Genomic DNA, 144,179 nt, shown 5'->3' on the forward strand with positions numbered 1-144,179 from the left:
AGTCTGAAACACACGGCTCAGCCTTACAAATTAACCAAGAAGTTAATCTTGACATCTAGCCACTTAGCTAGCAAGTTAGCAAACCAAATGCCTAGCTAGAGCCCTGAGCTGGAGATCATTTCATTGACACATCTTAGATAGTTAACGTATATAGTTAACGTTTTGGGCACCCCCATTTTTTGTTGTTGATGGTATTGAAAAACCTGCCATCTGTATTTCAAAATACCCCGGTATACGGTGCAGTATATACGGTATACCGCCCCAAGCCTAGCTTGGGACACACAGATTGTCAAAACCATTGTAAACTGTATCTTCCATGTCCAATTGCCTACTCTGTTTGACTTGGGGAAAACAAAAAATGTGAGCAGTATATATACATCATCATTTGTATATTAACTGTAAAACTTAAAAAATAATCGTTTTTTTTTCACTGACATAAAATATTAAGTTATGTCAACTCAGGGAATCAAGTTGCGTTTGACAGAACTAGGTAACAACATATGTGTTACATTGTAATGTGCATGTTCGTACAACTGAAACAGATCTAATTTTTTCAGCAAAATAATGTTGCTGTATAGTCAGCCAAAGACTACTAGACTATTATCTCTGCCTTCATGGGCATTTTATCTACAGGGTTAATGATTCATGTTTAACGACAGTCCCTGTCCGTGATACATTATTTGCATAGTCAAATTCAAACACCAAAATGCAAATGGCCACGGCTGCTCTCATGACTCACCTCAGTACCTGACAGATAAGAGAGGCCAACATATTCTTCCTTGATATTTACAAACCCCACTATTCCTCTCCTATGTAGCTCAGTAGACGAGCATGGTGCTTCTCAAGTCAGGATCGTGGGTTCAAATCCAGCTGGGGGCTACCCATACAAAAATGTATGCACGCACCACTTTGGATGTGTCTGCTAAATGGCATATTATTACAAACAAAATCTGTACAGGTCAGGATATTCTCATGTAACCCGATCAATGTACAATATAACCAATAAGCAAGTCAACTGCATCACACGTACAATCATCAATGGTGGTTTTGTCCAGGGGTTCCGCTTTTTGGCAGAGCAGAGTTGTCCAATGATAAAATACTACAAAAGTCATGTACAATGTAGGGTACAGGGTGCCATTTGACTTACTAATGACATTGATACACATATTCAGTATATTTGACCCATGAAACCCACAACCCTGGTGTTACCCTTCTCCAACACCATGTTCTAACTACCATCTGCCTACTCCAATGAGATGTCCAGGCATCAAGCCCCAACCCAGCTGGTGGATAGACTCTGCCAAGCAGGCAGGCAAGCTAAGGGCACGAAGAATTAAGATCTCCTTGGCCTCGGTGCACTAAAGCTGGGGTTGTCTGAGTGTAATCGTCTCCTGATAAAGCCACTTAAACCAAAGCTAGTTGCTTGGTGCTAATGCCCAGTACTCACCACCACCACCACCACCAGTCACTATCACCACAACCACCACCACTCATTATTACCACCACCAGTCACTATCACCACTCTCTATCAACACCACCACCACTCATTATTACCACCACCAGTCACTATCACCACTCTCTATCAACACCACCACCACTCATTATTACCACCACCAGTTACTATCACCACTCACTATCACCACCACCACCAGTCACTATCACCACCACAACCAGTCATTGTCACCACCACCACCACTCACTATCACCACCACTCACTATCACCCTCACCACTCACTATCACCACCACCACTCTGTCAGCCCAACAGATCCAGCCAATAGAGCCTAGAATATGCAGTGTGTGTGTGAGGTGTGTGCGAGGAAATACAGAAACATACATGCACTTACTGACAAACACACACGCACACATCTGTCAGAGCTCAGGATCGGAGAGCCTGTGAAAGTATGGAAAGGAGATTTTTGCTGAGGGTTTGCACATTTTGACTCAGAGAGTGTGTTCCTTAGTCACACGTACACCTACACACACGTAGCACCCGGCTCACTGTGCATGTGATTGAGAGCAATGATGAATCAAATCAACTAGCCTTTTATCATTTGATTTGCACATGCATCAAACTGTCATTTAAAAGGCCCTGCGCAATGACTGACATTGCAGTTGTCTGCACTTGGGGCTAATAGATCCACACTACTGTTCCCAGTTCAGTATTAACTGTAATGCAGCACCGATAACAGATTGATTTGTCAGCCAGGGTGGGACTGAGCTCTCAAATTATTACATTATTACTTGCAGTACAGTACAGAGGGGATATCCCAGTACTGTAGAGCTACACTGCTGATCCCAGTTCAGTATTGATGTAATCTTATTACATTACATTACATTACAGCGCAGTGCAGAGGGGATAGCCTAGTGGAGCCACGCTGTTGATCCCAGTTCAGTTGATGTTCTGTCAGCCCCCGGGGCTTTAGAGTGAGAAGAGACCTGACTCAGCACCCGGGCAGAGATGGACTGTCCATAGGGAAATTCTGGCAAATGCCAGATGGGCTGGTCCATATATAGCCCAGTAGGTCTGTCTAAGTTTGTGTTTTCACGCAGAAATAACATTATTCGGCTAGTAATGGAGTCTAATAATAAGGGGAAAAGAAATGGGCAAGAGTGGGGCCCTTGGGGACAAATGTTGGGCCAGTGTGTTAGAAATGCCAGGGCCTATTTCTGGTCCCAGTCTGTCCCTGTCTACAAGCCAATAATGAGAAACACACACCATCAGCCATTGTTCAAAAGCACTTACGCCACTGACTTCATTGATTATAGCAGCGCCTGCTGGCTACTGTATATGCAGTAGGAGCTCTTTGATTAGAGTTGATAGCGGATTGGAAGGAAATGATAATGAAGATTCAATACTTTGACCTAAAATGTAAGATGTATATGATGTAATATTGACGTATTTTATACTTTTTTTAAATCCAATTAGTCACAACTACACAGTATAAGAAATGGATTAACATAATTTTAGATTTTTGAATATTTAAAGTCACTATTTAGCATAAAAAGTTGCAATATTTGTATATGGCTATAATCCATTTTCCAGCATGTAACGCCCTTTTTAAGTCCTTGTCACTATGACTAATGGCTATGTCATGCAGTTTGGTTCTGGTCACGACCATGTGTTTGGATGATTCCAAAAGGGCCGCATACTTCCTATATAGTGCACTAATTTTGAACAGGGCCCATAGTGCACTGCTTTTTGACCTGGTCTAAGGTAATGCATTACATAGAGACTAGGGTGTCATTTGGGACGCAAGGGGTGTCCTTGACTTTCTGATCCAGTACTACCCAGACGGTGTCCCAAATGGCACCCTATTCCCTACATAGTGCACTACTTTTGGCCAGGGCTCGTATGTAGGGAGTAGGGTGCAATGGGGGACGCAATCAGAGTGTGTTCTGGATCCCACCGCTGCCACCTGCCTGTGTCTGACCTCTAAACATCATCTGTCAGCAAATGAGGAGGAGGAGATGTACTGCAGTGATTTTCCTTTTTTCCTTTTACAAAGAGAGATAATATAGTACTGCTGCCTTCTCCCTCTCCTTATCCCACTCCCTCTTTCTCTCACTCGGCCTCTGTTCCCATTTGTCTCTATATCTTTCTCTATTTTAGCCCTCGCTCTTTTCCTCTCCTCTCCTGGGTCACCTTTCCCTCGCTCCTTCTTCTCTCCCCTCTGTCTCTCCCACTCTCTCTTTCTCTCTCTGTCTTTAAACCTTCCACACCACTCTGTCTCCATCTTCCGCTCTCTATTTCTCACACTACTACCCTCTCTCTTTCCTCTCATCTCCTGCTCGCTCTCTCTCTCCTCCCTCTTCTTTTACCCTCTCTACCCTCCTCCTCGACCCACACTTTTTGCATTCCTTCTCTCTTTCCTCTGCAGCTTCTCCTCTGTTATCCCACCTCCCCTTTTCTCTCATCTCCTCCTTTCTCTCCCCCTCTCCTCCTCCCTCTCTCTCTCTCTCTCCCTGTCTCCTGTGAGCGGTCACAGAGTTCATTGCTCCAATAACCAATGGTCCAGGGTCAGATTGTTTGGTATCCTCCTTATGGTTAACCCTGATTTGGGATTGGGAAATCTGTTGAAGGCTCTATCCTAGATCTGTTGAAGGATCTAATAACCTCAGCTGTTCTGCCCATTAGGAGCCCTTGTTGCAACTCTCAGTTCAATTACCATGTTTATGTAGAAATTATACTGTATGCTAACATAATGTGACTTCCCATAAGAAGATAAGAGCACATATGTCTTTTTGATTGCTATTTAACTACATTTGCTCATCCGATGTAATGTTCCTAATCCAATTGCAAAGATTTTTTTCAGACACAGATGTAGGATCATTAATTTGAGCCAGTTTTCTACGACAGGAAAATAATCCTGCAGCAAACAGGAAATGTGAATCATTATGTGGATTATTATTCAGGGACATTTTTGTCAAGTCTGAAATCAATGTGGTAATTACAAACTTCAGAAGCCTTTTTAAACCTCAAATACACCAAAAGTTTAAAACTTACCGTCATTTGGATGGGGCCACAGTGTCTCCTGACCCCTCCTGTCTCAGCCTCCAGTATTTATGCTGCAGTAGTTTATGTGTCAGGGGGCTAGGGTCAGTTTGTTATAAATGGAGTACTTCTCCTGTCCTATTCGGTGTCCTGTGTGAATTTGAGTGTGCTCTCTCTCATTCTCTCTTTCTCTCTTTCTCTCTCTCGGAGGACCTGAGCCCTAGGACCATGCCTCACGACTACCTGACATGATGACTCCTTGCTGTCCCCAGTCCACCTGGCCGTGCTGCTGCTCCAGTTTCAACTGTTCTGCCTTATTATTATTCGACCATGCTGGTCATTTATGAACATTTGAACATCTTGGCCATGTTCTGTTATAATCTCCACCCGGCACAGCCAGAAGAGGACTGGCCACCCCACATAGCCTGGTTCCTCTCTAGGTTTCTTCCTAGGTTTTGGCCTTTCTAGGGAGTTTTTCCTAGCCACCGTGCTTCTACACCTACATTGCTTGCTGTTTGGGTTTTAGGCTGGGTTTCTGTACAGCACTTTGAGATATCAGCTGATGTACGAAGGGCTATATAAATACATTTGATTTGATTTGATTTGATTTGCGTGGTATCCCAGCACCTGAGAGATGCAGTCGCCAACTGACAGAGTGGGGATTTGTACTAGGTTGAGGAGGTCAGGAGCGTGACACACACGCACGCACACACACGTGCGCGTGTGCACACACAAATGCTCAATGGTGGATCCACCATTCCCCTCAGCTAACCCTTCTGCATGAGTGCACTCAAACACACACACACACACACACACACACACACACACACACACACACACACACACACACACCTGCACGCACAAACGCAAACACCCACACACATGCACACACACTAACCTCTGTCACAGTATCCAGAATATATTATGCCTGTCAGAAAGTAGTACGATTGGGCTTACTCCTTTTCCCTCAAGTCCCTGCTCACTGGCTCCAGTGCAAGTCGTCTCACTCCTGTAGGCATTTCAGATCCGCATTGGAATCCTGTCAGTTTCCCCTCTCTCTCTGTCTTCCTCTCTACTCTTTTTTTCTCTCACTGTCAGTGTCTCTCTATGTGCCTCTGTTTTCTTTTCTGCTTCCCTCATCTCTCTCCTACTCCCTGTCCATCTTTTTAGGCATCTTCCTCCCTCTCTCCTCTTTGTCCCCCTTTCAGTGTCTTTCGCTCTCTCTCGCGCTCTGTCTCCCTATCCACCTCTAAATCCCCACTCTCCTTTCTTCCCATCTCTCTATCCCCGCAACTATCTTGCACAGTTATAGAAACCTGTCTCAGGATTGCTAGTATTACAACAACCAGTTCTCTAAAGCTGAGCCTCACTACTGCACCATGGCTGCAAGGTACTGTCCTGTATCCACAGGGTATGAGACGCCATGGTTACAAGGCACTGTCCTGTATCCACAGGATATGAGACGCCATGGCTGCAAGGTACTGTCCTGTATCCACAGGGTATGAGACACCATGGCTACAAGGCACTGTCCTGTATCCACAGGGTATGAGACACCATGGCTGCAAGGTACTGTCCTGTATCCACAGGGTATGAGACGCCATGGACCCTGGTCAAAAGTAGTGCACTATAAAGGGAACAGCGTATCATTTGGCATGCAGCCATAGAGCGGCTCAATAGACGGGCAATCCATCTTATTGCGGCAGTGGAGGCTGCTGAGGGGAGGACGGCTCATAATAGTGGCTGGAATGGAGTATTGGGACTGGAATGGCGTGAATAGAATGGAGTCCAACACATAAAAAACAGGTGTTTGATACCATTCCATTTGCCCCGTTCCAGCCATTGCTATGAGCCGTTCTCCCCTCAGCAACCTCCACTGTATTGCGGGTAATGCTGATAGTGTAAGTGAGAGTGTTTGATGAGACATGCATTCGAGTGTGTAATTACACATTTTGAATTACATGAATTTGTCCAACACTTGTTGCTGTAATAACATTTGATTTACTTTACACATCAGGGAGACAAATGTTAATGATACCGGAATCCTAGAAGGGGTAACCATGGTTCTTATTAACCTGGAACCAATCAAATAAAGTATTTAACCCAAGACCTGAAAATGTTCAGTATGTGAAACACCTGCATTGACCTATGGTCCGATTGTGGTCCGCTTTTCAGGCAGGGTTAATTCCATTTCAACTCAGCCACGGCAAGACGTACTGCAACAAGAATTTAAATGAAATGAAATTATTCTACGGGAATGAGAATTCACTTCCTGAATGAACTGAATTGAAATGGGATTGAGCCAAACACTGGTGGACTACACACCAGTACAGGCTAACACTTCAAGACCTCTAAGATATGTCCATTAGGTTGGATACAACTGCTTCAAATCACACAAAACAAATCCCTAAATGAACCAATAGTGTGATTGTGTTGACGCTTTCTTGGTAGCCTGTACACCAACACAGTTAGATAGTGTGATTATATTTATGCTTCTCCTTCACAGTAAGATGACTCAAAGGTTCCTGAAAGAGAGAGAGAGAGTGTGTGTTTTGACAAAAGGTCACGGTAGGGTCACAGCTCTGAGTGAAAGGTCTCATGGGAGAGATAGAGTGAAAGAGGAATGAAAGGGGGGCTCATAAAGAGAGAGGGAACAAAAGCAGGCTCAGCTCTCCTGAGACAGATGGGGGCAGATTATGTTATCTGCTTAATAATGTAGCAGGTATACAAGTGTTGCTGTACACATTAATAAGTGAGGGAACTCAGAGGCTGTTTCGGAAGGCACTTGAAGGGAGGTATTCCTCTCATAGACATTTCTAAAGGAATTATTCATACAATAAATTATATAGAAATGTTTTTAATCTCAATAGCATTTCTCAAACTCAAATGAAATAAAATAGTGATTATAATATTATACTATTGTTGGTTGTGCATGTATGGTATGTAGTGCAATGCATTTCAATATAAAACCTTTTAAAATGAAGAACAAAACTTCAACTAAATGACTTGTTTATGTTCAATAAGTAAGGCAGTAGTAGTGTTACAGTAGTGTAATTACAGTAGCATACTAATAAGTAAGGTGGATTACAGTAGTGTTACAGCAGTGTAATTACAGTAGCATACTAATAAGTAAGGCGGATTACAGTAGTGTTACAGTAGTGTAATTACAGTAGCATACTAATAAGTAAGGTGGATTACAGTAGTGTTACAGTAGTGTAATTACAGTAGCATACTAATAAGTAAGGCAGATAACACTAGTGTTACAGCAGTGTAATTACAGTAGCATACTAATAAGTAAGGTGGATTACAGTAGTGTCACAGTAGTGTAATTACAGTAGCATACTAATAAGTAAGGCAGATAACACTAGTGTTACAGTAGTGTAATTACAGTAGCATACTAATAAGTAAGGTGGATAACACTAGTGTTACAGTAGTGTAATTACAGTAGCATACTAACAAGTAAGGCGTATTACAGTAGTGTTACAGTAGTGTAATTACAGTAGCATACTAATAAGTAAGGTTGATTACAGTAGTGTTACAGTCGTGTAATTACAGTAGCATACTAATAAGTAAGGTTGATTACAGTAGTGTTACAGTAGTGTAATTACAGTAGCATACTAATAAGTAAGGTGGATAACACTAGTGTTCTTGGTTTCACAGCATGCACACTAGTAACAGACATACTGGAGGAGAAAGTTGAGCTATACACAACTAATAAGTCGAGCAAGCACTGACGTTGAATTAACAGGGATTTATGAATCCCACTGCAACACCGTTAAACTTCATAAAACGTTCACAAACAAGCTACTACTCGGCTCCGCCATATCTTTTGAATTGGTACCTTGCCAGGATCTAATAACCACATTGCGATCAATAAATAAATCCCGAAAGTCCGATCAAGTGCAATCCCGGGACTTGTTGCGAATTTGACTTTTGCTTACAACAGCACTAACTTCATCCGCCGATCCAATATGCTTTGAAATTACAACCCTCAGGTCTAGATGATAATAACAAAGGTTATTTTTTGTGTTAAGATTAGTATTGACAGAGAATGACTATGTGGTTTTCGTAATTTACAGATGATGCAATCTCTATTGCACTCCACACTGCCCTTTCCCACCTGGTAGTCGAGCAGGTTGAGAGCTTCAAGTTCCTTGGTGTCCACATCACCAACGAACTATGTGAGAATGCTATTCATTGACTACAGCCCAACGTTCATCACCATAGTGCCCTCAAAGCTCATCACTAAGCTAAGGATCCTGGGACTAAATACCTCTCTTTGCAACTGGATCCTGCACTTACTGGCAGGCCGCCCCCAGGTGTTAAGGGTAGGTAGCAACACATCTGTCATGCTGATCCTCGACACTAGAGCCCCTCAAGGGGTGCGTGCTCAGTTCCCTACTGTACTCCCTGTTCACCCACTACTGGATGGCCAGGCACGACTCCAACACCATCATTAAGTTTGCAGATGACACAACAGTGGTAGGCCTGATCACCGACAATGACGAGACAGCCTATAGGGAGGAGGTCAGATACAGTGCCTTGCGAAAGTATTCAGCCCCCTTGAACTTTGCGACCTTTTGCCACATTTCAGGCTTCAAACATAAAGATATAAAACTGTATTTTTTTGTGAAGAATCAACAACAAGTGGGACACAATCATGAAGTGGAACGACATTTATTGGATGTTTCAAACTTTTTTAACAAATCAAAAACTGAAAAATTGGGCGTGCAAAATTATTCAGCCCCTTTACTTTCAGTGCAGCAAACTCTCTCCAGAAGTTCAGTGAGGATCTCTGAATGATCCAATGTTGACCTAAATGACTAATGATGATAAATAGAATCCACCTGTGTGTAATCAAGTCTCCGTATAAATGCACCTGCACTGTGATAGTCTCAGAGGTCCGTCAAAAGTGCAGAGAGCATCATGAAGAACAAGGAACACACCAGGCAGGTCGAGATACTGTTGTGAAGAAGTTTAAAGCCGGATTTGGATACAAAAAGATTTCTCAAGCTTTAAACATCCCAAGGAGCACTGTGCAAGCGATAATATTGAAATGGAAGGAGTATCAGACCACTGCAAATCTACCAAGACCTGGCCGTCCCTCTAAACTTTCAGCTCATACAAGGAGAAGACTGATCAGAGATGCAGCCAAGAGGCCCATGATCACTCTGGATGAACTGCAGAGATCTACAGCTGAGGTGGGAGACTCTGTCCATAGGACAACAATCAGTCGTATATTGCACAAATATGGCCTTTATGGAAGAGTGGCAAGAAGAAAGCCATTTCTTAAAGATATCCATAAAAAGTGTTGTTTAAAGTTTGCCACAACCCACCTGGGAGACACACCAAACATGTGGAAGAAGGTGCTCTGGTCAGATGAAACCAAAATTGAACTTTTTGGCAACAATGCAAAACGTTATGTTTGGCGTAAAAGCAACACAGCTGAACACACCATCCCCACTGTCAAACATGGTGGTGGCAGCATCATGGTTTGGGCCTGCTTTTCTTCAGCAGGGACAGGGAAGATGGTTAAAATTGATGGGAAGATGGATGGAGCCAAATACAGGACCATTCTGGAAGAAAACCTGATGGAGTCTGCAAAAGACCTGAGACTGGGACAGAGATTTGTCTTCCAACAAGACAATGATCCAAAACATGAAGCAAAATCTACAATGGAATGGTTCAAAAATAAACATATCCAGGTGTTAGAATGGCCAAGTCAAAGTCCAGACCTGAATCCAATCGAGAATCTGTGGAAAGAACTGAAAACTGCTGTTCACAAATGCTCTCCATCCAACCTCACTGAGCTCGAGCTGTTTTGCAAGGAGGAATGGGAAAAAAATTCAGTCTCTCGATGTGCAAAACTGATAGACATACCCCAAGCGACTTACAGCTGTAATCGCAGCAAAAGGTGGCGCTACAAAGTATTAACTTAAGGGGGCTGAATAATTTTGCACGCCCAATTTTTCAGTTTTTGATTTGTTAAAAAAGTTTTAAATATCCAATAAATGTCGTTCCACTTCATGATTGTGTCCCACTTGTTGTTGATTCTTCACAAAAAAATACAGTTTTATATCTTTATGTTTGAAGCCTGAAATGTGGCAAAAGGTCGCAAAGTTCAAGGGGGCCGAATACTTTCGCAAGGCACTGTACCTGGCCGGGTGGTGCCAGAATAACAACCTATCCCTCAATGTAATCAAGACAAAGGAGTTGATTGTGGACTACAAGAAAAGGAGGACCGAGCACGCCCCCATTCTCATCGACGGGGCTGTAGTGGAGCAGGTTGAGAGCTTCAAGTTCCTTGGTGTCCACATCACCAACGAACTAGAATGGTCCAAACACACTAAGACAGTTGTGAAGAGGGCACAACAAAACATATTCCCCCTCAGGGGACTGAAAAGATTTAGCATGGGTTCTCAGATGGGTCCTTAAATTGTTAATTGCTACCTTTACACAACTTGGGATACGTCTCCCTTACAATCTAGGATGCTTTTAATCTCAATGGCATCAGTCATCCTCTTATATCAATGAGGACTATGTTGCTGAAATAAAACACTAATAGCAGTTCACAGTGTGTCCAAAGCTGTGGGCTAGTCACATAAATGTTATGTGTCTCCACACCGGAGACCGGGGTTCAATCCCCACGCCTACCCTTCTGACTTTATCTTCCTTCCTACACTTCTAACCTGTCTCAATACAGTATAAAAATATCATAGGAAAGTGGAATTCCTGTCTTACACGCACTATAGTGCCTGGCTAGCATATTGAACATCCTGTCACTCTGTATTACAGTAATGCTTTAGACTGGTGAGCTTTATATGGCCGAGGGATTGATCCGTGATTTGCCCTGCGACCGCAAGGCACTGAAGAGCTGGAGTGGAAAGACTGCAGACTGACAGCACAGTTGGTGCCGCCCCCCCTTGTCATGTACTCCCTGCAGCCACTGAGATCAATAGAGAGAGAGACAGAGAGAGATACAGATGGTTGGGGATGAGAGAGGGGCAGACAGAGGGGGAGGAGAGAGGTGTGTGTGTGTGTGTGTACCCAGACTGTATCACAACCAGCCGTGATTTGGGAGTCCCATAGGGCAGCGCACAATTTGCCCGGGTTTGGCCGGTGTAGGCAGTCATTGTAAATAAGAATTAGTTCTTAACTGACTTGCCTAGTTAAATAAAGTTTACATGTGTGTGTGAGTATGTGGAGAGAGAGAGAGAGAGAGAGAGAGAGAGAGAGAGAGAGAGAGAGAGAGAGAGAGAGAAATAAGGCCATTACATGTAAGACTTTCTGAGGAAATGATACTCATAGATACAATCAGAGCATGTAAACTGATACCTTCACCTTCCCCATCATTCCCACTGGACGTGATCAACTCATTCTTCAATTACCAAAGACAAGATTCAAAGTGAGTTGTAATGAACTTCATCCTCATCATTACAGACTTCCTATTCCCGAATATCAATAAATGAAAGTGATAACAAGTTCGAGTTTGAGCAAATAGAGCCCCACAGCTTCCTCATCCTCTGATGTATTCTCCGGAACTGTAAAGCGCGCTCTGTCAATTAGCTATCTTCGCACAGGTCCTGTCAGCGCAGCCCTTTGCCTGCTGTTGTTGCCAGGTAACGACACTACGGCGAATCATAGGGCTGTAATTTCACACGGGAAGCTCCTAGACAGCTCTGCAATTAACATGCGTCAAAGTAATTTAGTGCCAGACTGGAACTGTTCCGATATGCACACTTAAAGGGGAAATCTGCATTTCATACAATAACAAAGTGTCAACACTGAGGGATGAGCGGGAGAAATGTAAGTACTCTCATACACAAAGCTTTGGACAGAAGGACTGATCATCCAATTATACTTTGAACCATGTTTTGAAGCTTTAAAGTTGTATTGTTCACAAACAGGTCAGTTAAACAGGCTCACATTTTGGGTTCTAATGCGGTACAGCAGTTTAACTAAGACCATGAGACAAGTTATATTCCTCAAGGATCAACGGGTATATATCCAAAAGTTGATGTATCAATCACAGATACAAGTTATCATATCGTATGCACAGTACTTTGGAACACAAGGGTTTCCTTTCCTTATTTGGCTTGTTTCTGAAGCAACGATGCGATGAGTAAATAACTGAATCAATACAGTCTAGAATCTATAGGTCTACATCTCTTATGGCCTCTGTGGCAATGGTTGTCAACAGGATGTACACATTTTTGTTCCAGACTAGCCGATTTAGACATGTTTGTTTAAAAGACAGAACATACAGAGCTCCATGTATGTGTGTGTAAATATATGAAATATGTATGTGATTGAAAATTAGGTACGTACCTTTCTGATTTATATTTACCTGATTGAGATATATTCCTTTGGTATTAGTGTAACAACGTTTTTGACTCCCATTCTTGCTCATTCATTGTACCGTGGTAAGTGTGTTCATGACAAGTTAAAGGCAGGAAGTTGGGCTTTCGGGAGCGGAGGGAGTCCTAGCTAAAACGCGGGAGCGGAGGGAGTCCTAGCTAGACGCGGGAGCGGAGGCCTAGCTAGACGCGGGAGCGGAGGGAGTCCTAGCTAGACGTGGGAGCGGAGGGAGTCCTAGCTAAAATGTGGGTGCGGAGGGAGTCCTAGCTAGACGCGGGAGCGGAGGGAGTCCTAGCTAGACATGGGAGAGGAGGGAGTCCTAGTTAGACGCGGGAGCGGAGGGAGTCCTAGCTAGACGTGGGAGCGGAGGGAGTCCTAGCTAGACGTGGGAGCGGAGGCCTAGCTAGACGCGGGAGCGGAGGGAGTCCTAGCTAGACATGGGAGAGGAGGGAGTCCTGGCTAGACGTGGGAGCGGAGGCCTAGCTAGACACGGGAGCGGAGGGAGTCCTAGCTAGACGTGGGAGCGGAGGGAGTCCTAGCTAGACGCGGGAGCGGAGGGAGTCCTAGCTAGACGCGGGAGCGGAGGGAGTCCTAGCTAGACATGGGAGAGGAGGGAGTCCTAGTTAGACGCGGGAGCGGAGGGAGTCCTAGCTAGACGTGGAAGCGGAGGGAGTCCTAGCTAGACGTGGGAGCGGAGGGAGTCCTAGTTAGATGCGGGAGCGGAGGGAGTCCTAGTTAGACGCGGGAGCGGAGGGAGTCCTAGCTAGACGCGGGAGCGGAGGGAGTCCTAGCTAGACGTGGGAGCGGAGGGAGTCCTAGCTAGACGTGGGAGCGGAGGGCTAGCTAGACGCGGGAGCGGAGGGAGTCCTAGCTAGACGCGGGAGCGGAGGGAGTCCTAGCTAGACGCGGGAGCGGTACAGTCTTTTGACCATCCATCCATCCATCCATCCATACATACATACATACATACATACATACATACATACAAACATCCATCCATCCATCCATGCATACATACATACATACAAACATCCATCCATCCATCCATCCATACATACATACATACATACATACATACATACAAACATCCATCCATCCATCCATACATACATACATACAAACATCCATCCATCCATCCATACATACATACATACATACAAACATCCATCCATCCATCCATCCATCCATACATACATACATGCATACATACAAATAAACCATATTATTTTTCATTTCAAGTAATCTATGCTTTAAGTTGATTGGATATTTTTTTATTTTTTTTTGCACCGTATCCCTGGATCTCATTTGATGTTTTTGCCGTTTGGCTTTTGGGAACTTCGAATGTGGACTGTATGTGTCCGAAACTGCCCCGCTTCAGGCTTGGTCAGTGGCTTTGGTCAATTGGCAAGGGAGCCACTACATGTACTAACCCTTCTAATATACCTGATTCAAAAAGTCACGGGCTTGATGGTTAGTTGAATCACGTGTGTTTGTGCTGGACTATAACAAAATGTCCCTAATTGAATGTCAATGTTCCAGAATGGATGGGGCTGAAAACCATTTGCCTATAGAACCTTGGTGATTACAGCTCTAAGACAGGGCAAAGCGAAGGTGTGCTCCCTTCGTCAATTGAGTAAGAGAAGTGGATACCGTAGTTGACTTTCCTATAAATCACTAGATTTGACTCCATCCTGTGGGATTTCCTAGAGACGGGGGAATGGATTAGCTCGAGGAGTGAGATTGTATTGCTTCTTGTCGACTCAATGCCTCTGATTCAGATGGCAATAAAAAACATTGGGTTCTGTAAATTCACTGTGGTCCACTTTCACTTCCTGGTCAGCAATATAGAAAGAAATCCAGAACGGTTGGTAGCCAAACGAACCCCTCAAATGTCATGATTTAGTGTATATTCAACTGAAATAACATTATTCATATTAGTCAGTGTGAAGGGGTATGTGAAAGTGCCACAGAAAAGTTCAGTTTTTTTAAATAAATGTCAAACCATGACAAACCACAAAGCAGAAATGAGTTTGTGTGTGTGTGTGCCAAACTATTTTTTAATACTTAGATTCAGATCAATTCATAGACATGCTGATTTTGGAATAAATTGTGGAATTTTGTCTTACTCTCACTTCAAAGGGATACACTGCTATTTTAGGGACTAAGGGTGGAATCCCGATACAAAAAGAATGAACCAACATTCAAATAGACATAAGGAAATGGTAGACTGTTGTAATGGAACAGTTTCTCTTGTTTACACAATTCATTAGAGGTTCTGTAATTAAGTCGTTTTCTTTTGGTATGTGTACTTGACTATTTATAATTTTGACAACTTTTACTTCACTACATTCTTAAATAACATACTTTTTACTCCACACATTTTCCCTTACACCAAAAAGTACATTTTGAATGCTTAGCAGGACAGGAATATCCCTGGTTCTCCCTACTGCTCTGATCTGGGGGACTCACTAAACACAGATGCTTTGTTTGCAAATGATGTCTGAGTGTTGGAGTCTGCCTCCTGTAAATTCATATAACAAGAAAAGCGTGGCGTATTGTTTGCTTTATATACGGAATTTGATTATTTTTTTTTAAATACGTAAATATATTTACAACCAAATACGTTCAGACTTTTACTCATAGTATTTTACTGGGTGACTTTGACTTTTGCTTGAGTCCTTTTCTATTACGCAACCTACTTATTTTATTCATTTATTTACACATTTTCCAATGGGGAACTTATTGGTTGATCACTGTCGCCATCTCCTGGACAAAAGCCAGTATGTTTAGAAATGGTCTGTTTAGTGAGCTTTGCAGTTATCACAAGCCTGAACAAGTCCTTGACATTAAGTTCAGAGAAATATTAAAACTGCAGTCTGCAATTGGTTGCCATTTTTGGACTTAGATTTAATAAATGCCATTATATTTTGGGTTCAGTTGAACTAAGGTCACTAAGGTCATTTACATATTCTTCAAGAAGGAATATATCTTGGACCTCCTTTTTTGATATTTTCAGTGGTATTTATTGTTAACAAACACTCCCCCGTAAAGAAAATGAGAATTTAAACAATTTTGGCTGGCTCTCAGTCAGGCAAATGAGAAATAAGTGCACTCAGGCTATCCGGAAGGCCAAAGTTAGTTACTTTAAGGAGCTGTTCTCTCTCTCTATGGGTCTAACCCCAAGAAGTTCTGGAAAAAAGTTAAAGACCTGGAGAATAAACGCTCCTCCTCACAGCTGCCCATGTCCCCTAATGTTGATGATGTGGTTGTTACTGACAAGAAGCACATGGCTGAGCTCTTTAATCACCACTTCATTAGGTCAGGATTCCTATTTGACTCAGCCATGCCTCCTTCCCCGTCTAACATTTCCTTATCTACCACCCCTTCTAATGCGATTATCCCTGATGCTTTTCCCTCTTCTTCCCCGGCCCCGCTACAAAGTTTCTCCCTGCATGCAGTCACTGAGTCCGAGGTACTAAAGGAGCTTCTTAAACTTGACCCCCAAAAAACATCTGGGTCAGATGGTTTAGACCCTTTAAGGTTGCTGCCCCTATCATCGCTAAGACTGTCTCCAATCTTTTTAACCTGTCTCTCCTTTCTGGGGAGGTTCCCATTGCTTGGAAGGCAGCCACAGTTTGTCCTTTATTTAAAGGGGAAGATCAAGCTGTTCCTAACTATTTCAGGCCTATTTCTATTTTGCCCTGTTTATCAAACGTGTTGGGGAAAACTTGTCAATAATCAACTGACTGGCTTTCTTGATGTCTATAGTATTCTCTCTGGTATGCAGTCTCGCTTCCACTCAGGTTATGGATGTGTCACTGCAACCTTAAATGTCCTCAATGATGTCACCATTGCCCTTAACTCTAAGTGCTGCTATTTTTATTGACTTGGCCAAAGCTTTTGATACGATAGACATTCCATTCTTGTGGGCTGGCTAAGGAGTATTTGCGTCTCTGAGGGGTCTTTGGCCTGGTTTGCATACTACCTCTCTCAGAGAGCAGTGTATAAAGTCAGAACATCTGCCTGTCACCAAAGGAGTACCCCAAGTCTCGATCCTAGGCCCCACGCTCTTCTCAATTTACATCAACAACATAGCTCAGGCAATAGGAAGCTCTCTCATCCATTTATATGCAGATGATACTGTCTTATACTCGGCTGGCCCCTCTCCGGATTTTGTGTTAAATGCTCCACAGCAAAGCTTCCTTAGTGTCCAACAAGCTTTCTCTATCCTTAACCTTGTTCTGAACATCTCCAAAACAAAGATCATGTGGTTTGGTAAGAAGAATGCCCCTCCCCACAGGTGTGATTACTACCTCTGAGGGTTTAGAGCTTGAGGTAGTCACCTCATACAAGTACTTAGGAGTATGGCTAGACGGTACACTGTCCTTCTCTCAGCACATATCAAAGCTGCAGGCCAAAGTTAAATCTAGACTTGGTTTCCTCTATTGTAATCGCTCCTATTTCATCCCAAATGCCAAACGAACCCTGATTCAGATGACCATCCTAACCATGCTAGATTATGAAGACATAATTTATAGATCGGCAGGTTAAGGTGCTCTCGAGCGGCTAGATGTTCTTTACAATTCGGCCATTAGATTTGCCACCAATGCTCCTTATAAGACACCTCACTGCACTCTATATTCCTCTGTAAACTGGTCATCTCTGTATACCTGTCGCAAGGTTGATGTTTATTTATAAAATCCTCTGAGGCCCCCCCCCCCCCAGTTGCTGTAGCCAGCGACTGGAACGAGCTGCAACAAACATTCAAACTGGACAGTTTTATCTCCATCTCTTCATTCAAAGACTCAATCATGGACACTCTTACTGACAGTTGTGGCTGCTTTGCGTGATGTGTTGTTGTCTCTACCTTCTTGCCCTTTGTGCTGTTGTCTGTGCCCAATAATATACCATGTGTTGTGTTGCCACCATGTTGTTGTAATGTTGTGTTGCTACCATGCTGTGTTGTCATGTGTTGCTGCCTTGCTATGTTGTCTTAGGTCTCTGTTTATGCAGTGTTCTCTATCTTGTCACGATGTGTGTTTTGTCATATATCTGATAGAGGCTATTTGGTAGGCTGTCATTATAAATAAGAATTTGGTCTTAACATACTTGTCTAGTTAATAATGAATATAATTAATTTGAAAGTAAACAAATGCACCAATCACAGACTAGCTTTAATTTGTGTATTGATGTTTTTTTAATCAAAAGGCAAAAAGCTGAGCTTAGTGGGGGAAGTCTGTGAAAGTGTCACCTAGACAGTTTTTCAATTTCACCAACTCTTGTGGAATGGATGGGCATAGAAAGGGGTGCACATGTTTCACTAGGCTAGTGTTTCACTATAGGCTTACTTCAAGAGTCCTCACAGTGAGCAAAGAAAATACACATTTATGGAAAACTACCTTCTAAACACAATTCATATTTTCTATGACTGATAATTGCATTATTGTCTATTACAATACATCAGTATAGCTTCTGTCTCCAGGCCATCAGACTGTTAAATAGTCACCACTAGCCGGCCTCCGTCCAATACCCCGCCCGGAACTTAGTCACTGTTACTAGTCACTGTTACGGTACTCTACCCTGCACCTTAGAGACCGCTTCCCTATGTATAGTCATAGTCATTGAACACTGGTCACTTTAATAATGTTTACATACCATTTTTACCCACTTCATATGTACAGTATATACTGCATTCTAGTCAAGTCAAGGCTCATTCAATACAACTACTGCTGTACACACCTTTTATATTCATATACTGTCGATACACACACACACCATCAAATACATACAGTATATATTCATTTTCCGGACTCTGACATTTCTTAATTTCTTTCTTTACATTTTGGGGATTTGTTTGTATTGTTAGGTATTACTGCACTGTTGGAGCTAGAAACATAAGCAATTCGCTGCACCTGTGATAACATCTGTAAAATATGAGTACGTGACCAATACATTTGATTTGACTTAAGTAACATTTTCAGTACACCTCTGAGCATAATGGCATGGAGAAAGTTACTACACTCGGTTGGTGGTGCCCAGGGTGATGTGGAGCCTCTGGTGGAAGGCGGGCACCCTCTCCCTCTACAGGGGCCAGTTGAGGAGGCAATGTGGGCGCAGCATTACCCCTGCGCAGGAGCAGACAGCGGGACAGTCCTGCACGTCCTGCAGGAAGACCAGCACCACCGCTGTCCTCAATCCCATGGTGCAGGGTGTGGTGGGCCATGAACCTGGGGGGAAACAGGGAGGAGAATGGTGGGAGGTGAGGGGAGGGAAAGGAAATGGGAGGAAGGGGTTTTAAGGGAGAGGAGGGGAAAGGGGAGAAATGTGGAAAGACAGAAGAGGGCCTTTGTCAGAGTGCAAGTAGAAGAGGCTCTAAGTACAGAAGCAGAACAGGAATTACATTTCAGATCTCAAATCATATACATGTAATTGACACTTTTATCCAGAGAGATGTGCAATCAAATCAGCCAAAAGGGTGAAACGCGATCAGTGATAGAATAAAATAATACAATAAAAGTTTTTTTTTTTTTAACTTTATGGAGTTCAGAATTATTGCATTTTACAATTATGTCATTTTGCAGACACTTTTGAATTATTATTAACCTTTTTTTTAATGCATAAATTGTTGTCCAGACGCTAAGAGAATTTTAAGTAGGTCATTTCAATTGTTTTGTACACTTACTTGAAAGTTAGAATTTTGTTTAATAGAATATGGTTCAACAAAAATCTATCTTTGCATTTGTCTCATGACATCTAGTGTTGATTTGAAGGCATTCTTGTTTTTTGGAGCGTCTGTTTTTCCCCCATCTGTATGCTATTCAGAATGTTTTCAGTAAAGTTGGGTTCTGACATTAGTCTTTACTTCAAAACTTTGTGAAAAAAGAATCAAACTTAAATCCTAAATCATGTGCCCTCAAGTGGGTCACGAAAAGCTAGGTTTTAAACGTGACATTCTCCCATTTTTTTTTTAGGGAGACTTAAGGGAAACTTAAAAAACAAAAAAGACTGACAAAAACCAGCCACATCCTTAAAACTGACTTCTAACTAAATGGCACAGGAACTATGGGACCCTGAAAGTAAGCCGTTGGCATTTGGGGCACTTAAAACGTTCCTTAACTTGAATAAAAAAAGGGACAGGAATAACTAAACTTTGCTCAATTAAAGAAAGAGGAAGGAGGCTTACTTCAAGGGTTTGTGGATTAAGAAAGGGAAGAAAAAGGGATAAACTCTGTCCTTTCTCACTCGTGTTGGATTTATATAAGCTACAACCTCATCCACAGGCTAATTTCTACCGAGATACAGCTGCTAGATTAACCTTCTCCCCTGGTTCAATTGATAATGAACACTCCCACTGGGCACAAACGTCATTTTCAAATCGAGTTTTGATTTACAATTGTTTGAGTAAAACGTAACGTAAAATCAACAAAAACAATTCACCATGTCATTGGTTTTAGGTTCAAAGATAGGTGGAAAAAAAATAAAATCCTAATAGTTTTCTGTGTTGGTTTGGGTGGCAGGTAGCCTAGTGGTTAGAGTGTTGGATTAATAACCAAAAGGTTGCAAGATCAAATCCCCAAGCTGACAAGGTAAAAATCTGTCTTTCTGCCCCTGAACAAGGCAGTTAACCCACTGTTCCTAGGCCATCATTAAAAATAGTCATTTGTTCCCAATTGACTTGCCTAGTTAAATAAAGATAAAATTCATTCAATGTCGTCACAGATTGTTGGTGTTGAAAGGATGTGGAAACAACATTGATTTAACCAGTTTTTGACCAGTGGGCTTTTAGTTACACGATCATGTTTTCAATTCATAAGCAGTCAGTAATTCATCAGTTCTGTATTATACTCTAAATGATTGTGTTACATGATACTACCCCATTTATATATGCTTATGGACACACCTGGGATTTGGGGGGTAGGGGATTTTTTTACAATGTTTATTTATTAGGATCTCTTTAAGCCCACCAAGGGCTAGTCTTACAAGAGTTCTTTACACATGTCAGAAATGTTTGGAAATAGTATAGAGCAGGGGTATTCAACTCTTACCTCCCGAGATCCGGAGCCCGATGGTTTTCTGCTTTACCTGATAATTAATTGTGCACACCTGGTGTCCCAGGTCTAAATCAGTCCCTGATATAGAAGGGTACAATGAGTTGTCTGAGGGGTATAGAGTACCACCTAAGAATGAAATGTTCCCTTGTGTGACATCATAAAGTACTTCTAAGAGGTCTGGACCTTAAAACCTTAGCGGCACAAATGATGCTTACGCAGCCGAGTTGTTAGTTCAGGCCCAGATCCAAGGCCTTCATTGGAAGCACACCCTATTGGTTTTGGGGATTGCCCCTTTTCCTGATATACTTTTTCAAGCTTCAATCATAGCTCTTCCCCCTTCATTTGCTACAAAAGTAACACCCCTTTTTTAACGGCATCTCACTGTGAATTGGCAAGGGGGCCCGCATCCTAAAAAAGTTGACGACTGTATTAGTAGCCTGCTATTGTGGCTCACTTCAGGGGTGCTCGTAGGGGTAGCCTACCCGATTCTCCCTGAGGAGCATTACATGGTCAGTGGTTGGACATCGTTCCATAATTGCACAGAACCTTTTGTTGTCTGCTATTGCTAAAGAATGAGACCCCGAAGCAAATGTACATTTATGAGTCAATATTGGACCACCGCCTAACTAACCAAGATGAATATCGGTGAATTGCTGAGTGGGTCGATTGTTTTGGTCTTACTCCTGACCATATTGGCCGGCGTCTTTACCTGGCAGTTCCTCAGCAGCTCTCTGCACAGATGGACCCAGATTAAGCCATTACCAGGGATAAATCCAAGCTACCCATTACTGGGCAATGCTCTGTCATTTGAAGCTAATACGAGAGGTAAGGTGTATGTATATATATATATATATATATATATATATATATATATATATATTCTTTTTTTGTATATTGTGGAGGGTGTGCTTTTATCAATTTAGCGTTGGGGAACTTCTAACCATGAAGACTTACATTATGCCATCCGTAATATCTTTAGGAAATACTTTGTAGCAGTAAAGAAAGACAAGAAATCAATTTATTCAAAAGATACGTGAATACAATATCCAATTTGAACGGTGAATCACGTTAATCTGTTTGTCCCAAATGTCCTAGAAATGAGGCTGTTCTCCTTAACACAATATATTGTCTGCATTGTTGCTGCATGGAGACTCGCAGCGCGGCAACTTCTTCAGACCTTGTGTGACTGTTCAATATTTTGGACGGCCCGCGCTTTAAAGAGGCAATCTGCAGACCATACGACAACAAAGTGGTCAAGCTGCCACTGTTTTGGTAAAAAGCTGATGGGGCTGGAAAATGTACCCACTCAACTTTATAGACATAGCTATGGATACAAGGACTGACCATCCATGATATCAAAATAATAGTTTTAACCATGTTTTGGTTTATAACTGTCTGTGAATAAAACATTGCTGTCTTATGACAGGCAGTTATCATCTGAGTGTGTGCACATGTGTGTTTATACCTGTCTGTGTCTGTCTGCGTGTTTTACATTTTTATTTTACAATTTAGTCCTTTAGCAGACGCTCTTATCCAGGGCGACCGTCACGCCCTGACCTTAAAGATCCTTTTTATTCTCTATTTTGGTTAGGTCGGGGTGTGACTAGGGCGGGTAATCTAGGTTGTTTTACTTCTATGCTGGCCTGGTATGGTTCCCGATCAGAGGCAGCTGTTTATCGTTGTCTCTGATTGGGGATCATATTTAGGCAGCCATTTCCCCACTATGTTTTGTGGGGTCTTGTTTATGTGTAGTTGCCTGTGAGCACGCCATAGCTTCACGTGTCGGTGGCTCTTTATTTGTATTTTTTTGTGCGGTTCACTTCTAATAAAATGTCGAACCAATTTCACTCTGCACTTTGGTCCGAATGTTATTACGACGACCGTGACGGCGACTTACAATAGTGAGTGCATACTTTTTCATCCTGTGTACTACATGTGCTTGCATGACAGTACAAAATACTATCCCTTGATGAACATCCATGTTTACCTCTTTCGGCCGGAAAAACAGAGAAAAGTGGGGAACAGGTAAGGATTTAAGTCCACCTGATATGAGGTGAAGCCAGCAGGTCTCAGACATTCATTCGGAGGTTGTTTAGGCCACGTACTACCCAGAGATGGTATAGTTTTGGGGGCTTACACTTTGGGGCTGCTGGGGGTGAGTCTCTTTGTTTCAATGCTAACCTACACCAGCTACTCAGCAGTTATCTGTATAAATGGAGGGAGATGAAGCCCATACCAGAGATTAAAACAACCCTGCTCATATGGACAAGTCCTATGCTTACAAGTTCCTGCACCCTTGGCTCGGCACTGGTCTACTAACCAGGTGTGTGTTTCAAAACCGATCACATTCGATAAAGATCAAACGCATATGCATTTGAGACAACATAAAATATGTATTTTTAACGCAGGATAAGAACATGGGATTCTTAGATAAGCCTTCGATAATTATTAGGAAAACACGTCCTTTTTTTACGACGAAGAACAATACATTCTGAGAAACGTCAATGCTTTCCAGTCAACACATTCCCTCCATATTTTCGGAACTTTTGTCAATCTCTCTCTGTATCACTTGTTCTGCATCTCCCTCTCTCGGATTCCCTTCCCTGTCTTTGTTTGTCTGTCTCACTCTCTTTCTTTGCCACCCTCCATCTCTCTCTTTGTCCCCCTCACCCCTCTGTTTCTTTTTTCCTCTATTTCTCCCCCCTCCCCTCGCTCCTCACCTCCCTCTCCCCAGCACGGGGGGACAAGTGGGGTCGGACGTTGCTCACCCCCCACCTTCCACTTCTCCATCCTGACGGAGTTCCTGGAGGTGATGAACGAGCAGGCCGAGGTGCTGGTGGAGAAGCTGGACAAGGAGGCAGGCAGGGGACCCTTCATCTGTTTCAACTACTCTGTGCCCTCGACATCATCTGTGGTGGGTCTGGGTCTGGATGTGGGGTGGTTCTAGCGGGTCCAAAGGCTCAGTGGGTTAAAAAGATTTCCTATTCTTGTGTCCATTTCAAGTCAACTAAAAAGATGTATAAAAATTGCAACCAAACGTACAATAAATATCTCTGTATATGATTTTCCTTTCAGAGACTGCAATGGGGAGGAAAATCTACGCTCAGAGTAACTATGACTCAGAGTATGTCCGATGTGTGTACAAACGAGTACTTCGTCCTGAATGCAACAGACAGACGTTGTCATGCCCAGTGTTGTTTTGATGAAGAGGGTATCGACGGCCGACCATTTGTCACTGTCCCTGCATCTCTCTCTCTCTCTCTCTCTCTCGCTCTGTGTCCTTCTGTCTGCACTGTTGATAGTTGGTTGTAAGTAGTAGCCAACTTGTACCACCCATTCTGTTATACTCTGTAAATGCTACTAATAAACAGACGTTTGGAGACAATATTCATTGCAGCAAATGTAATAGAGCAGAATAAAATGGAATCAAATTAATATAAATTTCTCTCCCTCACATCCCTTCTACTGTCCCCAGGATGAGTGACATCATCACACGGCGACAGAGGATGCCGTGGTTCTGGCCTGACTTTTTTTACAACTACTTTGGTGAGGGCTGGGAGCACAACAGGAGCCTCAAGGTCCTCCACTCCTTCACCTCCAATGTGAGTCATCAGTCAATCAAAAAGGGGCTTTTGACTATTTAGCTGCACCCAGGGAAATAAGCAGTCATCCATCCAGCCAAGGGCTTGTTCAGAAGGAAGACCATTACATAAGGTTCAGATAGAAATGTATTGTGTAGAACATAAACGATTGTCTGTACGATAGAATAAGAAATAATGTCAGCTCGATTCATTCTATTTCTATCTGCAATGTTTAGAACACCTCCTGTCAAATGTTTTCACTGAAAACACCGGCAGGTGATCTACGAGAGGGCGGAATGCATTACCTTACGTCGAGTCGGACAGCGAATCGGACCAGGGCATGAGGAAGAGGCGGGCCTTCCTGGACATGCTGCTGAAGACCACGGACGAGGAGGGCAACAAGCTCACCTACCGGGACATCCAGGAGGAAGTGGACACCTTCCTGTTTCAGGGTCAGAGGTCAAAACCACTATCACACACTCCATGTAGAATGTATTACAGATTCATCATTGGTGTTTTTTTATTGCCCCCCGTCTTGCAGGGTTATGATACTATAGCCATGAATTGGGCCATTCACCTGCTGGGCTCCTATCCAGAGGTGCAGAGGAAGGTTCAACAAGAGCTTCAGGGGGTGTTCGGTAATCCCCCCCCCCCCCCTATTTTTTTTAACTGCATGGGGCTCACTTTCCTGGACACAAATGCCATGTGAATTGCTCTCAGAATTTCCACTTCAATTCAAAATGGAAACTCAATCTCATGTTAGTTAAGAGGTGATATTCGACATTAAATCAAATTTCCCTAGACTTTGGCCTGGGAAAATTGATCAAATGCATTTGCAACATTGTGCGACAGTGGAACTGCAATTCAAGTGAGAGGGGCAAGGCAAAAGACAGTGAAATCATAATTTTCTGTGTTTTGTCATATTGACATGACTAATAGGATTTCTATTTATTTTTGTAAATGTATTTATTAATTTATTTTATTTAACTAGGCAAGTCAGTTAAGAACAAATTCTTATTTACAGTGACGCCCTAGGAACAGTGGGTTAACTGCCTTGTTCAGGGGCAGAACAAAGATACAATATATTTGTTATATATGCGTGGATAAAACAATTCTGTTTAATATTTTTAACATTTAATTATGTTTGGAGGAAAAATGGGGAGCCGAAGAACACCATCCCAACCGTGTAGCACGGGGGTGGCAGCATCGTGTAGCACGGAGGTGCTTTGCTGCAGGAGGGACTGGTGCACTTCACAAAATAGATGGCTTCATGAGGATGGAAAATTATGTGGATATATTGAAGCAACATCTCAAGACATCAGTCAGGAAGTTAAAGCTTGGTCGCAAATGGGTCTTCCAAATGGACATTGACCCCAAGCATACTTCCAAAGTTGTGGCAAAATTGCTTAAGAACAACAAAGTCAAGGTATTGGAGTGGCCATCACAAAGCCCTGACCTCAATCCTATAGAACATTTCTGGGCAGAACTGAAAAAGCGTGTGTGAGCAAGGAGGCCTACAAACCTGACTCAGTTACACCAGCTCTGTCAGGAGGAATGGGCCAAAATTCACCTAACTTATTGTGGGAAGCAGGTGGAAGGCTCCCGAAACGTTTGACCCAAGTTAAACAATTTAAAGGCAATGCTTTCAATACTAATTTAGTGTATGTAAACTTCTGACTCACTGGGAATGTGATGAAAGAAATAAAGCTGAAAGAAATAATTCTCTCTACTATTATTCTGACATTTGACATTCTCAAAATAAAGTGGTGATCCTAACTGACCTAAAGACAGGGACTTTTTTTTACCAGGATTAAATGTCAGGAATTGTGAAAAACTGAGTTTAAATGTATTTGGCTAAGGTGTATGTAAACTTCCGACTTCAACTGTATATGTAGAGAGAGAGATATTTTACATGTGTTCATTTGGGGCCATTTTACATTAGAAAAACAAATTCATTTTTTTTCATGTTTCTATTATAATGCATGCAGTAGAGGGTTAAAAGTGTTTTTTTTCCTAGTTGATTTAGACAGTGATGAAAGCAGAGATAGGTAATTGGGAGAGACAGTCAGAAACGGTGGTTGCTGGGATTGAACACTGGTCTCCGGTGTGGGAAGTCTAATTAGAGGAGCTGGACGCGTTACTGCTAGACAACGGGCCTCTGCAGGAGGTAATTATAACCCTCTAGTTTACCGTCGCTATTCCTGCTTCTATCTTGTTTTCTCTGCCTGGGGCCTTTTGGTTCTCTTCAATACTGACTCTCGTTCAAATCCTTCTCTCACGGGTTAGAGAGAGTTCAACCACAGTCACCCCAAAGTGGTTCTGTGGCATATCAAAATGGTTTGCTGTATATACAGCAGTAGTTCCCAGTAGTTCCCAATCCCCCCCCCCTTATAGGGTCGGTAAGGGAATTGTGAGGGTCCCAATTTCTGTCCCCCCATTCACCACAGAACTTTCATAATGGGGTGTAACATGCATTCTTGTACCCCAGTGCTCAGATGAGTCCAACCGGACAATAAACACAGAGGATATGAAGAAGCTGCGCCACCTGGAGTGTGTCATCAAAGAGTCCCTGCTCCTGTTCCCCTCCGTCACCTTCTTCGCCCGCAGCATCTGACATGAATGACACATTCTTAACCATTCAAGTTTATTTCAGTCTGTCCTTCATTTTCAAACTGATTTAAATGTACAGGATTAGGTATACACTGTCTTTAATTTATACTAATTCTTGTACATGTTCACATTGAGTGGCCTCCCAACAAACATTCCCACAATTTGAAAGAATGTTCCTTTACGTAACATTTTCATAGGATTGTCACAGTGAGGACGGTTTCCAAGATACCATTCCATTAATGACAGCTGTAATATTGCATTGGCTTCTTTTTTTGGTATTTTACCCACTTTTTCTCCCCAATTTCGATCTTGTCACATCGCTGAAACTCCCCAACAGGCTCTGGAGGCAAAGGTCAAGTCACGCATCCTCGGAAACATGACCCGCCAAACCACGTTTTCTAACACCTGCCCACTTAACCCAGAATCACCAATGTATTAGAGGAAACACTGTTCACCTGACGACCGAGGTCAGCCTGCAAGCGCCCAGCCCGTCACAAGGAGTCACTAGAGCGCGATGAGCCAAGTAAAGCCCCCCGGCCAAACCCTCCCCTAACCCGGATGATGCTGGACCAATTGTGCACCGCCCTATGGGACTCCCGATCACGGCTGGTTGTGATAAAGCCCGAGATCGAATCTGGGTCTGTAGTGATGTCTCTAGCCCTGCAATGCAGTGCCTTAGACCGTTGCGCCACTTGGGAGGCCTCAGATTGTGGCTTCTATCAATGTAATTGTCTGCATCATTTCCAAATTGCTATTTTTAAAACAAGCCATAGAAAGTGGGTTGCCATTTCAGTTTAATTAGCCAGAAAAGACAGAACAAACATTACAACATATATTATGATTAAACTCAAATATACTATTTGATTAGAAAAAATGGAAAAACTTTAATCATTGTAAATTATATCATAAATAGTAATCGTGGAGTTGTCACACATGCAGCTCACAAAAATATATGGAAATGTCTGCTCTATCCAAAATTACAAACAACTAATTGCAGCATTACCACAAAAAAAAAATGGAAGAGGCAAGTGGAAGGGGGAGAAAGTAATGAACTTGTCTGCCAGCCCTGAATTAAAGACCAACATTATTTAAAGAAAATTGTGATACATAAAAAGGTATGCCAGTTTAATTTAAGGACCAAAAAATTGACAGTTGTGCCATATAGATTGCAAAATAGTTTGGAAGAGATTCTTGATGTACCGATTCCATGGCACATGGTTTATGAACTGATACACAAAATGATGCCAGAATCAAAACTTAGCGTTTAAACAAAATTCTTGCAAGCCGAAAATTCCCAGCTCTGCATATTTTGCTGCGAAGCGACAGAATCATCCGATAGTTTGTTTTGGTACTGTCCACATGAAGCTTGTTTTTGGTCACAGGTTAAGAAATGGCTGAAGAACTGCAACATTTACCTGGAGCTACCTCTGCAAATAGCACTGCTGGGTGATCGGAAAAGTCATAGTCAATCGATTAATAATATTGTAATACTCGTAGCAAAAATGTTTATCTTTAATTTACATTCGGTAGAAACTATGAGAATAGAAAGGTTGAACTTTTTTGACACATCACAGCACAGTTGAACAAAACTGGATGGTCTTCAGAGATAGATGGTAGGGGTTGAGTGGAGCTGAAGGATGGGACTAAAAACAAACCAAATATAACTAATGTAAAGTATACTGTGTCCATAAAATGGATATAGTATGTAGAAGCCTAAGTGTTGTTGTCCATTAGTTTACTCCAATTAGGGGAGGGGTGGTAGGGCTAGGGGGAAATAGTGAAGGAAAAACAAAGGAAAAATATAATGTCAAAATATAACTTTACACAGAACGTGGTTACCATGTTCTCAGAATATTCAATATTAACGTTCATATTCTATATTCTGAGAACATGGTAACCACGTTCTGGGTATGTTTGGTGTGATGCTGATAAAATATTCTCAAAACAATCAGGAAACTGGACACATGAATGTTCTTGAAATGTGTCTAGAACATGAATATCTTATATTCTGAGAACGTGGTAACCATGTTTGGTGTGACGTTGATAGAATATTCTCCTAACTATCAGAAAACTGAACACATTAATGTTCTTGCAACAATCCCACGAAACACGTCTAGAACATTAATACCTTATATTCTGAGAACATGGCAACCATGTTCTGTGTATGTTTGGTGTGATGTTGATGGAATATTCTCTTAACCCTCAGGAAACTGGACTGGAATATTAATATTGTAGGCTATATTCTGAGAACATGGTAACCACATTCTGGGTAAATCCTGCTTGACGACAAAATAATTTCCTCCTACCTCTAAGGCAAAAACATTCTAAATAGGTTAGAGTTCAAGTTGTTCTTCGTGGTTCGGCAATAAAAAAGGAAAGGAAGGGTGCTCAACAACAACGAAAAAAACCACGAGAATGGCTTACCAAGAAAATTACAAAAGGACTAATTTGAGCTAATAAGGAGTTGGAACACTCACCAAAAAAAGGCAGAGTGATTCATTTTTGCTCACTATAATCCATTGTACATGTGACTGATGTTTAGGCATCAAGCTAACGTCTTCCTCAAATTGGTCCTTTTGAAAGTCTTTCTTGGTAAGCCATCCACATACTAAATAGGTTCTCTGGAGGTTTTTGCCAACACCCAAAGAATGTTCCTGTAGCTAACGGCAAAATGGACACTCAAACATCAGGGGAAAATAACAGGTAACACTACAAAAAAAATGTTTTATCTCCCCAGAATTGTTAGCTGGTCAAATCAAATCAAATGTTATTTGTCACATACACATGGTTAGCAGATGTTAATGCGAGTGTAGCGAAATGCTTGTGCTTCTAGTTCCGACAATGCAGTAATAACCATCAAGTAATCTAACTAACAATTCCAAAAACTACTGTCTTATACACAGTGTAAGGGGATAAAGAATATATACATAAGGATATATGAATGAGTGATGGTACAGGGCAGCATAGGCAAGATACAGTAGATGGTATCGAGTACAGTATATACATATGAGATGAGTATGTAAACAAAGTGGCATAGTTAAAGTGGCTAGTGATACATGTATTACATAAGGATGCAGTCGATGATATAGAGTACAGTATATACGTACAGTATATACATATGCATATGAGATTAATAATGTAGGGTAAGTAACATTATATAAAGTTTAAAGTGGCTAGTGATATATTTACATCATTTCCCATCAATTCCCATTATTAAAGTGGCTGGAGTTGAGTCAGTGTCAGTGTGTTGGCAGCAGCCACTCAATGTTAGTGGTGGCTGTTTAACAGTCTGATGGCCTTGAGATAGAAGCTGTTTTTCAGTCTCTCGGTCCCAGCTTTGATGCACCTGTACTGACCTCGCCTTCTGGATGACAGCGGGGTGAACAGGCAGTGGCTCGGGTGGTTGATGTCCTTGATGATCTTTATGGCCTTCCTGTAACATCGGGTGGTGTAGGTGTCCTGGAGGGCAGGTAGTTTGCCCCCGGTGATGCGTTGTGCAGACCTCACTACCCTCTGGAGAGCCTTACGGTTGAGGGCGGAGCAGTTGCCGTACCAGGCGGTGATACAGCCTGCCAGAATGCTCTCGATTGTGCATCTGTAGAAGTTTGTGAGTGCTTTTGGTGACAAGCCAAATTTCTTCAGCCTCCTGAGGTTGAAGAGGCGCTGCTGCGCCTTCTTCACGATGCTGTCTGTGTGAGTGGACCAATTCAGTTTGTCTGTGATGTGTATGCCGAGGAACTTAAAACTTGCTACCCTCTCCACTACTGTTCCATCGATGTGGATAGGAGGGTGTTCCCTCTGCTGTTTCCTGAAGTCCATGGTCTGTGCCATATTGAAGATGAACCTACGGTGTATCCAGCGCCCTCTCCATTTCAGTCATCTCGTTTTGCTATTCTTTGTTTGTTATTTGTGTTCATTAGTTCATTTATCCACCTATACATTTTGTGGACCTAATAGCCTAGCTTGTGTTTCACTGTTGTACCTGTAGACAGACGGGTTCAAGGTTCCCAAAGGTGCCAACGCCATCATCATGCCCTACTCCCTCCTACATCATCATGCCCTACTCCCTCCTACATCATCATGCCCTACTCCCTCCTACATCATCATGCCCTACTCCCTCCTACATCATCATGCCCTACTCCCTCCTACATCATCATGCCCTACTCCCTCCACCGTGACCTGCGCCACTTCCCCCAGCCAGAGGTTTTCCCCTCCGGAGCGCTTCCTGCCGGAAAACTGCGTCGGGAGACGACCTTACGCCTTCGTTCCCTTCCCCGCTGGACTCCGCGATCGCATTGGTCAGAATAGGAGACATTTTATATATTCAATTAAAGTAGCACTTAAAGTAGTACAACATTTTAGAAAATTGGTAAATCAACATCATTCCATTTGAGATTAATGACACAAGATTGGTCACCTTTGGCGGCAATTTTCAACTTGAAGCCAAAATAAAAGATTTTTAAAAATAAAACAAGGATTGGGTTGTACAATGTCACAGGTATTTATCAATGTTTTATCAGCTTGATAGTGGACTGTCCACTACAGTGGGCCTGTCCAACGAAGATGCTTACAAGCTATCACTACCTTAATGATAGTGACAAACTAAAGTTTAACTTCAGACAACAACAAAAAACAAGACATAATTAAAACAAAATGGAGGATTAAAAGTGTGTATCCTCACATGCTCTTGTTACACCCGTGCCCCCAGGTCAGCGCTTTGCCGTGATGGAGGAGAAGGTGATCCTGGCATCCATCTTGCGCTACTTCAACGTGGAGGTTGTGTCAGAAGCGGGAAGACCTCCGTCCACTAAGGGAGCTCATCCTTCGCCCCCGAGAATGGCATCTGGATCAAACTGGAGTAGAGGAATCAGCATCAGCACTCACAGGCTGCGTCCCAATGATCTCATTTCCCCTGAAGGGCACTTCACTACTTCCTACGAATCTAAAAGCATTGGATTAATGGAAACGTGGGCTAGAGGGGAGTTTCTACCATGTTTTTTTTTTTTTACACAAGTCATTTCCTTTTCAATCAGTGAAGGAAAGTGAACAAGTGCACACTTTGAGAGGAAGGAGAGATAATTGGGACATAGCCATAGAGATGTACTAGAGAGCTCATATCTTTGCATATCTACCTCGATGTGAAAGTAATACATTTCTTCTTCTTTGACTTTAACAAGTGTATTGGCAACAAATGTTCAGCCAAAGTTCCCAAATAATATAGACAGAACTTCAGCCTCTTCCAGGCTAATCAGTCTTTTATGGGGGCTCTAGATCTTTCTTTGATGACAAATTGGTTATTAGTGACTAATTGGGTTACCGTAAAGCAAGGTGGTGAGCCAATCAGAAAATTGCATGTTGCCGCCTGATCTCTGGTCAGTTTTGCATTGCCCCCCACCTACATCCTAGATCTAGAAAAACCCTTGAAATGAAGACCTCTCACAGTGACAGGGTTATAAATGTTTACGCGATGAAGATTGCGATGAAATAAAAATGAAAACATCCTGACATATTCGTGTCCGACAACACAAGTGTCCTTGTTAGGACTCTCAGTTATTGGAAGCTATTATCGTTTCTCGAGAAGACGGTACGTTCAGTATGTTATTATCTGAGGACATATTAAAATAGTACTGATAATAGGCTGTGGTTGTCAGGTTCATTGTTGCATGTGATGTGGTGAAAAGGGACCTACTGTTTATTCTCCACAAGGGGGTGATAGTGGTCCTCTTTTCCCTCCTGTTATTGACAGGGAGTGTGTATGTGTGCCCACGCATGTCAGTGACAGTCTCACGATGTGTGTTAGTGTGCATGTCAGTGGTTGTTTGTGTACGAGTGTGTGTGCGTGTGAGTGTGTCCACATCAGTGGCTGTGTGGTGCGTGTATTGTCTGTATGCTACATTTGTTGGGGGCATGTTCACTCGATGAATGGGTGAGCACTCAAGGACAAGACACTGCCACCGCCTGCCCTGCAATCTGCACGACCACAACGAACCACATCGTCAGAACAACAGAAGAAGAAAATAAAAACACGCCACAGGGCTGCCAAATCTGAATGAGAGAACTCTGATGTGGCAACCCTCCCATATTTTTTTCAGACTCCTCCTTTGCCTCTTACCTCTCTCTCCATCTCCCTCTTAGCTCCCTCTCCCCTCCAGCTCCAGTCATCTCCCTTTTAAAGAGAATCTCAGATGCCGTATTCACAAACTGTCTCAGAAGTGGTGATCTAGGATCCTGTTTAGTCTTTTGCTCATTATGAATACGTTTAGCTGATCCTAGAACGAACCGGATTCTAGATCAGCACTCCTACTCTGAGACACCCAGAGCTCCGATCAATGCAATCGACCTTGTGTGGCGCTCCCCTAAACAATAGCTTTCAAAGACAGGGAGCGAGCGGAAAGAGAGAAAGCCTAACCACTATCTGCAAAGGCTGTTGTTAAATGCCCCAAAGAGGATGTGTCCAAAATACAAATAAGAAATATTGCTGGATAACAGGGAGGGCAGAGAAGGAAAGAGAGGAAAGTATTGATCGTTTATTTCTGAAGAGTGATAATGTTGAGGTGGGGGCAGGGGTTGTTTAGGGATGACGGGCATTCTCTTGTCCTTTCTTGTGGTTCCACATCTGTGGGAAGCTGGTGGGAGGAGCTATAGGAGGACAGGCTCATTGTAATGGCTGTAATGGAATAGATGGACTGGTATCAAACAGATTAAACATATGGCCACCACGCAACCGTCCTCCTATAGCACTTCCAACCAGCCTCCACCGTTCCACATACTCCATGGGGTGTTGTGTGTGTGTGTGGTGTGCATGTGTGTGTACGAGGATATGCATATGTTTACAAGCATACTGTATATATGAGTTCCTAAAAAATTTTTTTTTTAAAACAGCAAAGCAAGGGAATTCTGTCGTATCACCTCTCGGACTTCGAATCAAACAATCTCATTGGTTCGTGCCGAGACATACCTCTCAAAATACACAGGGACGGACTTATAAATAACCCTCGCTCTCAGCCACATTCTCTCACACACACACACACACGCACATACCACCAGTGATCATCCCTGTCTCACAGAATACACCTCTCTCTCGCTCTGGCCCCGCCGGGCTCTCCAGTCCCTGTGGTAACCTACGAAAACAAGACAGTGGCAAGTCAACTACAAAAACACCAGGGAAATAGTAAAGCTCGCCTCTGGACCTCTGCACCATGCTTCAGAGCACAGTGATGCAAGAGAGAGAGAATAGGGAAATAAAGAGCAGGAGGGAGAGAGTAAGTGAGAAGAATGAGAGAGGTTGAGAAATTCATCACTCCCTTCATCACCTCTCCATTACTCCCTTCATCACCTCTCCATTACCCTCTTCATTACTCTCTTCATCACCTCTCCATCACCCTCTTCATTACTCCCTTCATCACCTCTCCATCACATCTCCATTACCCTCTTCATCACCTCTCCATTACCCTCTGTTACGAATCCCTTTTGGCCCGACAGTCTAGGGGGGATGGTAATGAGACCCGTAACATAACTCATGCAATTTATAATAGTGACAAAGTAAAAGTGAGAACGAAAGAACCACGACTACTGAAATATACCGTCAAACTCAGGGTTTATTGGAAAACACACGGTAATGGGGGGAGCAGGAAAAGGGGCTGAGCTGGACCCAAGGAAAGAAATAATAAGTATTCAAAAACACCCCTAAGCTAGACTAGCCTATTTCAACAACAGCTAACTAACCAACCAAAAAATACAGTGGGTGGTCCGCCCAGTTCTAACTAGGGTATTTAACAAAGTTTACCTACGGGTAGTGTATGCCCATGGGCGACTTGTCTTGGTTCCCCCTTTTCCCACCAGCAAACATACACCATAACCAAAAACAATACTCACAGGTGATGACAAAGTGCTATGGAGGTGCTCAAACAAAAGATAGCTCAATACATAAAGAGAGCGTGAAACAGAGAGGCCTGCAGACATGGCATTTACAGAGAGATTCAGCTCTAGAGCAAACAACTGATGGGGTTTTTAAACCAAGGGAAAGGAACTGTGATTGGGTAGGAAACAGGAGGAGGTGTGTCTTCTGATTGATAATTGGTGACTGATTGGGAAGTGATGATTTTCACCTGTGAGGGGAGAAGGAGAGAAAAGAAACACACACACACAGGATACTTGTATCCGTAACATCCTCTTCATTACTCCCTTCATCATCCATTACCCTCTTCATCACTCCCTTCATTACTCCCTTCATCACCTCTCCATTACCCTCTTCATTACTCCCTTCATCACCTCTCCATTACCCTCTTCATCACTCCCTTCATCACCTCTCCATTACTCCCTTCATCACCCCTTCATTACTCCCTTCCTCACCCCTCCATTACCCTCTTCATTACCCCTCTATCACTCCCTTCATCACCCCTCCATCACCCCCTTCATCACTCCTCCATCACTCCCTTCATCACTTCTCCATTACTCCCTTCATCACCCCTTCATTACTCCCTTCCTCACCCCTCCATTACCCTTTTCATTACTCCCTTCATCACCCCTCTATCACTCCCTTCATCACCTCTCCATCACTCCCTTCATCACCTCTCCAGAACTCCCTTCAACACCCCTTCATCACCCCCTTCATCACTCCATCCATCACCCCCTCCATCACCCCTCCATCACCCCCTCCATCACCCCTCCATCACCCCCATTTCATCACCCCTCCATTACCCTCTTCCTTACTCCCTTCATCACCTCTCCATTACCCTCTTCATTACTCCCTTCATCACCCCTTCATTACTCCCTTCATCACCTCTCCATTACCCTCTTCCTTACTACCTTCATTACCTCTCCATTACCCTCTTCCTTACTACACTACCTTCCTCACCTCTCCATTACCCTCTTCCTTACTACCTTCATCACCTCTCCATTACCCTCTTCCTTACTACCTCCATCACCCCTCCATCACCCCCTCCATCACCCCTCCATCACCCCCATTTCATCACCCCTCCATTACCCTCTTCCTTACTCCCTTCATCACCTCTCCATTACCCTCTTCATTACTCCCTTCATCACCCCTTCATTACTCCCTTCATCACCTCTCCATTACCCTCTTCCTTACTACCTTCATTACCTCTCCATTACCCTCTTCCTTACTACACTACCTTCATCACCTCTCCATTACCCTCTTCCTTACTACCTTCATCACCTCTCCATTACCCTCCACATCACTCCCTTCATCACCCCTTCATTACTCCCTTCATCACCTCTCCATCACCCTCTTCCTTACTACCTTCATCACTTCTCTTCATCACTCCCTTCATTACCCCCTTCATCACCCCTTCATTACTCCCTTCCTCACCCCTCCATTACCCCTCTATCACTCCCTTCATCACCCCTCCATCACCCCCTTCATCACTCCTCCATCACTCCCTTCATCACTCCTCCATCACTCCCTTCATCACCCCTTCATTACTCCCTTCCTCACCCCTCCATTACCCTCTTCATTACTCCCTTCATCACCCCTCTATCACTCCCTTCATCACCCCTCCATCACCCCCTTCATCACTCCTCCATCACTCCCTTCATCATCCCTTCATCATCGCTCCATCACCCCCTTCATCACCCCTCCATCACTCCCTTCATCACCCCTCTATCAATCCCTTCATCACCCCTCCATCACTCCCTTCATCACCCCTCCAGCACTCCCTTCAACACCCCTCCATCACCCCCTCATCACTCCCTCCATCACCCCCTCCATCACCCCTCCATCACCCCCATTTCATCACCCCTCCATTACCCTCTTCCTTACTACCTTCATCACCTCTCCATTACCCTCTTCCTTACTACCTTCATCACCTCTCCATTACCCTCTTCCTTACTACCTTCATCACCTCTCCATTACCCTCTTCATCACTCCCTTCATCACCCCTTCATTACTCCCTTCATCACCTCTCCATTACCCTCTTCCTTACTACCTTCATCACCCCTCTTCATCACTCCCTTCATTACCCCCTTCATCACCCCTTCATTACTCCCTTCCTCACCCCTCCATTACCCCTCTATCACTCCCTTCATCACCCCTTCATTACTCCCTTCCTCACCCCTCCATTACCCTCTTCATTACTCCCTTCAACACCCCTCCATCACCCCCTTCATCACTCCTCCATCACTCCCTTCATCACCCCTTCATCACCCCCTTCATCACCCCTCCATCACTCCCTTCATCACCCCTCTATCACTCCCTTCATCACCCCTTCATCACCCCCTTCATCACCCCTCCATCACTCCCTTCATCACCCCTCCAGCACTCCCTTCAACACCCCTCCATCACCCCCTTCATCACTCCCTCCATCACCCCCTCCATCACCCCTCCATCACCCCTCCATGACCCCCATTTCATCACCCCTCCATTACCCTCTTGCCTTACTCCCTTCATCACCTCTCCATTACCCTCTTCATTACTCCCTTCATCACCCCTTCATTACTACCTTCATCACCTCTCCATTACCCTCTTCCTTACTACCTTCATCACCTCTCCATTACCCTCTTCCTTACTACCTTCATCACCTCTCCATTACCCTCTTCCTTACTACTTTCATCACCTCTCCATTACCCTCTTCCTTACTACCTTCATCACCCCTCTTCATCACTCCCTTCATTACCCCCTTCATCACCCCTTCATTACTCCCTTCCTCACCCCTCCATTACCCCTCTATCACTCCCTTCATCACCCCTTCATTACTCCCTTCCTCACCCCTCCATTACCCTCTTCATTACTCCCTTCAACACCCCTCCATCACCCCCTTCATCACTCCTCCATCACTCCCTTCATCACCCCTTCATCACCCCCTTCATCACCCCTCCATCACTCCCTTCATCACCCCTCTATCACTCCCTTCATCACCCCTTCATCACCCCCTTCATCACCCCTCCATCACTCCCTTCATCACCCCTCCAGCACTCCCTTCAACACCCCTCCATCACCCCCTTCATCACTCCCTCCATCACCCCCTCCATCACCCCTCCATCACCCCTCCATGACCCCCATTTCATCACCCCTCCATTACCCTCTTGCCTTACTCCCTTCATCACCTCTCCATTACCCTCTTCATTACTCCCTTCATCACCCCTTCATTACTACCTTCATCACCTCTCCATTACCCTCTTCCTTACTACCTTCATCACCTCTCCATTACCCTCTTCCTTACTACTTTCATCACCTCTCCATTACCCTCTTCCTTACAACCTTCATCACCTCTCCATTACCCTCTTCCTTACTACCTTCATCACCTCTCCATTACCCTCTTCATCACTCCCTTCATCACCCCTTCATTACTCCCTTCATCACCTCTCCATTACCCCCTTCCTTACTACCTTCATCACATCTCCATTACCCTCTTCCTTACTACCTTCCTCACCTCTCCATTACCCTCTTCCTTACTACCTTCATCACCTCTCCATTACCCTCTTCATCACTCCCTTTATCAGCCCTCCACCACCCCCTTCATCACCCCTCCATCACCCCTTCATTACTCCCTTCCTCACCCCTCCATTACCCTCTTCATCACTCCCTTCATCACCCCTTCATCATTCCCTTCATCACCCCTTCATTACTCCATTACCCTCTTCATCACCCCCTTCAACACCTCTTCATTACTCCCTTCATCACATCTCCATTACCCTCTTCATCACTCCCTTCATTACTCCCTTCATCACACCTCAATTTCCCTCTTCATCACCCCTCTATCACTCCGTTCCTCACCCCTCCATTACCCTCTTCATCACCCCCTTCATCACCCCCATCACCCCCTCCATCACCCCTCCATTACCCTCATCACCCCCTCCATTACGTTCTTCATCATTCCCTCCATCACACCCTCCATCACCCCCTCCATGACACCATTTTATATTGCTCCTACGGACCAAGGACACATCTTCTCAAATTAACAGTTATACACATTGCATTCAGAAAGTATTCAGACTCCTTATTCTAAAATTGATTAAATTGTCCCCCCTCATACATTTTTTAAATATGAAATATGACATATACATAAGTATTCAGACCCTTTACTCAGTACTTTGTTGAAGCACCTTTGGCAGTGATTACACCTTAAAAGTGTTCTTGGGTATGACGCGACAAGCCTGGCACATCTGCATTGGGAAAAGTTTATCCCATTCTTCTCTACAGATCCTCTCAAGTTCTGTCAGGTTGGATGGCGAGCGGTTCAACACAGCTATTTTCAAGGCTCTCCAGAGATGTTAGATCGGGTTCAAGTCCGGGCTTTGACTGGGCCTCTCAAGGGCATTCAGAAACATGTCCTGAAGCCCACTCCTGCGTTGTCTTGCCTATGGGCTTAGGGTCGTTGTCCTGTTGGAAGGGGAACCTTCGCCCCAGTCTGAGGTCCCGAGCGCTCTGAAGCAGGTTTTCATCAAGGATCTCTCTGTACTTTGCTCTGTTCATGTTTGCCTCGATTCTGACTAGTCTCCGAGTCCCTGCTGCTGAAAAACGCCCCCACGTCATGATGCTGCCACCACCATGCTTCACCGCGGGGATGGTGCCAGGTTTCCTCCAGACGTCCACAGAGGAACTCTAGAGCTCTGTCAGAGTGACCATCGGGTTCTTAGTCACTTTCCTGACCGATGCCTAGCTCCCCTGATTACTCAGTTTGGCTGGGCGGCCAGCTCTAGGAAGAGTCTTGGTGGTTCCAAACTTTTTCCATTTAGGAATGATGCTGCATACGTTTTTTGGGACCCTTCCCCAGATCTGTGCCTCGACACAATCCTGTCTCAGAGCTCTACAGACAATTCCTTTGACCTCATGACTTGTTTTTTTGCTCTGACATGCACTGTCAACTGTGGGACCTTATATAGACAGGTGTGTGCCTTTCCAAATCATGTCCAATCAATTTGAATTTACCACATGTGGACTCCAATCAAGTTGTAGAAACATCTCAAGGATGATCAATGAAAACAGGATGCACCTGAGCTCAATTTCGAGTCTCATAGCAAAGTGTCTGAATACTTATGTAAATAAGGTACTTCAGTTTTTGTTTTTTTAATACATTTGCAAAAAAATCTAAAAAACGATTTTCACTTTGTCATTATGGGGTATTGTGTGTAGATTGCTGAGAATTAGTATTTATTTAATCAATTTTAGAATAAGGCTGAAACGTAACAAAATGTGGAAAAAGTCAATGGGTGCGAACATTTCCCGAAGGCACTGTACAGAGTTATCACTGAATGGAACTCTTTACCAACTCATATTTCCCAAGCAAAAAGTACATTTACATTCAAGAAAATATTTTTAAAAATCTTTGAAACCAGATGGACCATGTGACTGGACAGATACTGAATCTGCTTATTGAATGTTACATTTTATTTTATATAAGATGATAAATATTTGTTAAAGTTGGTAAATGTAAATGCATGTCTTTTTTGTTAGTCTTTTTGGAGCCCGACACCTATCTGCCCCCTCCGACACCTAACCCCAGAGCTATGACTCTCTTGTGCCTGTCTAGCTTCCATATCCTTCCTGTCCAGGGAGTTTCTCTCTCTCCAGTCTATCCCTCTCTCTCTCTCAATCTCTCTCTCTCTCGACCTCTTTCACCCTCCCCTCTCTCTCTGCCTCCCTATTTGCACGTCTCTCTCTTTCATGTCTCCCTTCATCTCTCTCTCTCTCCCTCCATCCCACAATCCCATCTCCTCTCTTTCACGTGAGGGTTGCCCCCCCATTGAAATCCCAGTAATCCCAGTCTATGGAAGTATTGCAGCAACAACTGTTAGGTAATTCAATCTTATGAAGCTCCATCAAATATCACCCACCCAGGTTGTACTGTACTGAGTGTCCCAGAGTAAGAGTAGGATCAGTTTTACCTTTTGGAAGATAATGAGATTAGATGGACAGGAGGGACCTGATCTTAGATCAGCAGTCACTTCCTTTTAGAGGCCCTGGAAATAAAAGAGGGCCCAGAGGCAGTGGCGTCATGCCTGTATCTGTTCTCTGTTCTAGGAACTCAGTGAAGTCATACAGTAATCTGAGTAGACCCGACGAAATAGGCAGCCTCTCCCTTCTCTCTCTCTCTCTCTCTCTCCCTCTCTCTCTCCTCTCTCTCTCTCTCGCTCCCTTCTCTCTCCCTTCTCTCTCTCTCCCCTATCTCTCTCTCTCTCTCCCTTCTCTCTCTCTCCCCTATCTCTCTCTCTCTCTCCCTTCTCTCTCTCTCTCTCTCTCTCCCTCTCTCTCTCTCTCTCCCTTCTCTCTCCCTTCTCTCTCTCTCCCCTATCTCTCTCTCTCTCTCCCTTCTCTCTCTCTCTCTCTCTCTCTCTCTCTCTCTCTCCCTTCTCTCTCCCTTCTCACTCTCTCCCCTATCTCTCTCTCTCTCTCCCTTTTCTCTCTCTCTCTCTCTCTCTCTCTCTCTCTCTCTCTCTCAATTCAATTCAATTCAGTTAAATTTAAGGGCTTTGTTGGCATGTTAACATTGCCAAAGCAAGTGAAATATATCACAAACAAAAGTGAAAAATACTATATGAAATTAACAGTGAAAATTACACTCACATAAGATTTAAAATGTCAAATTATGTCTATATGCAGTGTTTGTAATGATGTGCAAATAGTTCAAGTACAAAAGGGAAAATAAACATAAATATAGGTTACATTTACAATGTTGTTTGTTCTTCATTGGTTGCCCTTTTCTTGTGGCAACAGATCACACATCTTGCTGCTGTGACGGCACACTGTGATATTTCACCCAGTAGATATGAAAGTTTATCAAAATTGGATTTGTTTTTTGAATTCTTTGTGGGTCTGTGTAATCTGAGGGAAATATGTGTCTTTAACATGGTCATACATTTGGCAGGAGGTTAGGAAGTGCAGCTCAATTTCCACCTTAATGTGTGGGCATTGTGCACATAACCTGTCTTATCTTGAGAGCCAGGTCTGCCTTCTGTACATATTCAAATATTACCCTAAGTTTGGGTCAGTCTCAGTGGTCAGGTATTCTGTCACCGTGTACTCCCTGTTTAGGGCCAAATAGGATTCTAGTTCTCTGGTTTTTTAATAAATTCTTTCCAATGTGTCAAGTAATTATATTTTTGTTTTCTCATGATTTGCTTGGGTCTAAATGTGTCTTTGTTCTGTGTCACACACACACAGTCTGTCTCGCCCCCCCCCCCCCCCCTCTCTCTTGCTCTCATTCATTCAGAGGTGTGTGTAGTGTGTTTCCCTTATGTCCCTGCTCACTTCAGTGCCTTTGTATTTTATTCAAACCATAGATTTATTAGTGATCGGTAACGCAGCAGAACCATGTGTGTAACGATCCTCTTCGGGAGAAAGAGAGGAGGACCAAAATGCAGCGTGATGATTATCTATTTTTAATGGGATACTTCAACAACGAACAAAAACAATGAACAGACAAAAAAGTCCCGTAACGTGAATACCAACACTGGAACACTGGAAACAGGAACAATCACCCACACAATACAAAACAGGCTACCTAAATATGGTTCCCAATCAGAGACAACGACTAACACCTGTCTCTGATTGAGAACCAGATCAGGCCAAACACATAGAAACAGACAAACTAGACATACAACATAGAATGCCCACTCATATCACACCCTGACCAAACAAAACATAGAAACAAACAACGCAAACCATGGTCAGAGTGTGACAATGTGTATGATTCTGTTTTTGTTGGGGGGGTTGCTTTGTGAGATTCACTTCCACTGTGACTATGATTCTTGTTTGGACTAAAAAGTTTGGATGCATTGGTTTCCCCACTCATTCTCTATTGTCTGAAATAGTTTGGGGGGGGTGTTTGGGTTTGGTTGTCCAGTATCAGACCCAAAGAGGATGATAGAAAACTCAACAGATCACAACACTGTCAAAGGGTCTCAAAACTCAGAATCTCTCGCTCTCTCTCTTGCACTCTCTCTCTCCCTCCTTCTAGCTCTCCTCCCTCTCTGCCTCCCTCTCTCAATTCAATTCAATTCAATTCAAGGGCCTTTATTGGAATGGGAGATATATGTTTACATTGCCAAAGCAAGTGAAATGGATGAACAAAAGTGAAATAAACAAACAGTAAATATCTCTTCCGCTCCCCCCCCCTCTCTCTCCCTCTCTTCTTCTCTCTGTCTGTAGTGTATCATGAGATTAAGCAGTAAAACATAGGGGTAGGGTTGTTAGAGAATCGAAGTTACCATGAATGTAATAAGAAACCTTGGGTGCTGGCTTAAGGCCGGTAGCAACCACTACAGAATGTCCAATCAAAACAAAGATGAGGTGGATGTCGAACGGAAGAAGATGTCCACATTCACACACACACACATCACACACACATCTGACCTCTCATGGTTCAGATAACTGAGGATCATGTCCAATGAGAACTGACATGAACTATGTGGTGGTTTGGATGCACGCACAATTAAACATCAGACAAACAGGGACTCAGTCCACAGAAGGATAAGTTCAGCAGGAGGGAAAACTGTGGAAGTGCTCATTAGGATGGGGAAAACACGTTTCTGACCACACAGCGTTCTGGGGTCATTTATTATTTGTAATGTAACCTTTATTTAACTAGGCAGGTCAGTTAAGGACAAATTTTTACCCTGGCCAAACCCTGACGACGCTGGGACAACTGTGTCTGGACGTGTGCGTGTGCGAGCGTGAACCCGTGCCTGACTATGTGTGTGTGTGTGTGTATCATGCAGGGGCCATGTTTTTTTTGAGTGACCTTTGCCCTCTCTTCAACTTAACTCAAGTCTATTCCTGGTTCACTAACAATTTAGTCTGGATAATATTTTTTACTACCACACATGGACACATTACAACCTCATGACAGGTGGTAATGGGTCTAACTTCATATTGGCTTTCAGGGCAATATGTTAAATTTTTTGACAAGCTAAAAAAGCATGGTGGACATACAAAGTAGCCTCATATAGTAGTAGTGTTTGCATCGCAAACAGCGCCCTGTTCCCTTTTGTGCACTTCAGGGCTCTGGTCAAAAGTAGTGCACTATATCGGGTATAGGGTGCCATTTGGGACAAAGCCCTGTCCCGTCCAAACTGAATTACTTGAGTAGTGCTCAATCAATCAAATTGTTTCTATATAGCCCTATGAACAAGATGTCAAAATGAAGCTGCTGCTATCGTGAACAAGTGATTTGGCTAAATAGATTTGATCTTAATGAGACTAGCCTGTAACCTCCTACAACCACCCAGAAGTCTTACGGGTTTACATTCTGTTTTGCAACACGGATTACATCTGACTATGGGTGGAAGATGTGAGCTTGGTGCGCTCACCGTTTTGTCGGACCAATCAGCGTCCTTTGATGAACTATGGGGGTGGTTTAGTTGATGGCGAACGTAAAGCGCCACTGTTGACAGGCACCATTGGGCTTTAGTTCAGTTGGCATTTCTTGGCTGAAGCCAAGGTAGTAAGTAGATAGCTATGTTAGCTAAAATGCTTTTGCAGCCAGGTCATCAGGATGCAAGTCAGTATTCAACGTCCATCCATGTCCAAGGACGTCGGGAGATGATATGGAAACCGGCCACTAGGGGCAACCGTGAGCGCAGTTAACTTAAATGAGGTTTTGGTTTTGCTAGGGCGTTTTGCTAAGCATCTGCCTCTGATTCCAAAGGTTGCAAGTTCGAATCCAGCGATAGAAAGTTGTTTTTTGTGATTTTTTTTCAAGCCTATCCCAAACCTCAACCCTTACCTTAACCATGCTGAGTTAATGCCTAACTTTAAGATTTTGGGGATAACGCCTCAACTTAAACCCTAACCTTAAAAACTCTAAGCTAATGCCTAAACTTAACCTTAAACACTACAATAATATACTTCGAAAGTTGATGTTTGAGAAAGTTGGACGAACGTCTAATTCTGACGTGAGACTGTGAGACCTAGTTGGTTTATGTCTTGGTACTCGATGTGCCTTTCTCTGCAAAGACGACAAGTGCTGGTTTTACTTCTGCAAAATGTGGCGCTGTGGCATCTGTTTTCTGACTGGTTGAATATGATCCAATTACTTTTAAAATGGGTTTTTCTGCAACACCACTCGGGCAAAACGGCTACAATGGTATCTCTTCCAGAATGATAGTGCAGCGGTAATCAGTCTGATAATTAGGATCCTAATTTACTTGTATTAAAGGATAAATATGCTGACAATAACCAAGCCTAGAGCCTAGGGTTTGGAATTAGCCCAACGTTAATCCAACACACAAACTGCTGATGTTCTGGGTTGATTATAAAGGTAATTTGAACAGATGGACCTACCTTCTACTGTGAGACAGACTATTTTGAGTCGGTGGTCTGGCTCACGGCATCTGGACTCTGTCACTGAGACACACACACACACACACACAAACACACACACACACACACACACACACACACACACACACACACACACACACACACACACACACACACACACACACAGAAGGATAATGGGGAGAGGGAGAGCTGGAGGGAAAGAGAGTGAATGAAAGACAGAAGGGGAGAGAGAATTAGAGAGAGAGAGAGAGAGAGAGAGAACATAGCCCACACAACCTTTTTAATGAACTGCCATACTCACAGCAGACATATTAGTGGGATGTCTCCACATTAAAGTTGCGTTCGCATGGCAGAGGAGGTTTGGGTGACAACCCCTCAACAGCGTGTGTGCGTGTATAAGGGGAGGTGGAAGTGTAAAGTGCCTGCCATGTGCTGACATTTGTGTGTGTCTGTGTGTGTGTGTGTGTGTGTGCTTGTACGTGCGTGTGTGTGGGCATTTGTGCAGAATAAAGCGATCATAAATGTACTTATAGGTCGCAGGGACGCAGTTTCCTTTGGTAAAATAAACATAACCGTAACCGTAGCCGTTTCGAGTCAGTTCCACTATATTCCCCCAGCTCAGCTACAAGCAGTCTCCTCAACCTGTCTCTATAAGTCTGCACATTACTATATAGTGCACTACCTTTGATCAGATCCCAATGAGCCTTGAGCAGAACTAGTGCATGGGGTGCCATTTGAGATGCAATTCATGTTTCTATGTCAGAGTTTGTAGTTTATCTTGATATTCTGTGGTACTAATCATGTGGATTCTGCTTTGCAACACACACACACACAGAGAGAAAGAGAGAGAGAGAGAGAGAGAGAGAGAGAGAGATGCATGCACATGACATTATATTCTCTCATCCTGACCTATATATTGTGATCTAACATGTCATCTGGATTTACATCCGTACATCTGTCTAAATCTTTCTGTCTCTCCATAACAATTGTAAATATGTTATTTGAATAAATAATACTTTCTCTATCATAGTAATTGGAATCAATTCCAATAATTGATATTAAGCATAATCATTAGGATCATTTTAATAATGCCATAGGCTAGTCAACATCCTTATATCGACATGTTATAAAAGGTGCATGCTATCTGCTTCTTTAAGTGTGAATACATCGATGTGGGAATGGATAAAATATGAACTATTCCTCAGAAATAATGATCAACGAACGCATGAATAAATGAACGAGTCGCTGGAAGCAAAGCAAAGCAATAATTGCGAGGAGAGCTCGCAGCCAGGCTTCAAAACACACCCGGGAAAAAAAAGGAGTGCCGCCGCGTGCCGTCCACTGTTTTTCCCTCTTTCGGGCGCTGAGAGGCAGCATTAGGCTACCACTTACCCGTCACCACCCACGACAGGCTCACTGTAATAACACAATGTTAACATGGGAAGGTTTGGAGTTGCCTCTGAATGTCACATACCAACAATGTGATGCGTACACATATAGCCATGTACGTCTAGACTCTGACACGCGAGCATTGTGACTAGAAGGATAAACAGAAGGTTGTCTACGGGAGCTATAAACGGGCAATATGGAGAGGAGGAAAGCCACGGGAGAATGCCACGGCATCCCTGTATCCAAAATGTAGACTACATTTTATGGGACGGGCGGCACGTTTACTTCGCTAATTGGAAAAGTTACAAAATATACAATGATTATCAATGGGTCTTATCTGAACAGGTCGTCGCTGGACCCGTACGAGGAAGTGCTGAATCGCCCTCCGTGGGTTACTACAACTTTGGGGTGCTTCCTCATATTCACTATAGTGGTTGATATTTTGGGCAACCTTTTGGTGATATTCTCTGTCTACCGGAATAAGAAGCTAAGGAATGCAGGTGAGTAATATTGTGCATGAGGTCGGAGGAGCCAAAGTATTGTATTGTGTTTATAAACAAGTTTCAAAGTGTTGTAATTGACACAACATTGTTGTTTTGATACATTTGAGTCCAAAATATGACAACAATAGACCTGCGTTTGGGTAAATCTGTGTACACTTCGCGCGCAATTGTCGAAATGAACAAGGAAAGTAGGCTTATTTCGGATTCAGAAATTGTGATAGGCGTACTACATACACCGATGAAAATCAATAAAGCGCATTGGTCTATCCCAATTAATTTAGCTTGGGTTTAAAGCTACGGTGAAAGTAATGTCCCATTGCCATTTGGAGGTAGCTACCCGAGCGTTATAGAGGATTCCGTGTCAATGTTGGTAGCCTGATTTGATACCTTATGATGTTATACCCCAAACAATGTATGTTATATACCGGTAGGTTTTTATATAGGCTAGTCAAGGATGCCTAAATCGGCATGTCATGAAAGTTAGATTATCGCCCTCGTATTATAACCGTGTATGGACGCGCAAGCTGCTCTGACCAGACCGAATAACCATGTCTAACTAAACACTTCTCTGTTTAAACTCCGAGCGAGCAAAGAAAACACTTATCTGTTTAAACTCCGAGCGAGCAAAGACGAAATAATAACTAGAGAGTGTCAACGAATGAGGCTCTTCCAATAATGAAAAATAGACTCGCGGGGATTGATTGACACGCGCCGCCCGAAGCCACTCAAGAGAAACTACAGAATGGACAGCAGTGTATTTTAGGAAACATTTGCGCCACAGCCTCGGCATGCTTAGCTGGGGATTGCGTTTCACATCCTATCAATAGCATGTAACTAAACTTGGAAGTTGAATGAGAACGTCTTGTACTATCCGTTTTATTTTTCAATGGAACATTTGGATTTAGGTGACGGGACATGCGTCACGTGCGCACTTCGGTTTTATGAATTGGGATCGGAGTGGGGCTGCTGTGTCTCGACCAGCCCACACCAGATATTATATAATGTAGCATAGTGATGTTTATGGGATAATGTTGTATGTTGTGTAGTGTGGATATCTTAAATTCGTTATAGTATTGTACTGTGGCGTGATAATTTAACGTATTGTTTGGATGATTATATTCCAGTGATTATATTCCGAAGTACTGTACTGCTGTAACCCTGTGATAAGAACCTATGGCATTATTGTGTGAGAAAACGCAATAATATACACATCATAAAAACGAAGTACATCGTGATTTGATAAGCTACAGATAAAATGTGCGCCAGATAGAAGTTAGACTGTTGAGAAAATATACATTTTGTCCTACATTATTACAGACTGGTGTGTTCTCCAAATACCAAATGGACATGCTTTGCGCTCCGGTGCCGCTCTGGCCATTCAATGACAGATTGGATTTCTAGACGAGCCCACATTGTAGATAGATTTGAGTGCTTTATCGTTTACTGGAATGTGTATCTAGCTAAATCACTATTTTTTTTACCCCCCAAATTAGTTTTATTTTCTTTGATGTTTCATGTTATTAGTTGCGTTTGTTTGTCACAGCCTAGAAATAATGTCAAACGCAGAGGATTTGTTTTGTGAATTAAGCCAAATGGATTTGTGCCAGTCAAATTAAGGCCCTCCCCCTAATGTGATGAATATGGTTATTATAAAGACTTCCTGTAATTCCTCGTCCCACCCCCCTCTTTATCTTTATTTATCCTTGTAATCACTTCCATTTGAAAAAACATACACCAAATTGCACAATCGCTGTGTCCTGGATATGAGCTTTTAATAGTTTATACAGTAAATAGAATCGAAGATACCGTCAGGTGCAGAGAAAATAGATATATATATTTTTTTAAATGTGATGATGACATTTTATGCTGCCCAGTCTGTGACAAACACAGATACTTATTTAGGGAGCACATCTTTGATCTTTGAGGAGGGGAGGTCCGATTCATTTAAATGTAAGTGCACAGAGTTCAATTGATTTATCAAGTGCAGTCTCTCTGTTCATCTCAACAGTCTGACGCGGTTCCTTCTCCTTCTTCTGAATCAATAATGGCTGCATCTCAACAGTCTAAAGTGACGCCAACTCCTTGTCTCATGTCCTTCATTTGCACTGGTTTGAAAGTCCTAATTGTAGTCCCAAATTATTAAACTGCTTCACCTGTCCAGTCCAGCCCTGCCCATTCACATCAGTGCAGATGAAGGAAAGGAGACAAGTCGAGGAAGCAACTTTAGACTATTGATATGAAGCCGTTTTTTTTTTCCAGTTCAGAGTAGCTGAAGTAGCACTGCTTAAAACTAACAATATGTTAAGTATCTAAGATGTGCCAAATCAATTATCTCCAGTTTAGGTCACCAGCTAGGCATTTGGTTTGCTAACTTGCTGGCTAAGTGGCTAACTTGCTAGATCAAGCGTCTTGGTTACAGCCGAGACAATTAATCCCGCCCTCGATTAAGATCCCCGCTGCCTTGCTTTTATATTCATTTAATTACATTTTTATGCTTGGAAAGAAATAGCGCCCCCTGTCTGGACTGCTGGCAGTACCGTATACCCCGGTATGGTCCAGGAACGGTATGAAGGTATGAAATACCGCCCAACCCTAGTTAGAATATTTTCTTTCTATGAAACCATTTACAGTACATTGACATTAATATCCATTCAGTCTTTTGTCAGCTTTCTACACAACAATAATTGGCTTTGTATGATGTCATCAATAATGGACGTATGTCACAGGCTTTTTTCACGTGAGTCACGTGAAAAAAAATGATTTCTCTCTCTTAACACTGTTTCCACAACAGCATTTGGCGAGTACTAACATCCCTTTAAGCAGGCCAGCCACCCGGTTTCCCTGTATCCTTAGGTTCATGCCTTTCAGGAGCGTTTGCAATTTCTCAGCCCAGTTCCCAAAGATAGTGCCTGTCCTTCTTGCATTGGCAAATCGTATACCTCATGGCGGCCATATTGATTGACACAGAAACTTTTCTTTTGTACTTTCTAGGTCTATCTGCCCATGTGGCCTGCCCCTCTGCCAGCGAACAGAATGGCTGTGCCGCAGGAGAGTGTGTGTGTGTGTGTGACTGCACATTGAACTCTGATCTGAAGCACTCTCTCTCAACCCAGCGATGTTGCATTGTTTTCCATCCTTTCAGAAGCAGAATGTTGTTTGTGTGCCAAAGTTTTGTATAGACGCTACATGCACGCACACGCTTGTGTGTGTGTTTGTAGTACACCAGGCACAACAACAGTGTTTACTTCTCATGTTGTGTATGATTGAGGGCAAGTCATTCAATTCAATTCATCATTCAGGTTGTAACAGACAGTACATATTGGCAACAGAGAACTTGAAGACATGACATACATGTAAAGTGCATTCGGGAATATTTTCAGATCCCTTGACTTTTTCAACATTTTGTTACATTACAGCCTAATTCTAACATGGATGAAAACAAACATGTCCTCATTAATCTACACACAATTACCCATAATGACAAAGTGAAAATAGTTTTTTATAATTTTTTGCAATTGTTTGAATAAATAAAAAACAGAAATACCTTATTTAGATAAGTATTCAGATTCTTTACTATTAAACTCGGAATTGAGCTAAGGTAGGTACATCCTGTTGCGGTTGATCTTCCTTAAGATGTGTTTACAACTTGATTGGAGTACACCTGTGGTAAATTAAATTGATTGGACATGGTTTGGAAAGGCACACACCTGTCTATATAAAGGCCACATTTGACCTTGCATGTCAGAGCAAAATCCAAGCCATGAGTTTGAAGGAATTGTCCGTAGAGCTCCGAGACAGGATTGTGTTGAGGCACAATATCTGGGGAAGGGTACCAAAACATTTTTGCAGGTCCCCATTCTTAAATGGAAGGTTTGGAACCACCAAGACTCTTCCTAGAGCTTGCCGCCCGGCCAAACTGAGCAATCGGGGGAGAAGGTTCTTGGTCAGGTAGGTGACCAAGAACCCGATGGTTACTCTGACAGAGCTCCAGACTTTCTCTGTGGAGATGGGGGAACCTTCCAGAAGGATAACCATCTCTGCAGCACTCCACCAAACAGGCCTTTATGGTAGAGTGGCCAGACGGAAGCCAGTCCTCATTAAAAGGCACATGACAGCCAGCTTGGAGTTTGCCAAAAGGCCCTTAAAGAGACTCAGACCACGAGAAACAAGATTCTCTGGTCTGATGAAACCAAGATTGAACTCCTTGGCCTGAATGCCAAGTGTCACGTCTGGAGGAAACTTGGCACCATCCCTATGGTGAAGCATGGTAGTGGCAGCATCATGCTTTGGGGATGTTTTTCCGTGGCAGGGACTGGGAAACTAGTCAGGATCAAGGGAAAGATGAACGGAGCAAAGTACAGAGAGATCCTTGATGGAAAACCTGCTCCAGAGCGCTCAGGACCTCAGACTGGGGTGAATGTTCACCTTCCAACAGGACAACAACACTAAGCACACAGCCAAGACAACGCAGGAGTGGCTTCGGGACAAGTCTCTGAAAATCCATGAGTGGCCCAGCCAGAGCTCATACTTGAACCCAATACAACATCTCTGGAGAGACCTGAAAATAGATGTAAAGCGCCGCTCCACATTTTTACAAATTTAAAGTAAAGATATCTTAATAGAAAATGACTCAAGTAAAAGTGAAAGTCGCCCAATAAAATGCTACTTGAGTAAAAGTATTTGGTTTTAATTATACTTAAGTATCAAAAGTCAAATTCACTTCAAATTCCTTATATTATGCAAATCAGATGGCACCATTTTCTTGTTTTTGAAAAAAATTTACAATAAGCAAGGGGCACACTCCAACACTCAGATGTAATTTACAAAGAAAGCTTTTGTGTTTAGTGAGACCGCCAGATTAGAGGCAGTAGAGATGACCAGGGATGTTCTCTTGATAATGTGTGAATTGGACCCTTTTCCTGCTAAGCATTCAAAATGTAACGAGTACTTTTGGGTGTCAGGGAAAATGTATGGAGTAAAGAGTACATTATTTTCTTTAGAAATGTAGTGAAGTAAAAGTTGTCAAAAATATAAATAGTAAAGTACAGATACCCCCCAAAATGACTTAAGTAGTACTTTAAAGTCTTTTAACTTAAGTACTTTACACCACTGGTATTTTTACCTGTTTTTCAAAATCTGATTCTACTGCTTGTATCTGATGTGGAATAGAGTTCAATGTAGTCATGTCTCTATGTAGTACTGTGCACCTGTTCTGGACTTGGGGATTGTGAAGAGACCTCTGGTGGCATGTCTTGTGGGTTATGCATCATGGCTTTCCTGGCTGTAAATACATTAGACCTCACTCCCAGATCCCTTGGTTACCTCACAAGGGCAACAATCATAACTACATAACTTCATATAAAGTTACTTTGAAATGATTTGTGCATGCAAAAAAATAGTATAATATCCTCAGATTGTGTTTTTCTGTCTCTGATGTGGAATGGAAAGTATTCTGTGTTTACCCTCATGAGAACACTTCCTTCACTATGGCCTGACAGAGCTTGAGAGGATCTGCAGAGAAGAATGAGAGAAACTCCCCAAATACAGGTGTGCCAAACTTGTAGCGTCATACCCAAGAAGACTCAAGGCTGAAATCTCAGCCAAAGGTGCTTCAACAAAGTACTGAGTAAACGGTCTGATTACTTATGTAAATGTGATATTTCCATTTTGTTTCAAGAAATTTGGTAATATTTCTAAAAACCTGTTTTGCTTTGTCATGATGGGATATTACAGTACCAGTCAAAAGTTTGGGCATACCTACTCATTCCAAATTTGTTATTTATTTTTACTATTTTCTACATTGTAGAATAATAGTGAAGACATCAAAACTATGAAATAACACATATGGAATCATGTAATAACCCAAAAAGTGTTAAACAAATCAAGGCCACCCTTTGCCTTTAATGACAGCTTTGCACACTTTTTTAAACCCCTTTTTCCTCCCCAATTCGTAGTAGTTACAGTCTTGTCTCATCGCTGCAACTCCCGCACGGACTCGGGAGAGGTGTAGGTCGAGAGCCATGCGTCCTCCGAAACACAACCTAGCCGCACTGCTTCTTGACACAATGCACATCCAACCCGGAAGCCAGCCACACCAATGTGTTGAAGGAAACACTGTACACCTGGTGACCTGGTCAGCGTGCACTGCGCCCGGCCCGACACACGAGTCGCTAGTTTACGATGAGACAAGGATATCCTTCCCAGCCAAACCCTCCCTAACCCGTACGGTGCTGGGCCAATTGTGCGCCGCCCCATGGGCCTCTCGGTCGCGGCCGGCTGCGACAGAGCCTGGGCCCGAACCCAGAATCTCTGGTGGCACAGCTAGCACTGCGATGTAGTGCCTTAGACCACTCCGCCACCCGGGAGGCCAGCTTTGCACACTCTTGGTATTCTTTCAACCGGGTAGCCATTTACAGGCAACATTCACACTGAGCTAAAGGGTAGACCTGCCGCTTTCAAGGTGTGGGACTCTAACCCGGAAGCTCCGGGCGTCTGTTGACCAACTGGCAGGTATCTTCACTGACATTTTCAACATGTCCCTGATTGAGTCTGTAATACCAACATGTTTCAAGCAGACCACCATAGTCGCTGTGCCCAAGAACACGAAGGCAACCTGCCTAAATGACTACAGACCCATAGCACTCAAGTCCGTAGCCATGAAGTGCTTTGAAAGGCTGGTGATGGCTCACATCAACACCATTGTCCCAGAAACCCTAGACCCACTCCAATTTGCATACCGCCCAAACAGATCCACAGATGATGCAATCTCTATTGCACGCCACACTGCCCTTTCCCACCTGGACAAAAAGAACACCTACCTGAGAATGCTATTCATTGACTACAGCTCAGCGTTCAACACCATAGTACCCTCAAAGCTTATAATTAAGCTAAGGATCCTGGGACTAAACACCTCCCTCTACAACTGGATCCTGGACTTCCTGACGGGCCCCCCCCCAGGTGGTGAGGGTAGGTAGCAACACATCTGCCACGCTGATCCTTAACACGGGGGCCCCTCAGGGGTGCGAGCTCAGTCCCCTCCTGTACTCCCTGTTCACCCACGACTGCATGGCCAGGCGCGACTCCAACACAATCATTAAGTTTGCTGACGACACAACAGTGGTAGGCCTGATCACCTACAACAACAAGACAGCCTATCGGGAGGAGGTCAGAGACCTGGCTGGGTGGTGCCAGAATAACAACCTATCCCTCAACGTAGCCAAGACTAAGGAGATGATAGTGGAGTACAGGAAAAGGAGGACCGAGCACACCCCCATTCTCATCGACTGGGCTGTAGTGGAGCAGGTTGAGAGCTTTAAGTTCGTTCGTGTCCACATCACCAACGAACTAGAATGGTCCAAACACACCAAGACAGTCGTGAAGAGGGAACGACAATGCCTATTCCCCCTCAGGAAAATTATTTGGCATGGGTCCTCAGGTCCTCAAAAGGTTCTACAGCTGCAACATCGAGAGCATCCTGACTGGTTGCATCACTGCCTGGTATGGCAATTGCTCGGCCTCCGACCGCAAGGCACTACAAAGGGTAGTGCATACGGCCCAGTACATCACTGGGGCTAAGCTGCCTGCCATTCAGGACCTCTACACCAGGCAGTGTCAGAGGATTACCCTAAAAATTGTCAAAGACCCCAGCCACCCCAGTCATAGACTGTTCTCTCTACTACCACATGGCAAGCGGTACTGGAGTGCCAAGTCTAGGACAAAAAGGCTTCTCAACAGTGTTTAACTCCAAGCCATAAGACTCCTGAACAGGTAGTCAAATGGCTACCTGGACTATGTCTGGCTACCCAGTTGAAATGGCTACCCCCCAACCCTTCTTTTACACTGCTGCTACTCTCTGTTTATCACATATGCATAGTCACTTTAACTATACATTCATGTACATAGTACCTCAATTGGCCCGACCAACCAGTGCCCCCCGCACATTGGCTAAACGGGCTCTCTGCATTGTGTTCCGCCACCCACCACCTGCCAACCCCTTTTTTACGCTAACCATACCTACATGTAGCTACTACCTCAATCAGCCCGACTATGTAGCCTCGCTACTGTTATAGCCTCGTTACTGTATATAGCCTCTCTACTGTTATTTTTCACTGTCTTTTTTACTGTTGTTTTTATTTCTTTACTTACCTATTGTTCACCTAATACCTTTTTTGCACTGTTGGTTAGAGCCTGTAAGTAAGCTGTTGTATTCGGCGCACATGACCAATAAACTTTGATTTGATTTGTCCAAACTTTTGACTGGTACTGTATGTGTAGATTGACGAGGAAGAAAAAACAATTTCCTCCATTTTAGAATACGGCTGCAACGTAACCAAATGTGGAAAAAGTCAAAGGGTCTGAATACTTTCCAAATGTACTGTATGCTATATCAGGTCTACAAGCCATTTGTGTACTATCAAATTCATGTCTTTTCATGTATGCACATTACAAGTTTCAATGGTGTTACGGTAAACTTCAGATCCAATCTTCAAGTCCCAATGAAGTTCTTTAGCTCAAAGCATGATTAGATTTGCTACCGGATGTCCCCAAAGTTTGTTTTCATTTCATTAATGTTATTTTGGATCATCATAGAATCCAAACCCCACTGCCCCTCCAGAGTCTGTTGCTGTAGCTCCAAGCGTAATACATGATTTCTAAGCATATAATACGGCATTAAGTGCTTTGCGTATGTCTCCATTTACGACAAGCGTTTATGGCCCCTAAATATCCCACTGGCTTTGTTGTTAAACCTCTTTAAGGTAAAATTGGCACACAGCGCAGTGGCGTCAAATTAGAGAGCTCAGTGAAAAACAAAAGACAAATCCTCATTTTGGAGGGAAATTGATATATTTTAATTGCAGTGATTCCCCCCAGCGTCCTGTTTGATTTTCATCTAGAGGGAAACCATTTTATATCCCAATTAAACTCTGGATCAAACAAGATTGAGGTTTGTACTTTTGGGACTATTCCATTGTACTAGTCACACCTAACCAACAGCAACTCTAAAGTATAAGAAAGTATTACAATATTTCGATTAGCAAGATTGAGGTTTGTACTTTTGGTACTATTCCATTGTGCCAGACACACCTAACCAACAGCAACTCTAAAGTATAAGAAAGTATTCAAATATTTGGATTAGTTTAGATAGTATTTTATTTTGTGTTTTCACAGAAGTGTCTATTATATACAGAAATTGCACTGCGTTCAAAGAGACTCCACAACAAAAAGAGAAACCTAATATAGTCACAACACCAGACATACAAATTCATTCATTTATTCCTATTTGACACAGGTCTGGTATTTCCTAATCATCTGGATGGTCAATGGACAGCCTAGCATGTTTGAGTGACAGGAAAATACATGGGTGTTGTGAACAAAGCTTTTGTCCACCTCTCTGACAATCTGCTGCTCAATATCTGTCATTGGAGTGTACCAGACAGAAGGAGAGTCCCATTTTGAACCTGTCTTGTGAAGTGCAATGTTAATTTTGCTGTTCATGTTCATTTGCAAAGTATTACCAGAATGTAGTGTGTTGTATTTACTTCACAAGGTTTGGAATGAGTACATTTTGGCACCCGGTCGATTTGTTAAATCCAGTTGCAGTAGTCAACTTCTATTGCGTAGTCGAAACAAAATCAAAGTGAGCTGTCATGCTGTTCCATAAAGACACCACCTGTTTTCGAGAGACACGCTCAATAGGCTTGGGCACTATACCGTATATACCCTATACCGCGGTATTTTGAAATACCAAAGGTATGATTTTCAACAGCGTAAAAAAAAAGGGATAAATAAATTATCTCCAGCTCAGGGCTTCAGCTATGCATTTGGTTGCTAGATAAGTGGCTAGCTTGCAAGATCACGTTTCTTGGTTACAGCAGAGACAATCAATCTCCTCCTGGATCAACATCCCTGCTGCCTAAATTAGCTTTGTGCGCCCCCCCCCCCCCCCCCAAAAGAAAAGGATTAACCCGGTATGGTACAGGAACGGTATGAGTTATGAAAATCTGGATACTGCCCGACCATAGCACTCAATACCCATTAAAAGCCCTTGCTGTGTAGACTGCTGCTTGGACAATAAATTGTGTAAAAAAAAAAAAAACTGCTTTTACATTGCACAACCTTCAATGTTATGTCATAATTATGTACAATTCTGGCAAATTAATTACGGTCTTTGTTAGGAATAAATGGTCTTCACACAGTTCGCAACGAGCCAGGTGGCCCAAACTGCTGCACATACCCTGACATACCCTTAGTTAATATTGCCTGTTACCATGAATTTCTTTTAACTGAATATGTAGGTTTAAAAAAATATACTTGTGTATTGATTTTAAGAAAGGCATAGATGTTTATGGTTAGGTACATTGTTGCAACGACAGTGCTTTTTTTTTGTGAATGCGCTTGTTAAATCAGCACCCGTTTGGCGAAGTAGGCTGTGATTCGATGATAAATCACTGCATTGATTATTTGCAACGCAGGACAAGCTAGTTAAACTAGTAATATCATTAACCATGTGTAGTTAACAAGTGATTATGTTAAGATTGATTGTTTTTTATAAGATAAGTTTAATGCTAGCTAGCAACTTACCTTGGCTCCTTGCTGCACTCGCGTAACAGGTGGTCAGCCTGCCACGCTGTAATGCTCGTCTGAAGAAGTGGACCAAGATGCAGCGTGGGGTAGGTTAATCATATTCTTTAATGATAACCCAAAAAACAAGAAAGAGAGAATACAGCCTTGTAGGGCTCAACAGCAACAATACAAGGACAAGATCCCACAACATAGGTGGGAAAAAAGGCTACCTAAGTATGATTCCCAATCAGAGACAACGATTTGGACCCCATTTTGACTTCGCTTTTTCTGTTGGCTTTTTCTGTTGGATCAGTGCAGCTATAGGTGATTTGAATGTGGGGTGGAGTGTCACGCGCCAGGTGTCCACTGCTACTCTATGTGAAATTGAACCATGGTTGGCTGATATGTTTGAAATGCCCCACCACTGTGAACGCTGCTACATCTGACATATTGTTACTCAAACACTGTGCTTGCACGCTTTCGCCTCTAAGCTGCAGGGGAGAAGCTATCATTAACTATGTCCTTGAAACCCCTGTTCACATTTCTACAGAGACATCGTAGACACGTTGGTCATATAGACTGTATTGTATACATGAGACATCACTCAATCTTGCAAGGTGAATACCAGTAATCTGCTTCCGCAATCTCTCTGTAGACACAGTTCCTGTCTCCTTTAGTTGCATAACTGTCTCAGTTGGATATGTCTAGCCTTGGTTGATATGCTCAAACTTTTCATCATGTCTGTCAGAGTTTCTACAAAACCATCAGCCGAGAACCAGTCTTTTACCAAAGAGTTTGCCTCGCTACACTACACAAAGCACAACTTTCCTATCAAGGGAATTGGTACCATTCTTTCAGTATAAGAACATGCTTAAAACAACACCTCAAGGCATCAAAACGATATCCAGGAAGTCACATTGCGATCAACATCTTTGTCAACTCTTACATGTGAACACTGGCCAAAAAAGCTGCATGCTCCTGTTGACGTCATGCTCCTGCTGACTACACTAGGAGTCAAGCAGTGGCGGAGGGATAGGGCACGTTATCAGGACCGCTATCAGGATGGTGGGTAAACTCGGGTGACTCAGGTGAGAGTGGCTGCGGGGTTGCATGACCTTGGGGTGCCTTCGCTGTGTGTATGTGTGTTGGTGGCTTCCCTGAGTGTATGTGTGTGTGTGTGTGTGTGTGTGTGTGTGTATGTGTGTGTGTGTGTGTGTGTGTGTGTGTGTGTGTGTGTTGGTGGCATCGCTGTGTGTGTGTGTGTGTGTGTGTGTGTGTTGGTGGCCTCGCTGTGTGTGTGTGTGTGTGTGTGTGTTAGTGGCTTCGCTGTGTGTGTGTGTGTGTGTGTGTGTGTGTGTGTGTGTGTCCAAGCTGCATAATTGAATAATGTGTTGGGAAGAAGTGGATTAGATAGCAAGGCCTGGCTAAGCAACGTTCTCCTTAGTTCTCATTATAACCCACTTAACATCGGCTGTAAAATCAGTCTTAACATCACCACCAGTCAACTAGGGCAATAACAAAAAAAGTGGAAGTCGTCAATACCTCTTCAAGTAGGCTTGCGTGTGTGTGTGTGTATTTTGTATTTTATTAGGATCCCCATTAGCTGTCACGAAAGCAGCAGCTACACTTCCTGGGGTCCAACCAAAACATGAAACATGACATAATACAGAACATTAATAGACAAGAACAGCTGTGTGTGTTTGTACCTTTCATGAGTTATGCCAACAGTACTATTCTCTGTGACACTGTGGTCTTTTCTGGTGATCTGTAAATTGGCCAATGTGAATTCTATTGAAATGCCGTCAGGTGCATGTGTCTGTCAAGCCACCCTGGAGCAGTGAGATAACCTAATGAAAGGTTTGGATTGTGTGGTTTGGTTATAAGTCTGCTGTTATCCTCTATTGTGCTAACTCCCATGGGGATGGACCGAGTGGGGGGAAAGAGAGGTAGAGAGACTAATAGAGAGGGAGGGATACAGAGACATTTCATCTGTTGAATTTGTTCATTGAAGATGAACATATAGCAATTTTCTGGGTCCCTCTTTTTTTGCCTATTCCATTCCCACGGCACAGATGTCAATTCAACGTCTATTTCTTGTTTGTTCAGCATATTTGAACTGAAATGGCGTGGAAACAATGTTGATTCAAGCAGTGTGTGCCCAATGGGTTGCTATGTCTCTCTTTCTCTCTCTCTTCAATACTTTCACAAGTACCTTAAAAGCCCCTGTGCCCATGCCCCACATCTTCCTTCCTCATCTTTATCCCCCACCTCTTCCTTCCTCATCTTAATCCCCACCACTTCCTTCCTTCCCCTTCTTTATCCCCCACCTCTTCCTTCCTTATCTTTATCCCCCACCTCTTCCTTCCTCATCTTAATCCCCACCTCTTCCTTCCTTTCCCTTCTTTATCCCCCACCTCTTCCTTCCTTATCTTTATCCCCCACCTCTTCCTTCCTCATCTTTATCCCCCACCTCTTCCTTCCTCATCTTAATCCCCACCTCTTCCTTCCTTTCCCTTCTTTATCCCCCACCTCTTCCTTCCTTATCTTTATCCCCCACCTCTTCCTTCCTTCCTTCCTCTTCTTTATCCCCTTCCTTCCTTCCCTTCTTTATCCCCCACCTCTTCCTTCCTTATCTTTTTCCCCCACCTCTTCCTTCCTTCCTCTTCTTTATCCCCTTCCTTCCTTCCTCTTCTTTATCCCCCACCTCTTCCTTCCTTCCTCTTCTTTATCCCCCCTCTTCCTTCCTCTTTTTTTTATCCCCCACCTCTTCCTTCCTCTTTTTATCCCCTTCCTTCCTTCCTTCCTTCCTTCCTTCCTTCCTTCCTTCCTTCCTTCCTTCATTATTTCATTCCTTCCTCTTCTTTATCCCCACCTCTTCCTTCCTTCCTTCCTTCCTTCCTTCCTTCCTTCCTTCCTTCCTTCCTTCATTATTTCATTATTTCATTCCTTCCTCTTCTTTATCCCCACCTCTTCCTTCCTTCCTTCCTTCCTTCCTTCCTTCCTTCCTTCCTTCCTTCCTTCCTTCCTTCCTCTTCTTTTTCCCCCACCTCTTCCTTCCTTCCTTCCTTCCTTCCTTCCTTCCTTCCTTCCTTCCTTCCTTCCTTCCTCTTCTTTTCCCCCCACCTCTTCCTTCCTCTTCTTTATCCCCACCTCTTCCTTCCTTCCATCTTTCTTTCCTTCCTTCCTTCCTTCCTTCCTTCCTTCCTTCCTTCCTCTTCTTTTTCCCCCACCTCTTCCTTCCTCTTCTTTATCCCCACCTCTTCCTTCCTCTTCTTTATCCCCCACCTCTTCCTTCCTCTTCTTTATCCCCCACCTCTTCCTTCCTTATCTTTATCCCCCACCTCTTCCTTCCTCATCTTTATCCCCCACCTCTTCCTTCCTCATCTTAATCCCCACCTCTTCCTTCCTTTCCCTTCTTTATCCCCCACCTCTTCCTTCCTTATCTTTATCCCCCACCTCTTCCTTCCTTCCTTCCTCTTCTTTATCCCCTTCCTTCCTTCCCTTCTTTATCCCCCACCTCTTCCTTCCTTATCTTTATCCCCCACCTCTTCCTTCCTTCCTCTTCTTTATCCCCTTCCTTCCTTCCTCTTCTTTATCCCCCACCTCTTCCTTCCTTCCTCTTCTTTATCCCCCCTCTTCCTTCCTCTTTTTTTTATCCCCCACCACTTCCTTCCTCTTTTTATCCCCTTCCTTCCTTCCTTCCTTCCTTCATTCCTTCCTTCCTTCCTTCCTTCCTTCCTTCATTATTTCATTCCTTCCTCTTCTTTATCCCCACCTCTTCCTTCCTTCCTTCCTTCCTTCCTTATTTCATTATTTAATTCCTTCCTCTTCTTTATCCCCACCTCTTCCTTCCTCTTCTTTATCCCCACCTCTTCCTTCCTTCCTTCCTTCCTTCCTTCCTTCCTTCCTCTTCTTTTTCCCCCACCTCTTCCTTCCTCTTCTTTATCCCCACCCCTTCCTTCCTTCCTTCCTTCCTTCCTTCCTTCCTTCCTTCCTTCCTTCCTTCCTTCCTTCCTTCCTCTTCTTTTTACCCCACCTCTTCCTTCCTCTTCTTTTCCCCCCAACTCTTCCTTCCTCTTCTTTATCCCCACCTCTTCCTTCCTTCCTTCCTTCCTTCCTTCCTCTTCTTTTCCCCCCACCTCTTCCTTCCTCTTCTTTATCCCCACCTCTTCCTTCCATCCTTCCTTCCTTCCTTCCTTCCTTCCTTCCTTCCTTCCTTCCTTCCTTCCTTCCTTCCTCTTCTTTATCCCCACCTCTTCCTTCCTCTTCTTTATCCCCCACCTCTTCCTTCCTCTTCTTTATCCCCCACCTCTTCCTTCCTCTTCTTTTTCCCCTTCCTCTTCTTTATCCCCCACCTCTTCCTTCCTCTTCTTTATCCCCCACCTCTTCATTCCTTCATTTTCTTTATCCTGCTTTTTCTCCCTCATTTCAGGGCTGCATTTAATCGTTTACAATACTATACAGTACAAACCTCTTTCTGCTTGACGTGCACTGGGGATGACGCAAATTGGCGGGCTCAATCAAGTATAACCTAATGCTCGTCCGTGGGGAACCGTGCACAACATATGCATACAGTAGTATATGCCGGGTTAGAGTATAAGAGATGTTGTGAACATGCACACACACACCCACGTACACACACTTAAAGGCTGACCACACCGTTCACGTTGCGTGCGCGAGCGTTGCTAAATATATTTAGAAATCTATGTTATTCAATTATTGCACCCACACTGCGCGCACCAACGAGAATCTGCATTGCCAAGGGCTAAAATAGAAATCACTTTTATTTCTGACGCAGATCGCGCTGCAAGTCCTGCCTCTCCCATCTCCTCATTGGTTTGTAGAAGCAGGTACCCACGTGCCATCTCCTTATTGGTTATACCCACGTGGGTGACTGAAGACGAACGAGGTCAGTGGCGGTAATGCACCTAATTTATGAAAGTTGCCAAACGCAATATAAAGTCAAGAGAAGAAAAAGCCTGGAAGGAAGACCGATGACTAGAAATGATTCAGTTGACCGTTTTATGTGTGGATTAATTGTCAGAGTAGAGGACCTTGGGCATTTCAGGTAAAATAACAGCTCAGTGTTTATATCCTAGGACAAATTAGCTAGCAACCGCAAACTAGCTAAATAGGACAAATTAGCTAGTGGAAGCTAACTAGCTAAATTGCCTTACATGTTTAAAGCTTTTCGACCTGTCCCCAAATTAATGTCATTGGTTCAGAGTTTGTTTTGATATTCTAACCTGCGTGTCGTGATCGCGTTTGGTGTAGGGTGACAAAATACATTTATTCACGATGGCGCACGCGCGCAGCCGGTTTGGGTTCCGTGTTACGCCTCAATTACACTTACAGCGCCATTGCGCAAAATGGTATGCAGCATCATCATGAAAATTCAACATTCAGGTTCTTTAAATGTAAAAAAAAAAGTGTATTGAAAACATACAATATACTTGCAGTGAAGCCGCTCAACAACTACATAACATTAGTCATCTAACAGACTCCCATCCAGAGCGACACACAGAAGTAACCAGGGTCAACAGATCTCCCACATGGTCAAAAAATGGGGACCTGAACCAGCGATCCATCAGCCACCAGGCCAAGCTCCCAACTGCCAGCCCTTCCAAGATCCCACCCACAGTTCCCCAAGAGCTGCCTCTCAACCATCCGAGACCCTCCCCACAGGCCCCCCCCTGAGAAAATTTAAATAAATAATTTTAATAATGACAAAAAAAATCCATTCCCCCACTCCCAAGAGCCCCCCCACCCAATGCCCCAACAACCAACAAAATTAACAAAAGAGAAAAAAGAGAAAGACAAAGGAAAACCAGAAATAAACTATGCAAAAACCAACAAAGACACCAAGGACAACAACAATTACAACAGCAAGGTCAACTGAATATGTTTGAGTGCATGTATGGCACTATTTACCTGTGTGTGTGTGCCTGTGTATGTGCACATGTGTGCATTTGAATGAGTGTGTTCTGCTACCATACGATTTGATACATACGTTTGATAAATGCAACACATGCACCACACTGAACACACTGCAGCTGCCTCTGACACACACAATGCTGCGAGGCAAACCCAGGGTCCCATTGGAAATGAATGTGCTTCTGGTGTGTCAAAATGCAATGACACTGTATGTGTGATCAAGGCGTTACTGGGCAGCTCTCCCCTCCGGTGCGCCTGTCTGTTTCCCCAAAAGAGCTTGGGCATGATCCACTTATGTTTGTGACATCGTGGTCAGGTTTTATATGCGGATTGTGAAAGGACGTTCTTTCGACATATTTCTAGAGACCAAAAAAATGGACCTGTGAAATCTACGACCAGAAAACCAATTTACAACCAGAAAATGTCACATTTGGCCTTCTGGGTAAACTCGGGAATCATTACTACATTAACTTTGGAACTAGTGAACAGATGTACAGTTGAAGTTAGAAGTTTACATACACCTTAGCCAAAAACATTTAAACTCAGTTTTTCACAATTCCTGACATTTAATCCAAGTAAAAATTACCTCTCTTAGGTCAGTTAGGATCACCACGTAATTTTAAGAATGTGAAATGTCAGAATAAGTTGGGTGAATTTTGGCCCATTCCTCCTGACAGAGCTGGTGTAACTGAGTCAGGTTTGTAGGCCTCCTTGCTTGCACACGCTTTTTCAGTTCTGCCCACAAATTTTCCATGGGATTGAGGTCAGGGCTTTGTGATGGCCACTCCAATACCTTGACTTTGTTGTCCTTAAGCCATTTTGCCACAACTTTGGAAGTATGCTTGGGGTCATTGTCACGACTTCCGCCGAAGTCGGTCCCTCTCCTTGTTCGGGCGGCGTTCGGTGGTCAACGTCACCGGCCTTCTAGCCATCGCCGATCCACTTTTCATTTTCCATTTGTTTTGTCCTTGTTTTACACACCTGATTTCAATTCCCCAATTACATGTTCATTATTTACCCTCTGTTTCCCCCATGGTTTTTGTGCGTGTTTGTTTATAGTAAGTTCAGTCCGATGTTTGTGGGCCTGGTGTTACTTCATGTATTTTGATATTTTTAGTAAAGTTCCTTGTGTTACTCATCTCTGCTGTCCTGCGCCTGACTCCTCTGCACCAGCTACACCCAGATCCTTACAGTCATTGTCCATTTGGAATACCCATTTGTGACCAAGCTTTAACATCCGATGATGTCTTGAGATGTTGCTTCAATATATCCACATAATTTTCCTGCCTCATGATGCCATCTATTTTGTGAAGTGCACCAGTCCCTCCTGCAGCAAAGCACGCCCCACAACATGATTCTGCCACCCCACTCCAAACATGACGATGGTCATTATGGCCAAACAGTTCTATTTTTGTTTCATCAGCCCAGAGGACATTTCTCCAAAAAGTATGGTCTTTGTCCCCATGTGCAGTTGCAAACCGTAGTCTGGCTTTTTTATGGCGGTTTTGGAGCAGTAGCTTCTTCCTTGCTGAGCAGCCTTTCAGGTTATGTCGATATAGGACTCGTTTTAATGTGGATATAGATACTGTTGTACCTGTTTCCTCCAGTATCTTTACAAGGTCCTTTGCTGTTGTTCTGGGATTGATTTGCACTTTTTGCACCAAAGTACATTCATCTCTAGGAGACAGAACGCGTCTCCTTCCTGAGCGGTATGACGGCTGCGTGATCCCATGGTGTTTATACTTGTGTACTATTGTTTGTACAGATGAACGTGGTACCTTCAGGCATTTGGAAATTGCTCCCAAGGATAAACCAGACTTGTGGAGGTCTACAATTTTTTTTCTAATGTCTTGGCTGATTATTTTTGATTTTCCAATGATGACAAGCAAAGAGGCACTGAGTTTGAAGGTAGGCCTTGAAATACATCCACAGGTACACCTCCAATTGACTCAAGTTATGTCAATTAGCCTATCAGAAGCTTCTAAAGCATGACATCATTTTCTGGAATTTTCCAGTGTTTAAAGGCACAGTCAACTTAGTGTATGTAAACTTCTGACCCACTGGAATTGTGGTACAGTGAATTATAATTGAAATAATCTGTCTGTAAACAATTGTTGGAAAATGTACTTGTATCATGCACAAAGTAAATGTCCTAACCGACTTGTCAAAACTATAGTTTGTTAACAAGACATTTGTGTGTGGTTGAAAAACGAGTGGTTGAAAAACTAGTTTTAATGACTCCAACCTAAGTGTATGTAAATTTCCGACTTTAACTGTGTCATAGATGAACGTGAACAAGAGACTCTCCACTCACCCCAGTCTTCAGAGTGATTAACTGATTCACTACGTAAGTCCCAAATGGCACCCTATTCTCTAGTGAACCAGCGCCCATAGGGACTTTATAGAGAATAGGGTGCCATTTTGGGACAAACCCATAGTGGATGATAGACACATAGGCACTTTAATGTTCTTCTTTAATATCAACTGTGAACACTTGGTCCCCTTCAAGCTTTATCTGAACGCTGCCTCTGCGTTTCCTTGTTATTATTAGCTTGGAAGTTACATTTATTACAATCAGAACTCACATAAGTAGGAGAGAGAGAGGTGGAGAGAGGTAGAAAGATGGAGAGAGTGAGGTAGAGAGAGAAGGAAAGGTGGAGAGAGAGGGAGAGAGAGAGGATGAAGAAGAGCAGAGAGGTAGAAAAAGAGAGAGAAAGAAGGGGAGAGAAACAGAGTGAGAGAGGGATGGAAGGAAGGAAAACAGCATGACATATATGCAGAAACCAGCAAAGGATGACACGAGGTGATGAAACATCACTGTTGTCTTTGTGTGCCAGAGGAAAAGAGCAAGAGAGGAATACAAGCCAAAATATGAAGAAAAAAACCTAAAGCAAAAATCGTATCTGATGTGCCTCTTCTTATTTTGGGCAACAGATTTGTTGGAAATTATAAAGTATCACGATGCTCAAAGTGTAATTACATAGACAAACTTTTATCAAATGGGTATTTGTTTCTCAGCAGGATAGAAAGAAAGCCAGTTCCACCCCAAGGCGAGATGCGTTGACTCATTCCATGTGATTAAAACAATTAACCTATTGTTTTTTTTCTTCTTGTGCTTGGATCAATTACGGTATCTGGGTTTTCAGCAGGGGTTGGAACTAAAATTATTTTCCGTTCTGAAAATAACCATAATAATTTTGGTTCTGTTCCTCTCTTACGTCCAGCTAAATAAAGTTCTGATCCGGTTCGAACCCCAAAAAGGTAAATGGTTAATATTGTTCCTTTCTGTTCCTTTTAAACGTCTGAAATTGGAGACAGCCTCGTATTTAAACCTCTGAAATCAATTTTGTACGTTTAGCTCGGCATTAAATTACTTCACCAATCAGTGCAGATAGAGCAGCTTGCTATAGAGCAGGCACGCTATTGTTTACATGCATTGGACGGACAAATGTAGGGCGTGTGATGCGGTTGACATTTTGTGGGTGGGGAGAGAGCATGAGACTGTGGAGGAGGAGGCTTGTCTTGAAGCGCTGGGCATCTTGTTATGACATGCATGATCTGAATTAGGCCCACAGAATTATACCTATGGAGGAGTGGCTTCCATGAAGGAACTTTGAATGTCTTTGAACTTCCCAAGGTTGGTTTGATGTTGGACCAGAGCTAGCTAGCTAGCTTACACAGCTACTATACCTTAATAGAAAATGACTCAAGTAAAAATGAAAGTCACCCAGTAAAATGCTACTTGAGTAAAAGTCTAAAAGTATTTGGTTTTAAATATACTTAAGTATCAAAAGTGTAAGTATAAATCATTTCACATTCCTTATATTAAGCAAACCACCATTTTCTTGTTTTTTAAAATGTATTTACGGATAGCCAGTAGGGATGACCAGGGATGTTCTCTTGATAAGTGTGTGAATTTTTCTGTCCTGCTAAGCGTTTGAAAATGTAACGAGTACTTTTGGGTGTCAGGTAAAATGTATGCAGTAAAAGTACACCATTTTCTTTAAGAATGTAGTGAAGTAAAAGTAAAAGTATTTTTACTTAAGTACTTTTCACCACTGGTGCAGATCGGCACCAGAATTAAAATACAACACATCTTACCTTTTTGTAGTTAATAAATCCAATTTGAAACGTGATGACTATAGTGTCCTTAATTAGCATTGAAAAAGTGAATCCATTCTTCTCTAATAAAAATCTTTCTCCCGTATTTCTGAATCACACTTGTAACATCAGTAGGCTGCAGTAGCCTATGCTTCGGAAGGGAGAGGGGCAGGTAGCCTACACACGCACGAACACTGGTAAAGATTTTCAGCTAGCAGGCAGACACCAGAATAAGCTTCTGAGAATATGTTCACCAGAACGTTATTAACCGGTTCCCATGCTTTTAAAATAACGGTTCTGTTCCGGAACGGTATAGATTCACTTTCTTTCTTGGTTCAGATTCTGGTCCTAGAAAAATGTAATTATTTTCCGTTTTTCTGTTTTGTTTCCTGAACCGGTTCCAACCCTTCTGTCTGTGGATAAATTTACCCTGGAATCCTAATATTCACCTAACACTGAAGGTGTTAAAGGGCTGGTTCTGTGAACCATGTTCACGTGACAAGTAACCTTGCCTGAGACTTGAAGACTTGCATAAGCGCTCAGAGCTAATGCCTAGGCTTTAGCTCAGCGGGATAACACAGTCTTGTGGTGCACAGTTGACTCGGTTTCTAGCCCAGACATCCCATTTCAACATTGCTGCATGGTAATTTCTCTCCTTAAAGAATTGAAAGTCTTATCACACTGTCAACCTCAATGCAGTGCGGATTACAAGGGCCAAAGACATGAGACGAGTAGGTGTAATATCATTTGCTCTTCTTTCCAGAAGGACTTACAGTGAGCGCAAACATTTGTTGTATATGTGACCCAGTGGGAATCGAACCTACGGCCCTGGCGTTGCTAGAGCCACGCTCCTATAACCTGAGGAGGTTATAGAGGACCAGCGTAACCACGTAGCTGTGAACTGCCAAGATAAGCCATTTAATGTACCTGTCCTCGTCACACAATATGCCAATAGCCACTCCATTGCACTGACCAACCGCTAATGGCTTGTATTGTTGAGGCCTGATGATGTGGTAACATATGCATCCCAAATAGCACCTTATTCCCTACATAGTGCACACATTTTTAACCAGGGCCCATAGTAGTGCACTATGTAGGGAATAGGGTGCCATTTGGGATGTAGGCATTGTGTCAACGACCGCAGTTGTACTTCACAGTACTGTATGTGTCACTATTGTGACAGGGCCGTCCATGTACCAGAGGACATTGGTGTCAGCTTCTCCCATAGGGCGGTATACATTCCCTTGTCTGGATGGACCTTAGGGACAAGTAAGCACCCCCTCTGACTTCTCCTCCATTGTCATTGTCACATAGTGAGAAGCTTTTGACTTGTTATAAACAGCTATAGCAGCTCATGGCTCCGAGTAACAGCCTATATATTCAGTAAATGCATCAATGAGGCCTTCAATTATGAATGAATGAATTGCGCTACATACAGAGATTGTGTAGTAGTAGCAGATTGTGTTGCCAAACTTTCTAAGGATATTTATACCTCCAGTATGTGAACTGTATGTCCCAAAACCGCAAAGACATCTCTTGTAGAATTGTATATATTGTTTTAGAATTTGCCATTGACTTGCAAGGATGGGGGATGAAACAGTAACTTTCCGTTTGCTAACGCCAATGTGAAAGTGGGTGCAAATTGTTTTGCTTCCAAGCTGTATGATTTCTTTTAACAGGCCATTAAACAAACTCTTTGAAATTGGGTTAGGGTTATTTCATAGACTTTCAAATCCGTTACACGCTCCCTCCGCCTGCCTGGCTGCTTAGCCCTTGTCCAAGCCAGCTAGTCCAGAGCCGCCTCCCGTGCACTCCGACGGCGATGAAATGGCATTTGAAAATGATGCAGTAGGAAATAAGATGATCTCGACCATAAAGAATACCCACACGTCCAAAACTGTCAGAAAACACTTTTGGATGTGTTATGAATCGAAAGGAGTGACTTCCGTGCTAATGTGGTGGTGAAGACAGCCTCGCGTTTGTCTATACTTGATATCACCTCTGGTATTTTAGGGGAAAAGATAACATTGATGAGCATTTTGGCGGTTGGAAGGTGGCTGCATGGGTGTGGTTCACTGATATTTCTCCTCTGTCAGAAATGGTGTGGCTTCCAATTTGAGTGAGCTGCGCTCTGTATCAAATGCCAAATCAGACCGTAGCAGCTTTGCTGTCGTTACCTTGTGGATTATCCCACATTTCATTCTGCTGCACATAACAGAAGGAAATAGAGAGTGAGAGAGGAAGAGAGAGAGAGAGAGAGAGAGAGAGAGAGATAGGGGATGGAGAGAGAGAGAGAGAGAGAGAGGAGTGGAGGGGAGGGAGGAAGAGAGCGACAGGAAGGGACAGAGACCGGAAGGGAGGCGACAGAGAGATAGGAAGGGAGAGAGAGACAGAGGGAAGGGAGAGAGACAGAGAAAGAGAGAGAGAGAGAGAGGGAAGGAAGGAAGGAAGGAAGGAAGGAAGGAAGGAAGGAAGGAAGGAAGGAAGGAAAAAATGTCCGTGTTCCACTATATTGCAACTTTATCTTATCTCAACTTTTTTTCATTTGTTGCAACAGGGTTTATTGTAGTGATGGGGGGGGGGAAATCTATACAGTCACATGTCAGGATATTCTTTTTGATGATATGTTTTATTTCATCGTTTGAACAATATTATGTTTTTGTCCTTGTTGGCTGGACCTCCATTTTGTTTTCAGCACTTTTATTTCCATGACAGATCAAAACTTGTTTTCTCATAGCTCTCTGAAACATTGAATTGCAATAAAATAACAGTATCGAATTGTAACACATATAGAATTGTGATAATTGTGAGACTCGCAATACATATCAAATCAAACTTCATTTGTCACATGCGACGAGTACAACAACTGTAGACCTTACCGTGAAATGCTTATTTATAAGCCCTTAACCAACACTGCAGTTCAAGAAGAGTTAAGAAAATATTTACCAAATAAACTAAAGTAAAAAATTTAACACAATAACATAACAATAACGAGGCTATATACAGGAAGTACCAGTACCGAGTCAGTGTGCGGAGGTACAGGTTATTGTACATGTAGGTAGGGGTGAAGTGACTATGCATAGATAATTAACAGCGAGTAGCAGCAGTGTAAAAACAAATGGGTGGAGGTGGGTGGGGTCAATGTAAATAGTCCGGTGGCCATTTTATTAATTGTTCAGCAGTCTTATGGCTTGTCGGTAGAAGCTGTTAAGGAGCCTTTTGGTCCTAGACTTGGCGCTCCGGTACTGCTTGCCATGCGGTAGCAGAGAAAATAGTCTATGACAATTTTATGCGCTTTCCACTGACACTGCCTATTAAATAGGTCCTGGATGGCAGGAAGCTTGGCCCGGTGATGTACTGGGCCGTACGCACTACCCTCTGGAGCGCCTTGCGGTCAGATGCCGAGCAGTTGCCATACCAGGCGGTGATGCAACCGGTCAGGATGTTCTCGATAGTGCAGATGTAGAACTTTCTGAGGATCTGGGGACCCATGCCAAATCTTTTCATTCTCCTGTCGTGCCCTCTTCTCGATTGTCTTGGCGTGTTTGAACCATGATAGTTTGTTGGTGATGTGGACTTGAAATGCTCGACCCACTCCACTACAGCCCCGTCGATGTTAATGGAGGCCTGTTCGGCCTGCCATTTCCTGTAGTCCACGATCAGCTCCTTTGTCTTGCTCACATTGAGGGAGAGTTTGTGGTCCTGGCACCACACTGCAAGTTTTCTGACCTCCTCCCTATAGGAAGTCTCATCATTGTCAGTGATCCTACCCCTGTTGTGTCGTCAGCAAACTTAATGATGGTGTTGGAGTCATGTTTGGCCAGTCGTGGGTGAACAGGGAGTACAGGAGGGACTAAGCACACACCCCTGATGGGCCCCAGTATTGAGGATCAGCGTGGCAGACCTGTTGTTGTCTACTCTTACCACCTGGGGGTGGCCCGTCAGGAAGTGCAGGATTCAGTTGCAGAGGGAGATGTTTAGTCCCAGGGTTCTTACCTTAGGGATGAACTTCGTGGGCACTATGGTGATGAACGCTGAGCTGTAGTCAATGAACAGCATTCTCACATAGTGCGATTGAGATTGCGTCATCTGTGTATCTATTGGGGCGGTATGCAAATTGGAGTGGGTAAGGGTATCCGGGAGGATGCTGTTGTTGCCTGTATTCCATGGCTTCTGGTTGGGATAGGTACGTGTTCACTTTGGGGACAACGTTGTCGATGCACTTATTGATGAAGCCGATGACTGAAGTGGTATAGTCCTCAATGCCATTGGATGAATCCCGGAACACATTGCAGTCTGTGCTAGCAAAACAGTCCTGTAGAGTAGCATCCGCGCCATCTGACCACTTCCGTATTGAGCGAGTCACAATTACTTCCGGCTTTCGTTTTTGCCTGTAAGCAGGAATCAGGAGGATAGAATTATGGTCAGATTTGCCAAATGGAGGAAGGGGGAGAGCTTTTTGTGTGGAGTAAAGGTGGTCTAGAGTTTTTTTTCCCCTCTGGTTGCACATGTGAAATGCTGGTAGGAATGAGGTAAAATGAATTTAAGTTTGCTTGCGTTAAAGTCCCTGGGCACCAGGAGCACCGCTTCTGGATGAACATTTTCTTGTTTGCTTATGGCCTTATAGAGTTGGTTGAGTGCGGTCTTAGTGCCAGCATAGGTCTGTGGTGGTAAATAGATGACTACAAATAATATAAACTCAGCAAAAAAGAAACGTCCTCTCACTGTCAACTGCGTTTATTTTCAGCAAACTTGACATATGTAAATATTTGTATGAACATAACAAGATTCAAGAACTGAGACGTAAACTGGACAAGTTCCACAGATATGTGACTAACATAAATGGAACAATGTGTCCCTGAACAAAGGGTGGGGTCAAATTTAAAAGTAACAGTCAGTATCTGCTGTGGCCACCAGCTGCATTATGTACTGCAGTGCATCTCCTCCTCATGAACTGCACCAGATTTGCCAGTTCTTGCAGTGAGATGTTACCCCACTCTTCCACCAAGGCACCTGCAAGTTCCCTCACATTTCTGGGGGAATGGCCCTAGCCCTCAACCTTCGATCCAACAGGTCCCAGACATGCTCAATGGAATTGAGATCCGGGCTCTTCGCTGGCCATGGCAGAACACTGACATTCCTGTCTTGCAGGAAATCACGCACAGAACGAGCAGTATGGCTGGTGGCATTGTCATGCTGGAGGGTCATGTCAGGATGAGCCTGCAGGAAGGGTACCACATGAAGGAGGAGAATGTATTCTCTGTAACGCACAGCGTTGAGGTTGCCTGCAATGACAACAAGCTCAGTCCGATGATGCTGTGACACACCGCCCCAGACCATGACGGACCCTCCACCTCCAAATCGATTCCGCTCCAGAGTACAGGCCTCGGTGTAACGCTCATTCCTTCGATGATAAACGCGAATCCGACCATCACCTCTAGTGAGACAAAACCGTGACTCGTCAGTGAAGAGCACTTTTTGCCAGTCCTGTCTGGTCCAGCGAGGGTGGGTTTGTGCTCATAGCCAAGGTTGTGCCTGGCGATGTCTGGTGAGGACCTGCTTTACAACAGGCCTACAAGTCCTCAGTCCAGCCTCTCTCAGCCTATTGAGGACAGTCTCAGAACTGATGGAGGGATTGTGTGTTCCTGGTGTAACTCGGGCAGTTGTTGTTGCCATCCTGTACCTGTCCCGCAGGTGTGATGTTCAGATGTATTGATCCTGTGCAGGTGTTGCTACACATGGTCTGCCACTGCGAGGACGATCAGCTGTCCGTCCTGTCTCCCTGTAGCGCTGTCTTAGGCGTCTCACAGTACGAACATCGCAATTTATTGCCCTGGCCACATCTGCAGTCCTCATGCCTCCTTGCAGCATGCCTAAGGCACGTTCACACAGATGAGCAGGGACCCTGGGCATCTTTCTTTTCTTTTTTTTCAGAGTCAGTAGAAAGACCTCTTTAGTGTCCTAAGTTTTCATAACTGTGACCTAATTGCCTACCATCTGTAAGCTGTTAGTGTCTTAACGACCGTTCCACAGGTGCATGTTCATTAATTGTTTATGGTTCATTGAACATGGATGGGAAACATGTTTAAACCCTTTACAATGAAGATCTGTGAAGTTATTTGGATTATTACTAATTATCTTTGAAAGACAGGGATGTTTCTTTTTTTGCTGAGTTTAGATGAGAACTCTCTTGGTAGATAGTGTGGTCTACAGCTTATCATAAGGTACTCTTCCTCAGGCGAGCAATACCTCTAGACTTCTTTAATATTATACATTGCGCACAAGCTGTTATTTACAAAAAGACACACAACCCCACCCCTCGTCTTACCAGACGTGGCTTCTTCTCTGTTCTGCCGGTGCATTGGTAGATTAATCGTCATCGTAGGTTATCAATTTTCATTTTCCAATGATTGCATGTCAGCAAGTAGAACAGATGCCTGTAGAAGTTTTCTTGCTCGCCTACGGATTCTCAGAAGGCAGCCCGACCTGCACCCTCTTTTCCTCTGTCTTTTCTTCATGCAAATGATGGGGATTTGGGCCTGTTCCCGGGAAAGCAGTATATCCTTCTCATCAGACTTGTTAAAGGAAAAATAATCGCTGTTCTGATGTCCAGAAGTTATTTTTGGTCATAAGTGACGGTAGCAGCAACATTATTTCTAAAATAAGTTTAAAAAAATAGGTTACAAACAATGCAAAAACGAACAAAATAGCACAGTTGGTTAGGAACATGTAAAACGTCAGCCATCCTCTTCGGCGTCGTCTTATAACTCATCTCATATCGGCACCTAATTATCGTGATAATATCGTACCGTGAGGTCCCTGGCAATTCCCAGCCCTACTTTATAATATATTTAAGCATTACATTGTCATATGCTGTCAACAGTTTCTAATTCCCTGTCCAAACTGTCATAACAATATTAACTTATCCAGTATTGTCGGGGCAGAAGGCGTGAGAATAGAGTGAAATCATTTTGACTTCTTTCTTTTACAAAGAATCCTGGTCATTTTACATTGTTTAGTTCTCAAAGTGAGTTTAGACTTCTACCCCTGGTTATCCATACCCTAAATCTTCCTTGCCTCTCTTGCCACAGAGACACTGATCTTTGGTTAGTTTAGCATTTTACCCACTAACGGTTAAGGTTAGGATTGGGGGATGGGAAGCTGATTCTAGATCTGTACCTGGGAAACTTCACCTTGGAGCACTTTCCTACAAAGGGATGCCTTCCTTTGGAAGAGAAGTCCCAGATGGCATCCCAAGCCACGTCCTCAGAGCATTTGCAGACCAGATGGCTGGAGTGTTTACAGACATATTCAATCTCTCAATATACCAGTCTGTTGTCCCCAATTGCTTCAAGATGTCCACCATTTTTCCTGTACCTAAGGAAGCGAACGTAATTTAACTAAATGACTAACGCCCCGTAGCACTCACTTCTGTCATCATGTAGTGCTTTGAGAGTCTAGTTAAGGATCATATCACCTTCACCTTCCCCGACATCCTAGAGCCACTAAAATTTGGATACCTCCTAAACAGATCCACAATTGCCATTGCACTGCACACTGCCCTATCCCACCTGACTGCAGCTCAACCTTCAACACCATAGGGCCCTCCAAGCTCATCATTAAGCTCAGGGCCTGTCATGCCAAATAATGTCCACCTGCCAAAAAGTGTCACCCTCTGCATCACAATGGGACTCGATAAACTTTTAGGGTCCGTTGCTATATCAACGGTGTGATGACCTAATGATAAGAATTTTGGAGATCACGACAGCGTAAATGACGTTCCTTTCAACAAGGCTGATTCCCGTGACAATTTCGCTGTTTAGAGTTTAGTCGAGCTAATCAACAACGTGACTTTGTGCTGCTTTTGGGTACCTCGTTAACATTACAACATGAAATCCATGTCTTAGACTTTGCTACGTTTCGGAAATGGCAAAGGAAACGTGTAATCTGCTTGACACATTCAAGTTGCTTACCTTACAGCTCACAAAAGCAGCTAATTTACACTCCATTCATATCCGTTTGATTCATACACTGGCTTGTCTGGCTGCCATGTTTTTTATTTTAACCTGCCTTTTCCTTATCGACACTGAAATGATAAAATTTCAGTAGTCCTCTATTGTGATTCATGTTGTTCTATCTCACATAGCTCATTAGCACCCCCCTGTGGTTGAATATATATGTATCTATATATATATCTATATCTATATATATCGGGTCCTAGTATACAACATTGAATCATGTGGAACAAATAAATAAGGATACCTTACAACTTACAATAATGAACACCTTGTGAAACAGAGGTCAAAACTAACCTGGCAATATTTTGGATTTTAATACAAACGTTTATATATATTTTTGTACAATTGTGTCACTCACATGGCAATCAAAGACTAAAATACGGAATTCTGGTTTGTGGAATATTGAGGAGGTGGTTGCTGTGTGGGTGTGAGGTTCTGCCTGTCAGGGGGACTTGAAGAGGGAGACTGCAAAGTCCAGGCTCTGCTGCTCTCGTTGTTGTGTTTTTAGTTAATCTGTGTATCTCACATATTTTGTGCACCGTATGATAGAGCAAGAAAACTTTCTTAGCAGATAATGACAACATGACAATAACAGTAGCTGTAGATGATGTAATGAAAGTTGGAGGGTGGTTGGTAATGGAGGACATCTGGTGGATCCATGACTGGGTGTTGGGCAGAACCACTAGGTCCTGGAGAACAGGAGCAAAGTTAAAGGGAACAGGGTAGGAGACAAGCAAACACAGGTTACACTTCACTGTGAGAAAATCTGATGGATTAGTGCAGTGTTATAAATGGGAGATATCAACACTTTTGGAAGGTATAGCCTACCTCAAGCTGGTCCCCCTCCGACTCAAAGCACAGGGAATCAGACTGATCCGAACTTACTGGTTCTGGTGAATGGGATACCCCCTGGGGGGGCTCGGGGAGTCGATGGTCTTAAAGTCATTTGGAGAGGTTAATTGAAGAGGTATATTTTTATAAGCTCAGCATAACTACTGTTTCTTGCTTCCTCAAATGTCAACCAAAGCTTAATATACTTTGTCTATTGGGCTTCACCGAAGTGTAGGGCGTCAGTGCTTTCAATGGTCGACCATCAAACTGCTCCAACTGGAGAGGATTGTTGGCTTCCACCGAGGTAAACCTAGGAAGAGAAAAATATCAGTGTTAAGGAAGCTAAAACTATCTTCAGGTTATTTTGTGAGCAAATGCAAATAGTTATTATCTGAGATTTTTTATATTCACCTTAATAGATGGTGACCCCAGCTAGGAGCAAAAGAGCAGCGAGGTTATCCAGTTCTCGCCTTCCTTTCGTCCTTCTTCCAAACCAGGTAATTCGCCCAGATGTCATAGCACTTGGTCTCCTTCTTGATTCTGCTCCGATAGCTCTCCTTTTGTTTCTCCTGCGCCCTGTCGAGGTTCAGTCTTACCTTGATTGATAACAGGAATTTTTTAAAATTAGATTTCATATTACAATATACATGTCTTACATATCTCTTGGAGGGACAGAAAATAAATGAACAGCAGACAATCATTTTTACCTGGTTAAAAACATCCACATCCTTCTCAGTCTGTGCCTGAAGGTGGTCCTCGAAGGCATTTTGGTCTGGTTCGACAACTTCCACCACATCAGGTGGGGTCTCAGTGATCTGAAAGTACGTTATACAAACATAGCAATAGACAAACAACAACACTAAGTCAATCACAAATTTGAAAGACTACAGTACATACAATAATTGTATATAAAATTGCATTGTTTACCTCAGTCAACAGCTGCGGCTCCCGTCTGTACTCGGTGGAGGCCTGGATACTGTTGTTGTGTGCAAAGAGAATTACCTTCAGGTTGTTCTCCCACCCTTCCTGGTACCAATCAAGAGACTTTCCCATGGCAGTCTTGAAAGTCTGGTTGGTCCATTCACCAAAGCTGGAGGAGGGGTTAGGAAAGTGATTTCTATTGACAATGTAAGATATTGAAATACGTCTGATTATGTACCATGGAAAAACTAAAACAAATTGTAAAAAATAAATAAAACAAACCATTGGTGACAGAATATAACTTCTGTACCTTGTTCCAGCATTCATGACCCGGTCACTCAAGATGACCTCAGGAGAGCCGTGGGTGTTGAAGATGTCCATCATTGCCTTGGAGGTGGCCTCGCCAGTCTTGTCCTTGTTGGGTATCATACAAAATGAAATCAATTTTTGGTTCCAAGCACCCTTTTTAATGGGTTACAGAAGGGAATTTAGAGTTAATCACATACTCTTCCTTTACTAACCTTAATGGGTATCGCCTCCACCCACTTGGTAAAGTGATCGGTAGCCGTCAGACACCAGCTGTTGCCATTCCTGGATTTCGTGAAGTGTTCAATGAGGTCCACCCCTAACATTTAGTGCAGATTTTCATATTTGTAAGGATACTGACACTCACACACACATTCTATAATATTGAACTCTGCTGTGGTCAAATAAAGCAACCATTACAAAACAACTTATCAGTGCAGAATTTGAATTGGGACACCTACTGATCATGTGCCAAGGTGAAATAAGCTTCAACTCCGACACCACATTCTTCGCCTTCTCAAACTTCTGGCAGGCTAGACAGGGTACTGACCTTTAAGCAATAAGTGACAAATTGAAACATTGTGGGCTCTCTGATATGACATTTATTGAAATCCTAATAATTTCAGATATAATAGAATGTGATTGATAAACAAAAGGTTATTTCACTTGCCCAGCTGTCCACCTCCTTGACAATTCTCCATTAGAAGAAGCGTAGGTTGATTTTGGCAATCATGCTCTTCACTCCGAAATGGCCAGAATGCATCTCGGTCAGTACGGCCTCTTTCTCCTTAGTAAAAATCGCCCTCCTGTATGGCTGGCCATCCTTCCCTCATAGGTACATGTGATTGCCTAACAAGATGGAAGAGAAATACTCTAGTCTAAGTACATTTGTACTTCTGCCTTTCGTTCTCTCTTTCTCTCTCTCGCTCTGTCTTCCACTCTCTTCCCACCTTTCTCTACCCTCTCTCACTTTTATCCTTTCTTTCTCACTTTCTTCCTCTCCCCCCTCTCTCTCTGTGTCTGTCTAGCAAAGACACCTAGTTTGGAATTACCATAATTGCTTGATCAAGTTTAACTTGTAGCTAGACACCTCAATATGACAGACATATAATTGGAGTCAATGGAATGGTATCAACCTCGTCACATGTTTGATACCATTCCATTTACATTCCAGACATTATTATGAGCCATCCTCCCCTCAGCAGCCTCCACTGAACTATATGTTTAGCTAGCAACATGTAGATGACCAGTTAGCTAGATGGAAAACGGTTGTTGAAAAAATGGTTGTACATAGCTAAATCCGTCCAGTTACCTAATAGAAGTGAACTGCTTAATGTCTGAATGTTGCACCTCTTGTCGAGATCAGTGGTGCCTTCATAGTACTTTGCCTAGTTGTAAAGATAAAAGAAAATCTCCTCGAGGGATGCCATTGAAACGCAAGCTACATTCAAACAGAAAGCTACAATAACAGTTACAGTAGCTAGCTAGCTAACATCTGGTCAGAATTTTGTTCTAGCTACAACCCTTGCAATAGAAGCTAGAACTTATCGAATCCCATTGTGATGCAGGGAGGGGGGGGGCACTTTATGGCAGGGGAACACTATTTGGCATACCAGGCCCTGAGTCTGTACCCCTCCCTGTGCAACTGGGTCTTGGACTTCCTGGCGGGCCGACCCCAAGTGGTGAAGGTAGGCAACAACGCCTCCGCCACGCTGATCCTCAACACGGGGGCCCCTCAGGGGTGCATGCTCAGTCCCCTCCTGTAGCCCCTGTTCACCCATGACTGTGTGGCCACGCACGTCTTCAGGTCAATCATCAAGTTTGCTGACGACACAACAGTGGTAAGCCTGATTACCAACAACATGAGACAGCCTACAGGTGAGAGCCCAACACATCATCGGGGGCACACCGACTGCCTTCCAGGATATCTACAACACCCGGTGTCACAGGAAGGCCAAGAAGATCATCAAGGACCTCAGCTACCCGAGCCACGGCCTGTTCACCACACTACCATATAAAAGGCAGAAACAGTACAGGTGCATCAAACTGGGACCTAGAGACTGATAAACAGCTTCTATCTCCAGGCCATCAGACTGTTAAACAGTCACCACTAGTAGGCCTTTGCCCAGTACAGTGCCCTGAACCTTATTCACTGTTAATAGCAATCTACCACCCGGTACCTCTACCCTGCACTTTAGAGACTGCAGGCCTATGCACTTTCATAATGTTTAATAAGGTTTACATACTGTTTTACCCATTTTAGATGTATATACTGTATTCTAGCCATGGCTTATCCTACTTATCCTAATATAAAAGGTGTGTACTGCTGTACACAGCTTTTATATTAATATACTGTCCATAATGTCTATAGACACCAATATAAATAATATTATATTTTGTATATTCTGGACTCTGAAATTGCTCATTCTGATATTTCTTAATTTCTTTCTTTTAATTTTTGGGATTATGTGTGTATTGTTTTGCATTGCTGGGTATTATTGCTGCACTGTTGGAGCTAGAAACACAAGCATTTCGCTTCACTTGCGATAACGTCTGCAAATCTGTGTATGCGACCAATAAACAGATTTGTTTTGATTTGACGTACAATCCATGTTCTGGGTCTCAGTGTTCTGAGCTCTAAATTCTCATTGCACACGTGTGGCATGAGTTGGAGTGTTAATCTCAATGTCCTGGCTAAATTCCAAACCTGGCCCTCAGTTTCCAATGGGCTCATTCAACCTCTCTATTCCTGTCGTATTTGTAAATGAGAATGTGCTCTTAATTAACTTAATTTCCTAGCTCCCTAGTAGCTGACCGGTTCTACTGATATTCTTTATTTCAGTCCTGGGCTCAGATTCACAAAACACTTCTTACGCAAAAACTTAAGAAATAAGAAGTTCATAAGTTAGTTCGTAAGTGCAATTCCCCAACAATATCATAAAATTGAGTGATTTTCTCAGGAACTTCTCAACGATGTTTGTTGCTTGGCAAACATTTTAGCTAGCTAGCTATCTAGCTAGCAATGACAGCTAGCTAGCAATCTTGTTAGCATATTTCTTACTTAGATTACTGTTCTAAAACATGTTCTTGGGTTTAAAATAATCAATACGGAACATTTCAGATGACGTTTGTGAGTGAAACATGTTCAATTGCTTTTTCTCTCACTGCCCTGAGTTTAAGACAAAGGGTATCTTGGAATTAAGAACATTTCCAATAACTTCATTTTCAAGAATCAAATGTATTCTTAACTTTTTGCTTAAGGAGAAACATAAGAAATAGCACAAGATCATTTCCGAGAAACTTTTTGAGGAATAGCAATTTTGCTTAACTTTATTCTTAAGTCTATAGTTGAGGAAAAAATGGCAGTTAAGAATTAAGAAGAAATGTCTTAAGAAGGTTTTGTGAATCTAGGCCCTGGACCTGTCTAGGCCCTGGACCTCTATACCGGAGTATGTAGTTAATTACTTGCATCAGGTGTATTAGTACTGTCCTAGAACGCATACCCTGTGGTTCCCCCCAGGACCTTGATTGAAAAGCCCTGCTCATTACTCTAGAATCTGGAGGCACCTTTTGACTTCACACCATGTCATGTGAAGATTCAAAGGGGGTGGAGCTCCACTAGTATAGGATGTGTGTGTATTCAGCCCAGACTCAGTTGAGCTGTATCTACAGACTGAGAATGACTAATTCATCATTTATCTGGTTTAGCTCTCTCGGCACACTCCCAAACTGCAACGCTCAGCTCCGTCTCCCAAGTCTCTCCTGGTGGTGTGTGTTTGTGTGTGAGGCCGCGGTTTCCCTGGAACATTCTGCCCAATTCTGTTTGCTAAGTTTCTGCCTGCTGGTATGTTTCTAATCACCACCCAAGAGTTGTCCGTGTTTTCAAACGTTGAACTCTCTAAGACCTGAAGACTTGTGCTGTAGGTCCCTGAGGTAATAGCTCAGCAGGCTAAAACACTGTTGTGGCATTCAGGATCTCTCCAGTGTGAGTATCTCTGTATCTCCACTGTGTGTGTGTGTATCTCTGTCTCCAGTGTGCGTCTGTGTGTGTGTGTTTGTGTGCCTCTCTCCAGTGTGTGTCTAAGCACTCTTCAATGTTTCACATTGTTCACAAAAGTTCCAAGATAGCATAGCAGTGCAGACATGGTTTGATGTTCTCCCATGTACATTTTTGTATTTTTCGTCTTTTTTTGTATATATTTCAAATTTATTTTCAATATCTTTTCCATTTTTAAATTAAATATACCTTCCGGTAACCCGCCTCGCCCAATGTGATACGGATCTGCTATTTTTAGACCTTATAGCCAGAACCTCCATCAGGAGCTAGCCATCAGAAGCTAATCAGCTAATAGCTAACTAGCTATTTAGTCATTGTCAGCCACTGCTAGCGGCCTTTACCTTCTGCACAGACACTAGCCGCTTTTAGCCTGGATAATACTTGCCAGCCTGCCAGTATCGGACTGTTTTCTCCACTACAACACCAGATTCCTGCCGTAAGCCCTGGACCATTACTTCCTGCCACCGAGTGTCCCAGCCCCGAAGCTAGCTCTGAGCCATGCCCACCTCCCGGCCTGCTCAGTGATCACTCGGTTACACAGCTGATGCCTCCCGGACTCTACCCCAACATGGCTAGAATCCACTACTCCACCGGATCCTTGCCTTAAGCTCTGGACCTTTGCAACGGATCATCACTGCTAGCTAGCTGCTACCGAGTGGCTATAGCGGCTAATGTCCCTGTCCCGAAGCTAGCACCAGTTAGCCGCGAGCCAGGCGCATCTCCCGGCTAGCAAACAAAATGACTAGAATACCTCTTTCGCCAACTGGCCTAGACCCTTTGTCGACACGGCGCCCCGCCAAACCACCACGACTGGTCTGCCGACGTAACTCCATCCACTGTGCCCTCAACCGGACTTCGGAGCAGACGCTTTTACTAGCCCCAGCCTGCTAACTTTAAACGCTGTGTCTCCTGCTTGCTAGCGTAGTAACAACTACCCCGGCTTCCCTGTTTCATCTATTGCTGTTCACTGGACCCTATGATCACTTGACTACATAGCTGATGCCTGCTGGACTGTTCATTGATCACGGTACTCCATTTTGTTTATTTATTTTTTAAATATTTTTTAAATATTTTTTATCTGTCGGCCCCAGCCTCGAACTCAGGCTCTGTGTTTAGTTAACTGACTATCTCTGCCCATTCATCACCATTTTACCTGTTGTCTTAGCTGATTAGCTGTTGTTGTCTTACCCGTTGTTGTCTTATCTAGCTCTCCCAATCAACACCTGTGATTGCTTTATGCCTCGCTTTATGTCTCTCTCAAATGTCAACATGCCTTGTATCCTGTTTTTTAGGAGAGTTATCATTGTTTTACTTTACTGCGGAGCCCCTAGTCCCATTCAACATGCCTGAGATACCTCCTTTGTCCCACCTCCCACACGTGCGGTGACCTCACCCAGCATTACTAGCGTGTCCAGAGATGCAACCTCTCTTATCATCACATCAATGCCTGGGTTTACCTCCACTTTACCCGCACCCCACCATACCTCTGTCTGTACATTATACTCTGAATCTATTCTACCACGCCCAGAAATCTGCTCCTTTTATTCTCTGTCCCCAATGAACTAGACGACCAGTTTTGATAGCCTTTAGCCGTACCCTCATCCTACTCCTCCTCTGTTCCTTGGGTGATGTAGAGGTTAACCCAGGCCCTGTGTATCCCCAGGCACTCTCATTTGTTTTCTTCTGTAACCGAAAAAGCCTTGGTGTCATGTATGTTAACATCAGAAGCCTCCTCCCTTACTCACTGCTTTAGCACACTCTACTAACCCTGATGTCCTTGCCGTGTCTGAATCCTGGCTTAGGAAGGCTACCAAAAATTCTACAACATTTTCTGTGAAGATAGAACTGTCGAAGGGGGAGGAGTTGCAATCTACTGCAGAGATAGCCTGCAAAGTTCTGTCAAATTTCCCAGGTCTATGCCGAAACAGTTCGAGCTTCTAATTTTAAAAATGAATCTCTCCAGAAATAAGTCTCTCACTGTTGCTGCCTGTTTATAGACCCCCCTCAGCTCCCAGCTGTGCCCTGGACACCATATGTGAATTGATTGCCCCCCATCTATCTTCAGAGTTCGTTCTGTTAGGTGACCTAAAGTCCTACAATCGAATCTAGATGCCCTCAATCTCACACAAATTATCAACAAACCCACCAGGTACAAACCTAAATCCGTAAACATGGGCACCCTCATAGATATTATCCTGACCAACTTGCCCTCCAAATACACCTTTGCTGTTTTCAATCATGATTTCAGCGATCATTGCCTCATTGCCTGCATCAGCTATGGGTCCGCGGTCAAACGACCACCCCTCATCACTGTCAAACACTCCCTAAATCACTTCTGCCAGCAGGCCTTTCTAATCGACCTGGCCCGGGTATCCTGGAAGGAAATTGACCTCATTCCGCCAGTCGAGGATGCCTGGTCGTTCTTTAAAAGTAATTTCCTCACCATCTTAAATAAGCATGCCTCTTTCAAAAAATGTCGAACTAAGAACAGATATAGCCCTTGGTTCAGTCCAGACCTGACTGCCCTCGACCAGCACAAAAACATCTTGCTGCGGACTGCACTAGCATTGAATAGTCCCCGTGATATGCAACTTTTCAGGGAAGTCAGGTACCAATACAGCTCCCAAAAAGTTTTGGGACACTGTAAAGTCCATGGAGAATAAGAGCACCTCATCCCAGCTGCCCACTGCACTGAGGCTAGTTAACACTGTCACCACTGATAAATCCACGATAATCGAGAATTTCAATAAGCATTTCTCTATGGCTGGCGATGCTTTCCTCCTGGCTACCCCAACCCCGGCCAACAGCTCTGCAACCAACGCAGCTACTTGATCAAGCCTCCCCAGCTTCTCCTTCACCCAAATCCAGATAGCAGATGTTCTGAAAGAGCTACAAAACCTGGACCCGTACAAATCAGCTGGGCTAGACAACCTGGACCCTCTCTTTCTAAAATGATCCACCGCCATTGTTGCAACCCCTATTACCAGTCTGTTCAACCTCTCTTTCGTATCGTCCGATATCCCAAAAGATTGGAAAGCTGCCGCTGTCATCCCCCTCTTCAAAGGGGGTGACACTCTAGACCCAAACTGTTGCAGACCTAAATCCATCCTTTCCTGCCTTTCTAAAGTCTTCGAAAGCCAAGTGAACAAACAGATCACTGACCATTTCGAATCCCACCGTACCTTCTCCACTGTGCAATCCGGTTTCCGAGCTGGTCACGGGTGCACCTCAGCCACGCTCAAGGTACTAAACAATATCATAACCGCCATCGATAAAAGACAGTACTGTGCAGCCGTCGTCGTCGACCTGGTTAAGGCTTTCGACTCTGTTAATCACTGTATTCTTGTCGGCAGACTCAACAACCTTGGTTTCTCAAATGACTGCCTCGCCTGGTTCACCAACTACTTCTCAGACAGTGTTCAGTGTGTCAAATCGGAGGGCCTGTTGTCCGGACCTCTGGCAGTCTCTATGGGGGTACCACAGGGTTCAATTCTCGGGCAGACTCTTTTCTCTGTATATATCAACGATGTCGCTTTTGCTGCGGGTGATTCCCTGATCCACCTCTATGCAGACGACACCATTCTGTATACATCTGGCCCGTCTTTGGACACTGTGTTAACAAACCTCCTTATGAGCTTCAATGCCATACAACTCTCCTTCCGTGGCCTCCAACTGCTCTTAAATGCTGGTACAACTAAATGCATGCTTTTCAACCGTTCGCTGCCCGCACTCGCCCGCCCATCGAGCATCACTACTCTAGACGGTTCTGACTTAGAATATGTGGCCAACTACAAATACCTAGGTGTCTGGCTAGACTGTAAACTCTCCTTCCAGACTCATATTAAACCTCTCCAATGCAAAATAAAGTCTAGAATTGGCTTCCTATTTCGCAACAAAGGCTCCTTTACTCACGCCACCAAACATACCCTCGTAAAACTGACTATCCTACCGATCCTCGACTTCGGCGATGTCATTTATAAAATAGCCTCCAACACTCTACTCAGCAAACTGGATGCAGTCTATCACAGTGCCATCCGTTTTGTCACCAAAGCCCCATATACCACCCACCACTCTATGCTCTAGTCGGCTGGCCCTTGCTACCAATTTGTTGCCAGACCCACTGGCTCCAGGTCATCTATAAGTCTATGCTAGGTAAAGCTCTGCCTTATCTCAGCTCACTGGTCACAATAACAACACCCACCCGTAGCACGTGCTCCATAAAGGTATATCTCACTGGTCATCCATGAATAATTTTGCACACCCAATATTTCAGTTTTTGATTTGTTAAAAAAGTTTGAAATATCCAATAAATGTCGTTCCACTTCATGATTGTGTCCCACTTGTTGTTGATTCTTCACAAAAAAATATAGTTTTATATCTTTATGTTTGAAGCCTGAAATGTGGCAAAAGGTCGCAAAGTTCAAGGGGGCCGAATACTTTCGCAAGGCACTGTAGCCCATCCAACTACCTCATTCCCATATTGTTTTTATTTACTTTTCTGCTCTTTTGCACACCAGCATTTCTACTTGCACATCATCATCTGCACATCGATCACTCCCGTGTTAATTTGCTAAATTGGAATTACTTTGCTACTATGGCCTATTTAAATAAAGGTGACATAAAAAAAAACTCTGTGTTTGCTCCCCCCCAATCCCACAGTAGGCGAGATCACACAATGCGGTATAGAAACTAAAAGTGGCATCAAAAGTGCCGCACACGTTGTGCCACCAAATCGGGCAAATGTGTTTAAAAACCAATACGGTCCTGATACCGGGAGCCCGGATTCAATGGAATAGTGATGAGTGGGGCTTTCTGAAAGCCCAACCCCACGTTTAGGCTTGGACCCGGTACTTCTCTGTCTCCTGCGAGGCAGCTCTTCAGGGTGGGAGGGGTGTCTTGTATCGTGGCAAGGAAACAAAACATGAAGCGAATTTAATCTCTGAAGAGAAACAGTCCTGATGTTCACCTGGAGTCACATTTGTTTGTTTCGCAAGCTCCCTAGTGGCGCTGTGGTCTAAGGCACTACGTCTCAGTGCAAGAGGTGTCACTGCAGACCCAGGTTTGATTCCAGTCTGCATCACAACTGGCCGTGATTGGGAGTCCCTTAGGGCGGTGCACAATGTCCTGGAATTAGGGTTAGGGTTTGGCCGGGCTAGGCCATCATTGTAAATAAGAATTAGTTCTTAACTGACACACCAGAGGTCCATTTAGAGAAGAGAAGTTACCTCAGACAGGCCCTGCTCCTGAGCTCCCATCAGCATCAGATATGAATTTAAAATGGAAAATTAATGTGTTCATGCAACAACAACAAAAAGTTGCATCAAACAGTATCGCATCAATTTGTTCCCCTAATCATACCGAATTGTTTCAAACTAAAACATATAGTTTCTGTATTATATCGGAGCATATTGAATCGTTCATCAAAGGAGAGATGCACATCCCTAGTGTGTGTGTGTAGTTGTATTACTATCTGTGTGTGTTGCTATGATTTAATCTGTTTTAGGGTGTGTTTATGTGTGCGTGTGTGTGTGAGAGAGAGAGAGAGAGAGAGACAGAGCTTATGTATTTTTGGGGCCTTTCGCCAAGCTGTCAGATAAGTAATTACAGGAGTATCTGAGCTGTCTGGGATGGAGGGAGAGAGTGGTGGGAGGCAGGCGAACGGATGGGATCTACTCACTGTTGTGGAAAATAGGATTCATTTTCATGTTGAATTGAAGATAGTGGATCGTTTTTTAATATAGGGATTAATAAATGTGACTAAATGCTCAGAATTCCGGATAAGGTATTGGCACGTCTATGATGGTGAGCATGTTGCATAAACATGGTCAGAGACTTGGAGGTTAGAGGAGGTCAGAGACCTGGCTGTGTGGTGCCAGGACAACAACCTCGCACTCAACATGATGAAGATCACGTGATCAAGACACGTGATCAAGGAGATGATTGTGGACTACAGAAAAAGGAGGACTGAGCACGCCCCCATTCCCATCGACCGGGCTGTGGTGGAGCAGGAGTAGGTAGCCTACACATGCACGACACACACACTGGAATAGATTTTCAGCTGGCAAGCAGACACTGGAATATGTTTCTGAGTGACAGAGGAGGGCTTTGCATACGTGCTTTGTGCGTTTTTTTGTGGGACTGGAAAAAAATGCCTGGAGCTAAAATAACTTTATTAACTGGTTACCGTGCTTTTAAAATAACGGTTCTATTCCGGCACATTATAGATCACTTTCATCCCTGGCTCTGATTCTGTTTCTCAAAAAATATAATTTTGAGGTTTTCGGGTTCTGTTTCCTGAACCGGTTCCAACCCTTGCTAGTAGTTGCAAAATGGAGCCCAAACTCTGCATAATTGGTTTCCTATATGCAGGAAACCCACTGGGCACAGATGTAAGTTCAACGTTTTGATTTACATTTGGTTGAGTTGTCAACTAATGTGAATTCAACAAAACATTTCACCATTGTATTGGATTTAGGTGAAAAGTTGGGTGAAAAAAAAATGAAATTCCCTTACATTGATGCCTTTTTCAAAAATCCTATCAGTTCTCCACGTTGATTCAACGTCATCGTTGAATTTTTGTTGTTGAAATGACATGGAAACAACGTTGATTCAACCAGTTTATATGGGAAGGAAGAAAAAAGGAGGGGAAAACCTCTTCTCTGTAAATCACGATGCTACGGGTTTTCTGTCCATTCTTCTTAATTAGTGTTCGCGTTCCACCACCTAATGAGTTTGACTGCAATATATGGTTTGTTAGCCTGTTAGCCACCTAGCGTTCCTTGAGAAAAAAAACATTGAGAATAGCCCGAGAATCACTTCCAACTAAGACCTCTACCACGCTCGTGTCCTGTAATCCTTGTGTCCTGGCTGAACTTTCAGTTTGTTTCCCCCCTATCTGAGTCACCTCATCAGTCCCCTACTGTGCCGTGCCCAGGCTTGCCTCTCCAAATCAAAACTCACACACCCACTCAAAACAAATTCACCTGGGTGTCTAATGGGAGGTGGAGGGAAGGTGATAATCGCACTGTGTTGGCTATGGACAACACTTTGATTCCTGCTGCTAGGCCATCCCTGGCCTGTATCCTTATGCCACAAAGCTGAAAATCAAAATGGCCCCTTTCGAAAATAATGTTGGCCCCTGGGGCTTGCCCAAAGCACCCGGGCAGGTGCCAACTCTCCTGTGATACTCCTGATGTGGTGACCATCATTACAGTGGACCTCTGGTGGGACACGGAAATCACGGGAAACTTAGGACCGAATGGGGTTGTGTTTGTGAACCCACTCAGTATGGATCCAGAAACGGGCAGCCTTGCTATTTGACATCCTTTTCTCTAGCGCACAGTCCAGCACAGTGCAACACAGTGCCAGTGTAGGGTCCTAGTTTTGCATTCACAGTGCCCAGGAAGTGGATCAGGGACTGCAACTGTGGTGCACTGGGGGCGTGGTTCTGTGAATATATTTTTCTCTTGCTACTGTATCTGATGGTGGATATCTGAAAAAATACAGATTGATGCCGAAGGGGATGGCTGCCGTTTTACAATCCCGTAACCAATTGTGCTGTTGTGTATGTTTTTTCGCGTTATTTGTAACTTATTTTGTACCTAATGTTTCTGCCGAGAGCTTCTAGATATCAGGACAGCGATTACTCACCCCGTACTGGAGGAATACTTTTTCTTCAACGAGTCAAACGGGAAGGATTTAATTCAGACGCCCGACAAGGTCCCCATCCCGGTCATTCGTAGAAGAAAGAGACAGATCCGTCGACGAGAGGGTAATCTACCTATAACTTTGGTTCTATTATCCAGCGTTCAATCAATCGAACTACGATCACGTATATCCTACCAACGGGACATTAAAAATTCTAATATCTTATGTTTCACGAGTCGTGGCTTAACGACGACATGAATAACATACAGCTGGCAGGTTTTAAGCTTTTTCGTCAGGATAGAACAGCGGCCTCTGGTAAGACAAGGGGTGGCGGTCTATGTATATTTGTAAACAACAGCTGATATACAAGGTTTTGCTCAACTATTTACCCTAGAGAGTTTTCATCTGTATTTTTCAAAGCTGTCTTTATACCACCACAAACCGATGCCGGCACTAAGACAGCACTCAATGACCTGTATACGGTCATAAGCAAACAAACCAGAGGCGGCGCTCCTAATGGCCAGGGACTTTAATAAAGGGAAGCTCAAATCCGTTTGACCTAATTTCTATTAGCATGTTAAATGTGCAACCAGAGGGAAAAAAACTCCAGACCACCTTTACTCCACACACAGAGACATGTACAAAGCTCTCCCTCGCCCTCCATCAAGGAGCTGGACTCTAACCCGGAAGCTTATAAGAAATCCTGCTATGCCCTCCGACGAACCATCAAACAGGCAAAGCGTCAATACAGGACTAAGATTGAATCATACTACACCGGCTCCGACACTCGTCGGATGTGGCAAGGCTTGCAAACTATTACAGTCTACAAAGGGAAGCACAGCCGCGAGCTGCCCAGTACACGCAAGCCTACCAGATGAGCTAAATTACTTCTATGCTCGCTTCGAGGCAAGTAACCCTGAAGCATACATGAGACCATCAGCTGTTCCAGATGACTGTGTGATCACGCTCTCCGTAGCCAATGTGAGTAAGATCTTTAAACAGGTCAACATTCACAAGGCCGCCGGGCCAGACGGATTACCCGGACGTGTACTCCGAGCATGCGCTTACCAACTGACAAGTGTCTTCACTGACATTTTCAACCTGTTCTTGACTGAGTCTGTAATACCAACATGTTTCAAGCAGACCACGGTAGTCCCTGTGCCCAAGAACACTAAGGTAACCTGCCTAAATGACTACAGACCCGTAGCACTCACGTCTGTAGCCATGAAGTGCTTTGAAAGGCTTGTCATGGCTTACATCAACACCATTATCCCAGAAACCCTAGACCCACTCCAATTTGTCTACCTCCCCAACAGATCCACAGATGATGCAATTTCTATTGCACTCAACTCTTCCCTTTCACACCTGGGCAAAAGGAACACCTATTTGAGAATGCTATTCATTGACTACAGCTCAGCGTTCAACACCATAGTACCTGCAAAGCTCATCACTAAGCTAAGGACCCTGGGACGAAACACCTGCCTTTGAAACTGGATCCTGGACTTCTTGACAGGCCGCCTCCAAGTGGTGAGGGTAGGTAACACTTCCGCCATGCTGATCCTCAACAAAGGGGCTCCTCAGGGGTGCTCGCTCAGTCCCCTCCTGTTCACTCATGACTGCATGGCCAGGCATGACTCCAACACCATCATCAAGTTTGCAGATGACACAACAGTGGTAGGCCTGATAACCAATAGCGATGAGACAGCCTATAGGGAGGAGATCAGAGACCTGGCCGTATAGTACCAGGACAACAACCTCTCCCTCAACATGATCAAGACAAAGGAGATGATTGGGGACTACAGGAAAAGGAGGACCGAGCACGCCCCTATTCTCATCAACGGGGCTGCAGTGGAGCAGGTTGAGAGCTTCATGTTCCTTGGTGTTCACATCACCAACAAACTATCATCAAACTATCATGGTCCAAAAACACTAAGACAGTTGTGAAGAGGGCACGACAAAGCCTATTCCCCCTCAGGAGACTGAAAGATTTGGCATGGGTCCTCAGTTCCTCAAAAGGTTCTACAGCTGCACAATCGAGAACTGGTTGCATCACTGCCTGGTATGGCAACTGCTCGGCCTCCGACTGCAAGGCACTACAGAGTGTAGTGTGTACGGCCCAGTACATCACTGGGGCCAAGATTCCTGCCATCCAGGACCTATATACCAGGCAGTGTCAGAGGAAGGCCCTAAAATTTGTCAAAGACTCCAGCCACCCTAGTCATAGACTGTTCTCTCTGCTTCCTCACGGCAAGCGGTATCGGAGCGCTAAGTCTAGGTCCAAGAGGCTTCTAAACAGCTTCTACCCGTAAGCCATAAGACTCCTGACCAGCTAATCAAAGGGCTACCCAGACCCGTCTTTTACGCACTACTATTCTCTGTTTATTATTTATGCATAGTCACTTTAACTCTACCTACATTACCTCAAATACCTCAATTACCTTGACTAACCGGTGCCCCCAGACATTGACTCTGTACCGGTTCCCCTTATATAGTCTCGCTATTGTTATTTTATTGCTGCTGTTTAATCATTTTTTTTTTTTTTTCACTTAACACTTTTTTTTAAATCTTAAAACTTCTTTAAGCATTGTTGGTTAAGGGCTTGTAAAGTAAGCACTTCACTGTACGGTTGTATTCGGCGCATGTGACAAATACAATTTGATTTTGTGAGCAGCTGAGGTAAGATGCAGTGGTGCCCGGGGATACGACAAGCCGTGACCCACATGGCTTACCCAACCCACACCCCCCTCAGGGCCTCAAGTACAGTAGCCCTTACACAACAGGCCAGGGCCCCATGTGAAGCAAGTAGTGCTGAGCGATTAACCGAAATGTCGCTAATTTTCATTTTTTTACAACTAATTGACCGACACCCGTTCAATTATTTTAATTCCATTTTGCTCAAGATTGATAGCTGATATTCAGCAGTCATAAAAGTATGCCTTATTTACTTTGAAGAACTGCTACAGTTTTCAACCCATATAATCATATAATCAAAATATTATAAAAAAAAAATAATTGAACAGAAACTTAACTGACCTCAAAAAGCACTAATCGTTCAGAACTAGAAGCAAGATGAGTGTTTCGGAAAATTACGCAGCTAATGTGTTATTGTGTAGCAGTCAGTACATCCTAACAGCTAGCTAGCCTAAAACGCACCTTTTCAGATTCTCGTGTTGGACTGAATCGTAATTTCTCTGTCATAATGACACACTGAAGATGTTGTCTGGGGTTGTTACACCTGCAGGCCAGTGCTGCATCTAGAACGGTGACACAAACAGCCTTTGTCACGCCGTTCAGGTATGAGCAAATACGATACCTTAACTAGCGCCCATTCACCGGTTTGATGTTTTCCGTCTATGTTTTCGGAGATGAGGTTGCAATTAACATTGGAGACGCCAAAACATCACAAATGAAGGATGGTGTAATCGGAGTGACAACATGACAGTGAACAACTCCGCCCGGGGGTGGGGGGGGTTCTGTCTGGCTCCACGACCAACATGGCTGGTCCTGTCATCTCGCTTCATTGCCACCAGCTGTGTGGGCCATGTTGACATCCAGTGTGACACCACCCATGGTGTTTTGTCATCGCAGCTTCCTCAGCTTCCCGAGGAGAGACAGTGAGTGCGCCGGACAGGTACATGCACAGCGTATGATCCTCAAAGCCGCGACACGCTGTGGTCTAGCGGTCCGTAAAAATTGACTAGCAGCCCGGCAAATTGAGAATGAGATCGGGAACTAGGGAGGATGAGCAACTTTGGTGGAATTTTTTTGTGGCATGTTCTGTGAGTAGGTGCAATTTGCGATTCAGTTGACTCAAGTTTATCTGAGTATTGTTAAACCACAGCGCTATCACACCCTAGGATTCGTCCTGCTGTGCCGAACACTAAGATAAATAAAAAGGGAATTGGAAGAACTTGACGATTGCTTTCTGATTTCCACGAATATAACAGTGAAAGTCATTTCCTGAAAGGTCTTCAAGCGCCCATAAAAAGTACTTTGTTTTACTTAACAAAATGTAAATGTGCACAGAATTAAAAACTCACTCTTGTCTGAAGAGTTCTCTCTGAATACAGACAGAGGGAAGCACCCTGACCTGACAGTCTGTCTGCAAGACATCTTATGCCAAAAGCTGCACCCTTGTCTGAGAGAAAAAGAGACAGAATCCCAGATGGAAAGTCAAGTCAAAAGCACTCTCCGAAATGTCACGAGCTAGGTAAGGGCCTTGAAATATCTGTGGTAATGTGAATCTCTTGGGGCTGCAGTCAGGTTCTCTCTTCTCTCCTCTGGCACTAGTCCGCCCCGTGTGACAGCGCTTGACTCCTATGATTTATTAACTGGTAGCAATGACAGTTCACATGCGGTAGCTTACCGCAGAATCAGCTTTCATTTATACTGTCTCTAATCGTAGGATTTGTTTTGTCTGTGTCGTCTTTTGTGGTCGTCTTGTGTATTCCGTTGTTGCTTTGTATTCTTTCATCTTTTCCTTTGTTATGTCTGCTGGTGTGAATTGGTCGAATGCCAAATGTTTACATATTGCATATAGGATAACCTATTGCGTTTTATATGTTCTACAAGGTTGCGGTGCTTTATGTATTGATTGCAATTGCAGAATCTGCCTATGCCTAGAGAGAGCGAGAGAGAGAGAGAACAAACCAAGCAGGCAAGCCCAAATCTACCAAATTATTCTGACTGGTTAAGGCAAGGGTTAAGGTTTGGTTTAAGGTGAAAACAGGAAAAAAATAAAAACCCAGAGCATAGCACTAGGATTAAACCTGTGATCCTCGGAGCCACGTGCCTACTTGATGCATGCTCACGTTGCCTCTAGTGGATGGTATCGAAGGCGCCTCCTGACGTCCTGGGGACCTGGACAGAATATTGAAGTAATATCTGGTGTGATCCTGCTGATACTCTACACTGCTTGCATTAACAGATTGTTTCACCGTGCTTTCTAGGGCCTGGCCATTTTCATTTCTAAGCCGTTCGTTTTATGGTCTCCGCTCTTGAAATAGCCTTAGTAGCGAGGAGAGAACAGATTAACTCTGGAGAGGCGGGCCTCATCATTCATGCCTGTCACCAGCCCTCATTCATAAACACAATATCTGCAAATCCAATAATGTCACAAAAGTTTTTGTTTGTTTGTTTGTAGCCATCATATTCTATCTTTGTTGTGCTGGTGGCAGCGGTGGGATATTTTGGGTTAATTCCAACTAGTCCCTACTAAATACCCGCCATGTCCATCTGTGACACATATCAATTTTATTGACTTAATACGCCAGTGTTACCACATTACTTTTGTGAAAGAAACACTTGAACTATTAACCATTTTATCGATGGCCAGGTACAGAAGGTGAACGTTAAATGCGAAGTTACAATTCATGAATGTCAGATATGCATTCACCAACATCTATGTTTTATCTGCACAAGCACTGTTCATGACACTGTTCACACCCCTCTTGTTTTGCTGTTTTTAAGCTAATTCCCTGCAATTTGTTACACATTTATGTCTTATGTATGTTCATGTGATATCGGAGTGACTCAAAGTTTACAACAAAATCAAAACAACAGATGACATGGGCTAGTTGATCAACTGGGTATTTCTGACAAGTTATAAATAGCTCTCTCTACAGTGACTGGACAAGAGGAAAACTGCTGATGCACTAGCCACTTTTGAAATTGCACCTTGTGCATTTTACCATTACAACTTTCAAGTGCACTGTAATTTGAAAGTCCAACTGAGTTCCTTTTTCATTTGTTCCTCTCCCCTAGTTTGGGAACCGCTTGTAACAATGTGTGCTGAGAGTCGGGAAGCAAGTTCAGGGAGTGAGTGTTTTAATAAATAAATTAAACCAACACGCAACACAAACAACACACTGGCATGACCCAGGAACAGAAACAATAATGCCTGGGGAAGGAACCAAAGGGAGTGACATATATAGGGAAGGTAATCAGGGAGGTGATGGAGTCCAGGTGAGTCTAATGATGTGCAAGTGAGCGTAACGATGGTGACAGGTGTGGGCCATAACGAGCATCCTGGTGACCTAGAGGCCGGAGAGGGGGCACACGTGACACCGCTGCCATACATTATCATAGATGACTTTTTAACAGCTAGCTAGCCTATGCATAACACAGTGCCATGGGCAATAGAGTTAGGGCCCTTGTAACCTTCTCCGCTTACTGACACTTCGACCTTGGTGCCTCGCTGACCCTCAAGTTGCGTAGTTTACACTTTGACTCTAGGTGTTAACATTCCCACCTCATTAGCGGAGCGTAACCGTGAGGCTACAGTTGGCCGCCGCTGACGGGCTTGGACTCACTCCGACTCGCTCTACCTGCTGTCCTTAAAAAAGGGCACGCCGCTCGAGGTATTGAAGGTATCTTATCCATGCTGCTCCATTGCAAAAAAATTATCTCCACTGCCTGCCAAAGAAAAAGACCAGGGGGGATTCCCTCATGCATAAATCCTTATCAAAGTTGGTGGCAAGTGAATGAAAATGAAAACTTGGAAGAGCTGGGCTGTATTTTCCCTTAAGCTACATTAATACTTTGAGTGGTGTGTCAATCACCGGGTCTAGCCTCCACGGTGACAAGAGCTGATAGAAGCCAGGCCTCAGGGCACCTGAAAGCCAGCCGAGCTGCCTGTAAGGGCTCTGTCTCACAACCTTGTCAAGGTCTAGGCTCTGTATGAACACTCCAAGCAGCTCAAATAGTCTAAACCCTGGTCCCAGCTTTGCTTTAGCGAGTCTCACGTTGAGGGGTAGTGCAATCCTGGTCTTATAGGTTTTAAAGACGAACTCCTCGACCCTTACTGTCTCCGCCCGTAAGCTCTCACCACACAGCTTGAGAAACATCTCTTTGTTTTAGCCGCCAGACCTTTTGTGAAGTCTCTTCGTCCTGCTAATCGTGACAATAGCAGGTGCACATAATCCTCTTACAGAGGTCTCCTGGATGACAGATCCAAGAGGACAAAGCTCTTCGGCCATTAAAGAATGTCTGGTATGCTACGTGGGGTTGGGGGGGCAGAAAGAGAGAGAAGGCGCCGGGCAGACCTGGGTTTTGTTTTGCTTATGTGTGCCACCCGCGTCCCGGAGAGACTGACACATTTCCCAGAGGCGTCTGGGAACTGATCTGTGTGATAGATCGTAGCTAGAAGTCAAGGAGTGATGTGTGTGGAAAGACAATACTTCAACGCTACTGCAATGTTGCTGAGTCGTTGTAGCGATGTTGTAGAAGCGTGGTACTATGCTGTCTTTATGTTTAGCTCACGTCTGACACACAAGGAACTCGTCACTAGCAGGACCAGGTTTATGACACACATACAGTACTGTAGGTACTGTAAAGCTGTTAACTGCCTGTTAAGATGAAGTGAGACACCACACTTGCTGTTTATTTTGTCAAATGTTTTGGTTCAAGGAAAGTCAATTAACTAAGTCGACCAGCTGCTATTGCATTGGTGTCTATGGGAGACACACCCAATTAAGTAGGAAAGTAATTATTATTTTTTTCAATAGCTAACGGCCTGGGTGAACTATCTTAATTTATCCACCATCTTTGCTGCAAGCGACCGAATCGTAATGTCTGTGGTAAATTTGGGTTGACTTTGGATATCCTTATGGGGCTAGTCAGGGACCATCAGTAAATTACACATTATACATGAGGAATATGTTAAAATTCCAGTAGCTCTAAATTACAATGACTAAAAAATCTAAAAACAACTATAAATTGTAGAAATTCATATACAAATATTGAAATAATTTAAAGGTGTGCAACATGAAAATAGTCTCATTGACATTGTGTAATTTATTGACAGTCCCTAGCTAAGAAACAAACAAACACACACACAAACACAATGACATTCACACACTGACATACACATTTACACAAGCATATGCAGATTCAAAGGCATTGTTTTTCTCTCATCATAAGCACCTAGTTGTCAAAGTAGTTGCCTTGAAGCAGATTGCTGTGTAGTGAGGTATGCAAAATGGTAAATGTAAATAAATGAGTCAACCCTCGCTGGCTGAAAGAACCAAAACACAATTACCTGTCCGTCCATTCAGCCACTTATTTAGTGACATTAACATTGTGTTTGTCTTGATGACTTTGATTGTGCTCATTGTGAAAGGATAGAATATTTACTAATTACCATGGTCTTTGTTTTCTCTCTCCTTATCTATATGTTCTTTCTCTATCTCTCTCTATGCTCTCTCTCTGTTCTCTCTCTATGCTCTCTCTCTATGCTCTCTCTCTGTTCTCTCTCTATGCTCTCTCCCTCCCTCTCTCCCTATGCTCTCTCTCTATGCTCTCTCTCCCCTCTCCCTCCCTCTCTCTATGCTCTCTCTCTCCCTTTCTCTCCCTATGCTCTCTCTCCCTCTCTGTGTCTCCAGGCAACATCTTTGTGGTAAGCCTGGCTGTGGCAGACCTGGTGGTGGCCATCTACCCCTACCCTCTTGTCCTCACCTCCATCTTCCACAAAGGCTGGAACCTGGGCTATGTCCACTGCCAGATCAGCGGTTTTCTCATGGGCGTCAGCGTCATTGGCTCCATCTTCAACATCACCGGCATTGCCATCAACCGCTACTGTTATATATGTCACAGCCTTAAGTACGACAAGCTGTACAGTGACAAGAACTCAGTGTGTTACGTCCTACTCATCTGGGCATTGACCATTGTGGCCATCGTGCCGAATCTCTTCGTGGGTTCGTTGCAGTACGACCCCAGGGTGTATTCGTGTACGTTCGAGCAGTCGGCGAGTTCGGCATACACTATCGCCGTGGTCTTCTTCCACTTCATCCTACCGATCATGATCGTCACCTACTGCTACCTGAGGATCTGGATCCTGGTCATTCAAGTTAGGCGACGGGTCAAACCGGACAATAGACCAAAACTGACGCCAAACGACGTGAGGAACTTCGTGACTATGTTTGTGGTGTTTGTGCTGTTCGCCGTGTGCTGGGCACCGCTCAACTTCATCGGGCTGGCGGTGGCCATCAACCCAGAGGTGGTGGTGCCTCTCATCCCCGAGTGGCTCTTTGTGGCGAGCTACTTCATGGCCTACTTCAACAGCTGCCTTAATGCCATCGTGTACGGGATGCTCAACCAGAACTTCCGGCGCGAGTACAAGCGCATCGTGGTATCGGTGTGCACGGCGCGAATCTTCTTCCATGGCAGCTCCAATGACGCGGCCGAGCGGCTCAAGAGCAAGCCTTCGCCGCTCATCACCAACAACAACCAAGTCAAGGTGGAGTCGGTGTGAGAGGACCAGCTGGTCCCAGTGCCCTCCCTACCCCTCCCCCATGGCGCGAACCCTTCGATGTCTATACATCTGTAAAGTGGAAACCAGCAATATGGCGGAAGCTCAAGCTTCACCATTTCGCTCCTTGTACCTATCCAGTACACTGCAGATCTATAAACATCGGAGGGGTAAAGGAGCCCAGGGGAAGGGGTAGGGAGCGATTTGGGACTGGGTGATACTAACACATAGACACACACATGGACAAAGGGGGAGGGGGGATTAAGGGAACCAATGTGACATAAAATAGTTAAATTAGTTTTAAAAATACAAGTGAACGGAGAAAAATTTCCAAATACAAAAAACCTTCCACTTTCCGGACCGTCCGTGATCTGTGCTATCTTCACCTCTATACAATCAAAGCGAAATGGGGTAAATGTATCTGTCTTTTGCAAAAATCACTTTTGTTAGTTTTTTTCGATACCTAAAAAATATATAATGTACTTTGTTTTCATGTTTACAGTGATGATAACAGTGACTCTATGTAAGACATATTATATGTTTTTATTTTGTATGAAGTATATGTTATATAGATATACAAGAATATATATCAGGTTCATTTCACCAACATCGATAATCCGATGAAAGAAAATGACTAGGGTTGTAAAATTCCTGTAATTACTCAAAAGTTCCTGGGTTTTTCAGAAATTCCAGTTGGAATATTCCCAGAATCAGGAGGGAATAAACAGGAACCTTCCAACCAAGATTTATGGAAAACTGGGAACATTTGTGGAGTTCCCTGAATTTTGCAAACCTACAAATGACAAATATATCATGCCATGAAATCCAGTACATTTCTGCAATGTCTGGTCACAGACATAACCAAAAGTGTTTTACAGATTTTTACTGATGTTGATGATTTTTGTTGGGGTGTGACACTGTTACACTCCTTCCTTTGGAGGAGGAAGCAATATGTTTGGATTGCTGCTTGTTTCACAATGCCCTGCGGAACCGTTTCCATCGTTCGGTGGAATAAATATGTTTTGTAAGCATGGGATTTCTTTCTGACTCACTTCTCATTCCCTTTCTGTCTCTTTCTCTCTGTCTCTGTGAGCTCTTTGTATGCATGGATCTGAGGAATCGTTCATGTGAAAAATAAAGGATCAGATGTAGACATGGGGGCTCCTATTTCAGTACAGCACAACAGAACACGAGCGCACACACACATTGCAGTTCAGTTTGTTCAAATCCAACGTCATCTTTTTTTAAAAATATTTTATTGGAAAGTTATTTTGTTATATTGATACATAAGGAAATATACTTAGTAAAGACAGTTGGGTCAAATGGATTACTTTGCCATCAGCCAGTACATTTTCACCTCTCAGCCGTTTCCTTATGACACATTTGATGAAAGCCTTTGTCAGACGACGCTCGCTAAGATAAATACACTTTCAAACCCACTGAATACACCAATCTCTCTCAGGATGGGGCTGTATCGATGCGCAACGTTAATGGATGTCCCCCGACTTGGCTGATGTCCTGGCTCCACAACCCTATTTTTTTGGCCCAGAACCAGAGATTGACAGTGCTACAAAGCTACAAATCTGCTCAGGTAATATGTGATTCGACCTGGCCCATGCAAAGGCTCAATCACTAACAGTAGGTGTAAACCAACTCGATATCTATCCTGGCTGGAATTCACATTTTTGTATGGTACAATGGACTATATCAGTTTGGATTCCAGGCGATTTGAAACCACTATCTCTCATTGCAAAAGTAAATTTGTTTACCACTATAAATTATATAATTTGATAGCTTTCAGGTATTCTATTTCTAACAAACAAGATTTTTCCTTCAAACATTTGAATACACTTCCTGGGCCCAGGACTATATAACAACTAGCTGGAAATAGTGTTTGACTTGGGATGAAAGAGTTGTCTTTTCCAATTCCGTCCATTAGTTCACCAACTCACAAATGCTATAAAGCTATAAAGACTTTTGATTATTCACTTTTAAGGGTTCATACACATTTTTCATGACATCTCCATTACCTTTAACCACATTTCCATGACTACTATTACAGCCTACATTAGAAACTAAAGCATTATTGACACTGGGAAGCTGCTGTTACTGATCCCATGCAGGTCTACCGTCATCTGCCATTGTGCCCTTGATCAAGGCACTTAACCTTGATGTCAACATGTGGTCAACCCTCCATCTGGAGAGCTCCTGGGTGTGCAGGCTTGGCTTCTGATCCATCCCTGAAACACCCAAGGCTGCTTATCAAGGTCCTGTTGAGCAGTTGATGTTTAGGCTACAAATTGGTTAGACCAGGGCTTGAACGAAAGCCTGCACCCCCAGTAACTATCCTGGAGGATAGTTGCCACCCTTGATATAAAATATTGCAACATTACAATCAAATACTTTTGTCTTTTATAAAACGATTCCCTCATTCAATGAATCAGAGATCAAATGGATAAGGTAGGCTACTTCAAAGCAAGGTATCCAACTAGACATGTTTTTATATCAGTCTCAAATATTCGTGTTTGAGGGGAGATCTATGCAAAGCAAGTTATTTGTCATTTAGGCTATTCTTAGAATATTTTTTTTACATTGTCGCAATTACATGGCTACTGTTTAATAGAGGGTCATCCCAGCCAACGGTTGCCAATTTATTTAGGCTATCCACAGTGCTGATGGAAAGGCGACAATGACATTAATGCTTAGTTAGCTATTGTTAACTAGAGAGATAGCCAATTCAAAACATGACTTGTAGTAGTTATCTAGTTAGTCTGTTACCTGCTGCTAAAATGGTGCACTCTCTCTATTGGGGCAACGGCCCATTCACACTAACACACACCCAGCTAGCCATGAGGAAGCGGCCCTCTTCTGGGGGGCCGGAACTGATTCAATTCGGCCCGGAATTGTGTGCCAGACTCAGCCCGGAATCAAAATTAATGACAGCCCAGAATCCGTTTCCATTTACCAGCATCGTACGAGAATCCACCCAGAAGCGGCCCGATGCAAATTCAAATAAATGTATTCAAAATTACCCGATTTAGTAATTTTAAATATTAAGAATATTAATTTTATACATACAAATTATACCCATCCACAAAAAAATAAAATAAAAAATAAAATAGTGTTGGAGGAAACACCATACACCTGGCCCACCACAGGAGTCACTACAGCATGATGGGACAAGGACATCCTGACCAGCCAACCCCTCCCCTAACAACGCTGGGCCAATTGTGCGTCGGCTCATAGGTCTCGAACAGGCATCTATAGCAACGCAGTTTGTACCTCTCCACCACTCGGGACCACCACTTAGACCTCTCCACCACTCGGGAGACTCCATCCTCAAAGTTTTTAATGCTTATCAATTGCCTTGCACAAAGTATCAAAATACTAAAAAACTACACAGGAGTCTTAAACAATTTCATTTAAATGTGAATTGTATTTTTCGATCAAAGAAACAATTAGAAAATATGGAAAAATAAATAATGAAATAAAGTCAGAAGTTTACATACACTTAGGTTGGAGTCATTAAAACTTGTTTTTCAACCAGTCAACAAATTGCTTGTTAACAAACTTTAGTTTTGGCAAGTTGGTTAGGACATTTACTTTGTGCATTTTTCCAACAATTGTTTACAGACAGATTATTTCAATTATAAATCACTGTACCACAATTCCAGTGGGTCAGAAGTTTATATACCCAAGTTGGTTCACAAGTCTGGTTCATCCTTGGAAGCAATTTACAAATGTCTGACAGTACCACGTTCATCTGTACAAACAACAGTGCACAAGTATAAACACCAGGGGAGCATGCAGCCGTTATACAGCACAGGAATGGGGGGCAGGGTGGCTGGCGCATTGAGCTAGTAACCGAAAGGTTGCAAGTTTGCAACTGCACATGGGGACAAAGATCATACTTTTTGGAGAAATGTCCTCTGGTCTGATGAAACAAAAATATAACTTCTTGACCATTGTTATATTGGAGGAAAAAGGAGAAGGATTGCAAGCCGAAGAACACCATCCCAACCGTGAAGCACAGGGGTGACAGCATCATGTTGTGGGGGTGCTTTGCTGCAGGAGGGACTGGTGAACTTCACAAAATAGATGGCATTATGAGGTAGGAAAATTATATGGATATATTGAAGCAACATCTCAAGACATCAGTCAGGATGTTAAAGCTTGGTCGATCTTCCAAATGGACAATGACCGCAAGCATACTTCCAAGGTTGTTGCAAATTGGCTTAAGGACAACAAAGTCAAGGTATTGGAGTGGCCATCACAAAGCCCTGACCTCAATCCTATAGAAAATGTGTCAGAACTGAAAAAGCATGTGCGGAGGCCTACACACCTGACTTAGTTACACCAGCTCTGTCAGGAGGAATTGGCCAAAATTCACCCAACTTATTGTGGAAAGCTTGTGGTAGGCTAACAGAAACGTTTGACCCAAGTTTAACAATTTAAAGGCAATGCTACCAAATACTAACTGAGTGTATGTAAACTTCTGACCAACTGGGAATGTGATGAAATAAATAAAAGCTGAAATAAATCATTCTCTCTACTATTATTCTGACATTTAACATTCTTAAAATAAAGTGGTGATCCTAACTGACCTAAGACAGGGAATTTTTACTAGGATTAAATGTCAGGAATTGTGAAATACTGAGTTGAAATGTATTTGGCTAAGGTGTAGCACATCCCCACATTCTAGCCATAAGTAATACTGCCGAAGGCGGCCCAGAATCGGAACACATGATGTCGTCTGAGTCTGACTCTAAGCCGAGTGCCCTGACTCTCAGCCGGAATCGGCCCTGATCCACTGTGCTAGCTGGGCACAGACACAAACTGAAGGGTCATTACAATAATGGATATGTTCATTTGTTGGGATTGATAACATTTTGAAGTGTGCCTTCATGAATTACATTAGTAAAAATTATTAAACTAATTTCCATGACTTTTCATGACCTCATTGACAACTTGGAACAGCACATCGTGCGCATTCAGACTGGTGCATTTTCAGTCTGCACATCACACAAGCCTGCTATCACACACAGATTTACAGATAATTAAACTTGAACAAAGCGGATTCATGAAATGAATACCCACAATCAATTGCTATTCGATGAAGATCCCATCATCATTCCGCTTTGATCAATCTTTTTCGCATGTCAAATCCTTTTTGCATGGGCCGGGCTATAGGCTACTTTGTTTTACAGTGATGAGTATTGCCTTTGTTGAAGGACGAATGTCATAGGCTCCTCGATTGTGTGTGACTCGGCTCGTTTAATTCGTTTTTTTATTTGATTTATTAGGATCCCCATTCGCAGATGCCAGACAGCTAGTCTTACTGGAGTTCGACACATGATGGAAAAAACATTACAGACAAAATACTTTACAATTTACATACATTTAATAACGTTAACATGTTGTGTGTGTGTGTGTGTGCGCATCTATCTGTCACTCATGCATGTCAGTGTACATGTACAGTGGCTTGTGAAAGTATTACAACCTTAAAATAGATTTTTGGGGGGTTTGTTTCATTTGATTCACACAACATGCTTACCACTTTGAAGATGCTAAATATTTTTTTATTGTGAAACAAACAAGAAATAAGACAAAAAAACCCCTGAAAACTTGAGCGTGCATAACTATTCACTCCCCCAAAGTCAATACTTTGTAGAGCCACCTTTTGCAGCAATTACAGCTGCAAGTCTCTTGGTGTATGTCTTTGTAAGCTTGGCACATCTAGCCGCTGGGATTTTTGCCCATTCGTCAAGGCAAAACTGCTCCAGCTCCTTCAAGTGGGATGGGTTCCGCTGGTGTACAGCAATCTTTAAGTCATACCACAGATTCTCAATTGGATTGAGGTCTGGGCTTTGACTAGGCCATTCCAAGATATTTAAATGTTTCCCCTTAAACCACTCAAGTGTTGCTTTATCAGTACGCTTAGGGTAATTGTCCAGCTTGAAGGTAAACCTACGTCCCGGTCTCAAATCTCTGGAAGACTGAAACAGGTTTCCCTCAAAAATGTCCCTGTATTTAGCACCATCCATCATTCCTTCAATTCTATTCAGTTTCCAAGTCCCTGTCATTGAAAAACATCTACACAGCATGATGCTCCCACCACCATGCTTCACTGTGGGGGTGTTGTTCTCGGGGTGATGAGAGGTGTTGGGTTTGTGCCAGACATTTTTCTTGATGGCCAAAAAGCTCAATTTTAGTCTCATCTGACCAGAGTACCTTCTTTCATATGTTTGGGGAGTCTCCCATATGCCTTTTGGCGAACACCAAATGTGTTTGCTTCTGCAATGGCTTTTTTCTGGCCACTCTTCCGTAAAGCCCAGCTCTGTGGAGTGTACGGCTTAAAGTGGTCCTATGGACAGATACTCCAATCTCCGCGGTGTAGCTTAGCAGCTCCTTCAGGGTTATCTTTGGTCTCTTTGTTGCCTCTGATGAATGCCCTCCTTGCAAGGTCTGTGAGTTTTGGTGGGCGGCCCTCTCTTGGCAGGTTTGTTGTGATGCCATATTCTTTAATTTTTTGATAATGGATTTAATGGTGCTCCGTGGGATGTTCAGGGTTTAGGACATTTTTTTGTAACCCAACCCTGATCTGTACTTCTCCACAAATGTGTCCCTGACATGTTTGGAGAGCTCCTGGGTCTTTATAGTGCCGCTTGCTTGGTGGTGCCCCTTGCTTAGTGGTGTTGCAGACTCTGGGGCCTTTCAGAACAGTTGTATATATACTGAGATCATGTGACAGATCATGTGACACTTAGATTGCACACAGGTGGACTTTATTTAACTAATTATGTGACTGAAGGTAATTGGTTGCACCAGATATTATTTAGGGGCTTCATAGCAAAGGGGGTGAATACATATGCACACACCCCTTTTCTGTTTTTTTTTTTTAAACAAGTTATTTTTTCATTTCACTTTACCAATTTGGACTATTTTGTGTATGTCCATTACATGAAATCCAAATAAAAATCTACTAAAAATGACAGGTTTTAATGCAACAAAATAGGAAAAACCCCAAGGGGGTTGAGTACTTTTGCAAAGCACTCTATACACACTAGAAGTAGGTCACATAGGTGAGAGGTGTTGTGCCATGAGGAGTTTCTTTATTTGTTTTTTGAAACCAGGTTTGCTGTTCACTTGCACTATATAAGATTGAAGCAAGTTCCATGCACTCATGGCTCTGTTTAATACTACAGTATATGTTTCTTTGATTATGTTCTGAACCTGGGGAATGTGAAAAAAGACCCCTGGTGCATGTCTGGTGGGGTACGTGTGTGTGTCAGAAGTGACACAGTCTTTCTTAGCCAAGACTGGCATACATAGTATGAATATTAGCCCTCTGATTACAATGAAGAGCAAGACATGCGGCTCTGTTCTGGGTCAGATGCAGCTTAACTAGGTCTTTCTTTGCAACACTTGACCATATGATCAAGATAATATAAAAGTAGAGCCTGCAGGACTTGCTTTGTGGAGTGTGGTGTCAAAAAAGTAGAGAATATATTTTTTATTACAGACAGACCTCTCCCTATCTTCACAACCATTGAATCTACAGTATATGTTTTGACCATGAGAGTTTACAATGCTCTTAGTTCAGGACTAGTGTGGCAGGTAGCCTAGTGGTTGGAGCATTGGACTAGTAACTGAAAGGTTGCAAGATCAAATCCTCAAGGTAAAATATAAATACAAAATCTGTTGTTCTATGAAAATAGATTTTTTTCTTAACTGACTTGCCTAGTTAAATAAAGGTAAAATAAAAAATACATATTTTTAAATTACTGGCCACCTATTCCAAAACAGACTGCAACTCTTTGTTAATAAAGACTTTCAGTGACTTCATTAGTTGAGGGCCTAGAGAGCTGGCTTGCAGTACACCACACGTTACATGTTTGACATTAGAGAAGCTTCCATTAAAACCTCTTCATCCTACCCCCTCCTTTTTCGAACATTCTGTTAAAAATCGCGCAACTTTTCAGCGTCCTGCTACTCATGCCAGGAATATAGTATATGCATATGATTAGTATGTGTGGATAGAAAACACTCTGAAGTTTCTAAAACTGGTTAAATCACGGCTGTGACTATAACAGATCGTGTGTTTCATCGAAAAGCGCAAGAAAAACTGCTCACTGAAAGCTAAAAATAATATCCATGCGTCACTTTCATGGGTTGTTAAAAGGGCACAAAATTAATTATGGACCTGCAATTCCTACAGATTCCACACGATGTCGCCATTGTCGTTATTTTCCGGGGAGTTTTTTGTTGGTAAATCCAACTAACTGGATTCCATTTCTTCCGGTCTCCGCCAGGATGTTTTGAAGTGCACATTTTCAGCCATTGATTTGAAGACGAGGAGCTATTGAATACACATCGCCCTGTAATCATTTTGATAGATTATAAACGTTTACTAATAACTAAAGTTGGATTACAAAAGTATTTCGAAGTGTTTTGTGAAAGTTTATCGTCGACTTTTTTAATTTTAAAAATGACGCTGCGTTTTAAAACAATGTTTTTTTCTGAATTACACAGCTTCCATAGATAGCTATTTTGGGTATATATGGACCGATTTAATCGAAAAAAAGACCCAATAGTGATGTTTATGGGGCATATAGGAGTGCCAAGAAAGAAGCTCGTCAAAGGTAATGAATGTTTTATCTTTTATTTCTGCGTTTTGTGTAGCGCCGGCTACGCTAAATCTTTGTTTACGTCGCATTCAGGCATTTTGGGGTGTTGCATGCTATCAGATAATAGCTTCTCATGCTTTCGCCGAAAAGCATTTTAAAAATCTGACTTGTTGGCTAGATTCACAACGAGTGTAGCTTTAATTCAATACCCTGCATGTGTATTTTGATGAACGTTTGAGTTTTAACGAGTACATTTAGCATTTAGCGTAGCGCATTTGCATTTCCAGGTGCCTACTTGAGACATCTGCGTCTCAAGTAGGAGCAAGAAGTTAAAGAAACCCCTCTGAGTTATATTAGATAGATAGCTCTGGATCCAGAATATAGGAGAAGTTGACAAGCCATAACACATACGTTTTCTCAAAAACAGGTTGTGGTCAATAATATCAAAGGCTGCACTGAAATCTAACAGTAAAAAGCCCACAATCTTATTATCAAATTCTTTCAACCGATCATCAGTCATTTATGTCAGTGCAGCACACACTGAGTGCCCTTCTCTATAAGCACGCTAAAAGTATTTTGTTTCGAGAGAAAAAGCATTGTATTTGGTCAAACACAATTTTTTCCAACAGTTTGCTAAGAGCCAGCAGCAGACTGATAGATCTGCTGTTAAAACCAGTAAAGGCCACTTTACCACTCTTGGGTAACAGAATGACTATGGCTTCCCTCCAGGCCTGAGGACAAAGACTTTCCTCTAGACTCAGATTAAAGACATGACAGATGGGAGTGGACATAGAGTCAGCTACCATCCTCAGTAGCTTTCCATCTAAGTTGTCTATGCCAGGAGGTTTGTCATTATTGATCGATAACAATCATTTTTCCACATCACCCACTCTAACTTTACAAAATTCAAAAGTATTTTTTTTTTAAAGCATGAGGACGATGGCACACTTTTCATTGTACTTTTCATTGTAGGAATTTCCTTCCAAAGTTTGCTCACTTTGCTAATGACATTATCATTCAAATTATTAGCAACATCAAATGGTTTGGTGATGAATAAGCTATCTGATTTAATAACACAGTAACACAGTCACACATGGAATAAACAAAACATACAGTCAATAATACAGTAGAAAAAAAGAAAACAAGAAGTCTATATACAGTGAGTGCAATGAGGTAAGATAAGGGAGTTAAGGCAATAAATTGGCCATGGTGGCGAAGTAATTACAATATAACAATTCAACACTGGAATGGTAGATGTGCAGGAGATGAATGTGCAAGTAGAGATACAGGGGTGCAAAGGAGCAAGATAAATTAATAAATACAGTATGGGGATGAGGTAGATAGATGGGCTGTTTCAAGATGGGCTATGTGCAGTGATCTGTGAGCTGGTCACACTCCAACACATTATTAACAAAAGATGCATTTGTGTTTAGTGAGTCCGCCAGGCCAGACGCAGTAGGGATGACAACGTGTTCTCTTGGAAGTGCATGAATTTGACAATTTTCCTGTCCTTCTAAGCATTCAAAATATATTGAGTACTTTTGGTTGTCAGGGAAATAAATACAGTATGGAGATGAGGTAGTTGGATGGGCTATTTACCGATAGGCTACAGTATGTACAGGTGCAGTGATCTGTTAGCTGCTTTGACAGCTGGTGCTTAAAGCTAGTGAGGGAGATATGAGTCTCCAGCTCCAGTGAATTTTTGCAGTTCGTTCCAGTCATTGGCAGCAGAGAACTGGAAGGAAAGGCGACCAAAGGGGGAATTGGCTTTGGGGGTGACCAGTGAGATATACCTGCTGGAGCATGTGCTACGAGTGGGTGCTGCTATGGTGACCAGTGAGCTGAGATAAGGCGGGGCTTTACCTAGCAGAGACTTGTAGATAACCTGTTGCCGGTGGGTTTGGAGACGAGTATGAAGCGAGGGCCAACCAACGAGAGTGTACAGGTCGCAGTGGTGGGTAGTGTATGGGGCTTTGGTGACAAAACGGATGTCACTGTGATAGACTGGATCCAATTTGTTGAGTAGAGTGTTGGAGGCTATTTTATAGATGACATCGTCGAAGTCGAGGATCGGTAGGATAGTCAGTTTTACGAGGGTATGTTTGGCAGCATGAGTGAAGGATTCCTTGTTGCGATATAGGAAGCTGATTTTATATTTAATTTTGGATTGGAGATGCCTAATGTGTGTCTGGAAGGAGAGTTTACAGTCTAACCAGACACCTAGGTATTTGTAGTTGTCCACGTATTCTAAGTCAGAGCCGTCCAGAGTAGTGATGCTGGACAGGCGGGCGAGTGCGGGCAGTGATCGATTAAATAGCATGCATTTAGTTTTACTTGCATTTAAGAGCAGTTGGAGGCCACGGAAGGAGAGTTGTATGGCATTGAAGCTCGTCTGGAGGTTTGTTGACACAGTGTCCAAAGAGGGGCCAGAAGTATACAGAATGGTGTCGTCTGCGTAGAGGTGGATCAGAGAATCACCAGCATCAAGAGCGACATCATTGATGTACACAGAGAAGAGAGTCGGCCCGAGAATTGAATCCTGTGGCATCCCCATAGAGACTTCCAGAGGTCTGGACAACAGGTCCTCCGATTTGACACACTGAACTCTATCAGAGAAGTAGTTGGTAAACCATGCGAGGCAATCATTTGAGAAAAAAAGGCTGTCGAGTCTGCCAATAAGAATGTGGTGATTGACAGAGTCGAAAGCCTTGGCCAGGTCGATGAATACGGCTGCACAATAATGTCTCTTGTATTTTGTATTTTGTATTATCTCTTATACACTATTTCAGGGCCAGCTTTTGGCTTTTCTAGCTATAGCCAGTGGTTCTTCCTTTAAAAGTTGCGTCGTACTGCCGCACAGTTTGCGGGCTGCCTCAGATTTCTATGGTACGTTATTTAATTGTCAGCCAATGTTGCCATTAATGCTAGTTAGTGCTAGTTTGACCACCAGAGGGCATCTTTGATAAGCATTTGACTGTTTTTAATATTGGCCGTACTAGAGAATTTAAAGCCTTTTTTTGTCAATTTTAAGAAAAGCTAAATGAAAGCTTAATTAATTTGATTAATACTATGGTGTTTCTATTCCAAAAATTAATGAAAAACGAAACCCTCAGGGTTTCCGTTAGGAAAATATGACACTGTACAAAGTGACTGGTCGGGAGTAGGCTGCTAAGTGACTGCGAGTGAAGAGCAAAATAATCCTAACATTTCCATACCCTAATTGTAGGCTAACCAATACCCAAACGGAGATTCAGTGAAAATAAAAGTCTCATTGATTTATCAAGACCAGTCCCCATGCTTGTCTCAGAGCAGCGTGAAACGGTCATCAAGGACAATCATCAAGGACAACAACCACCCGAGCCACTGCCTGTTCACCGCGCTATCATCCAGAAGTCGAGGTCAGGACAGGTGCATCAAAGCAGGGACCGAGAGACTGAAAAACAGCTTCTATCTCAAGGCCATCAGACTGTTAAACAGCCATCACTAACATTGAGTGGCTGCTGCCAACATACTGACTCAACTCCAGCCACTTTAATAATGGAAACTTGATGTAATACATGTATCACTAGCCACTTTAAACAATGCCACTTCATATAATGTTTACATACCCTACATTACTCATCTCATATGTATATACTGTACTCTATACCATCCACTGCATCTTGCCTATGCCGTTCTATACCATCACATCACATATGTTTTTTTTATGTACATATTCTTATACATACAAGTGCAAAGCAATTGAAAAAGGTAATTGTTGTGAAATTGTTAGGATAGATTACTCGTTGGATATTACTGCATTGTCGGAACTAGAAGCACAAGCATTTCGCTACACTCGCGTTAACATCTGCTAACCATGTGTATGTGACAAATACAATTTGATTTGATCGCCAATTGTCCCCACTTTGATTATGCTGTAACAACATACTGTAGCACCATGACCAGGATCTCTATTAATTTAAATGAGCAGATTAGGGCTTTCAGGAGGAGCGGAAAATTGTGTGTCAATTCATAAACCATATGCCATGGAATCGGTACATCGAAAATCTCTTCCCAACTATTTTGCAATCTATATGGCACAGCTGTCAATTTTTTGGTTCCTTAATGAAACTGGTATATAAAGTCAGCAAAAAAAGAAACATCCTCTCACTGTCATCTGTGCTTATTTTCAGCAAACTTAACATGTGTAAATATTTGTGTGAACATAACAAGATTCAACAACTGAGACATAAACTGAACAAGTTTCACAGACATGTGACTCACAGAAATTAAATAATGTGTCCCTGAACAAAGGGGGTATCAAAATCAAAAGTAACAGTCAGTATCTGGTGTGGCCACCAGCTGCATTAAGTACTGCAGTGCATCTCCTCCTCATGAACAGCACCAGATGTGCCAGTTCTTGCTGTGAGATGTTACCCCACTCTTCCTCCAAGGCACCTGCAAGTTCCCAGACATTTCTGGGGGGAATGGCCCTAGCCCTCACCCTCCGATCCAACAGGTCCCAGACGTGCTCAATGGGATTGAGATCCGGGCTCTTCGCTGGCCATGGCAGTACACTGACATTCCTTTCTTGCAGGAAATCACGCACAGAACGAGCAGTGTGGCTGGTGGCATTGTCATGCTGGGGGGTCATGTCAGGATGAGCCTGCAGGAAGGGTACCACGTGAGGGAGGAGGATGTCTTCCCTGTAACGCACAGCATTGAGATGGCCTGCAATGACAAGCTCAGTCCGATGATGCTGTGACACACCGCCTCAGACCATGACGGGCCCTCCACCTCCAAATCGATCCCTCTCCAGAGTACAGGCCTCGGTGTAACGCTCATTCCTTCGATGATAAACGCGAATCCGACCATCACCCCGGTGAGACAAAAACGTGACTTGTCAGTGAAGAGCACTTACAACAGGCCTACATGCCCTCAGTCTAGCCTCTTTCAGCCTATTGTGGACAGTCTGAGCACTGATGGAGGGATTGTGCATTCCTGGTGTAACTCGGGCAGTTGTTGTTGCCATCCTGTACCTGTCCCGCAGGTGTGATGTTCGGATGTACCGATCCTGTGCAGGTGCTGTTACATGTGGTCTGCCACTGCGAGGCTGATCAGCTGTCTGTCCTGTCTCCCTGTACCGCTGTCTTAGGCGTCTCACAGTACATACATTGCAATTTATTGCCCTGGCCACATCTGCAGTCCTCATGCCTCTTTGCAGCTTGCCTAAGGCACGTTCATTCAGATGAGCAGGGACCCTGGGCATCTTTCTGTTGGTGTTTTTCAGAAAGGCCTCTTTAGTGTCCTAAGTTGTCACAACTGTGACCTTAATAGCCTACCATCTGTAAGCTGTTAGTGTCTTTACCACTGTTCCACAGGTGCATGTTCATTAATTGTTAATTGTTTAAGCATGGGAGACAGTGTTTAAACCCTTTACAACGAAGATCTGTGAAGTTATTTGGATTTTTATGAATTATCTTTGAAAGACAGGGTCCTGAAAAAGGGAAGTTTCTTTTTATTTATCACAATTTTCTTTAACCAATTTTGGTCTTTAATGCATGGCCGACAGACAAGTTCCTTACTTTTTCTCCCTTCCACTTGATAAAGGTTCCAATTGATCAAGTAATTTCTCATTTCTGCCCTCCAAATTCATATTCATTATATAAATAGGTCCTTTTGATTTTGTCTGGCTTGAAATTCCAAATTAAATTATATGATCAAAAAATATTACATTTTAACGGGTTTAACAACCTGCAAAGGTAAAAAAAATAAAAAATGAACAACCTGCACAGGATCGGTAGGTGTAGGCAAAACCATAAGCAAATTGGTAAACTGTGAAATGACTAAAGATTTAATTAGGGGTATTTTTCCACAAACAGACTGCTATTTTCCTTTCCATAGTAGCAAGATCTTAAATATTTTTGCTTTCTATTAAAATGTATTGGAGTGAGATCATTTCCTTCTTTCGGGATATGCATACCGAGTATGTCCACATCCCTGTCAGTCCATTTTATTGGTAAACTACACAGTGATGTAAAAGTTATATTTTTTTGTGATTTTGTGATATAGTAAGAACAAATAAATCAAGCTTGTATCACGCATCTGATTATTTATCATGAATAGGATTTATTTGATTTATTTTCTTTACATTCTTCATTGCAACCACAATGCCACAAATAATTAAACACAACGTGAGCTAATTAACTTGTACAAAACAGTCAAAACATTTCTTTATTAAAAGAGGATCAGAAAGAAGGTTGGTACTTATTTATTTTGATCGAAAGCAAATTGAATGAGTGAGTCACTCATCTTGATGCAGACAAATCCTCGCTGGACTATTTCATTACGTTTCTTCTTCGCGTCATCAAAGATGGACTCTGGGTTTCAGAAACTCACTTTATATAGACGGGCTATCACTTTTTCACACTGTGGTAAATAAAGCCAGTCTGTTACTTAGAATGATTTATTTCTGTTTTAACAGGGAGAGAAACCAAAAGCCCACCGTGCCTATTTTTCGAACATCGTCAGTCCACATGTCAAGTGTACTTCCCCCATTGTATTTACCCAAGTTCTCTCTTAACTCCAACACCACCGACAGCTTTTCGTCGTTGTTGCCTGACGCAGGACTCTCGTGCCAGAGAAGAGAGACTCTCAGACTGAAAACACCTCCCTTAACTCAAGAAAAGATGGCCAATTTGTGCCACAGTTTAGACTACCGAAAGATCAGAGTTCTAACTCCCCCTTGTGATAGTGTGGTGCAATAACAGAATGCCGCAATCTACCAACAACGGTCGCGGCATGAGCTCAACACTTCTAGGAAGAACCACTGTGATCACTGCATCCAATGGGTACAGATACAGCCTTAGAACAAAGTTCTACACTATTAGTTCAAGTGTGATCAATACATGTGGATGATCTTGTTCCTGTAGAGTTTGTAAACACCCTGGTAGGTTGATTGATAACCTGAATCAGATTACAGGCACTGGTTAGAGCGAGAAGCTTCCTCCTGAGGGGACAGCTTGATGGAAAATCTGTTAATATTCAGTTTTCCCATGAAAGTAGACCTCTCTGTTCACATCACATAAACTATCAAACATTTCACACATATTACTTAGTTACTGACTGTTAGCACTTGGTGGCCTATAGCAACACCAAGTTCCAGGTGAACCTGCAACCACAACATTTCAATAACACTTGACATAAGATATTCTCTAAGCCTTACGGGGATATGGCTCTGAATATATACAGCAACAACTCTCCCATAACCTTTCCTGTCTCTTCTATATATGTATGTTATATCCTTGTATTGCTACTGATGTATCATCAAATGAATGCTCTAAGTGAGTCTCAGAAATGGCTAATATATGAATGGTATCTGATGTTAGCAAGTTATTGATTTCACAAACCTTATTTCTAAGGCTACATACAGTTGAAGTCGGAAGTCTACATACACCTTAACCAATTACATTTAAAAACACTGTTTTTCACAATTCCTGACATTTAATCCAAGTAAAAATGTCCTGTCTTAGGTCAGTTAGGATCAGCACTTTATTTTAAGAATGTGAAATGTCAGAATAATAGTACAGAGAATGATTTATTTCAGATTTGATTTCTTTCATCACATTCCCAGTGGGTCAGAAGTTCACATACACTCAATTAGTATTTGGTAGCATTGCCTTTAAATTGTTTAACTTGGGTCAATCGTTTCGGGTAGCCTTCCACCTGCTTCCCACAGTAAGTTGAGTGAATTTTGGCCCATTCCTCCTGACAGAGCTGTTATAACTGAGTCAGGTTTGTAGGCCTTCTTTCTCGCACACGCTTTTTCAGTTCTGCCCACACATTTTCTATAGGATTGAGGTCTGGGCGTTGTGATGGTCACTCCAATACCTTGACTTTGTTGTCCATCAGCCATTTTGCCACAACTTTGGAAGTACGCTTGGGGTCATTGTCCATTTGGAAGACCCATTTGCGACCAAGCTTTAACTTCATGACTGATGTCTTGAGATGTTGTTTCAATATATCCACATAATTTTCCTACCTCATGATGCCATCTATTTTGTGAAGTGCACCAGTCCCTCCTGCAGCAAAGCACCCCCACAACATGATGCTGCCACCCTGGTGCTTCACGGTTGGGATGTTGTTCTTCGGCTTGCAAGACTCCCCCTTTTTCCTCCAAACATAACGATGGTCATTATGGCCAAACAGTTACATTTTGTTTAATCAGACCAGAGGACATTTCTCCAAAAAGTAGGATATTTGTCCACATGTGCAGTTGCGAACCGTAGTCTGGCTTTTTATGGCAGTTTTGGAGTAGTGGCTTCTTCCTTGCTGTGTGGCCTTTCAGGTTAAGTCAATATAGGACTCATTTTAATGTGGATATAGTTCCTTTTGTACCTGTTTCCTCCAGCATCTTCACAAGGTGCTGTTGTTCTGGGATTGATTTGCACTTTTCCCACCAAAGTATGTTCATCTTTTGGAGACAGAACGCTTCTCCTTCCTGAGCAGTATGACGGCTGCGTGGTCCCATGGTGTTTATACTTGCGTACTATTGTTTGTACAGATGAACGTGGTACGTTCAGGCATTTAGAAATTGCTCCCAATGATGTACCAGACTTGTGGAGGTCTACAATTTTTTTCCTGAGGTCTTGGCTGATTTATTTTGATTTTCCCATGATGTCCAGCAAAGAGGCACTGAGTTTGAAGGTGGGCCTTGAAATACATCCACAGGTACACCTCCAATTGACACAAAAAAATGTAATGTAGCCTATCAGAAGCTTCTAAAGCCATGACATTATTTTCTGGAATTTTCCAAGCTGTTTAAAGGCACAGTCAACTTAGTGTATGTAAACTTCTGACCCACTAGATTTGTGATACAGTGAACTATAAGTGAAATAATCTGTCTGTAAACAATTGTTGGAAAAATTACTTGTGTCATGCACAAAGTAGATGTCCTAACCGACTTACCAAAACTATAGTTTGTTAACAAGAAATTTCTTCTGCAGATATGTCCAGGCATCCAGTCTTCATTGCGTCCAGGAGGGACATTTGATCATGTGGATGGGGGTCATAAACCTTCCACCTCCACAAGGAAAATAATTCCTCTATGGGGTTGAGGAATGGAGAGTAAGGTGGGAGGAAAAGTGACACCATCCTGGGATGGGCTGAAAACAACTCTGTGGCTGCACGGGAGTGGTGAAATGCCACATTGTCCCATACAATTACAAACGTTGGCCGATTTCGCTTCACTGCAACCCTTCCCTCACCTGGCAAACACCTTCCATAGAGGTCACCCAGGAATGAAATGAGACGCTTGTGTTGTGTGGCCCAATTAGCCGTTTGTGTAAAATCAATCCATTAGAGGATATTGCTGCACACATTGTGATGTTGGCACCCCTCTGGCCCCTGACATCCACTGTGGCTCTTTTCCCAATCACATTTCTTCCTCCTCCGCCGTGTTTTGGCCAAGTTGTGTGTTTGCCTGGCTTCAATCTCCATAAGAGTTAGGCTATTACGGTAGTTTACATTATACCTAAAAACATGCCATTGTGTGCCCTCTGCTCTGTTTGGTTTTGTTCAAAACCAGTTCTGTATGTTATAGTCATCTTAACTGGACATATTGGTTCCTAAATTGCTTGACTCGTTCAGAGTTCCTCTCAAAGGGGACAGTGTACAACTGCTTCATCCTGACGTGATGTTGTTTCAGGACTCTAGAAAGAGTTGTTATGCTTACATTGTGAATATTTCCAAATGGAATATTGCTTGCCAACACTGTCCCGAATCTCTGTGAGTTTTATGCTATTGTTGCTGATGATCATATCAACAATTGCAGTTTCCTGCACAGCAGTGAAAATCCTCCCTTCACCACCTGTGGGAGGTAACTGTTGGGTCCTAAGCAGAAATACAAAAACAATTACACACAAGTGGGTTTGGAGGCTTTGCTCAATTTACTTCTGTAATGTGCAGTTCTGTCAGATGCCCTTGCAGAATGCACATCTTTCCTGTTGTTTTGCGGGAAATGTGTAACAGTAGATGATACTGTTGATGAGCGTTGCAGATTTGGCTGTACTCTCAGACCAGCCTCTCTCATTGATAGACCATGATTTATTACACGATCAATTATAGTAGCCCTAAATTCATCTGAGACTACAGCCCTTGATCTTCCTCTCCGTCTTCTTCCACCACGCGTACGTACTCCTCTTCCTCTCCCAGTCACTCTTCTATCCTTCTATCTGTCAGCTTCTCTATCTCTGTCTGGGCCCATGTTCACATCACAGTACAGAATTATTCCTAAGATGTCCCCTTTAATATAGATGGTAATGCAATTGAAAGACTAACACCTGTGTAGGTGTTCAGCTACAATGGGAATCAGCTGTGGTTGGTCTAATTGTTTTGATAGTATTTAATTTTTTAGATTTGGAATATGCATTATTACTGTAGAAATGTAGCAATTTGCTGTCTTATTCAATTTTGTGTTATGTTAGGTTTTGAACTTAAGTTTAAACGTTTTGAAAAGAGTCTGTAAACGTGCAAATTGGACTGTAGGTACATAGAGTTTTGGTGGTAGTGTCTGAGTGAGAAAATAATTGATAAAATTTTAAAGTTGTAGTAATTGACTGCATTTTGTGCTAAAGCAATACAAAATGATCCACAGTTTCGCCCGCATAGACTGCTGTTGTGCTCACTGTGTGAAGAGTTTTGAAAAAGTGATCTAAGTTTTGAACATCTAGTCACTCCAACCAATGTTACTCCAAGGCCCTCCTTTATGGTATTGTACAGCGAGGTAAGTTGGAACCGTTAATGGCCAAATAGTTATTCCCAATGTCATGGCAATTATAATGCTGTGACAATACAACAACATATCCAGAGAAAGCATTCATAAATGGACAAATTAACCGAGAGTCGTTGTCCGCGCCCCCACAAAAATCGAATTAGGTTAATAAAAAAATACGCATAAAAATCTCTTAGTTTAAGCTTGAGATATCTGGTGCATTGGATGCGTTTCATTCCACCAACGTCACACTTCCACATTTTAGCAGGCACTCTTTTCCAGAGCGACATACAGTAAGTAGTGAGTGCATACTTTATCACACTGGTACCCTTTGGAAATCAAACCCACAACCCTGGCGTTGCAACGCCATGCTCGACTAATGTTCTACCAAATGGTCTGTAGCATCTGAATGGTTTGGCCCCTCCATGGAATGATGAGACTCTCGCGAAGACGATGGTGTTCTCAGTTTTGCTCTATGACCCCCGCAAGCGTCGTGGGACTGGTCTGAATTCGGTACAGCTGATCTGCCAACTTCTGTCTGTAGTGTCCAAACAGTTTGGGCTACACACTGATAACCCCTCTGTGGAATGGTGAGACTCTCACGGACACTTACATGTCAGTTGTTTTGCTTTAGTACGGCCACAGGCCTCACAAGACTCGTCTGAAGGTCACCCGGTACCAGTTGAAAAAAAATGATGGAAGTGCAGTGTCATGACGTTGGCCTGGGGGTAGGTTTATGACAGTCATAAATACCTCTTCTCCCCCTTTTCCTCTCTCTACCCTACTGATGTGACATTTGAAAATCCCCAGGTTAACATAGATATTCTGGGAACATCAGAAGGTAGGGGGAAATGAACTATATACTGGTAATCTGACCAATTGAACATATGCGGTAAATATGATGTCAGTTCAGTTGTCATCTGAGACATTCTCATCAATGATAGGATGACAAAAATTCTACAGTGGAAAGTATGCACATTATAGTTATTGGATTCACATGGAATTGTTGTTCAAATTAAATGTTTGAATATAAAATAATTGGTGAAGAGATTAAATGTAATTTTAGCTTCCAAATGAGAGATTTGGGTTTTCATACGGTTAGGGCTCTGCTCAATCAGTGGCCCGCCCCTGTGAAGAGACATGGGTTATAAAACTTTTCAAACACACCCTTCTCGCTCCACTATATAAAGCCTTGACGAAAATGTAACCTCCTGTTCCAAGTACGTGAGATCTGCGGCCTCTGCGTTAAAATGACTAACATGTCAACTACAGAACTAAGCCAACCTCAGCGTGAGCTTTGGTTGCGAATGGTATGAACTTTGAACTCTTATTCACTACAGAAGTGATACCTCCTAGCTGTTGAGTTAGCAACAGCAGCTGCAAACGTGGGCTAGGAAAGAACAGACAGAGTATCCCATCTACCACACAACAACGTTACTACAACGTATTCAATTTACCACCAGAGACATTCTTCAAAGGACAAAGGACTCGGTTGGGCAACACGGCCTTCCATCTACCACCAACCTACCGAAGTGCAGCTCAGAGTAAATATTTATTGCATTTTCCTTTTCCAAATGGGCGGTCATTTAGAATGCATAAGATACTGTATTTACGATAGAGACATCACTTCTCCCTTTGTTCTTCAGTCTTCCCGCTCTTTCACTCAAACCCAATCCCCCTTTTCTTTGTGTAACCAGCTGTCATATCTGTTCCGCCTGCTAGGGACGTTTTCCTTCATGACGTAATTTGTAATCAATGTATGATTCATTCTGTGTATATGTAATTCTGTGTGATTAGTTAGGTATTTAGTAAATAAATAATTAATCCCAATTCTGTATTGCTGATTCAACTTGTTAGCCAGGGTTCGTGAAGATAACCAAGAATTTACAACTTTCAGATGAGACTGAATTATTAGTGACTGCTATTGATTTAAAATATTACTAGGGTTTAAGAGTTTATTCGGAAGATAAAAGCTCTATAAATATGATTTCTTGGTGCCCCGACTTACTAGTTATTTACATTTACATAATTAGCTCAATCAGGTAATATTAATTACAGAGAAAGGATTTTATAGAATAGCATGTCATATCACTTAATCCGGCATTGCCAAAGACACGACAACAGTATAGTATGGAGACTGTTTAGTGCCAAAAATAAGGGGTTCAATACATGAATATTTTTTATATGTATACTTCCTGATCTTTCTTATAGCTCTCAGATATAGGACATACACTTTAGAACAAACTTCCTTTAGATTTTTTTGGGGGGTGGCTATCTGTTGTTCCATGTAGTGAATCTGTTTGTCACAAATGCTCTCTCTCTGGCGGTCTAGGTCGCCATTCTCCCGCGCCTCAGCCGGATCGACAGGTTCCAGCGCCTCAGCAGAGGTGACCGGTCCCTGACTGTTTCTGTTTCAGTTTCATGTCTGTGCGTTGTTCGTGTTTCTTGTTTTGTATTATGTTTTGTTCATTTATTAAGTTATTCACTCCCTGAACTTGCTTCCTGTCTCCCAGAGCACACGTTACACTGTTATTCAACAAGCAAGGCTGAATTAAATGTTTGATCAAATCATTTTGTAGTATACAGTGGGGCAAAAAAGTATTTAGTTAGCCACCAATTGTGCAAGTTCTCCTAAATAAAAAGATGAGAGAGGCCTGTAATTTTCATCATAGGTACACTTCAACTATGACAAACAAAATGAGAATTTTTTTTCCAGAGAATCACATTGAATTTATTTGCAAATCATGGTGGAAAATAAGTTTTTGGTCAATAACAAAAGTTTCTCAATACTTTGTTATATACCCTTTGTTGGAAATGACAGAGGTCAAACGTTTTCTGTAAGTCTTCACAAGGTTTTCACACACTGTTGCTGGTATTTTGGCCCATTCCTCCATGCAGATCTCCTCTAGAGCAGTGATGTTTTGGGGCTGTTGCTGGGCAACACGGACTTTCAACTCCCTCCAAAGATTTTCTATGGGGTTGAGATCTGGAGACTGGCTAGGCCACTCCAGGACCTTGAAATGCTTCTTACGAAGCCACTCCTTCGTTGCAGGGCAGTGTGTTTGGGATCATTGTCATGCTGAAAGACCCAGCCACGTTTCATCTTCAATGCCCTTGCTGATGGAAGGAGGTTTTCACTCAAAATCTCACGATACATGGCCCCATTCATTCTTTCCTTTACACGGATCAGTCGTCCTGGTCCCTTTGCAGAAAAACAGCCCCAAAGCATGATGTTTCCACCCCCATGCTTCACAGTAGGTATGGTATTCTTTGGATGCAACTCAGCATTCTTTGTCCTCCAAACACGAAGAGTTGAGTTTTTACCAAAAAGTTATATTTTGGTTTCATCTGACCATATGACATTCTCCCAATCTTCTTCTGGATCATCCAAATGCTCTCTAGCAAACTTCAGACGGGCCTGGACATGTACTGGCTTAAGCAGGGGGACACGTCTGGCACTGCAGGATTTGAGTCCCTGGCGGCGTAGTGTGTTACTGATGGTAGGCTTTGTTACTTTGGTCCCAGCTCTCTGCAGGTCATTCACTAGGTCCCCCCGTGTGGTTCTGGGATTTTTGCTCACCGTTCTTGTGATCATTTTGACCCCACGGGGTGAGATCTTGCGTGGAGCCCCAGATCGAGGGAGATCAGTGGTCTTGTATGTCTTCCATTTCCTAATAATTGCTCCCACAGTTGATTTCTTCAAACCAAGCTGCCTTACCTATTACAGATTCACTCTTCCCAGCCTGGTGCAGGTCTACAATTTTGTTTCAGGTGTCCTTTGACAGCTCTTTGGTCTTGGCCATAGTGGAGTTTGGAGTGTGACTGTTTGAGGTTGTGGACAGGTGTCTTTTATACAGGTAACGAGTGGAGGACAGAGGAGCCTCTTAAAGAAGAAGTTACAGGTCTGTGAGAGCCAGAAATCTTGCCTGTTTGTAGGTGACCAAATACTTATTTTCCACCATAATTTGCAAATAAATTCATTTAAAAAATCCTACAATGTGATTTTCTGGATTTTTTCCCTCATTTTGTCTGTCATAGTTGAAGTGTACCTATGATGAAAATTACAGGCGTCTCTCATCTTTTTAAGTGGGAGAACTTGCACAATTGGTGGCTGACTAAATACTTTTTTGCCCCACTGTATTTTTTTGGTACTTCAAGGGGTCTTAAATTCTACATCAAATAGCAAAATTATCCTTGGTATGATCGTATTAAAACAATTCCATATTTCTTAGTACAGTGACTTGACTATCGACTTGTCGATCTACAAGGCATTTCTAGTCGATCCCAAACATTTATGTAAAAACAACAACGATAAAGCCTTGTGTTCCTATTTTTGTATTAGTTTCGGGCTGTTGGTGGTTGCTGCCCTGCACACCAGGTAGGCAAACTGTTGCCATTTCAGGAAGGTACAAACTCTGCCTTCCCGGTGGGCCTGGAGAGGAAATCAAGTGCACTGTGCAACCTCTGGCCAATCAGATTGCTCAGATGAGTCTGCAGTAACATAGCAGGCATAAAAGAAAGCAAAACTGATACTGTGAGATTTCAAAAAACGTTTAAAACCATGACTAGATAGAGACTGTCAACAAATACAGCAAAGAGCTGCTGTTTTTATGAATGAGATCATGTTTAAGTTTTTACTCAGCACTGTCAACACTTTTTATTCAACACTTTTATAAGCCATAAAATGCACGTTCTTTCCATTTCCACTCAGCGCTACAACAAGCAGTGCAGCAGTGATGAATGAGTAGGAAAGTGGATCTATAGGCTTTGGTCAGTGCATGCAGAGCTGAGTGCTTGAATCCATTGTCTGTGTAAAGGCCTAAACCTGCAGTCTAAATCAGCCTCTTTTGCATTATCCATTCTGGTAATATTTTTTGCAGCTTTCCAGCTTTGGCTATTTTCGTCGGGCAGACTTGTGCGTCACAAGCCCCGGAACAGTAATGTGATTTTCGAGATGATCCAAATCAATATATGTGTATTAATAAAGGTGTTTGCATTCAAATGCCTCTCACAGCCACCTCCTCCCCCACTCTCTGCTCTCCCATCTCTCCAGCCCTCCTTTCTTGTTTTCATAATAGCATCCCAGTAGGGGGAAGGAATCAACTGACACAATTCTTCATTCATACGAATATCAATGATACCGGATACGTTTTTCATAGACAACTTCCCTCCTCCTGACGATATCTGTGCGACAGTGACAGAGAGGGATGAGGGCCTAAAAGAGCCATGCAAGTGGCTGTGAATGGGGTTTGAAAAGCGATCTGTCTGCCTTGTCCTTGCCTACAATTTCAATGACAGTGCCTGGGTTTTGTTCATTAATGCACTCAATGGGTAACATTTTACAAAATGTTGTAATGAAAGTGAATGTTTGCTATTGGACAAGTACAGGTGGTCCCTGCATGTTTCAGAACTGTTTCTTTCGCCTAGTGCCCAATGAACACAGCCCAGGCTTTGGCCATGTCTGACACACACCTGACCATTCCACAAGTAAAGACTACTGTCAGGTATGAAGGTAAGACCCAGATGCAGACAACGTTGAATTAACAATGATTTAATTATCCAACAGGGGCAGGCAATAGACAGGTCAAGGCAGGCAGGGGTTAGTAATTCAGAGGTGGGGCAACGGTACCGGACGGCAGGCAGGCTCAGGGTAGGCAGAGGTCAATAATTCATAGGTGGGGGAAAGGCACAGGTCGGCAGGCAAGCTCAGAGTCAGGGGCAGGCAGAGTGGTCAGGCAGGCTGGCTCAGAGTCAGGAGCAGGCAGAGTGGTCAGGCAGGCAGGCTCAGAGTCAGGACAGGCAAGGGTCAATGCCAGAAGGGCGAGAAAAAGAGAGACTGGAAAAGGCAGGAGCTTAGACACAAAAACGCTGGTTGACTTGAACAAACAAGACGAACTGGCAACAGACAAACAGAGAACACTGGTATAAATACACAGGGGATAATGGGGAAGATGGGCGACACCCGTAGGGGGGTGGAGACAATCACCAAGACAGGTGAAACAAATCAGGGTGTGACACTACTATGTCATGGCCGACATAGATCTTTGGAAAATGTATGTCTACCAACCACCGTTAAAGTTTTGGAACTTTCTTTCTACATAGATACAGAGTAATGAATCCTGACTGTGGATCAAAATGAGTTTAAAAACAATTACCACCCAATCTTTCATAACTAATACAGCCGGTTTGATAATGAACTAGTTAAACCAACTCAAGTGATTAAACATAGTGTTTAATTAAACAGGTCTTCTTTAAAAAAGTGCTGCAAGAAGAGGCACGGAATGGCAATGAGCTTTGAGTTACATCAAATGAATGATGAGTCATTTTCATCCCGCCATTTACGCCAATCTGGCGGCCATTTTGACCTTCATCATAGCAGGAGTTGAAGGAACATGAAGCACAAAAACACACAAACGTAATAAGGGGCTCCTGCTATCGCTATTCACCCACCATCATTACCTTCGAGAGCTTAGGATCAAATGTCCCAAATGTTTCATCCACGCCGCTGTAGATAAGAAATAATTATTAGTATTACTGCCATCGTTAAGCAGTGGCTCCTTATCTAAGCCGGTTTATATCAACAATGATTTTGAATGTTTTATGTATTCACCTAGGATGATAGAGGCATAAGTGATGTGAAAGGAGAAGGGAGGAAGGAATAAGGTGATTTGAGACCTGGGGAATTTGACTCTGGAGGCATTTCTCACCACTCTGTCTGGGCCGAATGGGTCACTCCTTAGCCGACCATTCAAAAAAAAAAAAGAGGAGAGGAGGAGATGTCGCTATCAACCACTCAGACATGTAACAGGAGAACATAGACTTCATGAATCACTTGATATAAATCACGAGTGAGGACGGATCATCTGGAAACACTCCAGATATGGGAAGAGAGTGTCTGCCACTGGTGACGAACTTCATCCTCTGGAGATCCATAGAGTTTGTAACACACACTACCGTGAACGCATAACGTGAATATCTAGTCCTTAAAGAAATGAAATTAGGAAATTAGGAAAATAATGTGTAAATATACAGTTCATATACAAAAGTATGTGGACACCCCTTAACATCTGTGGATTTGGCCGTTTCAGCCACAGCCCGTTGCTGAAAGGTGTGTAAAATCGAGCACACAGCCGTGCAATCTCCATAGACAAACATTGGCAGTCAAATGGCCTTACTGAGGAGCTCAGTGACTTTCCAACAAGTCAGTTTGTCAATTTTTGTTGCCCTGCTAGAGCTGCCCCCGTCAACTGTAAGTGCTGTTCTTGTGAACTGGAAACGTCTAGGAGCAACAATGGCTCAGCCGCGAAGTGGTAGGCCGCACAAGCTCACAGAATGGGACAGCCGAGTGCTGAAGCTCGTAGTGCACAAAATTCCTCGGTTGCAACACTCACTACCGAGTTCCAGATTGCCTCTGGAAGCAATGTCAGCACAATAACTGTTCGCCGGGAGCTTGATGAAATGGGTTTCCATGGCCGAGGAGCCGCACACAAGCCTAAGATCACCATGCGCAATGCCAAGCGTCGGCTAGAGTGGTGTAAAGCTCGCCACCATTGGACTCTGGAGTGGTGGAAATGCGTTTTCTGGAGTGATGAATCACGCTTCACCATCTGGCAGTCTGAAGGACGAATCTGGGTTTGGTGGATGCCAGGAGAAAGCTACCTGTCCCAATGCTTAGTGTCAACTATAAAGCTTGGTGGAGGAGGAATAATGGTCTGGGGCTGTTTTTCATGGTTCGGGCTAGGCTTCTTAGTTCCAGTGAAGGGAAATGTTAAGGCTACAGCATACAATAACATTCTAGACAATTCTGTGCTTCCAACTTTGCAGCAACAGTTTGGGGAAGTCCCGTAACTGTTTCAGCATGACAATTCCCACGTGCACAAAGCAAGGTCCATACAGAAATAATTGATTGAGATGGGTGTGGAAGAACTTGACTTGCCTGCTCTCAACTCTCATCGAACACCTTTGGGATGAATTGGAATGCAGAATGATCTTAGATCAGTAGCCAGGCCTAATCGCACAACATCAGTGCCCAACCTCACTAATGCTCTTGTGGCTGAATGGAAGCAAATCCCAACATCAATGTTCCAACAACTAGTGGAAAGCCTTCCCAGAAGAGGGACCAACTCCATATTACTGCCCGTGATTTTGGAATGAGATGTTTGGCGAGCAGGGGTCCCAATACTTTTAGTCATGTAGCGTAGGTACTTAGCAAAGACTGTATAAAATCAAATCAAATTTTATTGGTCACATACACACATTTAGCAGATGTTAATTCAGGTGTAGCGAAATGCTTGTGTTCCTACCTCCAACAGTGCAGTAGTATCTAAAAACAATTCACAAAAATACACACAAATCTAAAAGTAGAAAAATAGAATTAAGAGATATATAAATATTCGATCGAGCAATGTCAGACTCCTACCGAAGGTGGCTCGCCTTCCCGTTCGGGTGGAGCTCGGCGGTCGTCGTCACCGGCCTACTAGCTGCCACTGATTATTTCCTCCCCCTCCTTGTCTGTTTACTGGTTACACCTGTTCTGTATTTGCTGATTAGTTGGGCTTTATTAGCCAGCCGGCCCGCCTGCTCTTTGTGCGGAATTGTTTTGTGTAACTTGTGTGCACGTCTGTGGGTTACGTGTTTCCCATTTCGTGGGTTTTAAGTCCCCGTGTTTGGGGCATTTGTTTTGTTGTACTCCCTGTGTTTACGTGGGGTTGGCTTATGTTCGCCATTTTGTGCATTAAATTAGCACTACCCTGAACTCTCTGCTTCCTGCGCCTGACTTCTCACCCACTACAACCAGAACGTTACAGTCAGTGTGGCATTGACTAAAATAAAATAGAATAGAATACAGTATACTGTGTACAGTTGAAGTCAGAAGTTTACATACACCTTAGCCAAATACATTTAAACTCAGTGTTTCAGAATTCCTGTCTTACGTCAGTTAGGATCATCAATTTATTTTAAGAATGTTAAATGTAATAGTAGAGAATTATTTATTTCAGCTTTTTTTTCTTTCATCACATTCCCAGTGGGTCAGAAGTTTACATACAATCAATTAGTGTTTGGTAGCATTGCTTTAAAATGGTGTAACTTGGGTCAAATGTTTCAGGTAGCCTTCCACAAGCTTCCCATGATATGTTGGGTGAATTTTGGCCCATTCCTCCTGACAGAGCTGGTTTAACTGTGTCAGGTTTGTAGGCCTCCTTGCTCGCACACGCTTTTTCAGTTCTGCCCACACATTTTCTATGGGATTGAGGTCAGGGCTTTGTGATATCCACTTCAATACTTCGACTTTGTTGTCCTTAAGCCATTTTGCCACAACTTTGGAAGTATGCTTTGGGTCATTGTCCATTTGGAGACCCATTTGTGACCAAGCTTTAACTTCCTGACTGATGTCTTGATGTTGCTTCAATATATATACATAATTTTTCTACCTCATGATGCCGTCTATTTTGTGAAGTGCACCAGTCCCTCCTGCAGCAAAGCACCCCCACAACATGATGCTGCCACCCCCGTGCTTCAAGGTTGGGATGGTGTTCTTCAGCTTTCAAGCCTCCCGCTTTTTCCTCCAAACACAACAATGGTCATTATGGCCAAACAGTTATATTTTTGTTTTATCAGACCAGAGGACATTTCTCCAAAAAGTACGATCTTTGTCCCCATGTGCAGTTGCAACCCGTAGTCTGGCTTTTTTATGGCGGTTTTGGAGCAGGTGCTTCTTCCTTGCTGAGTGGCCTTTCATGTTATGTCGATGTTTTACTGTGGCTATAGATACCTTTGTACCTGTTTCCTCCAGCATCTTCACAAGGTTCTTTGCTGTTGTTCTGGGATAATTTGCACTTTTCGCACCAAAGTACGTTCTTCTCTAGGAGACAGAACGTGTCTCCTTCCAGAGCGGTATGACAGCTGTGTGGTCCCATGGTGTTTATACTTGCGTACTATTGTTTGTACAAATGAATGGACAAACACCTCCAATAGACTCAAATTATGTCAATTAGCAGAAGTTTCTAAAGTCATAATTATCTGGAATTTTCCAAGCTGTTTAAAGGCACAGTCAACTTAGTGTATGTAAACGTCTGACCCACTGGAATTGTGGTTTGTAGGCCTCCTTGTGAATTATAAGTGAAATAATCTGTCTGTAAACAATTGTTGGAAAAATGACTTGTGTCATGCACAAAGTAGATGTCCTAACTGACTTGCCAAAACTATAGTTTGTTAACAACAAAAATTGTGGAGTGGTTGAAAAACGAGTTTTAATGACTCCAACCTAAGTGTATGTACACTTCCGACTTCAACTGTGCATTTGAGATGAGTAAAGTAGTATGTGAACATTATTTAAACATTATTAAAGTGACTACTGTTGCATTATTAAAGTGTCCAGTGATTCTAAGTATATGTATATAGTGCAGCAGCTTCTAAGGTGGAGAGTTGTTTGACCTGGTGGTAGCCGGCTAGTGATGGCTGTTTAACAGTCTGATGGTCTTAAGATAGAAGATGTTTTTCAGTCTCTCTGTCCCAGTTTTGATGCACCAGTAATGACCTCACCTTCTGGATGATAACGGGGTGAACAGGCTGTGGCTTGGGTGGTCCTTGATGATATTTTTGGCCGTCCTGTGACATCGGTTGTTGTAGGTGTCCTGGAAGGCAGGTGTTTTGCCCCCGGTGATGCATTGAGCAGACCACACCGCCCTCTGGAGAGCCCTGTGGTTACGGGTGGTGCAGTTGCCGTACCAGGTGGTGATACAGCCCGATGGGATGCTCTCAATTTTACATCTGTAAAAGTTTGAGGGTTTTTGGGGCCAAGCCAAATTCTTCAGCCTTCTGAGGTTGAAGAGGCGCTGCTGCGCCTTCTTCACCACACTGTCTGTTTGGGTGGACCATTTCAGTTTTTCCCGTGATGTGTACGCCGAGGAACTTCTTCACTGCTGTCCCGTCGATGTGGATAGGGGGGTGCTCCCTCTGCTGTTTCCGGAAGTCCACGATCAGGTCCTTTGTTTTGTTGACGTTGAGTGAGAGGTTATTTTCCTGGCACCACTCTCCCAGGGCCCTCACCTCCTCCCTGTGGGCTGTCTTGTCACTAACACACTATAATGTGCTGATACATGCCTATTAAGCAGTAGGCCTTTAAGGTTGCATGTATGGGTGTGGTTGGAGGTGTGACCAACCCAAAAGGGCCATCTTGAATTAGTAGTTATGGGAAAACAAGGCTTTCTAAAGCCTTTGGGGCTTTCACCAAATTGTGCCAAAAAAACAGTTAATTACTCTGAGCTTTTAACACAATGTGTGTTAGTGACATCTGCAGGTCAGTGACAAACAGCAGCATTTGATGTTCAGATACACTTTTTTCCATCATTTGTCAAATCTCTGTGGCGCAGAGGTTAGTCATGGGTTTTTAACCCCTCGGGTAGAATACAAGGTTTGCATCTTACATCCTAGGTTAGTTCTCTTCTTTGCCTCCAAGTTCACTATTTTTCTAAAACATTATTTAGTATGCAGCAAAAGCTTATAATATAGCCTACTAAATTAAACAAATGATTAGAACAACAATGCGCAGATGTGTCGTTTCAAAACAACACAAAAGAGTGTGCCTTTGCCTGGATTCAACCTTACTCTTTATCGTCTCCGAGTGTGTCATATTTTCCAACCTACCGTTGCAACACACATTTCTAAAAATGTACTTGATTTCAATGAAGCTTTCCACTGGGCACAGACATCACATTTGGTTGAGTTGTCAACTAACATGAATTCATGCACACTGCTTTGGTTGAAAATAGACACTGAATGGTTCAAAGTCATCGGTTTCCATTGGACCTTTTGGATTGATGTTGGATCATTGACTTAAATTGGTATTACCTATGTCTTTTTTGGGGCGTTTATTTCCTTGGATTTGAACTTCCCTTCAAGACTCAACCTGAAGTTCTGGTAGGACTAACGTTTTATTTGTTTTATTATTAAATCATTAGTTGTGTGACTTATGTTGAATCCCTATGGTTTTTCCTATCAATAAACTATTATTGCACTCACCAAGTTCCCCAACTTCTTATTTCTTGCAAGTTCGTGTTTCATTCAAGTTTGTTACAAGTTTCATTCCACGCATACTTTTCTAGCTTCCCTAATTCCGGGGGAAAAATCTCTCTAGGAACTCATCACCATTAAATATTTTTTTTATTTCATTTTGGAATCTTTGTTCCCACTAGTCCAGTTTCCCTATACCACTACTGGCCATACTACATACAACGGTAATCTTGCAGTTTCAGCAGTAAGGAGGAAAAAAGCAAGTGGGTCTGAAATAACTACAGTGGGGAGAACAAGTATTTGATACACTGCCGATTTTGCAGGTTTTCCTACTTACAAAGCATGTAGAGGTCTGTAATTTTTAATTACAGACCTTTTTACTTCAACAAAATGACTTAAAAATCATACAATGTGATTTTCTGGATTTTTGTTTTAGATTCCGTCTCTCACAGTTGAAGTGTACCTATGATAAAAATTACAGACCTCAACATGCTTTGTAAGTAGGAAAACCTGAAAAATCACCAGCGTTTCAAATACTTGTTCTCCCCACTATATAACCAGTTGTATTGTTTCTGCACTTTTCATCCACTTGAATATTGTGAGAAGTGGTCCTAACCCTTCATCACTACCTTGGTAGATTAGTACTCAATAATTTGTGCCCCGATGCTTTTCCAGCTAGCACATACCATCTGAGAACCATATGCGCCCTTCGAGCTTCAAGAAACATATGGTTTTGAACCGGGAAATACCCTCATACATGGAAGTAATTAGAAAGCATCGTAAAGCAACGGACGAGTTGAAAATATCGAAAGCATCCAAAACGCACGGCAGCCTCGTGCGGCACCCTCAACGCAGCGTTGCGGACTGCTCCATTGACAATGCATGACGTCCGCCGGAAAGCGAAGAGTTTGATGCATCTGGTGGACATGAGGTGTTGGCCAGGGCTGTGAACGTGCCGTGTACAATCTTCTAGACATCTACCTTTAACCAGTCCTTTACATTGTTTAGACTGAAGTGCAGTCATATTTCATTGAGCACGTGGGGATATTTTTTAGAACCTCTGTCAGGAGAAAAGAAAGAGTGTGCTTGCACACGAGCGGTTAATTAGGTCAAGACCAATGTCAAGCCTGCATTGGAGCTGCACGGTGTGTGTGTGTTTGTGCATGTGTATGTGTGTGCGTGCATGTGTGTGTGAGAGCATGTGTGCATATGTGCGAGCGTGTGTGTATCAATGCATGAGAGTGGGCGTGTGCACGTGCGTGTGTGTGTGTGCGTGCTTATGTTTTGCATCCAACTGAATTTGGCCGACACTTATTCCCACACATTGCATTTTGATACCACACGTTTTACTGGCAGATTTGTAGATGTGGTTTTAATGAACAGAAAAGCTGTAATCCGCCCAAACGTGACTGACTGCTAAGTGAGCAAGCAGTGAAATATGTGACAGATCAGTGAGAAATGTGAAGAATAAAGGCGGCTTTTTCTTCTTGGTCATTTCCAATGACCGACTAGACTGTAAAGCATTTTTTTGTTTTGTTTTTCATAGTTTTCATTTGCAATTCAGTTCAGTTCAGCTCACTAGTTTGAAAAGGGTACTAGTTAATTAACACAAATGTCACATAACTGTCGCACCACCACCTCTTCAATATAGACTCAATGTCTCCCTCCCAAAGCAGACCCAACATAACTTATTTTTCCCTTCAAAAGTGTCATTGAGACGCATATCTAGTCGTCTGTGGCGGACCTTTCGCTAAATAGCCGTGGACTTCTCATTGACCTCTCAAAGCGTAACAGACCAAAGATCCCACTAAAGGTTGTTCGAGTCCCAAATAGCACCCTATTCCCTACTTTGTCCATTACTTTTGACCAGAGCCCTATGGCCCTTGGTTCAAAAGTAGTGCACTAGGGATTAGGGCACCATTTAGGACACAATCAGGGTTTCCAAAATGGCTAAAGCACTCTATTAAGAGATGAGGCTGCCGGTGCCGGTTTATTTTTTAGAGCTTTTCATTATAAAGTGGCATATTCAGACTGCCCAATAATCTATTCCGGCGACATCACGGATGACGTCATCTGAATGCGGAATTAGCGTGTGCAGTGGCGTCCTCTTTGAGAGCTTTCTACATTTAATGACTGCCATAAAAAGCATACTGCACCACAAGGCCGGGACGAAATGAAAATGATGGGTGGAAACACACAAGGAACGATGGAGGGAGCCAGAGGGATGCCCCTAGCCGGAGCAAGGTCCTAGGTGGCCATTCCGGCCTCTGAGTTTTTCGTATGTATGTGTGCGTGTGTTTTTTACCCTAACAAGGCTGGAGGAGCATGTGGCTCACTGGGTAGGCAGTAATAATGTTATAGACAGAGTGCTTAGATGACAGTGTGGTCTGTCACACACACACACACACACACAACACACACACACACACACACTCGCTGCAACAAGCTCTCAAAGCTATGTCCTAATATCACGTTGAAGGTCTATGTAACGAAATGGTTTGTGGGAGGTCTGTTCAATACGTTATGGAGAATAGAAGAGTATCGTCGTGCTGGAGTTTCTTCCTCTATGCAGCTAAGTAGGCTATATAAGGCATGGAAAGAAACCTATTTTACAGGGATAAAATATGCCTCAAAAGATAAAGATATTTGAAATCAAAAGCAACAAACCCTTTAATTACGCCAATATTTCCCATAACGCATCCTTGTGAATTTCTGCCCCTGTAAAAAAGCAATACGAATAACAACACTTTCAAGACTCATTCCCACAAAATCCCCCAATCCTTCAAAAGAATTGCAATTAAATTGAATCCCTGAATGTAAACTCTATTCTCTTCTGACAACAATCCTCTGACACCTCCAGACTTTGCTGATGGGCAGACGATGATTTGAGGACTTAAGCCATGTGTATATTTTCCCATTCCCTGATTCCGCTAAAAGTCCAATATTCCTTTGGGATTAATGCCAAAATCGGGGTAAGGGATCGGAAGGCTTAGGGAGGGATAGAGGAGGGCTAGAGGAGCTCATTTTCTCATTCATATGACAGATGGTGGTTGGAGCCCCCATGGATATAGGCGCCTCAGAACTCAAGGTGCTTCAAATGTCTATTTCCTATTAATCACTGGCCATTGCGACATATTAGGAACAATGATAAATTTAAGTTGTCAGTGTGTGTGCCAATAGGCTGGTCCTTTCATTAGACATAATGAAGAGGAGAGACAGTCTCTTCTTAGTGTGTGTGTGTGTGTGTGTATTAGAGGTCGACCGATTAATCGGAATGTCCGAAATGGTGTCAGTGGAGAAATGGTCCTATAATTCCTATAATAGCTACAACCTAAAACTTCTTACCTGGGAATATTGAAGACTCATGTTAAAAGGAACAACCAGCATTCATATGATCTCATGTTCTGAGCAAGGAACTTAAACGTTAGCTTTCTTACATGGCACATATTGCACTTTTACTTTCTTCACCAAAACTTTGTTTTTGCATTATTTAAAACAAATAGAACGTTTCATTATTTATTTGAGGCTAAATTGATTTTAATTGATGTATTATATTAAGTTAAAATAAGTGTTCATTCAGTATTGTTGTAATTGTCATTATTACAAATACATTTTAAAAAAATCGGCCGATTAATCGGTATCGGCTTTTTTGTCCTCAAATAATCGGTATCGGCGATGAAAAATCATAATCGGTCGAAATCCAGTGTGTATGCGTGTGTGTGTGTGTGTGTGTGTGTGTGTGTGTGTGTGTGTGTGTGTGTGTGTGTGTGTGTGTGTGGGGGGGGGGTGTTGCTACATACAGAATTGTACTGTACATCTGCACACAAACATTCTTTTATTGGTGCACACACACACACAAAACCCACACACTACTACCCATGCGTTTATTCCTGTAGTTGTTGACACACCCCCAGCCTCTGCTCCGGCCACATGTCATAGAAGACAAGCATCGATTATGTAAAGTTTTGTCCCCTTAACAGCAGTGGGCATAAAGGTCCCTGGGGCTGTCATTACAGATACAGACAGACACAGAGGTCAGAAGGCAGTGTAACCGCTGCGGGCGACCAGATCAGACCATAGCTACAGTAGCCTGTGTGTGTGTGTGTGTGTTTGTGTGTGTGTGGGCATGTGGGTCTGTTATGGTGACGTATTACCGCCACGCCAGCGATCATGAGTCATGACTCCAAGCTCTGATGCTGCTGATGGTCATTAGTAGCCTACCAAACTTGCTAACTGCCTGGTACTCAGCACTCTATTGTCCCTCAAATCACTCTGGCATCAATGCAAATGTGATCGAAAATCTACTCATACACTTCATAAGAATCCATGAGCTCATGTTGCACAACATTTCTATAGGCTATGCAAATATGTAAGAAAAGTTTTTCAATGGCCTCTATTAAAAAGAGGAGGATCCCATCAGCTTTCTAAAGGCTAGGCCTACTATATTTATTTCTCAATTTTCCTAATATTAAGCACATTGCGTCTCTTTACAACAAGAGTTTAACCTACTTGGCTGGCATGAAAATTAGCCGTGGGAAAGGCGTCCTCCATTCACTATTTAAGTGCATAGATGACATGTATTTGTTTCCCCCTGCCCCTGTTTCGAGACGAGTGCATGATAATGGTCCATTCTAAATCTGAACAAAATTCACACACATATTATTTTATATATGTAAAGGCAATATTAAATCAAGAATAGTCTGACGGGTGCCAATATTAGCCTATCAAATGTGAATGTTATCACTTGTGAACGAAGCCACGCTCGTGTGCAGTAAGGCAAGAAATAGCGCATGCCTTTTTTCTCTCTCTCTACTGTTTCAATTCATAGTCGCACACCTCATGTAGCATAGCCTGTAGCCCGTAGGCCACTAAAGTGGCCAAATAACTTCTTCAAATGAAGCACATTAATCTGCTTTACAACCGGTGTAGAATCTAACTGGCATACATAGGCGGCACGTGAGTTTCAAGTTTGGGGAAGATCATTTTCACCATAAAAATGTACCATCATAATAAAGCATGTGGTGGAATGATTGTAATCGAAAGGAGAGACCTTTAGATTTCTTCAAAACAATCAAACTTTATTATTTTATTACTGCAGTAATGGAGCTAGTCGGTAACCACCCCTGGGGGTTATCACGGAGAGCTCAACGAGCTTGGTTTGAGCCACAGCATTTTATAGCAAAGTCCATCCTCCTTCAGTCTATAGAACACAACAGATGTATGGAATGGGTCACAAGGTTATGATTTGTATGAAAGATACTTATAATTCACAGCAGACAGTATCTACTGTAACAACAGTTTTCATTGTGTAGAGACCAGTGTCTGGCCCCCCCATCTCCATACTAGAGCCATGTCTCCCTGGTACCATATAGACCAGAAACATTAACCCATGCTCTGGAATGTGGTATCCCCAAAGACATCGTAAATCTCCTGTCAGTGGTCAACTTTCAGTTCACACAGACACAATAGAGCGTTATAAGAACCCTATATTCTGTTGCATTAAACAACCATTTGATGCAATAAAAGTATTATAACATAAGCTTGTAATTTCCACCATAAGCATTACATGCATAATCACATTTGTGGTTGCTTTTGAGAATGGTGTTTTCCCGCTAATTAAGTTCTTAAACTGGGGTTGGTGTATGGTGGAGCAGAGTTGGGTACTTGAGTCAGTGGATCACAAAGAACAATTCATTCGCACACTGGGGGCTGGCCTAGTGGTAGTGCTGCCACCCTAGGAGTCACCATGACATCCGGGGGCTATCCTATTTCAATTATTTCAACATCTCGTCACATTTCTGCACCAAAATGTTTTTGTCCTAATTTAAAAAGGCACTCTGCCGCAGGCTTGGCTAGGTCTTCCTTAAAAATATATATTTCTATAAAATATATATATCTATTTACCCTTTTCACCTGCGAGAGCAGTTTCTTCTTCGTGTTAGCATCTTTAGTGGTGTATATACATTTTAAAAAGGATTAAGTAACATTGCACCGACAGACATGACAACTCAACTTCTAGCTCCTAAGCAACTTTGCAGTATATTTATTTTGTGTTATGTCTTACATAATTAGCCCAGAACGTTTTTTGTGTTATTACATACAGCCGGAAAAAAACTTTTGGATATCAGAGCGGTGTTAACTCACCAGCATTACGACCAAGAATGCGACTTTTCCCGAATTGTATCCTTCATTCGTATCCCCCAGGGCAATTGAACATTCCAGAGGCTGCTCCAAGACTCTGCCGTCGGAAAAGAGGTATTTGAATTAACTTCTAGTCTGACTCAAGAGTCATGCACATCATCCACCACTTCCGAGTATAATACTCACTAATGTTCAGTCTCTGGACAATTAAGTGGACGAGCTCGGGGCGAGGATCTCCTTCCAGAGAGACATCAGGGACTGTAACATACTCTGTTTCACAGAATCATGGCTCTATCCGGATACACAGTCCCCTTCCATATAGCCAGCTGGGTTGTCAGTACATCGCACAGACAGGAATAAAGAACTCTCCAAGAAGAAGAAAGGCGGAGGTGTATGTTTCATGATTAACTACTCATGGTGTGATTGTGATAACGTAAAGAAACTCAAGTCCTTTGGTTCACCCAACCTATAACACCTCACAATCAAATGCCGACAGGATTACCTCCCAAGAGAATTCTCTTCGGTTATAGTCACAACCCTGTATATTCCCATTCAAGCCAATATCACAACGGCTCACAAGGAGCTACACTGGACTTTGTGCAAACTGGACACCACATATCCTGAGGGCGCATTTATTGTAGCTGGAGATTTTAATGAAGCAAATTTGAAAATTTGGAAGTACTAGCAACACCTTGACTGTAGTAATAAAATGCTCGATCACCGCTACTGTCACGTTCTGACCTTTATTTCCTTTGTTTTGTATTTATTTAGTATGGTCAGGGCGTGAGTTGGGGTGGGCAGTCTGTTTGTTTTTCTATGATTTGGGGATTTGTATGTTTCGGCCTAGTATGGTTCTCAATCAGAGGATAAATAATTTTGCACGCCCAATTTTTCAGTTTTTGATTTGTTAAAAAAGTTTGAAATATCCAATAAATGTCGTTCCACTTCATGATTGTGTCCCACTTGTTGTTGATTCTTCACAAAAAAATACAGTTTTATATCTTTATGTTTGAAGCCTGAAATGTGGCAAAAGGTCGCAAAGTTCAAGGGGGCCGAATACTATCGCAAGGCACTGTAGGTAGCCTGGGTTTCACTGTTTGTTTGTGGGTGATTGTCTATGTTGATTGCTTGTGTCATCACAGTTCTCATTTAGCTTCACGGTCGTTATTTGTTTATTGTTTTGTATAGTGTGTTTCAGTGTTCAGTGTTTTCGTCATTAAATATCAAGATGAACACAAACCACGCCGCATTTTGGTCCTCCTCTCCTTCCCAGGAAGAATCCCGTGACAGCTACCCTCCTTTCCGCAATGCCTACAAGGCCCTGCCCCGCCCTCCCTTCAGGCAAATCAGATAATGACTTAATTTTGCTCCTCCCTTCCTGTAGGCAGAAACTCGAACAGGATGCACAATTGAGAGCATCCTGTCGAGCTGTACTGTATCACGGCCTGGTACGTCAACTGCACCACCCGCAACCACAGGGCTCTCCAGAAGGTTGTGCGGTCTGCCCCACACATCAGGCACACTGCCTGCCCTCCAAGACACCAACAGCACCCGATGTCACAGGAAGGCCAAAAAGATCATCAAGGACATTTATCCCCCGAGCCACTGCCTGTTCACCCCGGTATCATCCAGAAGGTGGGGTTAGTACAGGTGCATCAAAGCTGGGACCGAGAGACTGAAAAAAAGCTTCTAAGACCATCAGACTGTTGAATAGTATTCACTAGCAGGCTACCACCCTGTTACTCAACCCTGCAACTTAGAGGCTGCTGCCCTATGTACATAGACATGGAACCATTGGATACTTTACTAATGGAACACTAGTCACTTTAATTATGTTTACATACTGCTTTACTTTTTCGTATGTGTATACTGTATTCTATTCTAATGTGTTTTAGTCAGTGCCACTCCAATATTGCTCGTCCTAATATTTATATATTGCTTATAATTCCATTATTTTCCTTTAATTTGTGTATTGTTGTGAAATGTTAGATACTACTGCACTGTGGGAGCCAGGAACACAAGAATTTCGCTACAGTAGCAATAACATCTTCTAAATATGTGTATGTGACCAATAACATTTGATTTGAACAGTCAGCTGTAAAATTGGCCAAGTTGTGAGCTTCCAGCGATTCGTCTTTTTGGGACTGTGTTTTCCGTTAATATGGTTTAATGAATTTGTAGCTCAGGTTATTAAGAGGAAGGCCATTGGGGCTTTTAGTCTGCAGAGTAGACCAACCAATGATATGCGTGGATATACCAGGCAAGACATGTTAATGGGTAGGTTTAGGCAAGTAATTCCTAACAAAGTCAGAGTTAGAGGTTGGGTTAAGTTTGGGCAATAAGAAGTAGTTGGATAAGATTGGGTTGGGGTCATATTTGAACCAGCAACCCTGTGCACCAACCACCGAGCGAGCCTTACATTATTTTCACATCCTCTAACCAATATTATTAATTCTGCCTTAGATCGGTGCGATAACAGGTGTGGTATCAGAACATAGCGATTCAGAGATGGAGAACTCTCCCTATTTTAAAGAATATATTACCAAGGTTGATGTATTTATTCCGAGCCTTACCAGTTTCAATTCCATCCAACTTCTTTAACAAAATAAATGGCCTGCTCTCCAACTTTATTTGGAATGGAAGGACCTCAAAAGTCTTATTGAATGTTTTACACTTACCGTATAATGCTGGAGGTCTTTGACGACCTCATAAATAGTGGTGTGGTTTTCTTCAGAGAAAAAGGGGGGGGATCAAAACTGGCTGTGTATGTACGTCTATGAACAATCAGTGGTGAGAATTCCTCGGATTGTGTGTCTGTGACATTTTGAAGCAAATTTTCCCTCCCTCACAACACAGGACGAGGGAAAGCAAACCGGTGTGTGTTTGAGAGAGAGAAAGAGAAAGAGAGAGAGTGTGTGTGAGTAAATGTATGTGTGTCTGCGGTTCACGCATCAACGCTTGACCTCGTCAGCTTTCACCCGTTGCCTCTCTCCTGAGTTGTTCGGCAACTTTTGGAAAACTGGTAGTCACAACAATCCGTTTCTACACCGTTAGGCTTTTGAGGCCTGACACATGTAGTTGACGCATCGTACACTGCTAGCGGTCTCAATTTTAACAACACTGCAGACACACTGGTCTTGTAAGGTCTGTTGGCTATTGTCAGAATAGAGCGATTCCTCAGGAAACCCAGATCAAAAAAAGACAATGATTTGGGGTATTTTAACAGAATTACATTTGCAGGGTTAGGGAGTAACTGGTTACATAAAAACTGTCATTGTAATCTGTTACGTTAGCAGAAAAAATACTGCAATCAGATTACAGATCCTCGATTTCTTTTTTTTTTTTTGACAACATTCTGTTTTCTTAATTTAATTCAAATCAGTGTCGAAAAAAGGTGCATGTTTAAGTTTGTTCCACCTGAATGAATCTGACCACAAGTCACAGAACACTGTGACACACCAAGGGCTCTATTTTAGGCTGGCGTTATAAGGCCGTGCCAGTGTCAAACTCACGTTAGTTTGCAATTGTGTCATGCACAAACTGGCGAACTGGCATTTTCCAGCCCTCTTTGCCAGGTCGGCAATGTCCCTGTCTTTTATCAGCTCGCTTGGGCTCAGATGGGCCGGGGTGGAAATATTTGAGGTCTGCCCTTAAAAACATGATCCAAAGTGCTATTTTCAGGCAGAGCTGAAAGGGATATTTAAGACCAACCAAAAGCTGGTTATAGAGGTAACGCAGTTGGTTATGGCATGAATTTTAACACAGCCTATCCAGCTGTGATGCACAATGCCCATATGCGTATGGAACAAGAGCAGCCTAATGTGCATTTGGTGCCTGTTTGATTCCTATTTAGATTTTTTTTTTTTTTTAATCCAGTTTAGTTTTTTTATTCGATTAAAAACCAAGCTCAATGAAGCCTTTTTCTGGTCTGCCCAATGCAATCGCAAAGTAGTTAAAGCAGTGGATAAAGGGTTTGGCTCCTTATTAGAATGATTCACATTCCTGGTTTTATGGTGACAACGTCCGTGGTGTGTTTGCATTGCATCTCCTGGGGATGTGTGAACGCGATCTGATCTGTAAGATGGTTTTGATGGTGTTCATAAAACACAGGCCTGTTTGGGAGCAGTACAACGGTGAGTGGACATCCTCTCTTTCTGTCTACATTAGATCTCTGTCCGGGCACTGTGAAAAAGTTTGGATGTGCATAAAACGCTCCATTGTCTGTTGTAATTTCAATATTACATGACCACGGGGAGAAATGACAGTGCCTGTAAGTGTGACATAGCCTATTTTGAAATAAGTTGTTGCCTTGATTAGAATTTGAATTTGAATCACTCGTTCTCTTTTTAGTTCTTGTCAATAATTAATTTACTCTTACTTATTGACCATGTTTGGCATGTCCATGCTCGGCCATAATGCAATGTACAGTAGGCCTAGCCTCTATGTCAGTGTGAATGCTTTGAAGCCATGCAATTACTTAGAACGATGTGGGCTGCAAATGGGTTCGAGTTATTAACGTATTTAGTAAAGATAGGTCTATATTTTGTTATTTCATTTCTGTAAGCTATTAACAAACTATAACGGACTAACATTGGAATTGGAATTGATTCCAAGGCAATACATAAAATAGGATAAATACATTACGAGAAGAAATCGCACATTCTGATTGGCCAGGGAGGTGCCAAGCCTCAACACACCCACAACTTGTTTATTCATAAAATACCAGCCCTTTCGTGATAGTGAATCTATTTCTGACACACCCCTGAACCTCGAGCACTACTGCCTGCACTTAGATTCACCATTACATTCCGTTGGTTACATTAGAGCACAAAATGTGTGTTTTTATTAATATCAAGTTTATTTATGAATGATTAAGTGGTTAAAACTCAATCCTGGCCAGACCAAATCTGAACCAATCATAGATGTTTCACGTGTTTGGAAAGTACAGCACAGAACAGTAAAGTACAGCAAGCTTCAACCTTACTGCCTTGCCTCACTGTTCAAGGCCATGCTGACCTGGATATTCTAAGGGCAGAGCGTTCCCAAATTAATTGAAAAGCTATTGCACACACACACCCAGTTAGCCCTAGTCCCCCCCCGGCTTTGCTCTTTTGGATAATGAGCTGGAAATCTCTCTCACATTCTGTCCCTCTCTCTCTCTCTCTCTCTCTCGTCTTCTCCCTCTGAACTATAGTCTCAATCTCCCTCTCCCTGTTTCTCTCTCTCTGTTTTGGCTCCTTTTGCCAATTTCTCCCTCCCTCTCCCTCTCTTTCTCTCTCACTCCTCCATCTGACCGGGGCTTGGCCCCTAAGCCTGGTGTTTCTGATTAGATTTGAATAGGATCCCATTACAGCCAAAACACTTTAGAATTTACATACATTTAAAAAAAAACATGAACATGTAGTGTGTGAGCGTGTGTGTGCCTCTATCATTTACACATACATGTGAGTACATGCAAAACAAACAGGTCACATGGGGGAGAGGCGTTGCACCATGAGGTGTTGATTTATTTGTTTTGTTTAAACTACGTTTTCTGTTCACTTGCGCGATATGAGATGGAAGGGTGTTCCATGCTATCATTGATACTATGAGAGATACTATGAGAGACTGGCATGCACAGTATTGATACTATGAGAGACTGGCATGCATAGTATTGATACTATGAGAGACTGGCATGCATAGTATTGATACTATGAGAGACTGGCATGCATAGTATTGATACTAGCACTCAGACTTCTTTCATCAAATCATCATCAATTGTGTCAGTGCAGCACATGGTGAGTGTCCTGTATAAGCATGCTGAAAGTCTGTTGTTCATTTGTTTACAGATACAGTGCCTTGCGAAAGTATTCGGCCCCCTTGAACTTTGCGACCTTTTGCCACATTTCAGGCTTCAAACATAAAGATATAAAACTGTATTTTTTTGTGAAGAATCAACAACAAGTGGGACACAATCATGAAGTGGAACGACATTTATTGGATATTTCAAACTTTTTTAACAAATCAAAAACTGAAAAATTGGGCATTTGGATGGATTATCTTGGAAAAGGAGAAATCTTCACTAACATGGCTGTAAACAAACGTGCAAACATTTGAGAGAAATAAGCTGGGGTGTTTTTATTTCAGCTCATGAAACATAGGACCAACACTTTATATGTTGAGTTTATATTTGTGTTCAGTATAAAACTAAGAGAAACTGTAACACATTGGTTGATGTTTAGTTTTATTTCATCAGAGCAACCAAAACAACGCTAGCAACAGTTTACCCTATACAGTGGCATGGTTAGCCAGATCCAGATGTTGAAATGCATTAACATGTGGCCATGGTTTACCCCCCACTCTCATACAGTAGCATATGTACACTGTTTGTTTGCAACCAGGCTGTGCCCTGCTTCCTGGAGTTTGTTTAGCAGGCAAAGAAAGAAGCCAGACACACAAGTAGTGACATTTTTGACACCCTCCAACATCTACATCATTTGGCCAGATGTGAAGACTAGAACATCTCATTCCAAAATCATTGCCATTAATATGGAGTTGGTCCCCCCCATTCCTACTCTTCAGTGAAGGCTTTTCACTAGATGTTTGAACATTGTTGTGGGGACTTGCTTCCATTCAGCCACAAGCATTAGTGAGGTCAGGCACTGATTTTGGACGATTAGGCCTGGCTCACAGTCAGCGTTCCAATCCATCCCAACGGTCCATACAATCCATCCCAAAGCGAGGTCCATACATAAATAGTTTGTGGAGATCGGTGTGGATGAACTTGACTGGCCTGCACAGAGCCCTGACCTCAACCCCATCAAACACCTTTGGGATGAGTTTGGAACGCCAACTGCGAGCCAGTCCTAATAGCCCAACATAAGTGCCCGACCTCACTATTGTTCTTGTGGCTGAATGGAAGAAAGTCCCTGCAGCAATATTCCAACATCTAGTGGAAAGCCGTCCTAGAAGAGTGGAGGTTGTTACAACAGCAAAGGGGGATAAACTCCATATTAATGCCTATGATTTTGAAATTAGATGGTCGACTGACAGGTGTCCACATACTTTTGGTCATGTACTGTATATTACTATATGAGACTGGGGGTAAACCGTTGCCGCATGCTAACGCATCTCAACATCTGGATCTTGCTAACCAGGCCAACTGTTGCTAGCATAGATAGCTAGCTGCCTTCATAAGAAGCCTGTTTTGGATGCGCGGGGAATATTCTATTAAACATCAACCAATGTGTTACAGTTTCTCTTAGTTTTAGTTATCCAAAGTGTTTACATTGCAATTAACAAGCAGCCAAGTTAACAATGCGATCGCAAGCTTTTATTTTAAATGTTTTACCTATTCTAGCTAGCTAGCTAACCTTAACCCTTGTCCTGCATTCCACTAATTAGTGCTGTGACTATGACAGACAGTTAAAACTTACCATTGTCAGTGGTAGTACAGTGGCATCGTGCCACATTATGCTTGATCAGGTGTAATATTAAAGAACACGCCTTTCTTAGAACAGTTAGTTAATATGACTGCTCAGTGATCACTATTGTCTCTGTATCTTCTGCCAGCAAAGACAGTCAATGCAACAGCCATTTATGAGGTTAGGTGGTAGCCTGTTTTACTTTGCGATTGGCTGGAAGAGAGTTCATTTTATAATTGTTCTTCTACTTTCCTGGCTGGAAAAGTAACAAGATGTTGTTGCTAGCCGTTTTGAATCTGAATTTAGAAACTGAATTTGAAAACTGAATTTGAATATTGAATTTTATTGAAATTGTATTTTAAAACTGAATGCAATATTAATTCAGTTTCAAATCATGA

At 42.9% G+C, this 144,179-nt stretch overlaps 1 protein-coding gene and 1 pseudogene across 1 annotated transcript; both read left to right on the forward strand.

The window, feature by feature from the left end:
• The first annotated feature begins 18,891 nt into the window (after window positions 1-18,891).
• On the forward strand, window positions 18,892-31,952 carry LOC139374419 (cytochrome P450 4V2-like; annotated as a pseudogene).
• A 14,788-nt stretch (window positions 31,953-46,740) lies between these two features.
• Window positions 46,741-99,882, forward strand: LOC139374881 (melatonin receptor type 1A-A). Its single transcript, XM_071116071.1, has 2 exons — window positions 46,741-47,220; window positions 97,983-99,882. Exons 1-2 carry the CDS (start codon window positions 47,037-47,039, stop codon window positions 98,849-98,851), a joined length of 1,053 nt encoding a protein of 350 aa, XP_070972172.1. The 5' UTR covers window positions 46,741-47,036; the 3' UTR covers window positions 98,852-99,882.
• Window positions 99,883-144,179: the final 44,297 nt, after the last annotated feature.

Source organism: Oncorhynchus clarkii, chromosome 19, assembly GCF_045791955.1.
Source record: "Oncorhynchus clarkii lewisi isolate Uvic-CL-2024 chromosome 19, UVic_Ocla_1.0, whole genome shotgun sequence".
In the NCBI taxonomy this organism is placed as follows: domain Eukaryota; kingdom Metazoa; phylum Chordata; class Actinopteri; order Salmoniformes; family Salmonidae; genus Oncorhynchus; species Oncorhynchus clarkii.

Coding starts and splice junctions, on each gene's coding strand:
- LOC139374881 (XM_071116071.1), top strand. CDS start 47,037: ATGATTATCAATGGGTCTTATCTGAACAGGTCGTCGCTGGACCCGTAC. Junction 47,221..97,982: donor TAAGAAGCTAAGGAATGCAG/GTGAGTAATATT, acceptor CTGTGTCTCCAG/GCAACATCTTTGTGGTAAGC.